Here is a 110,626-nt window from a genome sequence, read left to right as displayed (position 1 = left end):
CTATTTCTCATCTTCTCTGTCTGCCCAAGTCCAGGACTTTCACATGCCATTGATTATCAAAATCTATCGTCTGTAACTTCCTTTCCCATGCGCTTTAGATCTTTCTGAAGAATGCAAACGCTCACCATTTGAGTAACCTGCCACTGGAAAACATGCATAATCATAGCTAACTACAAAGGACTTACAATCTAATAAGTTTATCCCTCAGGTTTCCATATTTAAAATTAAAAAAAGTGCGAGGCAGAGAATGATAAATGGAAGACTAGATTCCTGAATCACTCCAGCCAGAGCTACCAATGAGAAAATAAAGAGCCTACCAGAATTCCTTACGGCCCCATCAGCTAAATTTCTTTGAAAATCAAATTCCAAATGTCCCACGATATCCTTCAAAAGTTTTTTTTCACAAATTAGAGTCAACATTTCCTTAGAAGAGTACACAGGCAGCTTATGCCTCTGAATGAGGAATTTTTAAAACTTTAGAACCAGCAAAACCAAGAACTTCTTTAGAATAGTCTTTGAGCTGAGAGAATGGATGGTTGTAATGTCCTCTCCTAGTTCACTTGTATTTATGTCGCTGTTTCTTTAATAAGAAACTTTCTTTTTAGAATTTTAGGTTTATAGAGACACTGCTCAGAAAGTATAGCGTTCTCGTATTACCCCCTCCCTCAGTTTCCCCTATTATCAACATCTTGGATTAGTGTGGTATACTTGTTACAAATGAACGAATTAAATTAGGGAATCTTTAACCCCCAAGCGAGGCATCTCTATTTGCATGGGAGGAACCTGACGCTGTCACATCAGGGGTGACTTGTCCAAGGCACACCTTTAAATGACGGGGACCGAGTGGGAGCCTGGGTCTTTCGACTTTCATTATGTTGACTGCCCTAGCATATCCGCTTTCAATTTTTGGCTTCCCGTTTCGGATTATGACGCTTTTCTTAACTCTTTTTTTTAGCGTGAAAGTTTTCAAGACGCCTACCGGTGGAAAATGCCCTTCCCCCCTCCCCCTCCCCTCCCCTCCCCCACCGCCAGCCTAACCAAACTCTTCCCCAGACGCCAGACTCCTTTCAGCTGCGCCCGTTGAAATGACTAATGAAAGAGCTCTCTGCAGCCGGTCGAACTTGAACTTTCACACGGAGCACTGTTGCTGCGGCTCGCTCGGATCTGACCTCGCCTATTTACATACTGGCTGTCACTCCAAAAGCCCCCGACCGGGGGATTTCCCCGGTGTACTGCGAATGCCTCTCTGAGTCTCGGACCGCGCGACCTCTGCGCGGATCCAGCACGGCAGGGGTTGTAGCAATTCAGGCCTCCTCTCCTCCTGGCCAAGAGCTCTTTTCCTGGGAAGAAGCCCTGGTTCGTAGAGACCTGGGCGCCAGGGGGCAGCTCGACAACGATAGCTGTCCTGCGTGACAGTTACGGATCCAGGTGCTGGGAGTACCTGGAGAAGGAAATCAGGGCCCCCGTGCTCCTGGAGCTGGAAGCCTGGTTAAGGCAGTGGACGCCCGGGCTTGGATAATTTCAGGCCATCCCATAGCATAGGTATGAAGGGTGGGGGGGTGGGGGGGGGCGTATTCTGGGAGCTGAGCAGAAGGGCATCCAAGCTGGCGGTGTGAAGGAAGGCTTCCTGGAGGTGCCGATGATGAAACTGAGTCTTCAACACTAAAAAACACTTTCTAGAAGGACCTTTTTTTCCTAGTTGTAAAAATGATACATCTCATTGCAAATACTTTAAATTTTACAAAAATAGATGTTTCCTTAGAGAAAGCTGGGAGTGAGAGGGAGAAAGAAAACTTTGTCAGTAGGATTTCGGATCAGTTGGCGTTTGTGGCCATTTTCCCCAAAAGGAAGTCCTGTATGTATAAGCACATGTATGTATGAGTGGGTGCATGTGAGTGCATGCGTGTACACGTGTGTGTGAGAGTGTGTGTGTATGTGAGGAGGTGAAGTAGAGCTGAAAAGAGGGTGATATAACTTCTGAGGGGAGACCATGTCCCTGTGGTCTGAACCTCTGTGATCACCCCACCCAGGGTAAGAGATCAGTCAGCCGCTTACTCTGGGACCCTGGTTTTTGCAACTTGGTTTTCCAGGTTTTGGTCTTGGTTAGTGATGTCCTGTGACTTTGAGGGTCTCATCTCTGCCTAAGCCTCTAGGTGGTAATTTCTCATTGTCAAGGTATTTTCCTAAACAAAATTGCTCTATCCCTAAAAAGAGCTGTAGGAGCAGCTTTAAGATGTTAACAGTATTTGACATGTTGCTTATTTGAATGTCAATAAGAGTTCACATTTATTGAAGATTTTCTTTGAGCCGGATGTATGCTACTATTTCTCCATTTATTACCTCATAGCATCGATCCTCATAACAACCTTATGAAGTAGATATTTTTATTATTCCCACTTTATGGATGAGGAAACTAAGATTATTACTTACTCAAGTCTCATAGCTAGTAGTTGAAAGAGCCTGTACTCAAATGGTGATCTCTTTGTCTCCTATTCTTGTGCTCATGAACATAATCCGGCACTGCATTATTTTTAAACATATCTAGCATATTTTCCAAGTATCGCTTTCCTTATCTGAAAAATAGAAATAACATTTCAGAGTTGTGATGATTGAGCATTCATCGAAAAAAATGGATGCCGAAGCTACTTATCATCCATCAGGAAAATGTGAGTGCGTGTGTGTGTTTATAAATAATGTTTGCAATGTTTAGGTACAAAACTCTTTCACATATCTCTTTGCACTTGTGAGGGAGCTCTTGCTACTCTCATTTCACCCATGGGGCGATGAGAACCGGAAATGTTAACTGATTTGCCCAATATCACACAATTAAGAGTAGCGAAACCAGGGCTGGAACCAGGATCCAGTGCTTGTCCGTCTGTCACACGCTGCCTCTTGGACCGGGGGCCCCCTGGGGCCATCAAGATGCAGGCCCTTTGCTCCTGCAGTGGTCCCAAATGACAGCATGTGGGTTATTCCAATTGACTCTGACTAGCATGTTAGGCTCCGCTTGTTTCCTTTCCTCTAGTCTCCATTTTTCTGTTCCCAAGGCTGATCTTTCTTGCCCCTCTTCACAGGTCTCAAGGTGATTTCTGGCTTTCCTCTGCCCTAGTCCTGGGGATTCTTTGCTATCACGCCCTTACCCACCCACACACTTGCCTTTTCACTAAATATCAGTTGAGCCCCATGCTAAGCGTTGTGGAGACATGTGAGATAAACGTGAGCTGAGGGTCTTACTCCTAATGTGTTCACGATGTTAGTGTGAGAGATGGGACCCGAACACAGGAACTGGAGCCATGGACACGGCGACCCGACCTCCTGAGATGCAGGCCAACCCCTGCTATGCTGGGCGCCAGCTCTAAGACCAACCTTTGGACAATCACGCTGGTTGCTTCTCACAGTTGTTCATTTCCTCCTACTCTTTGACTACCACAGACTTTTCTTCTGGAGTTTTGCAAACACGCATTTCTAGAATTCTGATGCCTTCTACCACAAGTGAGTCTGCAAAGTACAAAGGCTTTGTTTAGACCCGGGGCAAGGGTTTTAACTGCATGTTTCTCTTCTGCAATATTGGGACAACACCTATTTCACCGGTGTTTCGTGAGAATTAAACATGACACAAGTAGAGGACCTAACAGCAGTGCACACAGAGTGGACTTATTCCTCTTTCCCCCTGCAGTGTGATTTGTGGTGTGGCAAAGGGCCCGATCACCACCAGACAGCTGCCTGCCGTGAGGCCACGTGATGGGAAAGTCACACAGTAGAATCACTCCTTTGGATGCAGCCTTTGTTTCTTGACAATACAAGTAACAAAACCTTCACAACCTAGTACGAACTAAAAGGGGAATTTTCTGGAAGTATGCTATTATCAATTAGGATTCTTGGCTGCAAGCAGCAGCAACCAACTCTGGCTGACTTAGGCAGTAAGGGAACTATAGGGAGGATATTGGGTGAAGCAGAGGCTTATCAGCAAGGCTGGATGACCAGGTTTGGGCCACACAGTGTGGAAAGGGGCCAAATGACGCACTGTAGAATGGTCTGGGAGGCAGGGCCACATTGCCGGGCACCAGATGCTGCCGCTTGCTGCTCACACCCAGTGATCACTGACGACACCAGCACTTGCTGCCTTGCCTCTCTTTGGGCCTGATTCTCCTATAACTGATCCTATGGAATGCATGCGTGTGGTCCCTGTAGTTCCGGAGTGCTGCTATCTCCTTGGCACAGATCTGCGTTCTAGCTGTGAGGAAGGCTGGGAAAATGAGTATTTGGCATTATCAGGCTTGAGAATGGAAGGTGGGAGATACTAAGGGGATGAGTCTTCAAACAATTAAAAAGGAAGCTCCAAATACCAGATATCTGCAAAGGATTTTGAGTTTCCCCACAGATACAGGAGCATTTTACGGAGCCCCCAAATAGGAAGCTAATTTTACTCACAGGACCAGGAACTCGGAATTGGAAGATGTCTCTCTGTACCTCTCTCTCTGACACTGGGTTCCTCTGCCCCACCTGCTCAGGGTCCAGAGAGAGCCATCTCTTTCCTGACTGTTGTAGAAATTAATTGTTTGCCTCCTTTAGAACGTCTGTTTCCTTATCTTTCAGAAACAACTCCCAATTCCTCTGTGAGGGCTCTCTCTGCCCATTCTGGTCTGGATGGGTTCCATCTTCAACCCTAGGGTTTGGACCACATGATTCTGGTCCAAGCCACTCAACACAGTATAGCCAAAAGAGCCACGATGATGGGTTCAGGGGTGGGGATGTGGTATAAGATAGTCATAGGCTCTTTTCCTTTTAACTATAACTTACATGTTGTAAAGTGCACAATTCTTAAGTGTAGGGCCCAATACGTTTTTACATATGTATATACCTGTTATGGTCAGGTTCATGTGTCAACTTGGCCAAGTGGTGGTACCTGTCTGGTTGGGCAAGTGCTGACCTGTCTGTTGCTATGAGCACATTTCATAGAATTAAATCATGATTTCATCAGCTGCATCCACAGCTGATTCCATTTGAAATCAGCCAAGGGGAGTGTCTTCTGCAATGAGTGATGCTTAATCTAATCACTGGGAGCCTTTTAAGGAGGATTCAAAAAAGACAGGCTCTCTTCCAGCTTCGGCTGATGAGCCTCTTCTGTGGAGTCGTCCAGACCCTCCATCAGAATCATCGGCTTCACAGCCTGCCCTGTGGATTTTGGACTCTGAGTTCCCATGGTTACATGAGACACTTTTATAAATTTTATATTTGCAAGTGTTTCCTGTTGATTCTGATTCTCTAGAGAACCCTAACTAATACAATGCCCATGGAATCACCATTGAGATCAAGATACAGAATATTTCTAGCAGCACAGTAGGCTCCCTTGCAACCCTCTCTTTTAATAATCCACCCAAAGATAACAAATATTCTGACTTCTATTATCTTAGATAGTTTTATCCCTTTTTGAACTCCATCATATAAATGGAATCATATAGTATATAATCTTTGTTTTCGTTTTTTTGTCACTCCACATTATGTCTGTGAGAGTCATCCGTGCTGTTTTATATAGCATTCATTCATTCTTTCTTCCACATGTATAGCATTTCATTATATGAATTATACCTCAATCTCGTTATCCATTCTACAGTTGATGGACGTTTGGATTGTTTCTGCTTTGGGGCTATTAAATAATACTGCTGTGTATATTCTTGTGTATGTCTTTTGGTGAATACAAACACCCATTTTTTTTTTCTATGTATATCATGAATGGAATTGCTGGGTTATAGAAATACATAGAAAAAATGTATAGCTTTAGAGGATATTGACAATTTTCCCAAGCGGTTGTACTAATTTACATATCTACTGGCAATATATGAGAATTACAGTTGTTCTACATCCTTGCTGATACTTTCTTTTGTCCACCTTTTTAATTTTAGCCACTTTGATGGAATCTCATAGTATCTCATATGGTTTTATTTCCCTAGTGGCTAATGGTGTTGAGAACCTTTTCAGATGTTTATTGGCCATTTGGATAACTTGATTGTTAAGTACCTGTTCAAATCTTTTGCCCATTTCTTAAAAAAAAAAAAAGGTTTGTTGGTCTTTATTCTTATTGATTTACAGCAGATTTTAATATATTCTAGATGTGAGTCCTTTGCTTGATACATATATTGCAAATATATTCTCCTAGTCTGTGGTTTGCATCTCACTCTCTTAATACTGTTTTTTATTTTTTTTAGGAGCATAAATTCAATAGTCTGTAATCATTTTATGCTTTTAACTCATCCTATTTAAGGAACTTTGCCCATGCTGAAATCATAAACCATTAGTGACTTTTGAGGGAAGTAGAAGTAAAGGGTTCCTTCTTTCTATTGGACTTGGGGTTGTGAGGAGGTGAGGCTAAGCCAGCAATGGAGGCAGAAAGCAGAAGGAATCAAAGGACTGCCGTTGAGGTGGGAGACGGTCACAGTAAAGTGAATCTGAGCTCCCTAGGACCTGCCCACGATAGCTGTGGCTAAAATCACAAGTGGCCATGGGGATATGACACAATGCAGTTGGGCTCTGAAAAGATTCATTTAACTATTCCTTGATCAAATATTTACTGAGTGCTTAATGTGTAATGTAGGGTCTTCTATTCTTAGAAGATTTTATAAATTATCTAAAAAGAATTTCTTATATTCCAGATTTGGAAACCAAGGTGTGGGCATGATCAAGATTTGCATGCCATCACATAGTGAGGACAGAACCACAGCTAAACCAGAGCCACATCTAAAACCCAGGTCTACTGAATTGAAGTCCCCCTCCCCACTACTCTACCCCCAGTCTGGGCAGGAAAGGCCTGAGGGATGTTGAGGAGATTGACTGTCCCCTGGCCTCCAGCTTAAAGTTCTAGACTAAAGCTTTCTCACACACTTGGAGGTTTTTCTCTGTGACTTTGACCCTGGGCAAATAGAAAGTGAGATCCTGATCTGTTCTGCAGTGGCAGAGACTTCAGGAAATCCACAAGGGTGATAGAGCCAAAGTGGACCAGTGTCAACGGGGGGAAATCAGAGGGACTTCCCCCAAGTCCTTTCTGTCAAAGAAAGAAATGCTAGAGACCTATCTGAAGGGGAAAAAATCCCAAGGACTATTCTAGACTGGGTAAATGTCTCCTGGTGGGGCTGTTACCTCTTGGGTTTTACCGAAGATGCTAGGTTCCATCTGCTGTGGTCACTTACGGGAAGCTGGAATTTAAAGTTGGTTATATACAGCTTCATGAAAGCCCTAAGCCTGGGCTTAGTTCCAAGGCATAACGGGCTTCTCATTGATCGTAGGTGGGAAGTGATGGACATTTGGGTACCTTGGCATTTGCTGATAAACCAGAGGTCCAGTGAAATGTTAGATTTGGACTCTTTGAGGCTCTTCTGACTCCCTCTCCCTTTTCCTCTAACTTCTGCCACACTGACTGAAAGAACCAGCACCACATGGGTCATTTAGACATGTTTATAACTGTTAAAGCATCATTAGTTTTCATACTGAGCAAGTTCCTTTACAATAAACATCTTTTGAGTGTCCTTTCACTTTATTAGAGGAAGGCAACACATTTTGGCAATGGCTCCTGAATTCAGATGGGTGAACCGGAGTCATAGTGTGTAAGAATCACTCTTATAAGTCATGGCTTGGGTCTGGGAATCTGAATTTAACAAGCCCTTCAGGTAATTTTGATAAACAGATGATTCTGAAACTCATATTGCCATTTCAGGCTTGGGCTCTGACATACCTGGGTTTCAGTTCTGGCTTTGCTTCACCACTTACCAATTGTATTTTCTGCACATAAATAGCCCTCAGTTTTCTTGTCTGTAAAATGGGGCATACTAATAATACTTACCTCATAGTGTTGTTATGCAGAGAGAGTGAGATAATGCATCTAAAGTTGAAGTACAGTGCTTGTCACTCAGTAAGTCATAGTAAGTTTTAGTTGCTACAACTATTATTATTACACCTGTATATCTCTTTAACTGTCTTTCTTCACTGTTCTGTTTTTTTTTTCCTTGTGTGAATATATGTATTTTTCTTTTTTGGCATGGGCAGGCTCTGGGAATCGAACCTGAGTCTTCATCATGACAGGCAAGAATTCAGCCACTGAGCCATCTTTGCCCAACCCTTTATTTTTTTATTTTTAAAAATATTTTTATTGAGAAATATCCATACATATATAGTCCAGCTATATTATACAGTCAATGGCTTACAATATCATCACATAGTTGTGTATTCTTCACCATGATCACTTTTAGAACATTTACATCACTCCAGAAAAAGAAATAAAAAGAAAAAAAAAAAAGAACTCATACATCCCATACCTCTTACCCCTCCCTAACATTGACCCACATGTATTTCAATCTATCTGGTTTCTTTTTATGCCTTGCCTACAATTAACATTACTTGGTTATATAAAACTTCCCAGACCAAATTTTACTTAATCCAAACAGAACAAAGTAGATACTATCATTTCCATTTTTATAGGTGAGGTTAGAAGTACAGCAAAGCTAAGTAATTCGCCCCAAATCCCATACCTTGTAAGTTCCAGTACCAAAGCCTAAACATAGGAATGTAGGATTCTAAAGTCAAGGAAGGCAAAGGTGAGAGAAATATTAGTGCTTAGCAGTGGAAGGAAACACTATTTATTCATATTTATTTTATGATCTGAGTGTTTGCATACTTGTTTGGAAGCTTAGTAAATTCATCGGCTCACTTACAATTTTGGCAGCTCACCCATTCCCCACAAAGCAAATGAATAAAGTGAGGTCTGTTCTTTCATGCCTGGCTCTGTCATCAGACCCATATGTCAGCAGTACTTGCACCTCCACATTCTGAATGTTGGAAATGCAGAATCTCCCACCCACTTCCAATCTGAACTGGGTCACCAAATGATTGATAAGCACATTAGAGCTTGAGAGGCACTGAAAGGAGGCCGAACCATAGCAGACAATGGAAGAGCCTGGACTTAGGGAGCAGGGATCCATGTGCTTGCAGCTGTGGCATTTGCCTTAATGATGGGGGAGTTGGAATTTCTAGGTGAAAATCACCCACCCTTGATGACGGGGAAAATGACTGGCTGTAGCCATGCTAGTGTTTGCATAGATGGTGCATCCTTGCTACATCCAACATGCCAGAACAGATGTTCTCCTTCTATTTCATCGGAGCACTGGCAACTAGCATTGTTTAGGCACCAGCCCAATGTGGATTTGTTTAGACATGTTCATAATTGTTAAGCATCAGTGTGCCCTTTACACTGACCAAGTGCCTGCACCATAAACATCTTTTGGATTTTCCCTCATTTTATTAGAGGAAGGAGGTAATGGGTCATTAAAATCTGATCTCGATATCCACCTACCACTTTTTCATGAGAAGATGACATAGCACTGTTCAGCAAAATAAAATCACTGCGTACATTAGGTGTTGCTTGGCAAAGACCTCTTTCTGAGACGGACTTTTCCAGAAGACAAAAATAATCAGCTTCAGGGGTTTTCTGAGAAAATGGAACACACCCTGCAGGGTCCTGATAAAGCAACATCTGGTGATGAAACTAGTTTCAGTCCGATCGAGAGAGCTTATTAGAATGGATGAGTTTACCATACTAATTAATACATATCTGCTTGCTACATTGAAAGACTCCCTTGCCTCCCATGCAGAATGGAAACTTAATGTTAATTAATCAGAACATTTCCTCACTTGCTTTCCACCCCCTCGGTGGGTCTCCTTTCTATTTTCTGAATGATATATTGCCCAGTTCACAAATTGCTCAGTAAAGCTCTGAGATTCTAAATTGCACAAAAGTTTTTTTTTCTATCAGCTCACTGGTGAGTGTGTGTATTTTGGACTATTCTTGTCCACAGTGACTTTTTTCCCTTGAGTTCCTATTAGATCAAATATACAGAGTTCAAAGAAGGTCAGCCCAATAGTTCACTTGTGGTTGATTTGTCAGTATTAGATATGCAGCTATGGACAATATTGTTATCATGTGTTTTGGGTGGATTGCAGACGTTTAAGCACAGAAGTGTGTCTTTTTCATTTAAAATTATCCAAGTAGTACATACATACAGAAAAGGGAGCACATCCTAAGTGTATAGCTTGACGGAATATACAGAGGAAATGCATGCATATAACCAGCACCTAGATCAGGAAATATATTACTAGAACTGCAGAAGCTCATATACCCTCTTCTAGTCATTACCACTTACTCTCCTTCACCACCAGTGCAGCCAATGTTCTCACTTTTCATAGAATAGATTGGTTTTGCATGTGGTAGTCCATATTTTTATGTTAGAAAGAAATACTTGATTTAAAAAATATTGTGAATCACTAGAACCAAATTTCTTTCAGTTCACAATAATTCAGTTCAGTTCCTTGGCTTTCACTTTATAAATCTGAAAATTCTCAATTCAATTTTTTCTTTTTATTCTGAAATAATTTCAAATTTACAGAAAACTTGCAAAAATAGTATAATAACTCTTTTTCTGGATGATTTGAGAGGAAGTTGCTGACAACATCACACTTATTACTCCCCGACTGTTTTAGTGTATAATTCCTGCAAACAAAGAATTATTGTACACAGTAATAATAACAATATAACTATTAAATCAGGAAATTATCACTGATACATAATTACTATCTAATCTTTAGACACCATTCAAATTTCACCAATGTCCCAAATAACATCCTACATTACAGAATTCAGCCCAGGATCACATATTGCATTCATTTGCCATGTCTCTTTAGTATTCTTCAAACTGAAAGAGTTCCTCTGTCTTTAGGAAATCACAGGTCAGTTATTGAGTAGCATGTTCCTCAGTTTGAGCTTGTCTGATGCCAGTGTGGGAACTAAACGGACCGTGCCCTTGTTAGTAGAGTACTCTAAACCATGGGACCCTCAGGTCAGGAATGTGCTGAGATAATCCTCAAGATCCAATAACACACACCTGTTCTTTGTGTAGTCTCTTCTAGACTGTTGAGATGACTTAGATTCATCTTTTCACAGTATGAGTTATCATCAAAAATGCCCACATCATCATAACCAGTTTAGTTCCTAATTCTGTCAGTTGCTTTTTAAACGGTAATGAAATCAAAACCTAAGGCTCATGCTGAGAACTTGGTTTTATTGATGAGGTACAGTGTGAAATGGCTGTTGACTCTCTACTCTTTATACATAATCATCAAAGCACAATAACTTCCTTATTCCAGTCTCACTAGTTTAAATGAGTCATAATTCAGACAGTGGATAAAGTTAAATTTACTCCTGCACTGACTATAAAAAGGCAGACATTAATATTATAAATATGATTGCATAAGGAATGTGTTGTATAACTAAAGTAACATAACACTTTCAAGCATCCTCAGGTACTTTGGCATAATAGCTTCCATTAAAATCTTACTGTGTTCCTGGTGGCTGCTGCCTGCTTTTGTAAAGCCTGTGAGCCAAAAATGGGTTTTACATTTTTTAATGGTTAAAAAAATAAAAAAGATGAATATTTTTTGATGTCATAAAGTTTTTTTGGAAGACAGCCACACCCATTCATTTATGTCTTATCTGGGCGTGCATTGGTGCTATAACTACGGAGTTGGGTAGTTGCAACAGACCACGTAGCTCACAAAGCAGAAAATATTTACTACTTGACTCTTTACAGAAAAAGTTTGCCTTCCCATCATCGAGGTACTTGGCGCACATCTATGAACATAATAAACAAAGATCTTTGCCCTCAGGGAACTTATATATATATATATATACTTTTTTTACTGTGAAGAATAACATATATTCAAGAAAGCAATACATTTCAAAGCACACTGCAACAATTAGTTGCAGAACAGATTTCGGAGTTTGGTATGCGTTATAATTCCACAATTATAGGTTTTTACTACCAGCTGCTTCAAGATACTGGAGACTAGAAGAAATATCAATATAATGATTCAGCAGTCATGCTCATTTGTTAAATCCTATCTTCTCTGTTATAATTCCACATTCTCCTCTGGTCTTCCTCCCAATCTTTAGTGCTATTAGGGCTATGCCCATTCTAACTTTGTCATGTTGGAAGGGGCTGTCGATTATATGGGTAGGGGGATGGAACTAGTTGATGTTCCAGAGAGGCTGGCCCCTCTGGGTTTCAGGACTTATCTGGCCTAGGAACCCATCTGGAGGTTGTAGGTTTCTGGAAAGTAATCATAGTGCATGGAACCTTTGTAGAAGCACAGATAGAGCCCAAGGTGTTCTTTAGGGATGACAGGAATGGTTTTGGTTGGGGGTTGGCAAAACATGGTTTTCTAGTTTGCTGCCTGCCAGAATACAACACACCAGCAATGGACTGGCTTTTAATAAAGGGGGATTTATTTTGTTCTTCAGAGGAAAGGCAGCTAACTTTCAACTGAGGTTCTTTCTTACATGGGAAGGCAGAGGATGGTCTCTGCTGGCCTTCTCTCCAGGTCTCTGGGTTCCAATAACTTTCCCTGGGGTGATTTCTTTCTGCATCTCCAAAGGCCTGGGCTGAGCTGCAAGTGCCGAGATGAGGTATGCCAAGCTGCTTGGGCTGTGTTACCTTGTGCTCTCTCATTTAAGCACCAGCCAATTAAGTCAAACATCATTCATTACAGCAGGCATGCCTCCTAGCCCACTGCAGATGTAATGAGCATCAGATGAGGTTCACGTACCATTGGCTCATGTCTGCAGCAACAAAACTACTAGGTACCTTCACCTGGCCCAGTTGACAACTGAATCTAACCGTATCTAGCTGAAGCTTGTTTAAGAGTGGCCTCCAGTGCAGCCTCTTGACTCTATTTGAACTCTCTCAGCCTTATTTGATACAATTCTTTCCCTGCTTTTGGTCAGAAAGGCGTTGTCAATCCCACAGTGGCAGGGTCAGGCTCATCCCTGAGGGAAATATTTAATAGGAGAAGATAGTAAACAATAAACGAAGCAAGTTACATAGTGTGGCTTGACAGAGAAGTGGTTGTCATACATGTGTTGGGAAAAAGAAAAAAGTAGGGCAGAGTACAGTGGATGGGGATTTGGGGAGCAGGGTGGATGCTACAATTTAAAAGAGGTGGTCAGGGTTGGCCTCATTGACATTTGAACAAAAACTTGGTAGAGGGAGTGAGTGAGCCATGTGGGTACCTGGGGGGAAAGGATTCCAGGTAAAGGGATAATAGCAGCTCTTCATAGGGTTGCTGTGTGGATTAAACGAGTTAATACATTTAAAATATTAAGAATAGTGCCTAGCACATGATAGTTTCTGAAAAAATAGCGTGTTCTTTTTGGTATCACCTGGCTGTAGGTGCTACTTCCCTCTCTGCAGCTCTGATTTACTACCTCTGGGCGATGGTTATAGTATGGAGAGGCTCTCCTGGGTACACAGGGTCTTGATATTTTAGCTTTATCTGTCTAAAAAATATCACTCATCTGTAGGGTTTGTCTCTCAGAGACAGAGTTGTTCCCAGGGAACCACTGCCCTGGTAGTATCATATCCATGGTCTGCATAGTTAGGAAATTTAGATCCAAGAGTAAGTCACCATGCACAAGGCAAAAGCACTTGCCTGACCATCACTTAAGTCAGCAGTAGAGTTTCCATAGATATGGATCTCTTGTTTCCAAGTCTAGTGCTCCATATTCCTGGACTGCATACCACCTCCTGCAATAAACCTATCCTTCTGCATCTTGTTTCTCCCAGTAGATTTTCAGCTCTCTTTATGCAGAGACTGTGTTGTAATCATTTCGATGTCCCCCTTCAGAATTAGGCACCCAACCAAACCAAACCAAACTCAAAACTGTTGAATACTCATTACTATAACTTGTTTGGTGATAACATTTCATATCTCAATTGCTTTGTGTATGTAAGTCTGTCAGAAAATGTCAATGTGGAACTGACTGCCCATATGGGTTGTCCTACAAACTAGGGAGTACCTGGAAAAGGACCCATATACTTACATTTTCAAACTTCCTTCTGTTGCAAAGATCCAGAAGCATAAAATGCATAGAAATGCATTCACTAGCTTTGGCTTTGATGATGTCTATAAGACTAACAGTATCTTAGGCTGCTAGATAAGAGGCAGCATTTCCAGGGCAAAAAATTGGGGAAATTCTATAGGGCAAATACTCAGTTATTTTTTGGCCTAGTCTGAGGTGGTTTGCAAAGTGTGATCCATGGACCAGCATCATTGGCATCACCAGAAAACTTGTTAGAAAAGCCAATTCTCAGGCCTCACCTTAAACCCCTTTGGGGTTGGGGTCCAGCAGTCTTATGTTTTTGTAAGTTTTCTAGATGACTTTGAGGCATGGTAAAGTTTGAGAACCACTGGCCACTGGTCTGTCTTCATGGATTTCTGACCATAATTCATCCCGTTCTGCTAAGTCCCTAAGCTATGTGTTGGGTGAATAAGAGCTTCTTTTACATTATTTGGTAGTGAACTTGAGGCAGGATTGATGAACAAAACTCTCCAGGGAAATCTGAGATTTTGCCATTTGTTCGGCCTGCTTAATATATTCCTTCAGAATGATGAAGTTGGGAAACACGACTGCATGAAACAGTCTGGGGCATTACAAAGTTAAGTCAGGTATTGAAATTAAGGGAGTTTTTAAAATGGAAAATATTGCTTATGACTGGGCTTTGGTCATGACTGGTTGTGTACATCTGGTTGGGGCTGGAACTGTGGAATTCCTAAAGCTCTGCTGTGGTTTGGGCAGACTGACATTTGAAAAATCTCTTACAAAGTGCAGAAGGCCAAATAATAGTAGGTAAAGTGGTTTCTCCAGGGTCCTATGGCAAATCAGCTTGTAGGAAGTATAGCTGCTAATTATTATAACTTTGCAGGATTGAAGACGTAACATATCTTTGGCCAAGGTGTAGGAAGAGTAATCTGGGAATGCATCTTTGACGTAGGGTAGGAGAGATTGGCCAACTCCTTCCCTTACCCCATATAAAATTTCCGAGCCCAGGAAATGAAGTATAGAATTTTAATGGCTTAAAATATCCTTGTAAAGAAGTCATGGGTTTTGTGGACAAAACTAATGATACAAATGCAAGTTAACAAGAAAAGGACAGAGCTCTAGTTAGCACAAGCTTTATTTGACCATGTTCTATGATCAAAATAAGGATGATCTAATCAGGTCAGACAAGCAGTTGGCCACAAAATATGACATACTCAACATTTTTCAAAATATGGATTTATTATTAATGATGAGTCTTGCCCAAGTATAATGTATGCCTTGATATCTAAACTAATAACAGCATGAAGCCAGCTTGATTAGCATGACCTTTGAAACAAGATAAGCCTTTAGAACTATTTCAGTGATATTTAAAGTCAAACAATTGATCCTCAAGTCAGTATTTTACATTTCACCAAACCCATAAATATGTTGTTCGAAGTGATTTTGAATTTTCTTACTTGTATAGTAAAAGACAAAAAGCCACATACATAGGGAAAAAGCTGAAATAATATTCTTCTCCCTGAAATAATGCAAACATAAAGTGCTGAAACAGTTCAAGAGAAAAAAAAAATTGCACGAAATTAAATTTCCTTCTTTGTCAGGAAATACTGTTGGAAAACATGTAGAATATATTGCTAAATGCCACGTGAAGAAACAAGTGTTATGACAGATGACATGGTGTGGGGTGTTTGTGGTACAAGTTGGAGGAAAGTACTGATGCCTTTCATGTCTTGGCAAACGGTAAGTGCTAGATTGTCTTTCAATAGTGGAATGCAGGAAGAACTACATTTTTAAATGAATTAGTAAAGAAAAGATATATAGATATTATCAATGTGGATGATTTATTTAATAAAAACATTGCTCTACAGGAAAACTGTATAATACCTCATTTCCCCTACTTTTTGACCATCTTCTCGGGACAAATTCTCAGAAATGCTTTAGTCTTCATCTTGTCTATTCCGCTATGGAGTTTACTTTCACCACAGAGCAGGAGAATCTCAGGGTGCTAGCTGTGGGCAATCGGAGCTGGAGAGTCGATTCCTGTTCCCTGCTAAGGAGTTGGTACTTTATCATGGATCAGATTTGCATTGATTATTATCGTTTTCTATTTGAATGAAGGAATCCAGCAGATATTTATTAAGCAAGATGAAAATGAAATCACAAACACAAGTCACCTTTTCACCTCTTCCCACGTTGAGTTGGCTGGGAAGGGGCAAGGTCAGACGTCGGCAGCCTTGGAGTCAGCGCAGGTGGACGGGAGGACAGGTGGGAGCGCCCTGAACTAGGGAAGCGGCCAGGAATCCTGGCTATTGAATGAGGGTGAGAGGCCTGTCACGGAGTGACTCTCAGATCTCTGGCAGCGAATTCGGGTGGGGGTGAGTGGGTGGAGAAAAATTGGAACAGAGTTTTGGGAACAGACGCAAGGGGCAGGGTGAAGACTCTCAGATCTCTGGCAGCGAATTCGGGTGGGGGGTGGGTGAGTGGGTGGAGAAAAATTGGAACAGAGTTTTGGGAAAAGACGCAAGGGCCAGGGTGAGCTTTCTGCGTAAGTTTAGGCGCGGTGCTCCCTTCCTCTATTTCACTCCAGCCTCCCGCCCCCAGGCAGGCCCTCCCTCGGCTCCCCGCTGCTCTGTCCTCCCACAGCAGCTGGGGAGATCCGCAGACTCTAATTCCCTGGTGATTAATAATACACATAATAGTTACCAGCTGTAAAATACCAGGCATCTTACTATACTTTGTACTTATTATTCCTAATCCTAAAAATAATGCTGTAACGTAGAATTGCTTGGGGTTGGGGTGGTGTTACCGGAAAAGAGGCCATGGATTCTTTGGCTCCATAAGCTCAATTTCCGATTCCTGAAACATGGGGGTTTCAGAGAGAGAAAAGAGTTCATTACTAGCACGTAGTAGGAAAGCATATGATGCTCAGCAGCCCAAAATTTGTCTCCCTGGACTGCAATAATGCAGATAGTTTTTTTTTTTTCTCCATGGGCAGGCACCCATAAATGAATCAGGGTCTCCCATATGGCAGGCAAGAATTCTGCCACTGAGCCACTGTCCACTGCCCTTGGATGATTTTATTAGAGAAACAATGGCCAGCGTTTAGGATAATGAGCACAGTGGCCCCAGATGATGTAATCAGAGGTGATCTAATTAATGAGCATACACAGGTTGATTTCATGAGTAGTCATAGGGAAGAAAATGGAGCAGTATTATAATGAGGTATAGACGACTTGCAGTTAAAGTGCAAGCCACCGCGCATGTCAGGTAGGCTCACCCTGGCTAGCTCCGGTCTCAGTCATCAAGACAACCCCATTCATTAGTGAACATTAGGGGCTGTCTTTAGTGATTATAAGACTCTGAAGTTGAAAAATAGGGTAACTGGGTACAAATGAAGGTTAGTCACTGGGTTTTACAATCACAGGGATAGACAATAAGGGTTATACAATCATTATCAGAGATCAAGGCAGTTGAATTACAATTTAGAGTTCAGGAATTTCCCTCTGTCTTCTCCAATATACCAGAAAGCGAAAAGCAACAGCTATATATGTGCTTCAGTAATTAAACATTTGTTCCTGCCCTTTTTTTGTTTCTCATTCCATACTGACCATAGTAAAACTTGGAGTACTGTGGTTTTTTAACATTGTAAAAATGTGGAAATAAATGCTTTCATGTAAAATAATACTTAGACTAATCCTATGAGATGGATATTAATGACCATTGGATAGAGGAGAAAATTGAGGCTCCGAAGGGTTAAAAAGTTAGCCTGGGAGCTGCTACTTAGCCTGGCCTTCAGACTCCTAGAAGGCTTTGTTCCACTGCCCTAGTTTACATATGCACTAGATTAATTTTTCTTTCAATACTAAGCAGTGCTAAGGCATGCTTAGTTGATCAGGATATTTTACCCATTCCTTCCAATATGACATACATCTTTTTTTTTTTTTTTAACTTTTTTTATTAATTAAAAAAATTAACAAAACATTAAGATATCATTCCATTCTACATATACAATCAGTGATTCTTAATATCATCACATAGTTGCATATTCATCATTTCTTAGAACATTTGCATCGATTTAGAAAAAGAAATGAAAAGACAACAGAAAAAGAAATAAAACGATAACAGAGAAAAAAAAAGATTATACATACCATACCCCTTACCCCTCCCTTTCATTTACCACTAGCATTTCAAACTAAATTTATTTTAACATTTGTTCCCCCTATTATTTATTTTTATTCCATATGTTCTACTCTTCTGTTGATATAGTAGCTAAATGGAGCATCAGACACAAGGTTTTCACATTCACAGAGTCTCATTGTGAAAGCTATATCATTGTTCAATCATCATCAAGAAACATGGTTACTGGAACACAGCTTTACATTTTCAGGCAGTTCCCTCCAGTCTCTCCGCTACATCTTGAACAACAAGGTGATATCTACTTAATGCATAAGAATAACCTCCAGGATAACCTCTCCACTCTGTTTGGAATCTCTCAGCCATTGACACTTAGTCTCATTTCACTCTTCCCCCTTTGGTCGAGAAGGTTCTCTCAATCCCTTGATGTTAATTCTCAGCTCATTCTAGGGTTTTTCTCAGTCCCTTGATGCTGAGTCTCAGCTCCTTCCAGGATCTCTGTCCCACGTTGCCAGGAAGGTCCACACCCCTGGGAGTCATGTCCCACGCAGAGAGGGGGAGGGTGGTGAGACTGCTCGACATGTTGGCTGGAGAGAGAGGCCACATCTGAGCAACAAAGGAGGCTCTCTTGGGGGTGACACTTAGGCCTAAATTTTAAGTAGACTTGACCTATCCTTTGTGGGGTTAAGTTTCATATGAACAAACCCCAAGACTGGGGGCTCAGCCTATAGCTTTGGTTGTCCACACTGCTTGTGAGAATATCAAGAATTCAACTTGGGGAAGTTGAATTTCTCCCTGCTCTCACCATTCCCCGAAGGGGGCTTGCAAATACTTTTCCAGTCACTGATCAAATCACTCTGGGATTCATCGGGGCATCACTCTGGACAAACCAACAAAATCTCATGTCCTACCTGAGATTCCAAGTACTTATGACATTCAGTCAAACTATCTACATGAGTTATATTAGGAAATGCTCTAGTCAAAATATAAATTTTGTAACAAATAAACATTTTTTGCTTTAGTCTCACATATAAAGTGACATTTTAAAGTATTAATTATCATCTATTTTCAGCACCCTGCAATAATGACATTCCTTTGTTCTTCCTCATGCAAAAACATTTTTAAAATGTGTACATTGTACATTTCACTATTATTATACACTCTAGGCATTCCTAGATTATACCATCTCGATCTTTACCACCTATCTTTCTTTCTGATTTCATTTATGTCCCCAGCCCTCCTCCGTCTATCATTCTCCCATGCAGCTTCATTCAGTGTTTTAACATAATTATATTACAGTTAGGTAGTATTGTGCTGTTCATTTCTGAGTTTTTGTATCCAGTCCTGCTGCACAGTCTGTATCCCTTCAGATCCAATTACCCAATATCTTACCCTATTTCTATCTCCTGATGGTCTCTGTTACCAAGGAAATATTCCAAGTTTATTCACTAATGTCAGTTCATATCAGTGAGGCCATACAGTATTTGTCCTTTTGTTTCTGGCTAATCACACTCAGCATAATGTCCTTAAGGTCCATTCATGTTGTTATATACTTCATAACTTTATTCTGTCTTACAGCTGCATAATATTCCATTTTATGTAAATGTCACAGTTTGTTTAGTCAACTCTCTGTGTATGTATGTATATATATATATATATATATATATATATATATTTTTTTTTTTTACATGGGCAGGCACCAGGAATCAAACCCGGGTCCTCTGGCATGGCAGGCAAGCATTCTTGCCTGCTGAGCTACCATGGTCCGCCCTAGTCAACTGTCTTTTGATGGACATTTTGACTGTTTCCATCTCTTGGTAATATTTAATAATGCTGCTATAAACATTGGTGTGTAAATGTCCATTTGTGTCCTTGGCCTCGTGTCCTTTGAGTAGAGACAGCATATAGATGGGTCCTGTTTTTCAATCCATTCTGCCAGATTAGGTCTTTTGATTGGAGACTTTAACCATTAACATTCAGTATTATTACTGCATGGGTAGTACTTTCTTCTACTATTTTGCCTTCTGGATTTTATATGTCATATCTAATTTTCCTTCGTTTTTACCTTTACTCATAGTCTTCCTTTCTACACTCTTCTCCACACCTCTCTCTTCTGTCTTCACATTTGTCTCTAGTGTTCCCTTTAGAATTTCTTGCAGAGCTGGTCTCTTGGTCACAAATTCTCTCAGTGATTTTTTGTCTGAAAATGTTTTAATTTCTCCCTCATTTTTGAAGGATGATTTTGCTGGATATAGAATTCTTGGTTGGCAGTTTTTCTCTTTTAATAATTTAAATATATTATCCCACTGTCTTCTTGCCTCCATCGTTTCTGCTGAGAGATATGTGCATAGTCTTATTGGGCTTCCCTTGTATGTGATGGATTGCTTTTCTCTTGTTGCTTTCAAGATCCTCTCTTTTTCTTTGACCTCTGACATTCTGATTAGTAAATGTCTTGAAGTATGTCTATTTGGATCTATTCTCTTTGGGGTACGCTGCACTTCTTGGATCTGTAATTTTAAGTCTTTCATAAGAGTTGGGAAATTTTCAGTGATAATTTCCTCCATTAGTTTTTCTCCTCCTTTTCCCTTCTCTTCTCCTTCTGGGACACCCACAACACATATATTCATGTGCTTCATATTGTCTTTCAATTCCCTGAGTCCCTGCTCACATTTTTCCATTTTTTTCCCTATAGTTTCCGTTTCTCGTCAGATTTCAGATGCTCCATCCTCCAGTTTTGAAATCCTATGTTCTGTCTCTCGAAATCTACCATTGTAGGTTTCCATTGTTTTTTTCATCTCTTCTACTGTGTCTTTCATTCCCATAAGTTCTGTGATTTGTTTTTTCAGACTTTCAGTTTCTTCTTTTTGTTCTTTCCTTGCCTTCTTTATATCCTCCCTCAATTCATTGATTTGGTTTTTGATGAGGGTTTCCATGTCTGTTCGTACATTCTGAATTAATTGTTTCAGCTCCTGTATGTCATTTGAATTGTTGGTTTGTTCCTTTGACTGGGCCATATCTTCTATTTTCCTAGTGTGATTTGTTATTTTTTGCTGGTGTCTAGGCATTTAATTACCTTAATTAGTTTATTCTGGAGATTGTTTTCACTTCTTTTATCTAGGGTTTTCTTGCTGGGTGAATTTGTTGTCTATCTGTTCTTTGACATTCCGTTCAGCTTTATCTGGACCTTTAGCTTAAGTTTTGTTTAACAGAGGAGAATTTTTCAGTTCTTGTTTTCTTGTTTCTTGCCCTGCTTGTGTGGTGCCTTCCCCATCCCCACACTTAGGAGGGTCTACTTAGATATTATAGACCCCAGCCAGATTTTCCCAGACCAAACTGGCCTCTTATCAGGAGGAAAGAGTCACCTGTGTCGGTTTTCCCTGAGGGAGAGACCCAGCAGGTTGAAAGACTTTCCTGTGAAGTCTCTGGACTCTGTTTTTCTTATCCTGCCCTGTGTGTGGTGCTTGTCTGACTGCAGGTCCCACCAGCATAAGATGATGTGGTGCCTTTAACTTTGGCAGACTCTCCCTGCTGGGGGCATGGTGGAGACAGAGGAGAGGTTGTAGGCTGGTTTTATTGGCTTCAAATTACCAAGCCCTGGGGTCTGAATTCCTTGATGGAGGGATTCCACCTGAGTTGGGCTTCCCCCCTCTCCTGGGGAAGGCACAGGCTCCAGACAAGCCCCCCAAAAGTGCTCAGTTCTGCCTATGCCTGGGGCAGTTGCAGCCTGAAAAGTCCTGCTGCTGTATCCAGAAGCAGTCAAGCCTTTGTAGATACACAGCCACAAAAACCTCTGTTTCCTTCTTTTTTTTTTTCCCTCTTTTTTTGTCAGTCCTGCCCCCTTGGCGCCCGGGCAAAAATGAGCAACCTCCTCTTTGATCAGGTTCACCTAAGCTGGGGGCCTATTTTTAGTAGTCAGAATTTGTTAATTAGTTCCACAATTGGCGTTTGATTGTACCCAGTCTCTGCTGCTGGTAAAGTCCTTTCCTTTCCCCTCTGTGAGGCAGCCTGTTGGGGAGGGTCACTGGCCGCCGCAGCTTTGGGAACTCATGGTTCTGAAGGGTGCTCGCAGCCGGTCCAGCTGGTCCAGACTGGGGTACGCTGTGTGTCTGGTCATTGACGTGGCCCCAGGAGCTGTTCTGTACTGTTTCTGGTTATTTAGTAGTTGTTCTGGAGAACAAACTAAAACGCGCACGTTATTAAGCCGCCATCTTGCCCCGGAAGTCTATGACATACATCTTAATTAAAAATACAGGGTATTCACTCCATCCTATTCTCCAGGGTCTGACTGCATAGACAGAAATAAAGAAATACTACTCTCTAAATCAACATGGCTAAACAGAATAAGAGGGCTTTATGAATTTGCTCCATTAAGGAGGAAGTGGCTGCAATAGCACTTATAATAGGTTGTACTTATGGAACTCCGCTGTCATTCTTCAGATCCTATTGGTCTCTGGCTAAACTGGTGGATTAAATGGAGACACAAAAGGCATGATTTTTCATAGGGACCACTGGCATCTCTTAAATCTTTGATATTTTCCGAAAACTCTACTATCATTTTGTGATTTAATGTTTCCTGAGATGCTCCCCTTGTTCTACTGTTTGGTTGGGAGGAAGAGTTGTCCCAGAGTCTTCTGATTTCCAACCATGATAGCCCTTATTTCATAGATCAGCGTTAGTGAGGGCATCTGCCTATTGTTGAGGATATCTATTTTAATTCTCTGATATTGGAGAAATAATTATAAGATGAGTGAACTTCTTGGGGCTTATTTTGTCATGACATCAGTTAGAACTTCATTTATCATCTCATATAAGCCCTTCTCAGACTGGTATGTTTCATGGGGGTATTATGGGTTCTACGAGTTAGTATTAATTAATATTCCCACAAAATTTGGGGGCACATTCAGATAAATGGCTGCAGGTTCATTTGGGCAAAGGTATGAAATTTAAAGGTCTTGATGCTTGAGCATTCTGGTTTACATCAAATATCTTTCTGCAAGGTCCTGCTATTCATTTTTATTTTTATTTTTGTGGTAAAAGGTCACTCAAAACCTCTTGATCTTGTCCCTGGAAGTTTCATTGGTCTATAAGCCATAATTACAGATCTCTGAGGGTCAGACCACTGATTACTACACATACTTAATTGTAGTTGCCAGTTATCTTCAGCTCCAATTAGGGGTTGGTTTAAGCTGTCCAAGTAGGTCACCAAGGTGACATGAGTCAGACTGGGATAGACTGAGGAGGAGAAACTATCAGAAATGTAAGGACAGGAAGACAAATTGTGGCTTTCTGGGGTGTTTGGAGTGAGGGAGAGAAAATCTTACAAAAGGGTCTTGGAAACCCTAAGAGGTCCCTGGACAACACTTTCAGAATTGCTGCTGTTTAAAATCTGCTTGAATTCTATAGCATGTGAATGTATTGCCAAGTCAACATATATGCAAACTTATATACATAGAAACATACATATATACCTATGTAAACTGACACATTTAAAGGTGCTGTCTTCTGATTTTTATAAAAGGCCAAAAAAAAAAAAAAAAGAGGTAGCGGAGTAATTGCACTTCTGTTTTTGCTAAAATTGTAGTATCTAATATTAATTGGGTGCTTCTATAAGTTAGGCAGTATGTCAAGTTTTTAACATACTTTACTGCTTTTAATCCTTTCCTGATTGAAAATTAATTTAAAAATTAATTAAATTTTAAAAATTTAGAAAGTTTTTTATATCCTTTCTCAATTCTAAAAACCATGATATTTTGGACTGAGGGAAAGTTCAAACTACTTAAGATTCTGAACATAAAGGTGACCAAGGCACTTGAAACACCAAAATGGTCTCTACTGATACTGAATTATTACTGTCTGAAAGGAATCTTTTTATTTTTTTAATTTCTTTAAAATTTTGATTGTGCCAACATTTACACAACACTAAATTTCCCATTTTGCAACTTTCATGATAAGTAAAATGAAGTAATATTAATGACATTCATAATATTGTACTATCGTCACTACCATCCATTACCCAAATTTTCCAGTAGAAACTTTGTATCCATTAAACAATAATCTCCCACCCCCTACCCTGCCCTCCTCCTGCCTTGGCTCCTGGCAACCTGTACTCTACTTTCTGTTGCTAGGAATTTGCTTATTCTCCATATTTCATATAAGTGAAATCATCCAATATTTGTCTTTTTTGTATGGCTTATTTCACTCAACATGATGTCTTCAAAGTTCATCCATGTTGTAGCGCTTATTAGAACGTCATTGCTTTTTTTTGCTGAGTAATATTCAATTGTATGTATATACATTTTGTTTATCCATTCATCAGTTGATAGACATGTGGGTTGCTTCCACTGTTTGGCTATGTGAACAAAGCTGCTATGAACACTGGAGTAAAAATATCTATTCAAGTCTCTGTCGGTATAAACCTAGTAGTGGAATAGCTGGGTCAGGTGATAATTCTATGGTGGACTTTCCAAGGAACCACCGAACTGTTTTCCACAAAGCCTGCACCATTTTACATATCCCCAACAATGTATGGAGTTTCCTGTTTCTCATTACCAAAACTTGTCATTTTCTATTTTCTTAATAACACCCATTGCAGTGGGTATGAAGTGACATCTCATTGTGGTTTTGAGCTGACTTTCCCTAATGGCTAAGGATGTGGAGATTCTTTTGATGTGCTTATTGGCCCTTTGTATATATTCTCTGTAGAAATGTCAGTTAAAGTCAGTTTTTAAATTGGGTTGTTTGTCTTTTTGTTGTTGGGTTGTAGCAGTTCTTCATATATTCTGGATATTAAACCCTTATCAGATGTATGTTTTCCAAATGTTTTCTCCCATTCTATAGGTTGTCTCTTCATCTTCTTGGTAATGTTCTTGGATGTGTGAAAGTTTTGATTTTTGATCAAATTCAATTTATCTATGTTTTTGCTTTTTTGCTTGTGTTTTTGGTGTCATACCTAAGAACTTGTTGCATAATGTAGGGTCCTGAAGATTTTCCCCTAACTTTTATTCTAAGAGTTTTATGTCTTTAGCCCTTATATTTAGGTCATTGATATATTTTGAATTAATTTTTGTATATGGCATGAGGTAGGGGTCCAATTTAATTATTTCCCAGCACAAATTGTTGAAGAGATTATTCTTTCCCCATTGAGTGGACTTGGCATCCTTTCGGAAAACTACTTGGGCCATAGATTGGGTGTGGGTTTATTTTTGAACTCTCAATTCTATTTGAGAATTTGGTTGTTTGTTTGTCTGTTTGGTTATTTGTTTGTCCTTATGTCAACTGCTTTTTTCTGTGTCTCCCTATATATATGTATTCCTATATCTATACATGTACATACACAGGCAGATATGTGATATGTGATATGTATATCATAGGTAATTTTGTTCACAGTTTTTGTGGGGGGTGCTGGTGCATGGGCTGGAAATCAAACCTGGGTCTCCTGCATGGCAGGCAAGAATTCTATCACTGAACTACTCATGCATCCCCACCACACTGTTTTGATTACTGTAGTTTTGTTGTAAGTTTGAAATCAGAAAGTGTGAATTTTCCAGATGTTTTTGCCTATTTGGGGCTCTTTGCTATTCCATATTAATTTGATTATAGGTTTTTCTATTTCTTCCAAAAAAGACTGCTGAAATTTTGATTGGAATAGCATTGGATTGCTTTGGGTAATATTGGCATCTTAACACTATTAAGTCTTCCTATCCATGAATGTGGGATGTCTTTCTATTTTTTTTGGGTTTTTAATTTCTTTCAGTAATATTTTGAAGATTTTCTTTTACATGCTAGATCAAATTTACTCCTAGATATTTTGTTCTTTTAGACACTATTGTAGATAGACTTGTCTTTTTGACTTCCTTTTCAGGTTGTTCACTGCTGGTGCACAGAAACACGATAGATTTTTTCACATTGCTTTGTACCCAGCTACTTTGTTGAATTTGTTAACTCTAGTAGCTTTCTTTAGACTTCCTAGACATTCTATATATAGGAGGATTATGTCATTTATAAATAGAAGTAGCTTTACATCTTCCTTTACAATATAGATGTCTTTTATTTCTTTTACTTGGCTAATTTCTCTGGCTAGAACTTCCAGTGCAATATTGAATAGCAGAGGTTAAGTGGACATACTTGTCTTGTTCTTGATCTTATAGAGAAAGCTTTCTGTCTCACCATTGCGTGTGATTTTTGTTGTGGGTTTTTTACAAATACTCTTCATCATATTTAGGCAATTCCTTTTTATTGCAATTTTACTGATTTTTTTTTTTTTTTTGGTCAAGAAAGGATGTGGATATTGTCAAATACCTATCCTATGTTGATTGAAATAGCCATGTGTTTTTTCTCCTGCATTCTTGCAATGTGATGTAGTATATTGATTGTTTTTTTTGATGTTGAATCATCTTTGCATTATGGGATAAATCCCACTTTTTCATAGTATGCAATCTTTTCATATGCTGTTGGATTTGGTTTGCTAATATTTTGTTGAGGAGTTTTACATCCATATTCATAAGGGATTCATAAGGGATACTGTAATTTTTTTTCTTATGATGTCTTTATCTGGCTTTGATATTAGGTTAATGCTGGCCTCATAGAATATGTTTGGAAGTGTCCCTTCCTTTTCAATTTTTTTGAAAGTAATTGGTGTTAATTCTTCCTTGAATGTTTGGTAAAATTCACCAGTGAAACATATGGTCTTGGACTTTTCTTTGTTGGGAATTTTTGATTACTGATTCAATCTTTTTACTTGTTATTGTTCTGTTAGGATTTTCTGTTCTTCTTGAGTCATCTTATTTAAGACTACTTCTTAAATAATCTGCATGTTTCTAGGAATTTGTCCATTTTGTCTAGGTTATCTAATTTGGTGATGTGCAATTGCTCATAGTACTCTCTTTTAATCCTTTTAATTTCTGTAAGCTCAGTTGTAGTAATTTCCCCTCCTTTCATTTCTGATTTTAGTTGTTTGCATGCTCTCTCTTATTTCTTTATCAGCCTAGCTAAAGACTTGTCATTCTTATTGATCTTTTCAAAGAATTAACTTTTGGTTCCATTGATTTTCTCTATTGCTTTTTTTTTTCTTTTTGCATGGGCAGGCTCCAGGAATCGAACCTGGGTCTCTGGCATAGCAGGCAAGTATTCTACCACTAGGCCACCATTACACCAACCTCTCTCACTGCTTTTTTCCCCCCCTCTATTGCTTTTTTTTAGTCTCACTTTCTAATCTTTGCTATTTCCTCCTTCTGATCACTTCAGGTTTAGTTTTCTCTTCTATTTCTATTTCCTTTGGGTGTGAAATTAGGTTACTGATTTAAGATCTTTTTTTTTTTAAACATAAGCATTTACAATGATAAATTTCCCTCTGAGCACTGTCTTTTTTGCATCACCTACAGTTAGTATGTCATGTTTTCATCTTAATTTGTCTTGAGGTATTTTCTAATTTCCTTTGTGATTTCTTCTTTAATCCAGTCTTTTTTGATAGTATATTGTTTAATTTCCACATATTTTAAAATTTTCCAGTTTTCTTCCTATTATCAATTTCAAGTTTCTTTCCATTTTGGTTAAAGAATATAATATGTATGATTTCAATGCTTTTGAAGTTATTGAAGCTTGTTTTGTGACCTAACATAAGGTCTATATTAGAGAATGATCCATTTGCACTTGAGAAGGATTCATAGTGACCTCTTCTTGGGTGAAATATTCTATATAATTCTGTTAAGTCTAGTTGGTATGATATTGTTCAATTTCCCTATTTCCTTATTTATATTGTTTTACATGTTCAATTCATTTATTAAAGTTGTATATTGCAGTCTCATACTATTAATGTAGAGCCATCTATTCTTCCTTCAGTTTTGTAAATGTTTGCTTTATATATTGTGGCCCCTTTTTTTAGGTTCAGAGATGTTTATAATAGTTATAACTTCTTGTTGAAATGACCCTTTTATCAATGTATAGTGTCATTCTTTGTCTCTTGCAAAAATTTTTGACTTGAAGCCTATAGTATCTGATCAAATAACTACCTCAATTCTCTTTTCGTTACTGTTTGCGTGGAATATGTTTTTCATTCTTTCACTTGGAAACTACTTTTGTCTTTGAATTTAAAGTGAGTCTCTTGTAAACAGTGTATAGTTGGGCCATGCTTTTTAATCCATTCTGCCCAATTGTGCCTTTCTATTTGTTTATTCCATTTACATTTAAAGTAATTACTGATAAAGCAGAACTTATTTCTGCCATACTTTTATTTAGTGTTTATAAGTCATATTTTCCCCCCTTTTTTCACTGCTGTCTACTTCTGTGTGCAGTTGACTTTTTGTAGTAAATCATTTTGAGTCCCTTCTCATTTCCTTCTGTATATATATTTCAGATTTTTTTTGTGCATAACATGGGGATGAAATTTATCATCCTAAATCTATAAAAATCTCATTTTGTTTGATACCAATTTAACTTCAAAAGCACATACAAGCTATGCTCCTATACTCTCTATTTTCACCTGCTTTAGGTTGTTCTTGTTACAAATTACATCTTTACACATTGTGTACCCAACATCATGGATTTATAATTAGTTTTTATATATTTGTATTTTAGATCAGGTAGTAAATAAAGAGTGGAGTTACAATCCAAAATACAATACCACATATTTTTATTTATCCATCTAGTTACCTTTATTAGACATCTTTTTTTGCTTCTTATGGCTTCAGACTCCCGTGTAGCACCCTTTCCTTTCAACCTGAAACTAACGTTAGCATTTCTTGTAGGGTGGGAATAGTGATGATGAACCCTTTTTCTGTTTACCTGGGGATGTCTTACTGAGGTAAGGTCATTTTTTGAAGGACAGTTTTGCCAGATGTAGAATACTTGCTTGGCAATTTTTCTTTCATCACTATAAATATGTCATCCTATTACCTTCTCATCGCCATGGTTTCTGATGAGAAATCCTCATTTAAACTTATTGAGGCTCCTTTGTTTATGACAAGTTACTTCTGTCTTGCTGCTTTCAGAATTCTCTTTGTCTTTGGCACTCAACAGTTTGACTATAATGTGTCTTAGCAGGAATCTCTTTGGGTTTATTCTATTTGGAGGTTGTTGAGCTTCTTGGATCCATGTCCTGTGTTAAATTTGGAAGGTTTTCATTATTTAAATATCCTTTCTGCCTCTTTCTTGCTCTCTTTTCCTCCTGGGACTGCCATAATGCATCTATTGGTAGGCCTGATGGTGTTCCATAGGTCTCTTAGGCTCTGTTCACTTCATTCTTTTTTTCTTTCTGTTCCTCACACTGGATAATTTCAAATGTCCTATCAAGTTGCTGATTCTTTCTTTTTCCAGCTCCAAGCTGCTGTTGAAACTCTCTGGTATATTTTGTACAGCATTTCAGTTACTGTACTTTTTGCTCCAGTATATCTGTTTGGTGCCTTTTTATAATTTCTATTTTTTATTTTGAAACTCTCATTTTGTTCATATAATGTTTTCCTGGTTTCCTTTAGTTCTTTGTCTGTATTTTCATTGAGCTCTTGGAGCATGTTTAAAACAGTTTTTCAATTGTTTATTTTTATTGTGAAAAATAACATATATACAAAAGAGCAATACATTTCAAAGCACACTGCAACAATTAGTTGTAGAACAAATTTCAGAGTTTGGTATGGGTTGCAGTTTCACATTTTAGGTTTTTCTTTCAAGCTGTTCTAAGACCCTAGAGAATAAAATAAATATCAGTATAATGATTCAGCAGTCATACTCATTTGTTAAATCCTATCTTCTCTGTTAACTCTATCTTCTCCTTTGACCTTTCTCCCAATCTTTAGGGGTATTTGGGCTATGCTTATTCTAACTTTTTCATGTTGGAAGGGGCTATCAATAATATGGGATGGGGTATGGAACTAGCTGATGTTCTACAGAGGATGGCGCCTCTGCATTTCAGGGTTTATCTGGCCTAGGAAGCTATCTGGAGTTTGTAAGTTTCTGGAAATTAATCATAGTGCATGAAATCTTTGTAGAATCTCAGATAAAGCCCTAGATGTTCTTTAGGGTTGGCAAGAATGGTTTTGGTTGGGGTTTGGCAAACCATGATAAGTAGAAATGAATAGGTAAAGCTTGCCTAGGAGTAGAAAAGTAGCCTCTCAACTCTATTTGAACTTTCTCAGCTACTGATACCTTATTTGTTACAATTATTTTCCCCCTTTTGGTCAGGATGGCATTGTTGATTCCCTGGAAGTCATAACCCACATCGCCAGAGAGACTTTCACTCCTGGGTGTCATGTCCCACATAAGGGGGAGGATAATGATTATCCTTGGAGAATTGAGCTTAGAGATGGGAGAGGCCAAATCTGAGCAACCAAAGAGGTCCCCTGGAAGTAACTCTTAGGCATAACTATAGATAGGCTAAGCTTCTCTGATACATAAATAAACTTCATAAAAGCAAACCTCAAGATCAAGAGCTTGGCCTATTGACTTGGGAGTCCTTAATGTTTCAGATGGTATCAGGGGCATGCCAAACAGAATATAAGAAGATTGTCTTCAAAGTTTAAGATATTTCAGTTTTTATGGGAGAATGGTAGAAACCCCTGGTCACTTAAGATCCTGAGACTTTGGTAGCAATTCAGAAAATGCAAAAGGATTAGCTAGAATATCAGGAGACAGGATTTGGGTGAAACAAACAAACAAAAATTCTTATTGGTAACCATATAAATCACTTGATTCACCTTACCTATGACTTTAATATAGATATATAGGTTTACCTGCTATTGAAATTTAGAAGAATTTAACAAAGTCAATAAACATGTTGAAGGTTTTCCACCAAAGCCACTAGTTCTGTTGGCTTCAGCTTCATTATTTAAAGTACAGGATGATGTCACAAAATTGGAGTGGAGGTTGAAGATTTCAAAAGAAGAGAAAAATCTTGGTTTATATATAGTTAAAAATAAGAAGGATTTAATTTTAGCAACAGATAGTTCAGAACCATTAAAATCATACCAGAACTTCATTATAGATTCTAGGGAACTTGAAGTGACTACTCATGCATGTGAGCTACTGAAGTATCAAGGAGAGCATTGTCCACCAAAAGAACTGCAGCACTGTCTATTCTTCCATTTCCTGTAGGTGACCATGACATCAGAAAACTGGGCATTTCTTTGGGAAAAGAAATTGGGACTCTCTTGTAACTGTTGTGGGAACAGTGGAAAAAAAGTGATTACCAAATGGAAAAGATGAACTTTTGAGTTACATAAAGAAGAACTAAAACTGAAGAGAGCTAGCCACTAAAAAAGTGGAAATTTTTGGTAAGACTACCTTTTTCTATCTCCCCTTTAATGAGATCTAAGAGACTTGAATAAATAGCAGAATAAAAGCCAGCTTAGGAGGACTGCTTTAGAAGAATACAGTGTTATTTTGTGAGATATAAACAATTTTAGGCATTAGACTGAAGTCTGCCTCTTAATCTGATTTATACCACCAGTTGATGTCCCCTCTCTTTATCTAGGTCTTTTTTGTTTGTTTGTTTTTTTGCATAGGACAGTACTAAGGTTGACCCTAAAGAGTGATCAACAAATTCCGGTGTTCAGATAGAGTTTTCATTGTCATACCGCTTGTTTCCATTTTCTGGTTTAGCTGCCTGGGAAAATTCATGATACTTCCAGAGCCACTTGTCTTGGCATATGTAGATTTTTTTTCTTTAAATTAGTGTTATTTGTTATTATTGTTTGTTATTTATGTTTACAGTTATGCTGATTTATATTATTTATGATGCTAGTTTCATTACTATAATTATACTGAAACCAGATTTGAGCTATTTATCCATTTTTGCGAGTTTGTATATAAGGCAGGATAACATAAGCAATATAAATTCACGTTTAACATAGGTGAATAATAGCACATAAATACATCATGAGAATATATTCATGAGAACACTTAAGTGATTGTTCGCAGTTGTGGGGAACATAATGTATATTTTTTTCTGGGGGGAGCATAATATTTTAAGAACAAGGTAACATTTCTGTGAGATTAAAGTTGTTTAATCCCTTTTTCTGTGAAATTGCCAAATCAATTGCAGATCCATTAATAGATTGCTAGGGACCACCACTGGTTTGAAACCCATCGAGGAAAGATCACTACCTATGCTTTATTGCTGGAAGAGGGGGTCAGGAGTCCCTTTTTCTGATGGTAGCAGAGGTTGGTTCATGAGCTTTAAGGAAAGAAGTCATTTGCATAACATAAAAGTGCAAGGTGAAGCAGCAAGTGCTGAGGTAGAAGCTTCAGTAAATTATTCAGAAGATCTGGCTAAGATAATTGATGATAGTGGCTATACTAAACAACAGATTTTCAGTGTAGACAAAACAGCCTTCTAATTGGAGAAAGATGCCATCTATGAATGTTTTAGTTTGTAAAGCTGTTGGTATGCAATAGACCAGAAATGGAATGGCTTTTTAAAAAGCAAATTTACAATTCTAAGGGCATAAAAACATCCAAGTCACCAATAAGAGGTTACCTTCACTCAGACAAAGCTGTAGCTGTCCGGAACCCCTCTGTCAGCTGGGAAGGCACTTGCCTGGCATCTGCTGGAGTCTTTGGCTTCTGGACACCGCTGTCTGCTGGGAGGGCACATGGTGATGTCTGATAGCTTTCTCTCCCAGCTTCTTCAGCAGCTTTTCCCCAAAGGTCTCTGGCTGTGTGGGCTCTGTTGGTTCTTAGCTTTTTCCAAAATGGTTCCCTCTTAAAGGACTCCTGTAAGCAACTTCACCTTGAATGGGTGGAGACACAGATCCATGAAAACTATAATCAATAGTTACCACCCACAATTGGGTGGGTCATATCTCTATGGAAACAATAAAAAAGATCCCACCCAGTCATATTGAATGAGGATTAAAGGACATGGCTTTTCTGGGGTACATAATAGCATCAAACTGGCACAATGACTTTCATAGTTAGAGAGGAGTTTCAAAGGACAGGCTCATGCTCTTGTCAGGGGCTAATGCAGCTGGTGACTTTAAGTTGAAGTAATGCTCATTTACTATTCCAAAAATCCTGGGGTCCTTAAGAATTATGCTAAATGAATTCTGCCTGTGCTCTATAAATGGAGCAACAAACTTCATTTTGCATTGTCTTATTTTGAGAAATTGCCTCAGTACCCCAAACTTCAGCAACCACCACTCTGGTCAGTCAGCAGCCATCAACATCAAGGCAAGACCTTCTACCAGCAAAAAGATTATGAGTCAGTGAAGGCTCAGGTGATGGTTAGCATTTTTTAACAATAAAGTATTTTTAAATTAAGGTATGCACCTTGTTTTTGCACATAGTAGACTACAGTATAGTGTAAACATAACTTTTATAGGCACTGGGAAACCAAAAAATTCATTAGACTCGCTTTATTTGTCTTTTTTTTTGCTGTTGGTCTGGAACTGAACGAGCAATATCTTTGAGGTATGCCTGTATGTCTCTGTACTGAGTAGCTACATTTTTATCTTTAAGATAATGTGGTTTCACAACCTCAGTACTATTGGCATTTTGGGTGGATTTGTTGTTTTGGGGGCTATCTTGTGTATAGTAAGATGCTCCTGGCCTGTACCCACTAAGTGTTAGTAGCACCTCCACCTCCGTTTCACAAGTTGTGACACTCAGAAGGTCTCCAGACATGGCCAAATATTCCGCTGAGGGCAAAAATCTCCCCCATCCTTACTGACCCTGTCGAGAACCACTGATGTAGATTTGCTAGTGTGTTGGTGTAAACATGACCTATGGAACTCTTTTTTTAAAATTTATTTTTTATTAGAGAAGTTGTAGGTTTGTGGAAAATATAAGTTCCCATATACTCCTCCTCAAATGCAGAGTTTTCCTTATCAGTAATACTTTGCGTTAGTGTGGTGCCTTCATTATAACTGATGAGACAATATTATTGTATTATTAACAATAATCCATAGTTTACATTAAGTTTCACAGTTTGTGCTGTATGGTCCTATTTGTTTTTTTAAAAAATTTTTTCCAGTCTCACATATGCAACCTAAAATCTCTCCTTTTAACCACATTAAAATATATAGTTCAGTAGTTTTAATTACATTCAAATATTCTGCTACCATCACCACCATCCATTACCAAAGCTTTTTCATCATCCTGAACAAAAATTGTACTAATTAAGCATTAACTTCTCATTCCCTACTGCCATCCTGATCCCAGTAAGCTGTGTCTAGTTTCTCACTCCATGAATTTGCTTTTCTATTTATTTCATATCAGTGAGCTCATATCATGGCCTGAGGAATTCTTTCATAATCATCTAGAAGAAATATCTATTTAGTTTGCTAGGGATGTTATGACAGATACCATAAACTGGGATCTTCAAAAATCCCATTTACAAGTGAGTTCATACCCACCAGACTAGACCTTAAGACTTGAACATGTCTTTGTGGTAGACATGATTTGATATACCATAGGGTCCCTTCTGAATTGTCCTTGGCCTCTCCTTTTTTCCAGTGAATGAATCATAGCTTTCCTTCTACTTCTTCTACATGCTGAGTAGCTATCACTTCATATGTTTCATTTTATTATGATTATTTGTTCACATATACATCTCCTTCACTAGCTTGTGAACAGTAACTGTTTTACGCATTTATGTATGCTCTCTAGAGTCTAGTGGAGTGATTGGCATGCAGTAAGCCCTCTAAAAATGTATGTTCAATTGAACTGAAGCATGGAGTAGTGGTTTGTTCAATTGTTTGATGTTTGTGGCACACATTTTAATGCTAGAATTTTGAGTGGCACACTTAAAGGAATTACATATCTTGAAGTAGCTTGAAACAAGTCAGTAGTGATTAAACTCGATCATTACAGCACGTGACAGTGTCTACTAAATTATTCAGAGTTAAGGATGGATTCACATGGTTATCCTTTTGTTTTCTTTACTGTCCCAACCAGGCTGGCTAATATATATAAGAACAAGATTCTTACATTGCCCAATGTACATGCCCAGCACTTAGTCCTTACATGGCCCAATATACATGCCAGGTGCTTAGTCCTTGGCCTTCTTTTCTTTGACCTCATATTTTACTACTTTCTCCCCATTACCTATCCATCATGCACAGACACACTGGTCTCATGTTCTTCGACATACCAGGCCCTTTACTGCCTCAAGGCCTTTGCATTTGACTTTCTTTTTCCCAGGGATGCTCTTACAGCAAATAGCTATGCAACTTGCTTCGTCCCCCTTTCAAGCCATTACTCAACTGTCACCTTTTCAGTGAGATCCATTCCTGAGTACTCCACTTAAAATTGCATTCTCTCAACACTTCATCAGTGTACCTGCCTTAGTTTTCACTATCACACATATTCTCAAATAAAATGCATCTTACTTAATTTTGTTTATTGTCTGACTCATTACACTAGTATGTAAGTTTTATGATGGAGGAGTTTAAAAATTTTTAGTAAGAAAAATTTCAAATGTACATAATAGTGAAATGAAGCTCCTTATAACTTTTACCCAGGTTCTCTAATTATTAAGATGGTGCTTTATTGCTTCATCTATCTTCATTCCCCCCTCATTATTTTTTTTCCTTTCCTCTTTTCTTTTCGCAGATGAAATATTGAAAAGAAAATCCAAACCTCATACGCTTTCAACCTCTACATCCACTACACACTGCAAATTACATCTTTAAAAATTATGAATATTTTCTTATATAGCCATAATGCTATTATTAAACAAAATGCAGTTAACAATAATAGGAAAAATACTTTTTCTTTTTTTGTACACTACTGTATTCCCAATGCCAGGAACATACAAGCTCACAATAAATATTTGTTTCATGATAAATCTTTCTTTAGCTACAGATTAACATCATACCAAACTTCTTACCTCTGATTTTGATTAAGTTGTATCTCAAGTTATCATACCTGCTCAGGAAAACTTTCTGAATGTAAAATAATATTTCCTTATTTGTGAAAAATATTTATTGTCATATTTGGCAGCTCACCCCTGTGAGAGGTTTGATAACCACTCTTATAGAGTATTGCAAAGCAACTTCCATGTTAGAAGCGGTTTTAACCACCATAATTTTTTTCTCTCTGCATTCTACTCTGTTCTGTTATCATGAAGAGCAAAACTCTCAAAGTTCTCTGCTCAAAGTAGGGTTTAACGATTGCTTGTTGAATGGAAATGGCCTTGGGAAATTCTAACTGGCATTCACTCTAGAGCCTGCTAATTGCTAGTGAAGAATCTTTCTGTAATTGCCACTGAAGATTCAGCTTGAGCATAGGTAGACTCAAAAGACTCAGACTAGTCAGGAAGGGAGGTGCATAGACATGGCTCCCTCTGTTCCAAGAGAAAGAGCTCATCCTACATTTTTTTATGTGGGAAACTTTTCCTGCAGATGGTTATTTGACTCCTGCCAGGCCAGGTCCTTGATAAACTATTGCCAGAGGGGAAAGTGAATTTTTAAGAGGACTTTATGAGTCTCAGGAGAATCTACTCTCTGAAGATACCAAGTTTTGCTCTAGCCTTACCACCCAAGTGTGGTCTCTACACCTGCTGTATCAGCTCTATCTTGGTTTTCTGGCTGCTATGACAAATACCACATACTGGGTTGTTGTAACTACAGGACTTTGTTGGCTCCTGGTTTCAGAGGCTAGAAGGTTTGCTTCCTCCATGTGTTTGTAGCATTCTGGATGCCCAGCAATCTTTGGATTCCTTGGTTCTCCTATCATGCAGCAATATCCTCACCTTTCTCTTCTGGGTTCCATTGACCTTAGGCTTTCACTCCCATAGCTTTTTCTCTATGGACTCCTCTATAAAGCCTCTCATAGTAGGATAAAGACCCATCCTGATTTAACTGGCCACATTTAAACTAAAAATAATATTTTCAAAAGGTGTAGATTAAGGTTAAAATGATGGTTTATTGTTCTGGGGTACATAACTCCATCTGCCACAACATCACTTAGGAGTTTGTTAGAAATGCAGAATCTCAGCCCTCACTCCAGATCCATTGAATTAGAACCTTCATTTCTACTTTTGGCTAAACCATGTTAAGAACTGTGCTAAAAGCTGGGTATTCAACAGTGAACAAAAAGGATATGCTCTCTGCTCTCGTCCTCATGAAATTTACAATGTTTGGTGTGTGTGTATATATGTGTCTGGAGATTATATGTGTGTGTGTTTAGGTATGTGGGGAGAGAAGATATTGATTAAAGAATTAGACAGGAAAGGTAAAGGGACATTACTAGTTGAAATGGGAATAAAAATAATACCTACTTCAGTATCAAGACCTGTAAATTGCTCTCTCTGTACAGTGGCTACTGGCACCAGTCCCCACTCTTGCTGCAGTCTGCCACAGGGTCCAGTCCCTGGCTAGCTGCTGGTGACAGAAAGGAATCTAAGAATCTTTTCCAAGAACAATCACTGATCACAGCATTTGAATAGTGAATTCAGATCACTGGTTCCTGGCTCTGAGGGAAGCTGTTTCAACCTGCCTCTGACAAATGTGGCAGCAGCCATTGCTTCAACCCCACCCCAGCCAAGGTGCAGCTTCTGTAGTTTCAGTCCTTTCTGCATAGGGGCAGAGGTGGTGGAGATTTAAAGGTGCAGTGCTTCCTCAAGGCTGTAGGGGACAATTGGCTGAAGAGCTGTATTTTCTGGGTAGGCCACAAAAGCTAAGCTCTGGGAAACCACTGGAGAAGCTTTTGGAGCCCTTCTTGATGTCCTCCTCAGGGCACTTTGGAGCCAATCAGTGCCCCTTCAAGGGTCCCTGGTCCTGTTTTGGTTTGGAAAGTCCTCTTTGGGGTGACAGTCCTATCTGGGATGACCTTCCTTTCAGAATTTTCCTTGCAGGCAAAAGCAGCATGAGACAATGAAAGGAGCTTGCAAAAGTATAGACGTAGACAGTCTGGGACAAAGGCCTGTTGGTATCAAATACCTAGAGAGGGAGGTCTGTCTCCTGGGAAACAAAGGGGATGACCAAAGTCCTTTAAAATTCTTTAAACTAACTCTAAAACAACAAGCAAAAGTCCAGGACATGAAAGAGGCCCAGAGAGACTAGGGAAGCCCTGCACACTGCATTTGCCTTGGGAAGACCTTCCTGATAGGAGGACTTAAGCTCAAGAAAATCTGGTCTTATTCCCAACTGGTTACAAAACTAAGGAATAGACATCCTAGGGCATAAATCCCAGAGATAACATTTTAAAATATCAAAATGTTCAGTGTACAGCAAAAGAGACAAGACGAGCAAACATGAAATGATTGCCCATCCAAAGGACAAGAATGAAAATACACAAAACACTGAGGAAGATAGATATGTGAACATAAACAAAGTCTTTTATAAAAAATTACCTTAAAATGCTCAAGGAGATGAAGGAAAGTATAGAGAAAGAACTAAAAGATATCAGGAAAACAATGAATGAAGAATATGAAATTCTGAGTAAAGAGAAAGAAATTTTACAAAGAAATTAAAGAGAACTATTGGAGTTGAAGACCACAGTAAATGAAATGAAAAAATGCTCAGGAGGGTTTCAAGAGGAGATTGGAGCTGGAAGAAGAAAGAATTAGTGAACTTGAAGACAAGGCTCTTGAAATAAGTGAGGCTAAGAAGCAGAAAGAAAAAAAAGAATCATTAAAAGTGAAAACAGGCCAGGGCAGGAAGGGAAGTAGCCTCTGTGCTATTCTTAAAGGGACCCAAGGAAAGGTGAGAAGGAAAATGAGTGAGTCTTTGGTGCTTTGTGATATTGCTGAAGATTTAGTGGAAAAACTGAAAAAGTTTCATTTTCACAAAGAAATGTACACCACTGCCATTATAATGAAGATTGACAAGGATAAACTCCTGGTGGTACTGGATGAAGACCTTGAGGGCATTTCATTAGATGAACTAAATGACGAACTACCTGAATGACAATCTTGCCTTCATTATCTATAGTGATAAATATCCACATGATGTTGGAAAAGTTTCATATCCTTCCTACTTTATTTTCCCCAGTCTGTTGGATGTAAGCCTGAACAACATATGATGTATGATGGGTGTAAGAATAAGCCAGTTCAAACAGCTGAATTAACCAAGGTATTTGATATAAGAAATACTGATGACCTGCCTGAAGAATGGATATGTAAGAAACTTGGATTTTTCCACTAATTTGAACTTCTGTGTTTCTCAGGTATTTATGTATTAACCTGACCATACAGGAACCAGGTATAAATACTTACTTATGCCTGAAAATGCACTGATTTTTATTTTATAGTTTTGTTTCCTTTTCCAGTAAAGAAAAATTCTTCATTTGTGTAAAGTTTGAACAAAGAGGAAATTATCTTCTTAGTAACAAAACTTTGCAAAGTGCTTCCTTATATTTGTAATTTTTAGATGGACTATTTCTCTCCAGGAATTTTTGCACTCTTGTGACTAATTTCTATAATATATGGTTCAGAATTTGTTACTATTTACAGTTACCCTTGGAAAGTGGATATTAAATTGTGATAGACAACAGTTATTTCCTTTGGGCAAGTACTGGATATTAACAGTTTATATGTGAAAATAGAGTATTGTCACTTGTCAAATCTTTGAAGTTAATTTCTGGTTAAAGGTGAGTAATTTTTAGCTATGAATAATAATTTACTGTTGTGTAATTTGCATTACAAGTACATTTTTCATCAATTCATACCTTCTTTGGTTCCCTATATCTTTTTAAAATGCATTTTTATTGATAAATCTTCACACACATACATTTTATACATGTTATAGAATCAGTGGTTCACAATATCATCACATAGTTGTGTATTCATCACATGGTTATTTTTTAGAATATTTGCATCACTCCAGAAAAATCAATAAAAAGGAAAAAAAAAACCTCATACATACCATACCCCTTATCCTTCCCTCTCATTGACCACTAGTATTTCCATCTACCCAATTTATTTTACCGTTTGTCCCCCCTACTATTTATTTATCTTTATCCATATATTTTTACTCATCTGTCCATACCCTGGATAAAAAGAGCTTCATATTCAAGGTTTTCACAATCACAAAGTCACATTGTATTAGTTATATTTTCATGCAATCATCTTCAAGAATCAAGGCTACTGGAGCACAGCTCAACAGTTTCATGTATTTCCCTCCCACCACTCCAATATACTATAAAGTAAAAATGGATATCTATATAATGCAAAAGAATAACCTCCAGGATAACCTCTTGACTGTTTGAAATTCCTCAACCACTGAAACTTTGTCTCATTTCACTCTTCTCTCTTTCAGTTCCTTGATGCTAGGACTTGGCTCATCCTGGGATTTCTGTCCCACATTGCCAGGGAGATTTACACTCCTGGGAGTCACGTCTCATATAAGGGTGGGCAGTGAGTTCACCTGCTGAGTTGGCTTAGAGAGAGAGGCCACATCTGAACAACAAAAGAGGTTCTCTGGGGGTGACTCTTTGGCATAATTTTAAGTATGCTCAGCCTATCCTTTTCAGGAATAAGTTTCATAGAGGTGAACCCCAAGATTGAGAGTTCAACCTATTGATTTTGTTGTCCCCAATTCTTGGAAGAATATCATAAGTTCTCCAAATGGGGAAGTTGAATAGTTCCTCCTTTCTCCCTATTCCCCCAAGGGGACCTTGCAAATACTTCTTTATTCACTGCCCAAATTACTCTGGGATATATTGGGGCATCACACAAACCTGGACAAACCAACAGGATTTCACACTCTCTTCAAGATTCCATGTACTTAAGGTGTTCAACTAGACTGACCATACAAGTTAAATTAGGAAGTGCACTGACCAAAATAGAAATTTTGCCCAAATAAACATCTCTCCCTTTGGACTCACACAGAAGTTGAAATTTTACCATATGGACCATATCATCCTTTACCCTATGTGGGACCCAAGAAATTGTTTATTATGAACAGCCTGCTTAGATGGCTGCCTTAAGTGTTTCCAGGTCTGACGTTCCAGGGAAGCATGATACAGCATAGCTTATGTAGCCATAACATAGTACCTGTTATGTAAATCAATGATGTGACAAGTATCCAATCATGTACCCCATGAATGATATCACCTATTGGTAAAGTACCACTTTTGTGTAATTTAGTATATAAGGGACTATTGCTCTGTAAGCCTCATGAGAGGGGAGAAAGAGATGAGAGAGAGAGCAAAGCAAAGCAGAGGGATGATTAAAGATGAACACTCTACCAGAGGCTCCTTGTGCTTTTTTCAATTTACTACCAGACCAGAGTGACTAAGCCTTAAGATATGAACTTGACACCTGTGTTTTTAGTCCTATTCAGATCAGCTTCATTCATATGTCTAGTCAAAGTTTGATCCCTTTTTCAACTTTTTAAACAGTTCCTGTATGGGGTACTTCTGACTTTCATAAACTTCAGAGCTCTAACTTTGAGTCTCAGGTGTCAAATAAAAATCTGAAGTTTCTGCAATTGACAGAAACAGCTCAATATCTCAGAATTTAGAAATATCAGTTACGACTTCTGGATACATGTGACTGCTGCAAGAGTTTACAATCTAGGACTCTTTACAACAGGCCCCAACCTGATAACCCATGCTCTTGAATTCAGTTCACCAAGTTTTTATAGTATATTTAGTCCATATGATTGAGGCATGATAATATTTGTCTTTTTGTTCCTGACATTTCATTCAACATACACCTTAAGGTGTATACACCTAGTTGCATGCCTCACAACTTCATTCATTCTTGTGGCCACTAAGTACTCCATGTATAATTACGTATACACCATAGTTCCCCTCCCGTTCCTCAGTCTTTGTACCCTTAGGCCACTTCCATCCATTGTGGATTGCGAGCTCTGCCACCATAAACACCCATGTGCAAATGTCCATTTGAGTTCCTCCAGGTATATACTGAGCAACAAGTTTTAAGATTATATGGCATCCTCACCCCAAGCCTACTGTGGAACCACTATACTGCCCACCAAGGGGCTGTATCTCTCAATTTCTCTACTTACAATGAATAGGTACACGTCTTTTTCCACATTATCTCTAGCACTTGTTTCTCTCTGTTCCTTTTTAAACAGTTTTATTCACACATCATACAATCCAATTTAACGGTATAGACATGCCTTCACTACCATAATCTATATGAAGACACTTCCTTTTCTTCCACAAAGAATACATACTCTCCCCCATGTCCCTGCCTGGTGACATTTAATTTTGGCATAATGCCTTTGTTACATTCAGTAGAAGCATATTAAAACGTTCCTGTTGACTACTGACCCTGGTTTGCATTGACTGTGGTTCCTTAATATTTTTGTCTTACATAAGAGATGGGAAATTTTCAGTGATAATTTTTTATCACTTTCTCCTCTTTTTCCCTTCTCTTCTCCTTCTGGGACATCCACAACATGTATATTCATGTGCTTCATATTGTCGTTCAATTCCCCGAGACTCTGCTCATACTTTTCCATTCTTTGCCCTATATTTTATTTTGCATGCTGGATTTCAGATGTTCAGTCTTCCAGTTTACTAATCCTTTCTATTACCTCTTCAAATGTATCATTATAGGTTTCCATTGTTTTTTTTCATCTCTTCTACTTTGCCTTTCATTCCCATAAGTTCTGTGATTTGTGTTTTCAGACTTTCAATTTCTTCTTTTAGCTTGCCCATTGTCTTTATATCCTACCTCAGCTCGTTGATTTGATTTTTGATGAGATATTCCATGTTTGTTTGAACATTCTGAATTAGTTGTTTCAACTCCTGTATCTCATTTGAATTGTTGGTTTGTTCCTTTGATTGGGCCATATCTTCAATTTTCCTAGTATGACTCATTACTTTTTGCTGGCATCTAGGCATTTGATTTCCTTAATTACTTTATTCTGGAGATTATTTTCACTCTTTTACTTGGTTTTTCTTGCTGGATAGCTTTGTTCTCTATCTATTCTTCGGCATTCAGTTGAGCTGATTCTAGACCTCTAGCATAGGTTTTGTTTAATGGATCAGAATTTTTCCGTTCTTATTTTTCTGTTTTTCTTGTTTTCTGTCTTGTTTTTCCCTGAGGGTGAGACCCAGCAGGTTGACAGACTTTTCTATGAAGCCTCTAGACTGTGTTTTTCCTATCCTGCCCGGTATATGGCACTTGTCTGCCTGTGGGTCCCACCAGCATAAAGTGATGCTGTACCTTTAACTTCAGCAGACTCTATCTGCTGGGGGCAGGGGTGAGACAGAGGAGAGGTTATAGGCTAGCTCTAGTTGCTTCAGTTTTCCCCAACCCTGGGGTCTGAATTCCTTAAGGGAGGGATTCCACCTAAGTTGGGTCCAACTGCTCTCCGGAAAGGCACAGCCTCCAGGGAATTAAGTCCTTTTACCTGACCAGCACTTTGTCTCTCAGACAAGCTTAATTTTGCCCTTGCTTGGGGCAGTTGGAGCTTGAGAAGCCTTGCAGTTGTATCTAATGAGCTGTTAAATTGTAGAAACAAAGCAAGAAAAAAAATCATTTTCAGAGCAGGACCTTGTTCCTCAGGTTTGTTAATGAAGAGTTTAAGTTGATACATTGCTCTATGTATCTCCAGGCTCTATGTGCCCCACTCCCTTTTCTAGGGTCCAGCCCTTTTTAAGTATTTTGTGCTGTCTGATCCAAAAAACCTCTTTTTTTTTTTTTTCCAGTCAGCCCTGCCCCGTCTCTGCTGGGGCAAAAGCTCCTAGTAACTTTAGCTCTCATCCGAGGTTTTTCTGAGCTGGGGGCCTATTTTCAGTAGTCAGAATTTGTTAATTAATTCCACAATTGGAGCGTGGTTGAGCTAAGCCCCTGCTACTAGTCAAGTCTCTTTCCTTTCCCCTTGGGGAACCAGGCTGCTATGCCTGTCAGCGAGGGGTGCTGGCCTCCATGGCTTGGGGGAGTTACAGCTTGTCCAGACTCGTGTATGCTGTGTGTTGGGTCACTGATGTGGCTCCAACAGTTGTTCTGTACTGTTCCTGGCTATTTACTAGCTGATCTGGAGGACGAACTAAATTCCACACCTCACTAAGCCACCATCTTGGAACCTTTCCCCTATATCTTTTTAATTAAATTCAGAAACTATGTTTATCACTCACTCATTCTTCAGATCTCAGAGTTAGATTTCATAATAAAGTTATAACTATTGGGTTTTCTTCTTATGGAAATAGTATCTTAGTCTTAGAAACTGGTGACTTGTAATTAATCTAGCACTTCATTCCTGGTAATGTCATTTCTAGATAGTTTTGAACCTAGGTTAATAACACTTTATTCATAAAGTACCTCCTATTGTCTTATGAACAATAGTTATCTTAAATGTGTTAATACTGTGCCTTTGATCTGTAAACTTTAAAGTTAGTTTAAAATTTACACTGCAGATATTCCAGATTTGATTAAATTAATACTTCTCTAAAGGGCCTGAATAAAATAGTTTTCTAGTGTGTGTATCTGAAATTTGTAATATAATCAGTTTCATATTAAAAAAAAAAGGGAAACTAGCCTAAGGCAGCTATGGGACACCATCAAATTGCATCATGTATGATTATGGGAGTCCCAAAAGGAGAAGAGAGAAAGGGACAGAAGGAATAATCAAAGAAATAATGACAGAGAACCTTCCAAACTTATCAAAAGATGTGAATATTCACACCCAAGAAGCTCAGAGAATGCCAAACAACATAAACATGAAGAAAAACATACCCTGTCATATGTTGATTACGTTAACAAATCAAAGGACAAAGACAGAGTTCTGAAAGCTGCAAGTGAAAGCAGAGTGTGTATCATTGCCTGACCTGCCCTGCAAGCAATGCTAAAGGAGTTCTTCAGACTGAAAGGAAAGGACACTAAACAGTGGTTCAAAGCAGCATAAAAAAAATAAAAACCTGCAGTAAATGTAACCATGTGGGTAATTATAAACACCAGTATTATTGTATTCTACCAGCCAACAATGTTACCTGTTGGTCATGACTAGTATTAACTCAAGTTGTGAGTGTTGAGGAGGCTGAAGTAGGACACTGTTTGGAGATCCAGATAGTAATTTCTAAACTCCAAGACTTCATCATAAAATAGGTTTCCAAATGGCTGACTGCAGAATATCAATGCGGGATTTTGGATTAATGTGGGGAAAAAAAATCTTAGCTAGCAAAGAAAATGTCTAATATCAAAAAGTTAGTCCCATTATTGCTTTCCTAGACCAAACATTTTCGGTAGCTCCTAAAGTGCCTGTGTCTTAACATTACAACTGGGAAGTGTAATGTCCTTGACTGATGTGGTTATTTGAAGGGATTGTAGGCAGTATATCTACATCTTTAGCTCTGGATCTCCAGTCTCTTCATGCTCTCTCCAAAAGAGAACACTTAATATTCACTTTGCTTTATTTTATGTTTTACATACATCACATGCTGTAAGCCTCAAAACAAACCTATAATGAATATGATGATTATCCCTATTTATACAGATGAAGATACTGATGTTTAGAAATTTTCAGTAACTTGTCCAGAGTTAATAAGACGTAGAGCTGGAATTAAAGCCAGATCTAACACCAAAGTCTGTGCAATCACTAAACTACCTGAAGTCTGATGTTCAAAATGTAAATTCATGACTTCTCTCTCAAATAAATAAGTACCTAACTGTGATCCCACTGCCCCCACATTCTCAATTTATCAACCTTGGACTAATTTTTTTTTTATACCTGGTATATTTTAATAAGTTTTGAGTTAGATCTTAAAGAAATGTGAAAGTAAACAAAACAATATGGGTAACAGTACTCAATGACTACACATAGTGGCTGACGCCAGAATATAAATGTCAATACAATGCAGGATTTTCTTTGGGGCACTCATTCAATCTTTTTTGATTCACAGGCATATGAATTAGCATTTAGCAGACAGCACAGATTACTAGCAGAACATCACATAAGTTTATTTCAGATGTAACAGCAATGTTAAAATTGACTAGTTTAATTCTTAACTGCACCAAGTAAACTTAGACATTTAAGTATTTTTAAAGCTTTTTCCTCCAAAAAACTGAGGGAGCATTTCTTTTACACCACCACACACAATGATTTCCCAATAGTTCTATTTTTGGAGGACTTTCAATTGGTGAGTAAACTACTTTGGGGGATATTTCAGAATTTCCTTACCCAAATAAAAACAAATCTGGGCAAATTATATATTGCATAGATTTATCTGCAGATTCTATTCTTTAGAACCTAAATCAATGATCATACAATATAATTTTTATTTATTCACCCCAAAGTAAAAGCTGTATTGAATTATGGCCACATTCTGTGATCTTCAGTTGATAGAAAGATTACTGTATTACCTCCAAGAAGGTAATTTTTATTATGTATCAAAATTACCAACTCAAAAATGGGGCACTCATTCAGTCTTTACTGGTTCACAGGCATATGAATTAGTGCCCAGCTTCTACCTTAAGTGGATGGAATTATTTAATACAAGTTTGATGCAGGACAACGAACCCTTTACACATATTTACGATTTAGATTAAGTTTCTGTGGAAAAAAGAAACTATAATAACAGAGAGCCTACACACTTAATTCAACATTTAATTTTTTCCCTTCCTTAAATAACACGCATTTAATTAGTCATGAGGCAGCTATTCTGTGTTCAATAACCACATTTAGGGATACATTTGTAGGACTGATTAGATAGTCCAGGCAAAATGGTTATAGAAATAGAGGCAGTGTCATCTCAGAAAACTCATTTACATATCAAAATTTATTTTGATATCTGAAGTTTACAAAAAGTGAATTCTTCAAATTAATGCCTTCTGTCACTCAAGCACTCTTCTCTTGGCAAGTGGAAGCTGAAGCTTAACCATGAAGGTTAAAGGTGCTTAGTATGAAACCTTTCTTCTAAGCTGATTTGGACTGCTTAAGAAACTGATGCTCAAGAAACAGCATAATCTTTGTAGATTTTTACTATCTTAAAATTAGAACTTTATGTATTCACTCATCAACTATCTTCCTTTTTCTGTATTATTCTTTGGTACTCAATAAGACTGTTTAAGCCTATTATACTTTCACAATCTCAAGTAAGAATTTACAATTATAAAATGCGCACTAATCTTGTAAATAGTATATTTGGAGAGATGAGACTTTCATACTAGAATTTTACAAAAGAGGATAAATGTTATGACTCAACCTTCCTTTTAAAGTAAAGTGAGAGAAAACTCAAGTCCTGTGCACTGTTATAAAATCTAATGGGACATTATAATGGGCCATCGGTATTGACAATTTAAAAAATTTTAAATATTGGAGATGGGACTATGGGAAGAAAAGATTAAAAAATTTCAGATGTTTCCCATCTTACAAAACTTTATCAGCCCATCAAAGCCACTTGTCTACATGCCAGAAAATACTCTGGTATAAGTTAGTTCTTTCAGTTGAGGAGGTCATAGTGACATGTGCATTATTAACACTTCTAGATTTCTACTTTTCCAAGGAAGGAAGCAATACATTTAACAATTCCACTCTTCCCCAAATCCTTAAACTCAACATTGTAGGCATAGAGTATAATCAAATCTGGGATGTTCTCCAATGGATAAGTAATAGCTTAGCTATATTCTCAAAAAGACCGCCTTGATATTCTTTCCTATATAATCAAATACTCAGTAGCCACAGGGTTAGCAGCCTGCATTAGCCTGCTGACAGTCAATGAAATTTTTGTGCCACAAGTCCATCTAAACTTCAAGTCCTTTTTAATAAAGTCCAAGAGAAAACATCTGCTTCCGATTTAATTAGAGGGCATTAATCTCCAAGGACATAAACTCCATTTTTAACAATGCTGACTGAAACTACTGTTGGGATTGACTGAAGAAAAAGGACAGGAGGAAAAAAAGTAAATCACAATAAACCACTTTCGGCCAGTTAAAGACCATATCTCTAGGTGGGATATTAAAATAAATGAATTTCACCAGCCCACATTCTAAAAGTTAATACCACTAGGAAAAATAAACCTGTTAACAACCAGCCCACTCATTTGCAAAAAGCAGTTTAACTCAAATAACTGAGACCGAAGTATAAACACTACCTAACCAAACTGCCCCATATACCTCAACCACCAGCAAGGAAGAGAGGAAAAACTGCTTAAAGAAACAACAAAACTTAAGTATTTTCTACAAGGATAATAATAATGGTCCAGCCCTGAGAAAGTGCTCAGAAGGACTAAAGGTGGAGTGAAGGCAATGTTTAGGGATTAGGATCCCACAAATAGTATTAAAAACCCAAAGAACCACAAACACACTAACTTGTCTACGAATTAGAGAAGATATTGCTGCTGCTGCTTTTTGTCTTCTGAATACACAATATTTTGTAGGCTCTGCCCTTCAGTGTGACAGCAGGGTATTTTAAAAAATTAGCTAAAAAATCTGAAATTATTGGACACCCCAATCTTTGGGACCATATATCTTATCTATGAAACTAAATATATCTATATATCTTCCTTCTTCTTCCTTCAATGAAACCACCTCACAAAAGTCAGAAAGCGAAAACAATCCAAATATGATTAATGTTTAATTAATTAATAATCGAAAGTACTAAAATTTTAAGAGAAAAAGGAAGGAAAGATAGAAGAGAGAGAGCCAAGATAAGGAGAAAGGAAGCTTTAAAAGAAATAAGGGGAAAAAAATCAATGGGCCTCTCTTTTATTTGGTGACAAGCAAGTGCAAGAAAGTTCGTTTGTTAATTTGCTCAGTTATCTATTCTTTGCACATCTGCATTCTGGCCAGAAGGCACGTTGAGATTTTTCTGCAGCACATAAGCATCTGCAGGTTCTATCCTCTTGTAATAGTTCTTTGTCTCACTCATCTCAAAGCCAAGCTTCCTGTAGAAGTCAGTTGCCAACTCACTGCTGATCTGGACATGTAGATAGTTGTTGTCAAAAGTGCCATCTTTGTCACAGATGTTTAAGACATGATTTAACATTTTAGTTCCTATTCCTAGCCTTTAGTAGAGTCATGACGTAAAGTCTCTTCTGATTCTGTGAATGAGCCACCCTACAGCCTACCTGCTGCAACATCACTGAAATGGGCAAGTTTTGCTAGCTCTCCAACCTCCAGCACATCCTTGTAGAACTTGTCGTTGTAGCCGACTGGAGAGATGACTTGATTTAATCTCTTCAACTGTTTAATATCGTGTGGTGTCACATCTCCGAGCTCGATCCGGCTACCTTTCATCTTCTCCGCCTTCTGAGGCCGTCGTGACCACGGATATCCACGCGGTCGCTGCCGCCGCCCTGAGCTCTTTGCACCCTCGGCTCGGGCCACTCAACCCCACCAGCCAGTCTCCATTCCCGGGGCAGGGATCTGAGCCGGTGACGGTCGCTTCCGTAACCCCGGCTGGGGCGGAGAGGTCTCCTGCTGCCGCGTTGATGACGCCCAACCTTGGACTAATTTTTATTCTGTCCTACATCATTCAAGTGGCATCTGTTATATGACTTTCTTTGATGTCCCCTACTGAATTTAATTTTCCTTCCTCTATACACTTTGTTTATATCTTTATTGTGAAACTTATATTTGGCATGTATCCAGCCCACTACTTGTTTTCGTGAATAAAGTTATATTGGAATACAGCAGAGTTGAATAATTGCAAAATATTGTATGAATTGCAAAGTTTAACAAGCAACTCCTGTACTAGCTCATGAAGCCTCAAAGATAGGCACAGTGCATCCCCTAAACTTAGCACAGTGCCTGATTCATAGTGAGTGTGCAAACAAATGTTGCCTGAACTTCTGCTTTCTTTCCGCAATAATTACAAAATGACTTGCATTCGGGGGACAGACAACACAAATTTGTTAAAGAAATACTTTAATTCTTAGATTTGTGCCTACAACCATACATCCATAGTTAACTGCTCTGATTCAAATCTTCACAATCATTTGCACAGATTATTTTAATAACCTATATCCCCTTTCTAATGTATAGTATTCATGAAAATGAATAATCTAATTTCCAGCATTTTTACCCTGTCAGTTTCAGCAGCCCTCAATTTTCCACCTAATAGTAATTACTCAATTTAGTATTCTTATTCCTGCAGCAAACTCTCCAGTAATTCCACATTCTCTCCCTTCTAGCCAACAAAAACATCTCGCTACACAGGATTGCTGATAGCACAAAAGATGCCTTTGTGAAAATTTGATAAAAGGACCTCTAGGGTCAGGCGAATTACAAAATAAAAAAAAAAAGCCCCTTCTTTGGAGCTACAACCTGCAACTTCATGCCAGAGTTTAGGGCTTATGAGAAGGGAGAGCGGTTTGTAGAGGCACACGTTGGATTTCATCCTCCAATTACTCCCTAAACCTGGCACTCTTGGTGTAGAATAGAATATGTTCTACCACCCCAGCAGCCCTGTTGCTTTATCCATGTTGAACTAGATAGCTTCCTTCATCATCAAATACCTTACCTTTTTGCTCATGTTAACTAGTGGTATTTCTAACCTCCTCAGAACCTGATTCTTTCACTCGTTTCTTTGCTCTGCATTCCCCTAGTAACTAAATATCCCATCTGTACTGTCATATATAACATTTACTAATATGTTGCTATTAATTACTTTTGGTTGTTTCAAGCAATTTGACTTCTTATCTTAACCAAGTTCCTCGAGAAGTTTATGGATATAGTGATTTCTTTATATGCCTCATAAACTGTATTGTCATGGCCTAACTATTTTTATTTCACATGTCTACCGATTATATATATATAATTGGTATTTTATATATATATATATATATATATACATATATATGTATATCTGAGATATACACACACAATTTTGACTGATTTGAAAGGGAATAAATTAAATTTCAAAACACATTAGCCCTTATTCTCACAACCAGACAATACTATATTGTACACAGAAATCTCCTATGCTGGGGAAACAAATTTGGGTAATCATAAATTATTGTATTGTTTGGTATGAACTTCACTTCTTACATCCTAGAGGTGCTAAAATGCAAATGCATAAAAAGTAGTGATAAATCTAGTTTTTTTTGGGAATACAATGCACAAAGATGTAAGTGGTAACAGGTACAAAAATAAGGTAGGAGGCAGAGGAATATAGGAAAAGTAGATGTGCATGCTATTGAATTTAATTGGTATCAAAGCAAATATGATTATTATATATTAGGACACTAAATTTAACCCCATGGGGACTACAAGGAAAACAGATGAAAAATATATCCTGTTAGAAGTGAGGGGGCCCTCAATAAGCTATGACACAAAACAGCAAATAAATATAAAACTAGGCTTTAATGGAAGTGAAGGAAAAAAGTTATAAGACTTACAAGGCCTAAGTAGCAAAATGGCAGAAGAAAGCCCAGTATTATCAGTAGTGATTTTAAATATAAATGGATTAAACTCTCCAATCAAAAGGCAGAGATTAGCAGAATGGATAAAAAGCATAGACAACTATATGCTATCTAGAAGAGACTCACTTAAAGTCAAAGAACAAGTAGATTGAGGGTGAAAGGATATAAAAAATACACCATGCAAGATGCAAGTAGTAACCAATGGAGAGCTGGAGTGGCTATACCAATATTGGTTAAAATATACTTCAAGTAAAACACATTTGCAAGGGACAAAATGGTCATTATCTACTGACGAAGGGGACAGTTCAACAGAAAGATGTAATAATTAGATAAGCCCCCAAATATATGAAGCAAATATTGATGGATTTGAAGGGAGAAATTGAATATTCTATACTAACAGTAGGAGATTTTATACACCCTCTTTAATAATGATAGAATATCTAGTCAGAGGATTAATAAGGAAGTACGTAGTCTGAATGATACACCGAACCAATAAGACCTAATAAACATATGTAGAATACTGCACCCAATAAAAGCAGAATACACAATCTTTTTTTTTTTCACATGGAGAAGAGAAAATTTTATTTAAGGTTTCCTACAGCCAATGTTATTTATTATTTCTGTTCCTACAAGACACTTAATGCTCTACATTTGTGTTTCAGCAGCGTCAGCAACTTTCCAAACAGGAACACGTGGTTTTCACTTCACTGTTGGTGGAAATAAAAGGTCATTTGCTAAAATTTCAGATCCAGTGAGTTCATAGCTTTTGTTTCATTATGAACTGTTTTCTTGGGCTTAGAGGAGTAATGACCTACACCAACTGCTAATTTATTTGAATAACATACGTGTCTCCTTAAATTCTCTTGGACATCCTGTGTATGCACAAATTATTTTAAAGATAATTTTAAGATAAGTGTGATAGAAATATAAAAGTGTGGTTCAAATATAAAAATAGACAAACATTTTTTGATTATAGCTCTTAGGAATCTATGAACCAGATTTAAATACAAATCAAGTAAAGTAACAATAACAAAATGCCAGTGAAGAGTATTTATTGTGATGCTGACAAAATCTCTACCTAGAAGAGGGGCTGTGCAGCCTTTCAAGCAGCTCCTCATGTCACGTGGGCTTCATGTGGGATTACTCTACCACTTACATGTTCTCTTCTCCTAAATGCACAACAGTGACTGTGAGTGCTGCTCGATACCTTCTCCCTTGTAAGCACAAGCATGGGCCTGAAATTGAGTTGTAATCCTCAGTTTTAAGGTGACCACCAGACAAACTGGAATATGCTTATTTAAATGAAAAAACATGTTCACACTTTCATGGAAAGTTGCAGATCACAGTAGAGAAACATGGTCTATACTGCATTATAAGCAGCTTCTATAAGCACATGTACATGGGTACAAGCACAAAGAGAAGATAAAAAATGATCATTGAAAAGACAAGCTGTATTTAGACCTAATGTTTTGATTTGGGTTATTGTTTTCCTTCCCCTGCCTTGGTAAACAGAATTGACAGATTGGGGTCTTAATGGTTTAGCCTTTTCAAACATAGATTTTTTTTTTTGATGGTGTACCTTTAAGTTTTCAGCATTTCAGCTGATGGAGAGTAGCTTTCTTGGTTCCACAGGATAGACTTTCATGGTCAGATCTGCATGTTGGTTCCTCTTCAATAGAAGGATGTACCTACCACATCTCAAAACCCTTTTGTGCTGTGAGTCTTGGTCCCAGCAGGATGTCAGGTCCTTGGTGCATGACAGTTGGTCTTTTCTTTTGTGTTACTTCATGACTTTCATTTTCTTCAAGCTAACCACAGTTTAATGTTGAATATGTGGATGCTTCTTTTCCAGATTTCTACCAGTATCCAGTAGCGGACCATGAATTTGATGCAATGGTGGTCGGTGCTCGAGTTACAGGTCTGTGTGCTGCATTTGGCCTTTCTGAGGTAGAATTTAGCACAGCATGCACAACCAAGCTCTTTCCTACCGGGTCACATGTTATTGTAGCACAGGTAAGAGACAAGAACTACAGTGAGCCTTCCAAAGCCTGCAGGCCCCACCTGAGGTAATGCCGGCCTCCCTGCCACCACTCTGCCTGCTCACCTTGGGGCTTGTGTATGCTTTTCTCTGGGTTCCTCGCCTGACTGATGACTCCCAGTCATTCATGTTTTGGTTCCAGTCAAATCTCAGGTTTTCTCTGGTCCCCTTATCTGTATCCCCTACTCCTCCCCACTCCTTGTTGTGGTATCATTTTCTTTGCAACACTTATACAGTTTGAAGTGAAATAAGCCTGTCCATGTGCTTTTCTGCTGAACAGGATGTGAGTGAACTGCCTGATGTGCTCACTGATCAGTCCTGGGCCACCAGGATTTCAAAGACAGAAAGAGCCTTTATTGTGGTCGTACAGGGCAGGGAGACCAGGAGGTGAATTCCTTAGGTCTGTTCCCCCTGAATTGGAAACGCTTTGGGTTTTTATGAAATTCAAAGGGAGGTGGAGATGGTGACATTCGGATGTTGGGTGATAATGATTGATTTGATAAATTGGAAGTGTGTAAACATGGGCCTTAGAGGCTGTCCTCGGGGGTTGACAAAAACCTGCTGATGTTTAAGCCTCAGGTTACAGATTACAGTAGAGCTGTAGAGAATAAGTAAGGAGGCTGTGCTAGTTTGAAAGGATGTATGTCCCCTAGAAAGGCCATGTTTTAATCTAAATCCCATTTCATAAAGGCAGGATAATCCCTATTCAGTACTGTATGTTTGAAACTGCAATTAGATCATCTCCCTGGAGATGTGACTCAATCAAGAGTGGTTGTTAAACTGGATTAGGTGACATGTGTTCACCCATTTGGGTGGGTCTTGACTGGGTTACTGGAGTCCTATAAAAGAGGAAACATTTTGGAGAATGGGAGATTCAAAGAGAGCAGAGCAGAAAGACACAGCCACAAGAAGCAGAGTCCACCAGCCAGTGACCGTTGGAGATGAAGAAGGAAAACGCCTCCCAGGGAGCTTCATGAAACCAGAAGCCAGGCGAGAAAGCTAGTAGATGACCCATGTTCACCATGTGCCCTTCCAGCTGAGAGAGAAGCCTTGACTGTGTTCACCATGTGTCTTCTCACTTGAGAGAGAAACCCTGAACTTCATTGGCCTTCTTGAACCAAGGTATCTTTCCCTGGATGCCTTCGATTGGACATTTCTATAGATTTGTTTTAATTGGGACATTTTCTCGGCTTTAGAACTGTAAACTAGCAATTTATTAAATTCCCCTTTTAAAAAGCCATTCTGTTTCTGGTATATTGCATTCCAGCAGCTAGCAAACTAGAACAGAGGCTAAGTGAAATGGTTGAAATTGCTTAATTAACATGTGATAACAATAAAGAGACTAAGCTAAACAAAACAGGCCCTTAATGGATATTAAGAGCTGACAAAAGTCCAGCTGGGGCATGTATGATAAAATAAGTGAATATAAGTGGTGCCAGCCATGAGTTAATTCCTGATTGTCCAATTACAAGGTACAGATTATGCAGTTGCAGAACATAGCATTAGCATCAAAGAAACAGGTGAGTTATAATGGCTATAGATATTTGCCTTTTGCTACTTCAAAAGGCTAACATACATCAAGGCTGTCAGTTCTCTGTTAATTCTCAATACTGGGTTCACTTGTCTGTCTCCCTGAATGCCCTTGTCACCTGTTTACTGTCATAACCCCTAAGTTATGGGTCCTAAGTGGGGATAGTGCCTTGCACAGAGCTGTCCCTCACTGTGAATGGCCACATGTTTTGATGATGTGATGAAGGTTCAGACATATGAACCATGGGCTTTGAGTCCTCCAAACTTAGGGAAAATAAAAAATATACAATGATTTTATAATTTTGTTCTTTCTTTCTAGGCACAGTGTAGATTGTACCCAGTTTATGTGCAGGTAGTATTCCAAAATTTTATTGGATTGTCTTTTCTTTAGTATTTGGAATATATTTCCTCACAGAGGACAGGGAGTGTGGTGCCTAACATTCCAGGAACCAACCTTAGGTGAGCTCATTGCTGCTGGAGGTTGAATAACATGTAGAGTGCTAACAAGGTTCTTTAGGCACTCGTTTCACGCTGCAGATATTCTCTGAGTGCCTCCTTTTTTTAAAACTCTTGAATGCTGATTATTTTTTTTTGCATATTCATCATGATCATTTCTTAGAACATTTGCATCAATTCAGAAAAAGAAATTAAAAGACAACAGAAAAATAAAACAAAAACAGAAAAAGAAAAAAATTTACATACCATACCCCTTACCCCTCCCTTTCATTAATCACTAGCATTTCAAACTGAATTTATTTTAACATTTGTTCCCCCTATTATTTATTTTTATTCCATATGTTCTACTTGTCTGTTGAGAAGGTAGATAGAAGGAGCATCAGACACAAGGTTTTCACAATCACACAGTCACACTGTGAAAGCTAAATCATTATACAATCATCATCAAGAAACATGGCTACTGGAACACAGTTCTACATTTTCAGGGAGTTCCCTCCAGCCTCTCCATTACATCTTGACTAACAAGGTGATATCTATTTAATGTGTAAGAATAACCTCCAGGATAACTTCTCGACTCTGTTTGGAATCTCTCAGCCATTGACACTTAGTCTCATTTCACTCTTCCCCCTTTGGTCGAGAAGGTTTTCTCAATCCCTTGATGCTGGGTCTCAGCTCATTGTAGGATATCTGTCCCACGTTGCCAGGAAGGTCCACACCCCTGGGAGCCATGTCCCATGTAGACAGGGGGAGAGTGGTGAGTTTGCTTGTTGTAATGGCTGGAGACAGAGGCCACATCTGAGCAACAAAAGAGGTTCTCTTGGGGGTGACTCTTAGGCCTAATTTTAAGTAGGCTTGACCTATCCTTTGTGGGGTTAAATTTCATATGAACAAACCCCAAAACTGGGGGCTCAGCCTATAGCTTTAGTTGTCCACACTGCTTGTGAGAATATCAAGAATTCAACTTGGGGAGGTTGAATTTTCCCCCATTCTCACCATTCCCTGAAGGGGACTTTGCAAATACATTTCCACTCACTGATCAAATCACTCTGGGATTCATCAGGGCATCACTCTGGACAAACCAACAAAATCTAGTGCCCTACCCAAGGTTCCATGTACTTATGTTGTTCAACCAACTATCTACATAAGTTATATTAGGAGATGCACTAGTCAAAATATAAATTTTGCTTTAGTCTCACACATAAGTTGAAATTTTAAAACATTAATTACCATCTATTTTCGGCACCCTGCAGTAATGACATTCCTTTGTTCTTCCTCATGCAAAAACATTTTTAAATTTGTACATTTAGTCATTATCATTATATACTCTAGGCATTCCCAGATTATACCACCTCGATCTTTATTGTCTATCTTTCTTTCTGATTTCATTTGTGCCCCCAGCCCTCCTCCCTCTATCATTCTCACATTCAGCTTCATTCAGTGTTTTAACATAATTGTATTACAGTTAAGTAGTGTTGTGCTGTCCATTTCTGAGTTTTTATATTCAGTCCTGTTGCACAATCTGTATCCCCTCGGCTCCAGTTACCCAATATCTTACCCTATTTCTATGTCCTGATGGTCTCTGTTACCAACGAAATATTCCAAGTTTATTCACTAATGTCAGTTCATATCAGTGAGCCCATACAGTATTTGTCCTTTTGATTTTAGCTAATCACACTCAGCATAATGTTCTTAAGGTCCATCCATGTTGTTACATACTTCATAACTTTATTCTGTCTTACAGCTGCATTATATTCCACCGTATGTATATTCCTCAGTTTGTTTAGCCACCCGTCCATTGATGGACATTTTGGCTGTTTCCATCTCTTGGTAATTGTAAATAATGCTGCTATAAACATTGGTGTGCAAATGACCGTTTGTGTCCTTGCTCTCATGTCCTTTGAGTAGAGAGAGCATATAGATGGGTCTTGTTTTATAATCCATTCTGCCAGTCTATGTCTTTTGATTGGGAAGTTTAATCCATTAACATTTACTGTTATTACTGCATGGGTAGTACTTTCTTCTACTATTTTGCCTTCTGGATTTTATATGTCATATCTAATTTTCCTTCTTTTTACCTTTACTCATAGTCTTCCTTTCTACACTCTTCTCCACACCTCTCTCTTCTGTCTTTTTATCTGTCTCTAGTGCTCCCTTTAGTATTTCTTGCAGAGCTGGTCTCTTGGTCACAAGTTCTCTCAGTGATTTTTTGTCTGAAAATGTTTTAATTTCTCCCTCATTTTTGAAGGACAATTTTGCTGGATATAGAATTCTTGGTTGGCAGTTTTTCTCTTTTAATAATTTAAATATATCATCCCACTGTCTTCTTGCCTCCATGGTTTCTGCTGACAGATCTACACATAGTCTTATTGGGATTCCCTTGTACATGATAGTTTGCTTTTCTCTTGCTGCTTTCAAGATTCTCTTTTTCTCTTTAACCTCTGACATTCTGATTAGTAAATGTCTTGGAGTACATCTGTATGGATCTATTCTCTTTGGGGTATGCTGCACTTCTTGGATCTGCAATTTTAAGTCTTTCATAAGAGTTGGGAAATTTTCAGTGATAATTTCCTCCATTAGTTTTTCTCCTCCTTTTCCCTTTTCTTCTCCTTCTGGGACACCCACAATATGTATATTCATGTGCTTCATTTGTCTTTCAGTTTCCTAAGTCCCTGCTCATATTTTTCCATTTTTTTCCCTATATTTTCTTTTTCTTGCCAGATATCAGATCTTCCATCCTCCAGTTCAGAAATCCTATGTTCTGTCTCTCGAAATCTATCATTGTAGGTTTCCAATGTTTTTTTTATCTCTTCTACCATGCCTTTCATTCCCATAAGTTCTGTGATTTGTTTTTTCAGACTTTCAATTTCTTCTTTTTGTTCATTCCTTGCCTTCTTTATATCCTCCCTCAATTCATTGATTTGGGTTTTGATGAGGTTTTCAACGTCTGTTCGTATATTCTGAATTAAATGTTTCAGCTCCTGTATGTCATTTGAATTGTTGGTTTGTTCCTTTGACTGGGCCATATCTTCAATTTTCCTTGTGTGATTTGTTATTTTTTGCTGGTGTCTAGGCATTTAATTACCTTAATCAGTTTATTCTGGAGATTGCTTGCACTTCTTTCTCCTAGGGTTTTCTTGCTGGATGACTTTTTTGTCTATATGTTCTTTGACATTCAATTCAGCTTTATCTGGACCTCTAGTTTAGGTTTTGTTTAACAGATGAGAATTTTTCAGTTCTTGTTTTCTTGTTTCTTGCCCTGCTTATATGGTGCCTTCCACCCCCAACACACACTTAGGAGGGTCTACTTAGGTATTATAGACTGCAGCCAGATTTTTCCAGACCAAACTGGCCTACTATCAGGAGGAAAGAGTCACCTGTGTTGGTTTTTCCTGAGGATGAGACCCAGCAGGTTGAAAGACTTTCCTGTGAAGTTTCTGGACTCTGTTTTTCTTATCCTGCCCAGTATGTGGTGCTTGTCTGCCTGCAGGTCCCACCAGCATAAGATGATGCGGTACCTTTTCTTTGGCTGGGGGCATGGTGGAGACAGAGGAGAGTTTGTAGGCTGGTTTTAATGGCTTCAAATTACAAAGCCCTGGTGTCTGAATTCCTTGAGAGAGGGATTCCACCTGAGTTGGGCTTCACCCCTCCTCTGGGGAAGGCACAGGCTCCAGACAAGCCCTCAAACGAGTTTGTTTCTGCCTATGCCTGGAGCAGTTGCAGCCTGAGGAGCCCTGCCACTGTATCCAAAGACATTCAAGACTTTGTAGAAACACAGCTACACAAAACCTCTGTTTCCTTTTTTTTTTTTTTCCTCTTTTCTGTCAGCCCTGCCCCCTTGTTGCCAGGGCAAAAATGAGTGACCTCTGCTTTGACCAGGTTCACCTGAGCTGGGGGCCTATTTTTAGTAGTCAGAATTTGTTAATTAATTCCACAATTGGCGTTTGGTTGGGCTTAGCCCCTGCTGCTGGTAAAGTCCCTTTCCTTTCCCCTCTGGGGAGCAGCCTGTGGGGGAGGGGTGGCCACCGCAGCTCAGGGAACTCATGGTTCTGGGGGGGCTCGCAGTGGTCCAGCTGGTCCAGACTGGGGTACACTGTGTGTCCAGTCACTGATGTGGCCCCAGGAGCTGTTCTGTACTGTTTCTGGTTATTTAGTAGTTGTTCTGGAGGATGAACTAAAATGTGCACATTGTTAAGCTGCCATCTTGGCCCAGAAGTCCTGAATGCTGATTCTTAAGAAAAGATTGATAGGGGATGGCTGAGATAGTAAATGGGTCTTGGAGAGATTCTGGGACTCACTTCTGGGGACTTGATGACCCATCTGCAGCAGGATGCTCACTGACACTTGCAGTGATTAAGAGTAGCCCTAGTTATGCACATGGTGAGGAGTGTTTTTGTTTAATTTTAAATCAGCTTTCTATATTTTGCTACCTTACTGATACTTATCAGGATTGTGTTTGAACTTGTAATTGGAGGGGGATGGCGGAAGGACAGGGAAAGAAAGTAACTTTTGTCATTTCTGTTGAGTGTCTGCTCCAGCATTCCTAGCTCTCTCCATATTCATTAAAACGTATCATTAATGAGGAAACTGAGGCACAGCCTCAATAAGTGGTGAAGGGTTCTAACTTTTTTTCTGACTACTGAAAAGCTATAATTGAATAATATTTGGAAAAAAGAGACGCTAAGAAAAATGTGCCTTTATTATGAAAAAGGGATTATCTGTAGGAGAACAATCCAAACTTAGGTTGAGGATGAAAAGGGTGAGTGGTACATTTGTCCCTACACTATGGTGTTCTGTGACAGAAAGAAGGTGGTGGGGATAAGAGGGTGGTGGGGAAATGGGGTGGCAGAGATATCTGGGAGCATAGCCTTCTGAATTTGGAGTTTGTAACTTGGCACTAGGCACTTCTTGTTTTTAATACATGCCTAGACACCATGAGTAATGTTTTGGCATAAAATTATTAAGATTATTGTGTTCCTTTCTAATACCAGGTATTTTAGGTGTTAGTCATTTTCACACACTCTCTCACTTAATCCCCCAAACCACTCTTCAAGGAATTTGGCTTCATCTCCATTTTATAGACGAGGAGACTGAGGCCAGGAGATTCAATAACTTGGCCTATAACACGCACCTTGTAAGTGGAAGAGCTGTGATTTGGAATCTACCTCACTCTACCAAGAGAGATCCTGTTGCAAAGTTCAAGTCAGACTATCTCACAAATAGTTACCTCATAGGCAGCTTGCTTTGCTTGGTGGTGTGTGTTTATGGGGTTGTGGACATTGGTGGGAGAATGGCATGGAAAACCAAGAGCAGCCTATGGTGTGATCTCATTATAAGTAGGACCTTTTGATGAGGTCACTTTCAGCTAAGGTATGTGTGGCCCAGCCCAATAAGGATAGATCTTAATCCTATAACTGGAATCCTTTATAAGCAGAATGAATTCAAACACGAGAAAGAGAAAGTCACAGTAAGCAAAAAGCTGAAGAGTAATGAAAAGCAGTCAATCTCACAATTGGCACCAACAGGGCACAATTCCATCGCTCCCATCACTCCCCATCAGCCCAGGAATTAGGCTGGTTATTCCAATTTGGGGGATCATTTAAGCTATTCATGGAGATACACACCTCTAGGCTGGGAGCACCGCAGTCTCTGCCCACCACTTCTCCTCAGCATAGGAGACCTTCCCAGATTCTTCTTGAGTGCATTCTTCTTATGCACTCTATCAACATAAGATAGAACATATGTTGAGTCACAAAACTAATATCAGTAAATTAAAAATTATTGAATCATTCAATGTATATTCTCTAAACATAATGGAATGAAGCCAGAAATCAATAATAGAGGGAGAAAGGGAAAATTCACAAGTATATAGAAATTAAACAACATACTCTTAAACAGTCAATCAAGTAAAGAGGAAATCAGAAGCAAAATATATATTGAGGTGAATGAAAATGAAAATACAACATATCAAAACTGATGATTACAGCACAAGCAGTGCTGAGAGGGAAATTTGTAGCTCTAAATGCTAAAATACAAAAGACTAAAGACTTCAAATCAGAGAACCAACCTCAAAACTAGAAGAACTAGAAAATTAAGGGCAAACTAAACCCAAAGTGAGCAAAAGGAATGAAATAACGAATATTAGAGTAGAGATAAATGAAATAGAAAAACAACGGAGAGAATCAACAAAACCAAAATTGGTTCTTTGAAAAGATCAATAAAATTAACAAACCTTCAGCTAGACTGACAAAGTAAAACAGAGAGAGGATAAAAATAGCAAAAATTAGAAATGAAAAGCAGCCATGTTGCATGTAGTAAAAGGATTATATGAGGATACTATGAATAACTGTATGCAAATAAATCAAACTCAACCAAATGGACAGATTCTTAAAAAGACACAATCTACCTGCATTGACTCAAGAAGGAATAGAAAACCTCAATAAATCAATTTACCAGTGAAGAAATTGAATCAGTAATCAAAAACCTCCCAACAAAGAAAAGCCCAGATGAGATGGCTTCATAGGGAATGTTATAGTTTGCTATCTGCTGGAATGCAACACACCAGAGATGGATTGGCTTTTAATAAAAGGGGATTTATTTTGTTAGTTCTTCAGAGGAAAGGCAGCTAACTTTTAACTGAGATTCTTTCTTACATGGGAAGGCACAGGGTGATATCTGCTGGCCTTCTCTCCAGGCCTCTGGTTTCCAATAATTTTCCCCAGGGTGATTTCTTTCAGCATCTCCAAAGGCCTGGGCTGAGCTGCGAGTGCTGAGATGAGGTATGCTGAGCTGCTTGGGCTGTGCTATGTTGAGCTCTCTCATTTAAGCACCATCCAATTAAATCAAACATCATTCATTAAAGCAGGCATGCCTCTTAGCTGAATGCATATGTAATGAGTAACAGAAGAGGTTCACGTACCATTGGCTCATGTCCACAGCAACAGAACTAGGTACCTTTACCTGGCCAAGTTGCCAAATGAATCTAACTACCAGGGGAATTCTACCAAACATTCCAAGAAGACTTCATTCTAATTCTGCTCAAACTCTTCCAAAAAGTTGAAAAGGAAGGAACACTCCAAAACTTATTCTATGAGGCCAACATCACCCTCATACCAAGCCAGATGAAGATATCAAGAGAAAAGAAAACTACAGACCAACAACTCTTACTTATATAGATGCAAAATACCTTAACAAAATACTAGCAAACCAAAGCCAACAGCATATTAAAAGAATTATACATCATGACCAAACGCGATTTATCCCTGCTATGGAAGGTTGGCTTCAACATAAGAAAATCAATTGATGTAATACACCACATTAACAGAATGAAGGAACAAAAACCACATAGTCATCTCAAGTGATGCATGAAAGGCATTTAACAAAATACAGCAGGCTTTCTTGATAAAAACACTTAGAACATTAGGAATAGAACAGAACTTCCTCAACATGATAATAAAATGCATATATGAAAATCCCTCAGCTAACTTCATATCAGATGGTGAAAGACTGAAAGCTTTCCCTCTGAAATCAAGAACAAGACAAAGATACCCAATGTTATCACTCTTATTCAGCATTTTACTGGGATTTCTACCAGAGTAATTGGACAAGAAAAATAAATAAAATGCATACAAATTGGAAAGGAAGAAGTAAAACTTCTTCCTTATTTGTGGATGATATGAACCTATATATAAACAACACTGAAAAATCCCCAATAAAGCTTCCAGAGTGAATAAATAATTCAGCAAAGTGGCAGGATACAAGGTCAATACCCCCAAATCAGTAATATTTCTATACACAAGTAATGAGCACTCTGAAGAAGAACTCAAGAAAAAATTCCATTCACAGTAACAATGGAAAGAATCTAATATCTAAGAACAAATCTAACTAAGAATGTAAAAGACTGTGCACAGAAAACTACAAAACATTGCTAAAGGAAATTTAAAAAGACCTAAATAGATGGAAGGATATTCCATGGATTGGAAGACTAAATATTGTTAACATGACAATCCTACCCAGAGCTTTATAGATTCAATGCAAACTCCATCCAAATTCCAATAATCTTCTTTCAGAAGTGGAAAAGCCAATCATCAAATTTATATGGAAGGGTAGGGGGCCTGGAAAAGCTAAAGCCATCTTGAAAAAGAAGAATGAAGTTGGAGGATTCCATACTTCTCAATCTTAAAACTTATTACAAATCCACAGTAATCAAAATAGCATGGGGCAGTGCAACAGTGGCTCAGTGGCAAGAATTCTCACCTGCCGAGATGGAGACTCGGCTTTGACTCCTGGGGCCCCCCCTCAAAAAGAAAAAAGCAAACAGCATGGTATTGGCACAAGGACAGACATCAGATCAATAGAATAGAATTGAGAGCTCAAAATAAAACTTCCTTTGTGGCCAACTGGTTTTTGACAAGGGGGCAAAGACCATGCAATTGGGAAAGTATAGTCTCTTCCACAAATGGTGTTGGGAAAACTGAGCTTCCATTTACATAAAAAAGTAGGACTCCTACCTCACACCATATATAAAACTGAACTCAACTTGGATCAAACACCTTAATATAAGAGCTACCTATCAACCTTCTGGAAGAAAATGTAGGGAAGCATCTTCAGAACCTTGTGTTAGGCACTGGTTTCTTAGACTTTACACCCAAAAGCACAAGCAACAAATGAAAAAATAGATAAATGGGACCTCATAAAAATTAAAAACCTTTGTGCCTCAAAGGATTTAGCATGAAAGTAAAATGTCAACCTACTCAATTGGAGAAAATATTTAGAAACTACATATCTGGTAAAGAATTAATATTGGAATATATAAAGAAAACCCTCAATTTAACATAAAAAGACAAACAACCAAATAAAAAAATTGGCAAAATACTTGAACAGAGATCTCTCCTTAGAAGATATGCAAATGGACAAAACACACATAAATATGCTCAACACCATTAACCATCAGGGAAATGCAAATCAAAACCACAATGAGATATCATTCCATACCCATTATAATGGCTGCTATTTAAGGAATGGAAAATAACAAGTGATGGATAGGATGTGGATAATAGGAACACTCATTCACTGTTGGTGGCAGTGTAAAATAGTGCAGCCACTGTGAAGACAGTTTGGCCCATCCTTAGAAAGCTGAATTAGAGCTACCATGATCCAGCAATCCTACTACTAGTTATATTCCCCCCCAGAATTGAAAGCAGGGACTCAAACAAATATTTGCACACAGGTGTTGAAGCAGCATTATTCACAATTTTCAAAAGATGGCAGCAACCTAAGTATTCATCAACCAATGGATAAACAAAATATGGTTCATACATACAATGGAATATTACTCAGCTGTTAAAAAGAATGAAGTCCTGATGCATGTGACAATAGGGATAAACCTTATAGATATAATGGTGTGTGAAATAAGCTAGACACAAAAGGACAAATATTGTATAATATCACTCTTTTGAAACAATTAGAATAAGGAAACTCAGAGCATCAGAATCTATAAGATAGTTTACAAGAGGATGGGTGGGAATAGGGAGTGGGAAGTTAAGACTTAAAATGTATAGGGTTCCTATTTGGAATAATGGAAATGTTTTGATAATGGATGGTAATAATGGTAATACAGCATTCTGAACGCAATTAACCATACTGAAATATATATTTAAACATGAGTAAAAAGGGAAATGTTAGATTGTATATGTGATTACAGAACAAAAATTTTAAAAATCCGTGGAACTACATTACAAAAACTTGAACCCTAAGTTAAACTATAGACTTTAAATTCACAGTACAATTCTTAAAATGTGCTATCATAACCTGTAACAATGTTCCACGCCAACATAAGGCTTTGGTGGTATGGTGGTATATAGGTATCCTGTATTTTATTCATGATTATTCTATAAACCCACAACTTCACTGATGAAAAGTTAAGAAGAGTGCAATTTCACAAGATCATGCCCATGACACTTGTCAGACAAGACATTTGTGGCATCAGAAAGTCATGTGTGCTGATTGTGGTTCACAAGAAAAACAATACAGCTTGGAAGCAAATGAAATGGTTACATCTGGGGCTGACTATTGGAACAACATGATTTCATCACCAAACCTATGTTGGGGACAACTAAAGTGAAAGCATAAAACAGTGTCAAACAGAGATTCAAAACAGAGTCCCAGAAGTTGTCTGTATTTTATAGAAGTAATTGCTAGTGACACTGTTCTGCAAGCAAAGATATAGAATCCACAACTGCTTACTCCTTAGTTCTAAGACATGCTTTTCCTTTACACAATAACCTAGGAAGGACCTTGATAAATGTTAGCTATTATCATTGTCAGGAAAGAGAGGTACACAGTGGCTGTAGGATAGATAATATGGAAGACTGTGACTTAGTCTAGGCAGGCCAGGAATGTGCTTTCTCAGGAAATGTGGATCACTCTAAGATGGGAAGAAAGAATAGATGTTAATTAGGTGATTGAAGGAAGCAGTCCAGGCCACAGGTTCTTAGTCCTAGTTGCACACTAAGATCATTTGAGGAAACTTTCAAATACCTATGACTGGAATCTACCTCTAGAGAGAGATTCTAATTTAATTGACCTGGGGTGAGTCTTTGGTATTTATAAAGGCTCCTCAAATAGTTCCATTATACAGCTAGAGTTGAGAACCGTGATTCGAAGCAAAGGATTCCTTATGGGAGAGTAACACGTGTGAGGACTTGAAGGAAGGCCAGAGTGGCTGAGGGCAGAGAAGGCTGGATTCTGTAGTCTGAGATGATGCTGAAGAGACATATGGGCAGAGGTCAACCAGACAGCAGCATGGAGGTTATGTTACAGGTTTTGGTCTGTCCCTTTTGAAGACAGACTGCCGTGGGAGTTCTCATAGGAATCGAGACCTCAACCAAGGGTTGGCACTGTTAGGATTATTGACTTAGTATGAGGAAAGAATTCAAGGACTAGTCAGTATCTACAGCCAAAAGTATTTTAATAAGTTCTATGCCAGAGAATTCTCAGCTGGAAGCTGGAGAGCTCTAGGAGTTCTAGGCTGGATGTTGTAGAGCCCCAGAAATTTTTTGCTGGATGCCTGAGGGCTACGGGAATTCTCAGAGAAGTCTAGACCCTGGCCAGGTTCTTGACTCAGCTGCAGGAAAGAACTCAAGGACTAGTCAGTGTGTACAGTCAAAGAATCTAAAGACTAGCCAGTGTGTACAGTTCAAAACTTTAATGTGTAGTGAAGGTACATGCTCAAAGATGAGTGTGGACATTCTCCAAAGGAGGAGAAGCAGTCTGAGGTCAGCATCCTTGCATTATAAGGACTTAGAGCTGCCCTTCCCCCTTTGGCTATCCTGATAAGGGATTAATAAGCTGCACTTTTCATTGGTTCTTTTTAGACACTGACCTGAGTGAGGACTAGGTGTGTGCATGCCAAAAGAAACTTTGTGTTATGGGGTTTAGGGTTACTTCCCCTCCCTCTTTCCCTATGTAACCGGCCTCACTTTGGTGAATTATTGGACCATTCTGATGATCATTTGCCTTTGGAGTTTCATCTTAAAACACTATCTTCTGCCTGCAGAGGCAGATTTTCCAGGTAGTTAAAGAAGTTTAAGCTTCAGTGTCCCTCTTGATATACCAGCAATGGGTTCATTTGATCCTACATTTTTGTGAAATTTGCAAAAGTAAGGTAGTTTTGTTGCTATATGATAAGATCCCTGTCTCCTACCCTTGCAGCTTCCTTACTTTAAACTTCCTTTGTGTTGGTGGCATTGAAGTGGGCATTTTTGAGAAATTGAATTGAGGATTCATTTAATTTAGACTTAGTGGGATGTATTTAATTGTTTTGCAGTCATTTCAGTGTGTAGTAAATTACTGCTCGACATCCCTGTGTCGGAATGGCTGCCAAAAGTACTGAATCCTCTTACAGTGCTGACTTAGGTAACACACATTGTTGCAAGCCCCAATTGACTCCCCCCCTTTTTTTTTTTTCCAATGTGTTTTCTTCTCAAAGTTTTCTCCATGCCTATTAACTTGGCTAACGAGTATCTCACATCTCCCTGCTTTTCCTCTGAAGGGACAAACTAGGAGAAAAAAAGAGAAATGAAAGGCCTGAAAAGGCTTCTGCCTTGTCTTATCAATCAGGTGTAACTGAGAGTTACCCACACAGAAGCTCTGCCCTGCTGCCACATCCAAGACCCTATGCAGTGCTTGCTCTTATACTTGGACTTATTCTTATATTTTTGTGTTTATACTTAAACATAATGGCTTGTGTTCTTTTTATTTCTTCACACACTGATTTCCAGACAGAGCTTGACTCCTGTGAATATACTGAGAACAAAGCAACAAACTATATGGCTTATTTATAGACCCATAAGGTAAAAAGAACTCTCCAAAGCAACTGACAATCAGACACGATCAGATGTGTAAAACTGTAGCCAACATCTCACTGAGGGAAGGGGCAGAGCATTAAATATAATAGAGTTAGGATCGTGGAAAAAGCTGCGAGATAGGATGTGAACTCACTTCTAAAGGAATGTAAGCTAGCAAATACGTAGCTGACTTAAATTACTCATGAGAAGCAAAATCAGGTATGAGACAAATCTCAGAATAGTCAGTGGTTTATGAGATGTAGTTTCTGGAATGCATTGTGAAGTAGGAGAGAGTTATTTTCTATTCAGAAAATTGTCCCTTATCAGTGTCTGCACAGACTTTCTGAAATCTGACTCACTTTGTAAGATTTTCCAATGCGGAGACAATCTTTCTTCTTCTTCTAACACCCCTTCTTATCAAAGTGGAATTTTGGGTTGCTTCTTTTCATGACCACAGGCCAGAGAACAGCTGCATTCAGGGATCTGAGTTCCTTACTGGAAATTCTTGGTAGAGACACAGAGGTGTGATGCCCAACAAGGGGCTGCCTTCCCTGTAAAGCCTGTCTAAAGCATTCCTCCCTGTACATTAGGTATTTGTCATCATGCTCACATGTTTTATTTTCCTCATGAAACTTAATATCTGAAATTATTTTGTTTATTTGTTTACTTTGGGAGTAGCAAACTGATAGTGAGGAGGGGAAGGTGCTGATCTAAGCTGCAGGCTGATTGTCTTTGGCCAGAGAGGAGATATAAATTTTGAATCTGAATGTCTTTAGGCAAGTAAGAATTCCAGGTTCAACATGATAATCCCCATTTCCTATAGTCTCACAGTTGGCGTCTTCACACATCTGAATTCTCTGCCTAGCCCATGAAGGCATTTGCATATGGGAACTGAGGTTAGCTGAAAACAGGTTTCCTGTACCAGAATGTTAACTCCATAGGAGCAGGGGCCACATCTGTACCCTGGCACCTAGGCCTTCGAAAGTATGTGTTCCCAGGATAGAGTGAGGAGCTTTTCCTCCTGATGTCTTTTAACATGTTATACCTATAAGAGGAGTATGGCCTCTCCATACTTTCATTTTCACCTATAGAAGGACTGAGTGATGCAGTGTAAATGGAATTGAGGGAGCAATGAGAGAGGCCCTGTTAAGATTCTTTTGGAGAACCCAATCAACACTCTCCAGACAGTGAGGAATTTGCATCTAGCCAGATTTTTGTAAAGGACGGAGCTGCCATCTTAAATGAGAAATAAGTCTTGTTGTTGTAAGGCTCTGCTCTGTGGGAGTTATGTAACCAGGCATCATTGGCAGAATGATGACCTTCCTTCCTCAAGATGTCCACACATACATGTCCTAATCCCCAGAATTTATGAATGTTTCACCTTAAATGGCAATAGGGACTTTACAGATGTGATTAAATTAAGGACCTTGAGTTAGGAAGATTATTCTCACTTCTCTGGATGGGGCCAAAGTGTTCACCAGTTTCTTCATGAGATAAAGAAGGAGGCAGAAGGTGACACATCAAAGCAGAGGTCTGAGGGATGATAATGCTGGTAAAGAACCATGGACCAAGCAAGCTGGACAACCTCTAGATGCTGGGAAAGTCAATGAGAGCCTCTGAGAGCCTCCAGAAAGGAATACAGCCATGCCAATACCTTGGTTTCAGTCCAGTAAGAACTGTTAGACTTCTACCCTTCTGAACTATATGTTCTTAAAACCACTGTTTGTGGTCTTTTGCTACATCAGCAATAGGAAGTATACAGTTAGTCAATATTTACTGAACATCTACTATATGCCAGGAACTGTGCTATGTTCTCATAATAAAATATAGATATTTCTTTAAACACAGTTTAGTAGGGAAGGCAAACACTAAACAAATGTTAAAAGCAAAAATTAAGTAATCATAGGTGTGCAGAATGCTGCAATAGAGAAATACAGGGGACCATAAAATGAGGAAAGATAAAGTCTAGTGTGACAGGAAAGAGATCTTTCTAGCATAATTTTGAATAGTAGTGTTGACAGTGAGCATCCTTGTCTTGTTCCAGATCTTAAGGGGAAAACTTTCTACCTTTCACCATTAAGTCCGATATTAGCTGTGGGTTTTTCATATTTGTTCTTTATCATGTTGAGGAAATTTCCTTCAATTCCTATCTTTAAAAGTGTTTTTTATCAAGAAAGGATGTTGGAGTTCATCAAATACCTTTTCTGTGTCAATAGATATGATTATGTGGAATTTTCATTTAATCGTGTTAAGCAGTGGTGCATTACATGACACATAAAAAATTAATTTATTTTTATGTTTTATGTGTTGAGCCACACTTGAATATCTGGGATAAAACCTATCTGATAATGCTGTGTAATTCATTTATTGTGATGTTGGATTTGATTTGCAGGTATTTTGTTGAAGGTTTTTGCACCTATTTTCCTAAGAGAAATTGGTCCACATTTTTCTTCTATAGTATTTTTATCTGGCTTTGTTATGAGGGTGATGGCCTCGTAAAAGGACTTAGTAGTATCTCCTCCTGTTTAATTTTTTGGAAGCATTTGAGCAGTATTGGTATTGATTCCTCTTGGAATGATTGTTAGAATTCACCTGTAAGCTATTTGATCCTCGGCTTCTATTTCTTGGGAGGTTTGTGACAACTGGTTCAATCTCTTTACTTGTAAAATATGTCTTTTGATATCTATTATTTCTTCTAGAATCAATGTACACAGCCTATGTGTTTATAGGAATTTGTCCATTTCATCTAGGTTGTCTGATTTGTGGGCACAGAGATGGTCATGATATCCTCTTAAAGTCTTTTTTATTTCTGTGGAGTTATTAGTATTGTTCTCCCTCATTTCTGATTTTATTTATTTGCATTTTCTAATTTTCTTTGTCAGTCTAGCTAATGGTTTGTCAATTTTATTGATATTTTTAAAGAACCAGCTTTTGGTTTTGTTAATACTTTCTATTATTTTTTTCTATTTTATTGATTTCTGCTCTAATCTTTGCTATTTCTTTCTGTTTACTTTTTCTTTTCTAGTTATTGCAGGCATGCAGTTAGTCTTTGATTTTAGCTCTTTTTTCTTTTTCAATGTAAACATTTAGGAATATAAATTTCCTTCTCAGCACAGTCTTTGCTGCATGCCATATGCTTTGATACGTTGTGCTTTTGTTTTCATTCACTCAAGATAGTTACTGATTTCCTTTGCAATTTCTTCTTTGACCCATTGATTGTTTAAGAGTGTGTTATTTAACTTTCATACATTTATGGATTTTCCCATTTTCTGCCTGTCATTCCATTAAGTTCAGAGAAGATGCTTTGTATAATTTCAGTCTTTAAATTTATTAAGACTTGTTTTGTGACCCAACTTGTGGTTATCCTGGAAAATGATCCATGAGTACATGAGAAGAATGTATACGCTCTTGTGTTAGGGGGCAGTGTTCTGTATTTATCTGTATGTCCAGTTTATTTATCATATTATTCAAATTCTGTGTTTCCTTATTGATCTTCTGTCTAGATGTTTTATCTGTTGATGAGAGTGGTGTGATGAAGTGTCCAGCTATTATTGTAGATGTGTCTTTATCTCTTTCCAGTTTTGCCAGTTTTTCTCATGTATTTTGGGGTGTATAAATATTAAGATTGCTTTTTTCTTCTTGGTGGATTGCCCCTTTTATTAATACACAGTGTCCTTCTTCATCTCTCATGATAGCTTTTGACTTAAAGTCCATTTTTTCTGACATTAGTATAGTTACCCTAGCTCTTTTTTTGGCTTCTATTTTCATGGATTATTTTTTTCCATCCTTTCACTTTAAACCTATTTATGTATTTGGATTGAAGCCGAGTCTCTTGTAAACAACATATAGTTGGATTGTACTTTCTTATCCATTCTGCTGACCTGTGTCTTTTGAGCTTAACTCATTAACATTCAGTGTTATTACTGTAATAGCAGTAATTACTTCAACCATTTTGCCTTAGGTTTTTATATGTTTTATATACTTTTTTCCCTCTTTTCTTTTATTGCAAACTCTTTTTCTGTATAGTTGATTTTTTTTGTGATATATCTAACAGATCCTTTTCTCATTTATATTTCTGTATCTTTTAAAAATATTTTGTGGTTACCCTATAGTTTGTATTATGCAACCTACATCTATAACCTACTAATTTGAAAAGATACCAACTTAGCTACAATAGCATACACATTCTCTTTTCCCATATCCCTTATCTCCCCGCTTTATGTTGTTTTTGTCCCACATTATCTCTTTATGTTTTGTATGTCTGTTATCAGGAAATATGTCTTTTTATTGTTCAATTATATTGTAACTCTTGTAGGAATCAAAGAGTTGAGTTGTATATTGAGGATACAGTACTAATATTTATGATGGCCATTTCTTCTTGGTGGATTGCCCTTTTTAAAATATATAATGTCTTTCTTTGTCTCTTTTAACAGTTTTGCATTTAAAGTCTACTTTGTCTGATATTAGTATAGCTATGCCTGCTCTTTTCTAGTTGCTGTTTGCATGGAACATCCTTTTCCAATCCTTCACTGTCAACCTATTTGTGTCTCTGAGTCTAAAGTGAGCCTCCTGTAGAAAGCATATAGATAGATCACATTTTAAAAATATTATTATTATTAGCCATTGTGCCAATCTCTGTCTTTTGATTGGGGAGTTTAATCCATTAACATTCAGTGTTATTAATGTAAAAGCAGTACTTACTTCATTTTATCCTTTGGCTTTCATATGTCATATCTTACTTTTTTCTCTCTGTTTTTTTTTTTTTTTTTTTTACCCTTTTTGTTAACCTTACTGAAGATCTTAATTTCTTCACTGTACTCCAAGCCACCTTGTCTTGTCTTTCAATCTTCAGAACTCCCTTTAGTAATGCTTTTAAGCAGGTCTTTCGTAGATGAACTTTCTCAGTTTCTGTTTAACTGGACTTATTTTAAACTCCCTAATTTTTCATGACAGTTTTGTTAAATAAAGAACTTCTGGCTGGTAGTTTTTCTCTTGCAGTACCTTAAATATATCATATCATTGCTTTCTTGTTTCCATGGTTTCTGATGTGATATCAGAACAGCTTTATTGAGGATCCCTTGTTGAGGATCTCTTGTTGCTTTCAGAATTCTCTATTTTTGACATTTGAAATTCTGATTAGTATGTGTCTCAGAGCAGGTCTATTAGGATTTATTCTGCTTGGAATATGCGCTTCTTGGACATGTATATTTCATATATATCATAAGAGTTGGGATGTTATCAGCCATTATTTTTCTCAAAAAATTTTTTTTGCCTCAATTTCCTTCTCTTTTCCTTCTGAGACACTGATAGTGCACGTGTTTGAACACTTCATGCTGTCACTCAAATCCCTGAGTTACTGTTCATTTTTTTGTTCTTTTACCTGTTTTTCTGTCTATATGATTTTGATTGTCTTGTTTGCAGATTCTTTCTTACATATGTTCAAATTTGCTGTTGTATGCCTCTCATTTTTTTTTTTTTTTCTCATGGGCAGGCACTGACAGTCAAACCTCGGTCTCCAGCATAGCAGGTGAGAATTCTGCCATTGAGCCACCATCACACCACTGCTCTCATGCATTCTTTTTTTTAATTAAAAAAAATTTTTTTAAACATAACAACATGCAAACACGAACATTCTTACCATATGATCATTCCATTCTTGGTATATAATTGGTAACTCACAATATCATCACATACTTGGATATTCATCACCATGATAACCTCTCAGAACATTTGCATCAATCCAGAAAAAGAAATAAAAAAAAGAAAAGAAAAAAATTTGTACATACCATACCTCCTCCCCCTCCCCTTCATCAATCACCAGCATTTCAATCTACTAAATTTATTTTAACATTTGTTTCCCCCTATTATTTATTTATTTTTAAACTTTTTATTAATAAAACCAATCAACATACAATATGAACATTCTTTTTTTTTCATCACATAGTTGTATATTCGTCATCATGGTCTCATGTATTTTTAATCTCTATTATTATGCCTTTCATGCCCATAATTTCTGTTATGTTTCTTTTTATACTTTCAAACTCTTCTTTATGCTCACATATTGTCTTCTTAATATCCTTCATCTCCTTAAATTGATTTAGGAGATTTTTTTGAACATCTTTGATTAGTTGTTCCAAATTCTGTTTCACTTCTGAAGTTTTAATTTGTTCATTTGACTGAGTCATAGCTTCCTGTTTCTTAGTATGGCTTATAATTATTTTTTTGCTGATGTCTGGGCCTTTGATTATCTTGATAATCAAATCTTGATGATTTGATTATTTTGATAACTCTGAAGGTCAGTTTCTCCCTCTTTTCTAGGGTTTTATTGTTGATTGGCTTTGTGTTAAGGCTCTTTTTTGATATTTACACCAAGTTATTCTGGACCTTTAGAGTAACCCATGTTTAGCTGTTAAGATTTTCTCAACTCTTTTCCATCCGATTCTTGCCCTGGATATGAAGTACAATTTTTAAGATTGTTCTTTTTGTGCAATTGTTTCACCCCTAGGCAAAAGCTTCCTTTACTGTTTCTTTGGGAATCTTAATCTGTCCTGTTTGTTGTTGTGCAGGATTATCTTCCCAGATTCTATGATTTGTTTAAATTCTCTCCCTCATTCAATGTCCCCTATTTCTTAAAATTTTCAATTCTAGGACCCATCCTGTTTTACAGCAGTTCATTCCTCCCCACCCCCTTTTCTTTAGTATTTTCTGCCTCTGGTTTCTTCCCTGATAGAATGGGGGACCAGAGAGGCTCAATCCAGAAAGGTGGGTCAATCCAGAAAAGTCCGTGTTTAGTTGATCCAACTGATAGTAGATTGAGTACATATATCTCTCCTGAACAGTTCTGCTGTGGTCTCCATCCCACTCTCTGCCCAAGCCCTTTTTTATGACTCAGTGGCTTATGTTCTGCCATGTGGCAGCATTTAATTGCCAAAGACAAGGGGGTGTGGCTACCATAATAGCAGACTGTAAGCAGCAGTCAAAATTCTCTATGGAATTGGGTCTCTGTGCCTGGATATGTGTGGGATTCTAACATAATGCTCTGAGTGGTTCTATAGTCTGCATATGTGGCTGGAAGGACCAAGGCCATGACTCCCAAGCGGTGCAGGACTGAGTGAGGGAGAGCGGTAAGGACTGGGAGGCTCAGAACACTATATTCCTACCTGTTCTTGGAGATTATTTTTCTTTGATTCAGCACTTATGGGGTCATTTTCCAGTCTCTAACATTTTCCAGAGATCTAAGAAAGTGATTTGCCCTTTTTTCAGCTGATTCTGAAGGATATTTTTTCCAGGGGCTGTCTTATGTCACCATGTTGACGACCATACTATATATTTTATTTATTTCATTTAAGCCCCTGAAGAATGTAAGTTCAATGAGCACAGAAATTTTGATGATTTTGTTCCCTACTGTTTCATCACTGTCTAGAATAGTGCTGGCACATAGAAAACCTCAGTAAACACAGATCAAATGAATGAATGGGAAATAGAAAATTCAAAACCAAGGATGTGAGAAATTTTATGGACATGTTAAAGCTTCAGTGTGACTTGAATCTCTGAGAGATTCCTTATTGCATGTCATGGTTACGTTCTTGTGTCACCTTGGCCAGGTAATGGTTCCCAGTTGTCTGACTGCTCTCCCTCACTAAGTAAACACTGGCCTGTCTGTTACTGCAAGGACATTTTGTGGATTAAATCTTCAGTCAGTTGATAACATCTATGGCTGATTACACCTACGACCAACTAAGGGGAATGTCTTCCACAATGAGAGATGTTTAATACAATTAGTTGAAGGCAATTAAGGGAGAGGTGATGACTAAGGGAGAGGTGATGACTTCAGCAGTCAGAAGAGAGAACTTTCATTTCTACTTCAGCCAGCCAGCCTTTCCTGGGGAAAGTGTGACCCATGAGGAAGTACACTATTCTCCAAAAGAATTGTGTGAGTTTTCCAATCTGTATAGACAGAAATCAGGAGAGTATGTGTGGGAATGGATATTAAGGGTATAGGATAATAATATAAGGAATGTAAAGCTGGATAGGGTGAATTTATTGATATGGGCCCACTAAGCAGAGATTATTAGTTCAAGGCATTAGAAAAGCATTAGTAATTTGTTTGGGTGATTGGCTGAAACATGGATCAAAAAGTGGCCGACATAACCTGAGACTGAAATGCTACATCTGTCCTGATATAATGTAGATGAGGGGATTCAAAGGCTTAGAGAAATTGGAATGTTAGAAGGGTGGGTTTATCATGGAAGACCTGTTCACACACCCCAGGAATGACCAGAGAACACACCTTTTACCAGACTGTGAGGAATAAACATGTGAGACTAGCTCCATCATCCCTGAAGAGTTCTGTATTTGCCCTTCTTTGTAGGTCAGATATTACTGTGGGTACTGCTGTCACTGAGCTGGAATCCTTAAACACAATGGGGATGGGGGATGATCAGTTCTCTAGTTGGCAGAAGCCATGTGGCAGCATTTAATTGCCAAAGACAAGGGGGTGTGGCTACTGTAAAATCAGACTGTTAGCATCAGTCAAAATATTGACTCTCAGAGACTCATGGTGTTGACTAAGTAGATCAGGAGGTACTGTGTTAGTTTGCAAGTTGCTGGAATGTGTATACCAGAGCTGAAATGATTTTTACAAAGGGGAATTCAATAAGTTACAAGTTTACAATTCTAAACCTATGGAAATGTCAAATTAAGGCACCAACAAGAGGTTACCTTAATTCAAGGATTGCTGATTGCTCAGGAACACCTCTGTCAGCCGGGAAGTCAAGCTGGTCCCTTGCTCCTGGGCTCTGATGCCTTCAGCCTTTGTTCCTGTTGCAGTTTCTCACTTTGCTTCTCCAGGGCTGGCTTTCATTTCTTGGATACCCTTCGTTCTCACCAGGTTATGGCTTGCATAGGATCCCATGGCAACATTTGCTGTGCTCCAAACATATCCAAACTTCAGTGTCTGTTCTTCACATGTCAGCTCTGGTCTGAAGTTTCTGTCAGCTCTGAGGCTTCTGATGCTCCTCTCTCCAAAATATTTCCTCTTTTAAAAGATTCCAGTGAGCTAATCAAGACCCACCTGGAATGGGTGGAGTCATATCTCCTAGTAATCAAAGGTCACACCACACCCACAGCTGGGTGTGTCATATCTCTGTGGAGATAACTTAATCAGAAGTTTCTACATACAATCCTGAATCAGGGTTAAAAGCAATGGCTGCTCCCACAAGATTGGATCAGGATTAAAACAGGGCTTTTCTGGGGTACATAATATTTTCAAACCAGCACAGGTACCTAGAATTACAATAGATGGGCAGTCTACTAAATTCTTGTTTGAGCTATTAGCAGAAGAGTTCTAAGTCAAGTGAGCACAAGTCTAACTTGAATTACAAAAACAGAGTCATGAACCCTTAATCAATTCCCAGACTTGAGACAATTTACAGACTTAGAGCCCCTTCAATGAGGGGAAGGCCAGGTACCCTTGGGGAAGGACCCTGTTACACTGCCAAAATTTATAGTGTTAATCTTCATCCCAGCCTTCTCCTAGGAGACCTTGGACTTTTACTGGACCAACTGTGGATTGGGGAAAAGAAAATGATCAGCTACTTCAGGGATTATTAGATACTAGCTCAGAAGTGACATTAATTCTAGGAGACCCACAACATCACTCTGGTTCACCAATCTGAGTAGGTGCTTATGGAGGTCAAGTGATTGATGGAGTTTTAGTTCAGATGTATCTCACAGTGGGTCCAGTGTGTCCCCAGAACCATTCTGTGGTTATTTTCTCAGCTCTGGAATGCATAATTGGAATAGACATACTCAAAATTAAAAACTGGCAGAAGCTCCACATTGGTTTCCTGATTCATGGAATGAGGGCTGTTATGGTAAGAAAGACCAAGTGGAAGCCACTAGAACTGCTCCTACCTAGCAAAATAATAAATCAGAAGCAATAATGGATTCCTAGAGGGATGGCAGAGATAAGCGCCACTCTTAAAGACTTGAAATATGCAGGGGTGGTGATTCCCACCATATCCCCATTGAACTCTCCTATTTGGCCTGTGCATAAAACAGACGGTGTTGGATGATGACAGTAGATTAGTATAAACTTAATCAGGTAGAGACTCTAGTTTCAGCTGCTGTTACAGCTGTTTTATCATTGCTTGAGCAAATCAACACATCTCCTGGTACCTGGTATGCAGCTACTGATCTGTCAAATGCATTTTTTTTTTTATCAATAGCTGTTAGTGAGGACCACCAGAACAGTTTGCTTTCAACTGGCAAGGTCAGCAGTATACCTTCACTATCCTACCTCAGGGATATATCAACTCTCCAGCCCTATGTCATGATCTAGTATGCAGGGAAGTTGATCATTTTACCTTCCCACGAGATATCACCCTGGTCCATTATATTAATGATATCATGTTGATTGGCTCTAGAGAGCAAGAAGTAGCAAATACTCTAGCTTTATTGGTAAGGCATTTGTGTGTCAGAGGATGGGAGATAAATCCAACAAAAATATGGAGGACTTCCACCTCAGTGAAATTTCTACATGTCCAGTGGTGTAGGGCATGTCAAAATACCCCTTCTAAGGTGAAGAATAAGCTGTTGCATCTCACCCGTCCTATGACCAAAAAAGAGATACAACACCTAATTGGCCTGTTTAGGTTTTAGAGGCAACATATTCCTCATTTGGGTGTGCTACTACAGCTCATTTACCAAGTGACCAGAAATGCTGCTAGCTTTGAGTGGGGACCAGAACAAGAGGAGGCTCTGTGATGGGTCAAGGCTGCTGTGCAAGCTACTCTGCCACTTGAGCCGTATGATCCAACAAATCCAGTGGTGCTGGAAGTGTCAGTGGCAAATATACATGCTGTCTGGAGCCTTTGGCAGGTCCCTATAGGAGAATCACAACACAGGTCCTTAGGATTTTGGAGTAAAGCATTGTAATCCTTTTCAGATAGCTACTCTTCTTTTGAAAAACAGTTTTTGGCCTACTACTGGGCCTTAGTAGAGACTGAATGCTTGACCATGGGCCACCAAGTTACCATGAGACCTGAGTTGCTTATCATGAGTTGGGTATTGTCTGACCCACAAAGCCATAAAGTTTGGTATGCACAGCAACACTTCATCATAAAATGGGAATAGTATATATGAGATAGGGCTTGAGCTGTTCCTGAAAGCATAAGTTAATTACTTGAGGAAGTGGCCCAAATGCTTATGTCCTCCACTCCTTCCATACTACCTTCTTTTTCCTAGTTCATGGCAATGGCCTCATAGAGAGCTCCTCGTAATCGGTTGACTGAGGAAGAGAACATTCTGGCCTGGTTTACAGAAGGTTCTGCACAATATGCCTGTACCACACAAAGTGGACAGCTGTAGCACTGCAGCCCCTTTCTGAAGGACAGTGGTGAGAGGAAATCCTCCCAGTGGGAAGGACTTCAAGCATTTCACTTGGTTGTTTATTTTGCATGGAATGAGAACTGTCTAGAGGTGAATTTGTACACTGACTCATGGGCTGTTTCTAATGGTTTGACTGGAATTTCAGGGACTTGGAAGGAGCATGATTGGAAGATTGGCAACAAAGAGGTCTGGGAAAGATGTATGTAGATAGACATTTCTGAGTGGGCAAAAAACATGAAGATATTTGTGTCCCATGTGAATGCTCACCAGAGGGTGGCTTAGCAGAAGAAAGTTTTAATTATCAAGTGGATAAGATGACTTGTTCTGGGGATACTAGTCAATCTTATTCTCCAGCCACTCCTGTGCCACTGCTGAGTGCCCAGTCTGCCAGCAGCAGAGACCCACACTCAGTCCCTGTTATGGGTACCCTTCCATGAGGTGATCAGCCTGCTACCAGGTGACAGGTTGATTATACCGGGCCACTTCCATCATGGAAGGGGCAGTGATTTTTTTTTCTAACTGGAATAGATGCATACTCCAGATATGGGTTTCGTTTCCTTGCACACAATGCTTCTGCAAAAACTACCATTCATGGACTTAATGGAATGCCTTTATTCACTATCATGGTATTCCATACAGCATTGCTTCTGATCAAGGAATCTACTTCACAGAAAATGAAGAGTGAGAATGAGCACATGTTCATGGCATTCTCTGGTCTCACCATGTTCCCTATCATCCAGAGGCAGGTGAGTTAATATAATGCTGGATGGTCTTGGAAGACTCAATTGTGGTGCAAAGTAGGTGGCAATACCTTGCAGGGCTGGGACAGTGTTCTCCAGGAACTGCCTCCAGGAGGCTGCATATGCTCTGAATCAACATCCACTCTATGTTGCTGTTTCTCACATAGTCAAGATTTCTGGGTCCAGGAATTAAGGGGTGGAAATGGGACTTGAACCACTCCCTATCATTACTTGTGATCCTCCAGAAAAAGTTTTGCTTCCAGTCTCTGCAACCTTAAGCTCTGTTGGTTTACAGTTCTTAGTTTCAAAAGGAGGAGAGCTCCCCCCAACCCCAGTAGATACAACAATGTTTCCATTGTCCTTGAAGTTAAACTGCCCTAGCCACTTTGGATTCCTCATGCTTTTGAATCAGCAGGCAGAGAAGGGAATTATTGTACTGGCGGCAGTGATAGATCCTGAGTATCAAGGAGAAATAGGACTGCAACTATACAATGGAGGTAAAGAAGAATTTTTCTGGAATATAGGAGATCCCCTAGAGTGTCTCTTAGTAATACCATGCCCTGTGATTAAAGATTACTAAAAACTGCAACAACCCAATCCAAGCAGGACTCTCAATGGCCCAGAAACTTCAGGAATGAAGGTTTGGGTCACCTCACTAGGCAAAGAAGCAGGGCAGCTTAGGTGCTTGCGGAGCATAAAGTGAACCTGGAATGGGTAGTGGAAGAAGGTAGTGATAGATATGAACTATGACCAGGCAACCTGTTACAGAAATGAGGATTGTAATCATATGAATTTTTCTTCATTGTTTAGTTATATTATGTTTTTATTTGTACATAAAGCAAATATTTCTGTTTTCTTCTCTGTTCTATCCCTTTATCATATGACATAAGTTGCATTGTTCATGTCATAGTATTTAAGTTATAAGATATCAAGTTTAAGAGTGAATATTACCCAAAGACTTGCACACTATTCTGGAGAGATTTAGTGCATTTCTGATTGTATGCAGGACAGTTGAGTATTGTTAGGCAAAAATATGTCTGAAATGTTTTTTATCTAGAGATTAAGCATGGTTTAAGGTGATGTGCATGGCTGCCAAGTTGACAATGGTTGGATGATGATGGTTAAGTTCATGTATCAGCTTGTCCCAGTGATGGTGCCTGATTGTCTGGTCAAGCATGCACCAGTCTATCTGTTACTGTGAGGACATTTCACGGACTTAGATCATCAGTCAGTGGATTGCATCTATGGTTGATTATATCTACGATCAACTAAGGAAGTGTCTTCTTCAAAGAGAGATGTCTAATCCAATCAACTGAATTTAAGAGAGAGGTGACAACTTCAGTAATCAGAAGAGAGAACTTTTGTCTCTACTTCAGTCAGCCAGCCTCTCCTCAGGAATTCATCAAAGACCTTCATTGGAGTGCCAGCTTGCTGCCTGTCCTCAGAACTTGGACTCATGCATCTATACAGTTGCATGAGACACTTTTATACAATTTCATACTATTTACTGATATTTCCTGTTGCTTCTATTTCACTAGAGAACCCTGAATAATACACTGCACAACTACAGGATTACAGACACAGCTGTGTGGCACCTCCTCCTTAGAATCTCGCTGACTTTGCCAAGGGGAAGAAAGAAAATGTCTTATTTTGGTCAATGGTGATGATTAACTTTCCCACTGCTTCCCAGATAATGTTGTTCTGAGCTTTCACCACACTAAAGAATCACTTCCACATTGCTCAGAAGGGTTTTCCCCTTTGACCAACATATAGGATTCTTTTATGACTTTCCTGATTATTGTCTTTGTCATGTTATAGACATTAGGAGCTGTACAAGAGGGAAATTGAAGTTTTTGGTTAATGGCTTCTGCTTTCTTCATGTGGCAGGAGGCTATATGTTGAGTGGGAGAAGGTAGGGTAGATATGATGAAATTTGCAACAAACATTTATGGGATTGGGACAAGTGACCAATGAAGAGAAAAATCAGAAAATTGTTGGGCAGAATGAAGGGTTTAGGAAATATGAAATATGTTTGTTACATGCTTGATGTGGGTTTTTTGCATGTTGCATTTTGCATCCTTATTGGAATTTGCTTATGGGGATCCTTGTTGTCTCAAATAGCAGTAGCTGTTTAAGGTGAGAAAACCCCACAAAAACAGGCAATCATCAGCACTTTTCAAATCTCCACTTGTGAAACAATCACTTCCTCCTAGAGAAACATCCACTCTCATCAGATCACATGAGTCTCCTCCCTCTGGCATTAAGAAGACTGAATGGGGACCAAATGCCCTGCTTATCACCTTCATCAGATTGTTTTTTTGATGCATGGTCCAGGAATTGAACCCAGGTCTCCCCCATGAAAGGTGAGCATTCTACTGCTGAACCACCCATGCACCCCTTCATCAGACCATTTTAAAATTCAACACTGAGATTTATTTTTCAGTCTAGACATAGCAGACAGTCCAATAGTTTTCTATGATCATACTTTAGACAAACAGAATAGGAGAAGAAGAAATCCACCCAGGGGGAAATAGGACTTCTAGAGATGGGCCAGGAGCCATTGACACCTCCGGGAGATGTGAGGAGACATTGGCAGAATTTGGAGCTTGGGGTCTGGGAGAGGAATTTGGGGTCAGGGAATGGTTAAGGAACTTCTACAATGGGAGGCAAGAGCAATCTTATGTTGGAAGGGACAAATCTTCATGCCAACAGGGAGGAGAGAAAATAATTCTCATAAGGGCACTTACTATTTATCTGGAATTTGTCTAACACTTTCACAATCATATGTATCTTCTAACAGTTCTGTGAAAGTATTGTACTGCTTCCATTTTGCAAATCACAAAACTGAGGCATAGAAAAGCTAAGTAGCTTGCTTACCTGTATACAACTACTATAGGGCCAAGCAGAGATTTAACTATGGGTTTACTGACTCCACATCCAGAGCTCTTATTAGCTCATCCCTCTTGGACAGGAAATAGTGGCAGCAAAGCCACTGGGTGACTATACTTGAGTCATATTCTGACAAGTGCATTGCTCTATACTTGCTAAATATCTGCTGGTGAATAACAAAAAACTCTGTCTGTTTTTAAGTATCTGGATTCCACTTATTGTGCCAGGAGCCTCCTGTCTTCTTTTATAGCATGTTGCCCCATGGTTGGTCTCGCTCTGTTGGAAGTGTCTTTTCCCAGTTTACTGTGCTGCGTAGCACTAACACACATGGGATCCCACTGCTAGCAAACCTGGGGAAAGGAGAAAAAAGGAGAGGGAAGAGAAGGAAAGTCTACTCATTTATGTTATCTCTTCCTCCCTCTCTCTACTCAGAAACCTTCTTTGCACTCTTAGGTCATGGCTGGTAAGGGAGACCTCTAGAGAAAGCAAAGATTTCCCTTGTGTTTGCTTCCTCATTGTCCTGAAGGATACATATTGCTTGAGGTCTGACCCCATCTTTCCTTATTTTCCCCTTACCAACTTACCTTCTCTTTGCTCTGGAGATCTGGTGAAGGCTACATTCTTCTAAAACCAATCTCCTCTCCCCACTTAATTGTTGAAACTTTTTTGAGAAGGTCAAGTTCAACATGTCAAATGAACCATCTTTAGTGCTGCTTCCGAGGCTTTGTTTATGCTATTCCCTTTCTCCTTCTTTACCTTGCTATCTTTCTTTTTGTCCCTTGGGCTCCATTCCTCCTGATCCATATCCATATCCTATTACTTCATGATGCCACATAGAAAAATAAAAAAACCAAAATTGTCTAGTATTCTTCACTGATTGTGTGGTTTCATCCAGTAGATTCTAAACTTCTAGATGGTGATGGCAGGGATTGTTTTTATTAAACAACAGATACATAAGTATATTGTATTTTTTGTAGTTTCCTCTATGGCCAGCAGATGAGGGTACTCAATAAGTACTTATTGTTTAGTGTGGAGTATTCAGTCCAGTCAGAGAGCATGTTTTCTTATTGCTTGGTTTCTCAATAATAGAGAAACCTACAGCTGTTAGGAGAAGTGAGTGTTAGTAAGCTTTAGCCTGACTAGTGGTTTCTTAGCCCTTCCCTCAGCCCTGTGTAGGTCCTCACTCTTGAGTCACTAGGGCTTGGGTGGAAAAGGAAGAATTGTTTTTCATCTTCACTAGGTGAGAAGAGCTGGATCCAAGAACGGCACTGAAGCAATGAAGTTTCAATTCAGGAACAAATTCATTCTGGCACACCCAGGAGATTTCCTTGGGCCCTGGGTATTGGTTGGGGAAGCTGAAAGTGATTGGAAACCTAATATCTTGCATTTGTTTAGGGCAGGGTTTCTCAATGTCAGCAGTATAGGTGTTTGGGGCTGAATAATTCTTTATTGTAAAAGGCTGTCCTGTACATTGTAGGACATTTAACAACATTCCTGGCCTTAACCTGCTGGGTGCCAGTAGCACCCTTGTCCCCACCATCACCAGTTGTGACAACCAAAAATTTGGCCAGACCTTGTGAAATGTTCCCTAGGAAGCAAAATCTTCAAGAATCACTAATATTGAACTTTGTTCTTTACAGAGCAATTTCAACTATGTTGTCACCTCTGAAAGTCATTTTATCTCTGTGACTCAGGAAGGAACCTGTTCTTTTCTCTGTTTTACACAGCTGGTCAAGTGGCAGGAAAAGAAACAGAATTTGTATCTTCTGACTCCAAGTCTACTTTTCTTTCTCTTATATCTTCAAGGCATGGTAAGAAAGACTCTCAAGGAGGAGTGATTAAAACCGCTAGTAACCTGATCCTATGCTGAAGGAGCTAAATTGAAGAATGAAAATTCATGTTAAATTAAAAGTTTTGACAAAGAGATAACAATGACTGCTTTGCTATTTTCAGACTTTGGTTCTTAATTTTATTTTGATGAACTTTCATTTTGCCCTTTTGTAAGGGAAGAATTTGGATTTCCTTTCTGAAGTGGCTAGTTTCATTTTTGACTGCTCAAAGGGTTTCTAAACCTTCCCAACCTTTGAGAGAGAAGGACCTAATAAAACCGTGCACTTCCTCTTGAAGATGCGTCATTGTGATAACGGTGTCTCTTCAACCTCACCAGAGGTATTTTCCAAGAGAATCAAAAAACAATGCTGACCTTAAAAACAGAAGTTAAAAAACAGCCATAATTGTTCTTGAGACTAGATCAGAAAACTGGAAGTAATGAAATAAGAGTCTGAAAGGCAAACAGATTTCTGAGGCTAAAAATTATTTTGCTTCCTTTATTTTGTAAAGAGGAAAGGCAGTGTAGTATTAATTTAAATTGGTGTCTGAAGGTAAAAAGTCAAAATTCTGCTAAGTAGCAGTAACAGTACACTTAGACTTGGGATTTAAGTTAAGTTAAAACAGATTTATTCCTACCAAGATTTCTTTTCCTTTGAAATACAATTCATCCATGTTTACATATCAGGCTTTAATCACTCTAGAAGCACATTGTTAATTATAAAATAATTATTAATCATCTTTAATATTAAATCAGAGCCTACTTTGTGCTGCCACTGTTCAGGAGCCTAACTGCAGGGACCCTTCAGTGTTTAATGGGAGGTAGTGTGCTGAAGCAGAGAGCATAAATTACAGGGTCAGCAAGATCAGCCTTTTCTATATGTCTGAAAATGTCCTGGTGTTTTAATTCGCTAAGCAACGAATGAAATGCGTTGGCTTTAACTGTTGGAATTTATTAGCTTACAAGCTTACAGTTTTGAAGCCATAAAAATGTGCAAATCATGGCATCATCAAGGCAATGGTTTCTTCCCAAAGACTGGCTGCCAGTGATCCTTGGCTCCTCTGCTCCATGGCAAGGTACATGGAGGCAACTTGCTGGGCTCTCTCTTCTTTTCTGGGTTTCATTGCTTTTATCTTCTTGCTTTCATGGCTTTCTTGCTGTTTCTGTAGTCACCCCGTTTATAAAGGACTCCAGTAAGATAATTAAGAAACACCCTGGACCTCATTTTAACTGAAGTAGTCTCATCAAAAGGTCCTATTTACAATGAGTTTACCCTCACAGGAATATATTAGCTTTAAGGACGTGCTTTCCTGGGGTACATACAGTTCCAGACCACTACACCTGGCCTTTGTAGATATTTGACCTTATAAAAGTTACATAACTTATTTGAACTTTAGCTTCCTTATTATAAAATTGGGTAGTAATATCAGCTATATGTTGTGAAGACTAAATGAAAAAAAGCAACAGCATGACTGATATTAATATTAATTTGTAGTTACTACTGATTTAATATTTGAAACAAATAATTTAAAAGACTCACATGCAGTTATAGATTATATAAGGCATCATTATTCTTATTCATTATTAGTATTTAATATTTACAATTAATATAAAGTGATAAAGAAAAAATCATGTGAAAGCATAACTAATAACAATTACTTATTAATTAATAACAAATCATTACTAACTTATTATTTCTGAATATCTAGAACTGTTTTTGAATAGTTTTGAAGACTTCTGATTAGCAAGGTAGGTCAGTATTTGAGGGTTTATTTTTGAATTTTTAATTTTTTGGGATTTACTTTTCAAAGTGCTGTATACTCTCCTGTGGCCTAAACAAATCCCATGGGCAGCAACTGATCTGTAAATATGAAACAAATGTCCCTGGAAAATAGTGAATAGAGTTTGTGCATTGCTGATTGCACTTATTTTGAGAAAGATTTTTGGACTTTAGATGACGATATTTTTGGTGAACTAAATTATAATCCTGGGATGACTTAATAAAATGTCCCTCTTTATTTTTTTGAGGCCAAGACTCAAATTTCTTATGGCCAAAGTACTCATATTTACATCTTGAAATTTCTTAGTAGTAATACAGAATGCTGCGTAATGATGAGAGAACTTACTCTATTGCTGGTGTTTAGTAGGACTCAGTAAATGATTATAGAATTGCCCAAATTACAACCTTGTTACAATTGTTAAGTTTGTTTTCGACTTGTCATAGGAAGAGAGAAAAATCACCCATAGTCCTGCTATAATGGACAAATATATCTAGTTTGGTACAGTTTTTCTATTTCTTTTTGCACTTTATTCTTTGTTATGATTATAATATATTCTCCACTTTCATTCTGCTTTTATACATTAGCATTATAACATAAGCATTTTTATTGTTCTTTTAAACATAATTTTCAAAGGATACAAAATAGTTCTTTAATATATGGTCTATAGTTTATATAATTGTTTACTTGTTATTGGGCACTTATGTTGTTTTCCAGTATTTTAATGTTGTTAGTGTAATGATAGTTAATCTTACAATGAACATCTTTTCATATTAGGCAATTTTCTTTGGGTATTTCATAATCTTTCCTCAAAATGCCTTACCATACATGGAATATCTGGGTTAAGGGACACAAAACATTTTAAAGCTTTTTGATACATATAGTCAAATAATTTTTTGAAAGGTTTTAACAGCTGTTTATAAAAATTCTTGCTTCCTCATCCCAGTCAGAATTGGGTATTCCCATTAAAGGTTTTTTATGATGCATAACAACATAATATCTCAATATACTAATATGCATATTATAAGATATTGATGAGGTTGAACTTAAAAATTATATATTTTGTTAATAATTTGTATTTTTTCCTTGGTGAAGTTTCCCTCCTCTTTTCCCTCTGCCCTGACCTTGAGACTGCCTAACGTGCTCTGCCCCACAGTGACCAAAGGCCTTAGGACTGACTTGTTCAGGGAAGGAAAGAAGTGGAGGAAGAAGAGGAAGAGCTTTCCATTGTTTTTAAAATATGCCAGTTCCTTCTAGAGAGTTCTATTTGCTTCTCCAATATTAATGGTTAATGCTTTTGACAATGATTCTTTAAACTACTGGTAATATTTTTTACTTGTGTGATATGAAGACAAGAAATTTATTACCAAATAACCAAGCAATTGCTCAACTACCATTTAGTTTCCCAAGTTTGTGTGGACATGGGTTTCTGAGCAATTTATTTGGTTTCAGTGATGTATATCACTATTTTTAATTATTTTAATATTATAATTTGTACTAATGGTAAAATTTATTTCCTTTTCCTCTTTTTTCAAAGAGTATTCCCTCCAAATATTATGTTTGCCTATTCATTCTTTTTTTTTAAATATTGTTTTTAAAATTAGGGATATTGTAGGTTTACTGAAATGCCGTGTAAAAAATATGGTGTTTCCATATATCCCCCTATCGTTGGCACTTTGCAGTAGTGTGGTGCCTCTATTATAATGGATAAAAGAATATTAAAATATAACTGTTAACTATAGTCCATAGTTTATATTAGGTGTATTTTTTTCTATACACCATCCTATTATTAATACCTTGTAATAGTGTCATATATTTGTTGTAATTCATGAAAGTACATTTTTGTACTATTGAACTAAACAGTTTAAAATAAGCAGATGAGTTTGACTTCTCTAAAAAGTGTGCGTAGCATATAACAAGGGAAGTAATGTTTTACACAATTAATAAAATTGGCAACTCTTTAAGAGCAGTATCAGGAGCCTATGAAAACATGCTGGATCTTAGGAAAACTGACTCTAAAAAGAAGTAGGCAGAGATCAAAGCATTTGATGAATTTCTTGTAAACACAGCCAGAGTATTATACTTGCTCAGAAAACAGAGTGTAGTAAAGCAGTACTAATATATGAGCAATGATACAATGTACTGTTATAATTAAACATGTTATTGTTTAGAATGTGGCAGAGTAAATCTGACATTCCAAAAATAATTCTGAAGCAAAATGGGCACAGTTTACATATAGTTTAAAACAAAAGTGAGTTGCTTGATTAAACTGAAAATGTTAATAGGTTTTATTTTGTGTTCCTAATGAATTCTTCATTATTGTTGAATTTTCTATTAAAATCCTAATTTAGTATCATGTATCAGGTTTTTTGGTACAAAAATTTGAATATTTAGCAAGTTCTAAATATCAAAATTTCAATTGAAAATGTGGTTCAATAAGCCTAAAATAAATGCCTCTTAAAAGATTTAATTTATTGTAATTATTTTTGTCTATTTTCCTTTTACTCTATGTGACAAGTAACATGCTTTTTATGCTATGTTATTTGGGCATTCTGCTTAAGATCTCTTTAATCCAACTACTCAGAAATTTTCACGTCTGTTTAATGCCATAAGTTTTAATGGAGTAGCTTATTTTGAACAAATTGGATAATCTAACACAACGTATATTAAATTTTACCTTACAATAACATCTACTGACACTGTCCTCTTTGATTTCACCTATTAGATCCATAGTTCTTTAGGTCAAAGAACCATTCAATGGGAACACTAATTATAATAACATTTGCTTTTGGACTGAAAAATTGTGTCAAAAACTAGAGCTTGTGAGCACCTATTAAATGATCAGACTGAGGATTCTATTATTACTTTTACTGCTGGCTTCCCTTGGGCTGAGAAATATTCATCTATTATGGTTCGAGTAACCTTTTACTTAAGAGTAATAACATTATTTTATTGTTGTGTCTTCATTTAAAAAATGATATACCAAGTAAAGACAAATATAAAGAAGGCAGACAATATCAGACAATATAGTTAAAAGCTAAAATGATTAAACAAGACAAATCATGTTGACAAAAAGGAAAGTCTACAATGAAGATAGTCATGCCATTTATGTACTGAATACCATAGTGTCAAAAATGAGGCAAAAACTGTTAAATGTACAAGTGCAAATGAACAAACTGCAATAATCAACACTCCAAATAGACCAGGAACAGAATAATATAGTTCGTCAATGGGACAAATGAGATATTGCAAGGAATGAACCCACTGCAAACCAAAAGCCAAGATCATAGTTATTAGTAAACCACTAAGAAACATTTCCTTTAAAATTAGGAGCAATAATTTTATGATTGTTTATTATACCTTTCAGTCTGTGTAAAGAGACTATGAGAAAAGGTATAAACATTCAAAAGTAGGAATCAAAATTATTGTATTCAGATAAATGATTTTTAATATTAAATACCCCCAAGAAAATCAATGGACAAACTATTAGAAATAATAATTCAATCAGAAAGATGTTTTAAAATAACATATAAATACAATTTTTTCCTAAAATGATTAAAGATACATTAGAAAAAAGTTTACATGGACAATATGTATTAGTTAGGGTTCTCTAGAGAAACAGAATCAACAGGGAACACTCGCAAATACAAAACTTATGAGTGTCTCACGTGACCGTAGGAACGCAGAGTCCAAAATCCACAGGGCAGGCTGCGAAGCCGACGACTCCGATGGATGGCCTGGGAACTCCACAGGAGAGGCTCACCAGCCAAAGCAGGAATGGAACCTGTCTCCTCTGAGTCCTCCTTAAAAGGCTTCCCATGATTGCATTTAGCATCACTAATTGCAGAAGACACTCCCCTTTGGCTGATTACAAATGGAATCAGCTGTGGATGTAGCTGAGGTGATCATGACCTAATCCTATGAAATGTCCTCATTGCAAAAGACAGGCCAACGCTTGCCCAATCAGATAAACAGGTACCACAACTTGGCCAAGTTGACACCTGTCCCTAACCATGACACAATAAGAGCCAAAACATAAAATATTTAGGGATAAGCTTACTGAGTAGTATGTGGAAGGTCAATGAAGAACACTACAAAACTTTACTTAAGATTTTGGTCATTCAATAAATATTTATCAAGGGCCTGCTATGTGCTAGTCACTGTGCCAGCTTGTAAAGGGATTTAAAAGAATACTAGAAAAACAACAGCAACAACAAAAAAGAATACTAGAGGGGGTGCAAGGGTAGTTCAGTGGTAGAATTCTTGCCTGCTGTGCAGGAGACCTGGATTCGATTCCTGGCCCATGCACTTCCCAAACAAACCAACAAATAAGCAAACAACCAACCGACCCTCCCCCCCAAAAACAAACAAAAATTCAACAAATGGTGCTGTAATAAGGGGATAGTCACATGAAAAAAGAATGAAATGTGATCCCCGCCATATAGCATACAAAAACAAAAACAAAAACAAAACAGAAACAAAAGAATATGTGAAAAAATGGAGGGGCTTACTATTTAGGGAATGGAAAGAAGTAACATTATAAAAATGTCAATTATCCTGAAAACAATCTAAAAATGCCATACCCCTTTAAAAATTCTAGTGGGATTTTTTTCAGAAGTGGGCAGAGACTTTGCAAAATAATTAAAAAAATATATATGGAAGAATTAATATAGGAAAATTGTTGAAAAAAATTTTAAAAAGAACAATATGAGGAAGGACTTGCCTTACTAGGTAAAACAAGGTATTATAAAGCTAGAATAATTAAAGCAAGGTGCTTGGTGTGTGGATAGAGCAATAGATCTGATTAGGAAGTCAGGTCAAAGCATGTATAAAAATTTATTCTTTCATAAAGAATGTATGCCATATCAGTGGAGGAATAAATGGTGTTTGGACAAATTACTAAACATTTGGTGATAAATAATGCTAATCCTTAATTTATATCTTACATCAAAATAAATTCCATGTTAATTAAAGATTTAAATATGTTGAATAAAACCAGTAGAATGTCAAAAAGAAAAAATATCAGGTGAATATTTACCTGATCTTAGACTGGGAGAAACCCTTGCAGGCAAAAATCATATAAGATTAATAGATCTGAAGACACAAAATTTAAAAAGTGGGGTTAGGATGGGAAAGGAGTGGGATAGGAGAGATGTTTATTAAAAGATTTAGCAAAATGGAAAAATATACTTGCATAAGGTTGAATAAAAATCTAGATTACAATATTTCATATAAAAATAGAGTAAAATTTTATGTATATATGGTATGTAATAAATAAATATGTATATACAAGATCTGAAAACAAAATAGAAAAAATTTTTAAATGATGATTAGATTAGATTGTGGGGTTGTGGGAAATATTTGTCTTGGATATACGCTTTTGTTTTTATATGGCAATAGAATAATTATTTAAAAATAAGTATTTGAAATATATGTACTAAAAAATTGATATAAAAATTGAAAGGCAAATGATAAACCCAAGTGAAGAAATAGAAACTGTACAATGGGCAATGAATAGATATCTTTAATGTAGCAAGATCTATTATATGAGGGGACTGTTTTAGTTTGCTAAGACTGCTGGAATGCAATATATCAGAAATGGATATTGTGATTTATTGTTACAAGTTTACAGTTCTAAGGCCATAAAAATGTCCAAACTAAGGCATAAAGAGAAAGATACCTTGAAACCAAAGGAAGGTCAGTGTCTGTCACATGGGAAGGTATGTGGCCAGTATCTGCTAGTCATCGTTCCTGGTTCCATTGTTTCTAGCTTCTGATTCCAGTAGCTTCCTCTCTAAGCATCTGTGAGCCTTCACTTAGCTTCTCTGGAGCAACACTTTGGTTTTCATCTTTTAGTTTAGCATGTCCCAGGGCCAGAAATTTCTTCTCCCAGCTTCTGGGTTCAAATGGCTCTCTCAGATCTTTTTGCATTTCCAGACGTCTGTTTCTATATTGGCTCTACAACAACTGTGCTTTTCCAAAATGTCACCCTTTTAAAGGACTCCAGTAGATGAATCAAGACCCTGCTTAAATGAGCAGAGTCACATGTCCATCTAATTAAAGGGTCACACCCACAACTGGGTGTGCCACGTCTCCATGGAAACAATCTAATCAAAGGTTTGGCACTAAGCAATAGCCTTCCCCCTACAAGATTGGATTAGGAAAAGAACATGGTGGTAAGTCTGATTAATTCAAGAATGAAATATTAGGAAATCCATTGGGCCTCTTGTCAAAGCTGCATTCCACAACTTATCTTTATCAGTAAGAAATCAGATAATTTGGTTTCTATATTCTAAGGTTTTGTCCATTTTATCTCTTGGTTTAGGATTCCAGAGGAAAAGAGGAGGATGCTATTTATCCTTGAACTGATGCCCAACATTAATCCATAAATAACAGAGACAATGAATTTTAAAATAGGCAGAGGACAGAAAAACTACATTCATGCACAAATACACTGACGGGGAGATATAGGAAAGAAAGATGTGTGGTCAGTTTGTATGAAATTAAAATTCAAAATGCCTCAAACAAGCTGTAGAATAAAAATTAAAATACTTAGATATCATTCTCATCAATCCAATGGGCAAATATTTAAAAAAAGTGAAATTAACCAATAAGTGACAGTTTGGCAGTCCCTGTGCCATGCAGCAATTCCTCATGGGCACGTTCAGCTCCCTTCCAGAGGGTGGTTTTCCATTGCACTACTCCCACTAATGGCTTCCCAGGGTGTTCTATCATTGGTGAACTTCTCTTTGGACAGTTTAATATGCACCCCAGAGGGTGGTGAGTTCTGCCAGGAAAGACCTCAGTGAAGTCTCTGTTATCCAGTGGACTAAGACCATGTCTTCTACAGTCAGCCCAGTGTGCGTGCATGTGTGTGTATCAGCAGTGGGGAAGGGAGATCCTCATTAATTTACTGGGTTCTGACTCAGTCCTAGGGGTAAGGGTGGGCTCTATATCTGTTATTTCTCTGTTCTTTAGAGTTCTCTTCATTCCTTATTAGTTGTTATTGTTACTCCAATCTTCCCTTATAGTTAATATTAAACTTCACCTGCTCACAGTCCTGATTGGACTGTGGTAGCTACAGGGGGGGAAAATAAATAATGAAAAATAATCAATCCAAAGGATGGTTAAAAGAAGACATAAAAGAACATAGAAGAGACGTGACAATTGACAACAAATAGTAAAAGAATAGATTTAAAACCCAAATATTCAGCAAGTACATTCAACTTAAAGGAATTAAATGCTTCAATAAAGATATAAATTTCTAGAGTGGATTAAAAAAGCTAAATATGTAATGTTTACATGAGATTATATAAAATATGAGGATACAGAGAGATTAAAGGTAAAGGAATTGAAAAAGATCTATTAGGTAAATAAAAAATAAATGTGCTGTGGCTTTATTAATATTAGAAAAAGTAAATGTCAATTTTACTAATGATAAAAGGGAACATGTACAGTGATAAAAGTTTCAATTAACTATTAAGAAATAATAATTTTAAATTTGTATGTACCTAATAACATAAGTATTAAAATATAAAGCAAAACCAAACAAAATGGCAAGGAGAAGTAGACAAAGCCACAGTATTCATTGAAGATTTTTTTTTGGTGTTATAATTTTAATCTCATTTTTTTGTTAATTTTTAATTAAAAAATATAACAACAAACAAATGCAAACATTCTTAACTTATGATCATTCCATTCTACATGTATAATCAGTAATTCACAATGTCATTACATAGTTGCATATTCATCATCATGATAATTTCTCAGAACTTTTGCATCAATTCAGAAAAAGAAATAAAAAGACAACAGAAAAAAATTCATACATGCCATACCCCTTACCCCTCCCTTTCATTGATCACTAGCATTTCAATCTAAATTTATTTTAATATTTGTTCCCCCTATTATTTATTTTTATTCCACATGTTTTACTCGTCTGTTGATAAGGAGCATCAGACACAAGGTTTTCACAATCACACAGTCACGCTGTGAAAGCTGTATCATTATACAATCATCTTCAAGAAACATGGCTACTGGAACACAGCTCTACATTTTCAGGCAATTCCTTCCAGTGTCTCCATTACATCTTGACTAACAAGGTGATATCTATTTAATGTGTAAGAATAACCTCCAGGATAACCTCTCGACTCTGTTTGGAATCTCTCAGCCATTGACATTTTATTTTGTCTCATTTCACTCTTCCCCCTTTTGGTTGAGAAGGTTTTCTCAATTCCTTGATGCTGAGCTCAGCTCATTCTAGGATTTCTGTCCCACATTGCCAGGAAGGTCCACACCCCTGGGAGTCATGTCCCGTGTAGACAAGGGAGGGTGGTGAGTTTGTGTTGGCTGGAGAGAGAGGCCACATCTGAGCAACAAAAGAGGTTCTCTTAGGGGTGACTCTTAGGCCTAATTTTAAATAGGCTTGACCTATCCTTTGTGGGGTTAAGTTTCATATGAGCAAACCCCAAGATTTGGGGCTCAGCCTATTGCTTTGGTTGCTGCACTCTTGTGATAATATCAAGAATTCAACTTGGGGAAGTTGAATTTTCCCCCTTTCTTACCATTTCCCAAAGGGGACTTTGAAAATACTTTTTTATTCACTGTTCAAATCACTCTGGGATTTATTGGGGCATCACTCTGGACAAATCAACAAAATCTCATGCCCTACTCAAGGTTCCATGTACTTACGGTGTTTAATTAAGCTGTCTACATAAGTTATGTTAGGAAATGCACTAGTCAAAATATAAATTTTGTACCAAATAAACATTTTTTGCTCCATCTCACACATAAGTTAAAATTTAAATATATTAATTACTATTAATTTTCAACACACTGTAGTAATGACATTCTATGTTCTTCCTCATGCAAAAACATTTTTTAATTTGTACCTTTAGTCACTATCATTATACACTCTAGGCATTCCTAGATTATACCATCTTAGTCTTTACTGTCTATCTTTCTTTCTGATTTCATTTGTACCCCCAGCCCTCCTCCCTCTATCATTCTCACATTCAGCTTCATTCAGTGTTTTAACATAACTGAATTACAGTTAAGTAGTATAATGTTGTTCATTTCTGAGTTTTTACAATCAGTCCTGTTGCACAATCTGTATCCCTTCAGCTCCAATTACCCAATATCTTATCCTATTTCTATCTCCTGATGGTCTCTGTTACCAATGAAATTCTCCAGGTTTATTCACTAATGTCAGTTCATGTCAGTGAGACCATACAGTATTTGTCCTTTTGTTTCTGGATAATCTCACTCAGCATAATGTCCTTAAGGTACATCCATGTTGTTATATACTTCATAACTTTATTCTGTCTTATGGCTGCATAATATTCCATCATATGTATATACTATAGTTTGTTTAGCCACTCCTCTGTTGATGGATATTTTGGCTGTTTCCATTTCCTTGCAATTGTAAATAATGCTGCTATAAACACTGGTGTGCAAATGTCCGCCTGTGTCCTTGCCCTCATGTACTCTGAGTAGATATGTAGCAATGGTATTGCTGGGTCATATGGCAATTCTATATTTAGCTTCCTGAGGAACCGCCAAACTGCCTTCCACAGTGGTTTGTACCATTTGACATTCTCACCAACAATGGATAAGTGTGCCTCTTTCCCCACATCCTCTCTGGCACTTTTTGTTTTCTGTTTTATCGATAATGGCCATTCTGGTGGGTGTGAGATGATATCTCATTGTGGTTTTGATTTGCATTTCCCTAATACCCAGGGAAGTTAAGCATCTTTTCATGTCCCTTTTGGCCATTTGTATTTCTTCTTCTGAGAAGTGTCTGTTCAAGTCTTTTGCCCATTTTGTAATTGGGTTGTCTGTCTTTTTGTTGTTGAGATGAACAATCTCTTTATATATTCTGGATAATAGACCTTTATCTGATATATCATTTCCAAATATTGTCTCCCATTGTGTAGGCTGTCTCTTTACTTTCTTGTCAAAGTTCTTTGATGCATGGAAGTGTTTAATTTTGAGGAGTTCCCATTTCTTTCTTTCTTTCTTCAGTGCTCATGCTTTGGGTGTGGTCTAGGAAACCGCCTCCTATTATAAGATTTATACGTTATCTCCCTACATTTTCTTCTAACAGTTTTAAGGTCTTAGATCTAATGTTTAGGTCTTTGATCCATTTTGAGTTAATTTTTGTATAGGCTGTGAGATATGGATCCTCTTTCATTCTTTTGCATATGGATATCCAGTTCTCTAGGCACCATTTATTGAAGAGACTGTTCTGTCCCAGGTGAGTTGGCTTGACTGCCTTATCAAAGATCAATTATCCATAGATGAGAGGGTCTCTATCTGAACACTCTATTCCATTGATCAATATATCTATCTTTATGTCAGTACCATGCTGTTTTGACCACTGTAGCTTCATAATACTGCTTAAAGTCAGATAGCATGAGACTTCTGACTTCATTTTTTTTTCTCAGGGTACATTTAGCTATTCAGGGCACCCTACCCTTCCAGATAAATTTGGTTATTGGTTTTTCTATTTCTGAAAAGTAAGTTTTGGGATTTTAATTGGCATTGCATTGAATCTGTAAATCAATTTAGGTAGAATTGACATCTTAAATATATTTAGTCTTTCAATCCATGAACACGGTATACCCTTCCATTTATTTAGGTCTTCTGCGATTTCTTTAAACAATTTCTTGTAGTTTTCTTTGTATAGGTCTTTTGTCTCTTTAGTTAAATTTATTGCTAAATATTTTATTCTTTTGGTTGCATTGTAAATGGAATTTTTTTCTTGATTTCTCCCTCATGTTGTTCATTACTATTGTATAGAAACACTACGGATATTTGAGTGTTGATCTTGTAACCTGCCACTTTTCTGTACTCATTTATTAGCTCTAGTAGTTTTGCTGTAGATTTTTTGGGATTTTTGACATATAGAATCATATCATCTGCAAACAGGAGAGTTTTATTTCTTCCTTTCCAATTTTGATGCCTTGTATTTCTTTTTCTTGTCTAATTGCTCTGGCCAGAACTTCCAACACAACGTTGAATAAAAGTGGTGATAGTGGACATACTTGTCTTGTTCCTGATCTTAGGGGGAAAGTTTTCAGTTTTTCCCCATTGAGGATGATGCTAGCTGTGGGTTTCTCATATATTCCCTTTATCATTTTGAGGAAGTTCCCTTCTATTCCTGTTCTTTGAAGTGTTTTCAACAGGAAAGGATGTTGAATTTTGTCAGATGCCTTTTCTGCATCAATCGGGATGATCATGTGGTTTTTCTGCTTTGATTTGTTGATATGGTCTATTACATTAATCAATTTTCTTATGTTGAACCATTCTTGCATACCTGGGATGAATCCTACTTGGTCATGGTGTATAATTCTTTTAATGCGCTGATGGATTTGCTAGAATTTTTCTAGAAGTTTGCTAGAATTTTGTTGAGGATTTTTGCATCTATATTCATTAGAGAGATTGATCTATAGTTTTCTTGTCTTGTAATAGCTTTGTCTGGCTTTGGTATGAGGGTGATGCTGGCTTCATAGAATGAGTTAGGTTGCTTTCCCTCCTCTTCAATTTTTTTGAAGAGTTTGAGCAGGATTGGTACTAATTCTTTCTTGAATATTTCATAGAATTCACAAGTGAAGCCATCTGGTCCTGGACTTTTCTTTTTGGGGAACTTCTTAATGACTGATTCAATTTCTTTACTTGTGATTGGTTTGTTGAGGTCATCTATTTCTTCTTGAGTCAAAGTTGGTTGTTTATGCCTTTCTAGAAAGTTGTCCATTCATCTACATTGTCGAATTTATTAGCATAAAAGTTGTTCATAGTATCCTCTCATTACTTCCTTTATTTCTGTGGGGTCAAAGGTTATGTCACCGGGAATCGAACCCGGGTTCTTGGGCATGGGAGGCAAGCATTCTTGCCTGCTGAGCCACCGTGGCCTGCCCATCCTCTTCTATTTCTGATTTTATTTATTTACATCCTTTCTCTTCTTCTTTTTGTCAACCTCACTAAGAGTTCATCAATCTTATTGCTTTTCTAACAGAATCAACTTCTGGTTTTGTTGATTTTCTCAATATTTTCATGTTCTTAATTTCATTTATTTCTGCTCTAATCTCATTATTTCTTTCCTTTTGCTTGCTTTGGGGCTAGTTTGCTGTTTTTTCTGTAGTTCTTCCAAGTGGATGGTTAATTCCTTGATTTTTGCCCTTTCTTCTTTTCTGATAGAGGCATTTAGGGCAATGAATTTCCATTAGTTTTTCTCTTCCTTTCCCTTCTCCTCTCTTCTGGGACACCCACAACACATGTATTTGTGCACTTCATGTTGTCATTCAATTCCCTGAGTCCCTGCTCATATTTTTCCCTTGATTTTATTTTGCTCGTTGGATTTCAGATGTTCTTTCCTCCAGTTCACCAATCCTATCTTCTGCCTCTTGAAATCTGACATTGTAGGTTTCCATGTTTTTTTTCATTTCTTCTACTGTGCCTTTCATTCCCATAAATTCTGTGATTTGTTTTTTCAGACTTTCAATTTCTTCTTTTAGTTCATTTCTAGCCTTCTTTATATCCTCCCTCAATTCATTGATTTGATTTTTGATGAGGTTTTCCATGTCTGTTCAAACATTCTGAGTTAATTGTTTCAACTCCTGTATCTCATTTGAATTGTTGGTTCCTTTGACTGGGCCATATCTTCAATTTTCCTAGTGTGATTCGTTATTTTTTGCTGGTTTCTAGGCATTTAATTACCATAATTAGTTTATTCTGGAGATTGTTTTCACTTCTTTTACCTAGAATTTTCTTGCTGAATGACTTTGTTGTCTATCTGTTCTTTGAAATTCAGTTCAGCTTATTCTGGATGACTAGCTTAGTTTTGTTTAACAGAGCAGAATTTTTCAGTTCTTGTTTCTTGCCCTGCCTGTAGTGCCTTCCCCACCCCACCCTTAGGAGGGTCTCCTTAGGTATTATAGACTCCAGTCAGATTTTCCCAGACCAAACTGGCCTCCTGTCAGGAGGAATGAGTCACCTGCATCAGTTTTCCCTGAGGGTGAGACCCAGCAGGTTGAAAGACTTTCCTGTGAAGTCTCTGAACTCGATGTTTTTCCTATCCTGCCCAGCATGTGGTGCTTGTCTGCCTGCGGGTCCCACCAGCATAAGGTGATGTGGTACCTTTAACTTCAGCAGACTCTCCCTGCTGGGGGTGTGGTGGAGACAGAGAAGAGGTTGTAGGCTGACTTTAATTGCTTTAAATTTCCAAACCCTGGGGTCTGAATTCCTTGAGGGAGGGAATCCACCTGAGCTGGGCCCCACCCCACTCCTGGGAAAGGCACAGATTCCAGACAAGCTCTCCAACAAGCTTGTTTCTGCCTATGCCTGAGCCAGTTGCAGCCTGAGAAGCCTTGCAGCTGTATCCAAAGACAGTCCAGCCTTTGTAGAAACACAACCACAAAGAGAAAAGTCCTTCTCAGAGCAGGATCCCCATTCCTCAGGTTTGCCAATGAAGAGCATAAGTTGGTATGTTGCTTTGTGTACCTTCAGATCCTATGTGCCTCCTCCTTTCCTTCAGAGCCCAGACCCTTTCAAGTATTATGTGCTACCTGATACAAAAAACCTCTGTTTTTTTCCCTTTTTTCTTTTTCTATCAGCCCTGCCCCCTCAGCACTGGGGCAAAAATCAGAAACCTCGGCTTTGATCAGGTTCAGCAGAGCTGGGGGCTATTTTTAGTAGTAAGAATTTGTGAATTAGTTCCACAATTGGTGTTGGGTTGGGCTCAGGCCCTGCTGCTGGTAAAGTCCCTTTCCTTTCCTCTCTGTGAAGCAGCCTGTGGGGGAGGGGCACTGGCTGCAATGGCTTGGGGAACTCATGGTTCTAGGGGGGCTCGCAGCTAGTCCAGTTGGTCCAGACTGGGGTACTCTGTGTGTTCGGTCACTGACGTGGCCCCAGAAGTTGTTGTGTACTTTTCCTCACTATTTAGTAGCTGTTCTGGAGGATGAACTAAATTCCACTCCTCGCTAAGCTGCCATCTTGGCACTCTCCCTCCTCATTGAAGATTTTAACATAGCTCTCTCAATAATTGATACAATAAGCAGGTAAAAAATAAAAAATAAAAAACAACAAAAAACCCACAGTAAAATTACAGAAAGTTTGAAAAATGCAATTAATGAAATTGACCTAAGGATAGATATAGAACACTATACATTCTTTTCAAGTATGCATTAAACACCTTTTTCTTAAAAATATTTTTATTAACAAATGTTTACACACATTAAGTCCATACATACTGTGCAATCAATGGCTCACATATCATCACATAGTTGTGTATTCATCACCATGATAATTTTTTAGGACATTTGCATCACTCCAGAAAATGAATAAAAAGAACTTGGAAAAACTTGTACATCCCATGCCCCTTACCCCACCCTCTCATTGACCACTAGTATTTCCATCTACCCACTTTATTTTACATCTTATCTCCCCTATTACTTACTTATTTTTTATCCATATTTTTAAACTCATTTGTTCTTACCCTGGATAAAAGGAGCATCAGACACAAGGTTTTCACAATCACACGAAACATTGTAAAAGTTATATCTTTATACAATCATCTTCAAGAATTAAGGCTACTAGAACACAGCTCAACAGTTTCAGGTAATTCCCTCCAGCCACTCAAATACACCACACACTAAAATGGGAGATCTATATAATGCGTAAGAATAACCTCCAGGATAACCTCTTGACTGAAATCTCTCAGCCACTGAGACTTTGTATTGTCCTATTTCTTCCACCTTTTGGTCAAGAAGGCTTTTTCAACCCCTTGATGCCTGGTTCTGACTCATATTGGGAGTTCTGTTCCACACTGCCTAGGAGATTTACACCCTTGGGAGTCATGTGCCATGTAGGGGTGAGGGCAGTGAGTTCACCTGCTGAGTTGGCTTAGAGAGGCCACATCTGAGCAAAAAAAGAGATGTGACTCTTTTTTGGGGGGTGATGGCATAATTTTAAGTAGTCTTAGATTATCCTATGTAAGATTAAGTTTCATAGGGGTGAACTCCAAAGTCATGGGCTTGGCCTATTGATTTGGTTGTCCCCATTGCTTGTGAGAATATCAGAAATTCTCCAAATGGGAAAGATGAATATTTCCTTCTTTCTCTCCAGTCCCCCAGGGGATTTTGCAAATACTTCTTTATTCACTGTCCAAATTACTCTGGGATTTAACGGGGCATCACATTAACCTGTACAAACCAAAAAGATCTCACACCCTATTCGAGATTCCATGTACTTATAGTATTCAACTAAACTGACCATACAAGTTAAATTTTGCATCAAATGAATATCTCTCTCTTTGGTCTCTCACAGAAGTTGAAGTTTTAAAGTATAAGCCATATCATCCTTTATTCTGTATTCTGATTTACCTTAGTCCTATCCAGATCAGCTTCATTCATATCTCTAGTTGAAGTCTGATCCATTTTTCAGCTTTTTAAACAGTTCTTGTATGGGGTACTGCTGACTTTCATAGCTGCAGAGCTCTAACTCTGAATCTCAGGTGTCACAGAAATACCTTAAGTTTCTGGGAATGACCAGGTTATATAAAAATAACTCAGTATCTCAGAATTTAGAAATAACAGTTACAACTTCTGTATACATGTGACTGCTGCAAGAGCTTACAACCTAGGACCCTTTGCAATAGGCCCCAACCTGATAACCCATGGTTTCTACTTCAGTTCACTGAATTTTTGTATTATAGTTAGTCATATGAGTGAGGCATGATAATGTTTATCTTTTTTTCTGACATGTCATTCAACATACAGCCTTTAAGTTTCATTCACCTAGTTGCATGCCTCACAACTTCATTCCTTCTTGTGCTGCTCAGTAGTCCAGTGTATATATATACCATAGTTCCCCTTTTCATTCCTCAGTTGTTGTATCCTTAAGCCACTTCTATCCTTTGCAAATCCCAAACACTGCCACTATAAATGGCAGTTTGCAAATGTCCATTCCTATCCCCACACTCAGTTCCTCCAGGTATATGCTGAGCAATGGAGTTTCAGGATCATATTGCAACCTCACCCCTAGCCTCCTGTTGAACCACCACACTGCCCTCCAAGGGGCTGCACCTCTCAGTTTTCCTACCCTTAGTAAATAGGTGCATCTCTTTCTCCATGTTTTCTCTAGCACTTCTTTCTCTCTTCATTTTTAAGCAGTTTTATCTGTACATCATGCAATCCAACCTAAGTATATAGACATGCATTTGCCACCATAATCTATATGAAGATATTTCCTTTTCTTCCACAAAGAATCCATACCCCTCCCTCATGCCTCTGTCTATTGACATTTAGTTTTTTTTCTTTGTATGCTGTATGGCAGGGGTCACTTATCTTTTTTTTCCATGTAAGTATCCCCTTATTGTAGCACCATTTGTTGAATTTCTGATTTGTTTGTTTGCTTATTTGCTTTTTTTTGGGGGGGGGGGGAGTACGTGGGCTGGGAATTGAAGTGGGTCTCCCACATGGCAGGTGGGAATTCTACCAGTAAACTACCCTCGAACCCCCTTACATTTAGTTTTGGCATAATGTCTTTGTTACTATCAGTGGAGGCATATTCCAATGTTACTGTTGATTATAGACTAGCTTGCATTGATTGTAATTTTTCCTGTGTACCATCCATTTTCAACACCTTGCAAGGTTGACATGTTTGTTCTCCCTTATGCAAAACATTTTTTACTTGTACATTTATTTAATTACCATCATTTTCCACTCTAGGCATTCCTAAGTCATACCCCCTCAGTCATTATCCTCTGTCTTTCCTTCTGGTTTCATACATGCCTCCAACTCTTCTCCATCAATTCTATCACATTCAGCTTCATTCAGTGTACTTACATTATTGTGCTACAATCAGGTAGTTTTGTGCTATCCATTTCTGAATGTTTACAATCAGTCCTGTTACACAATTTGTATTCCTTCGGCACCAAATGTTCAATCTTTACTATATTTATATCTCCTGATAACCTATGTTCAATTTCAACTCTCAAAGTTCATTCATTAGTGTTAGTTCATGTTAGTCCTTTTGTGTCTGGCTAATATCACTCAGGATAATGTCCTCAAAGTTCATCCATGCTGTCACATGCTTTATGACTTTATTCTGTCTTACAGCTCCATAATATTCCATCATATTGTATATGCCACAGATAGTTTAGCCACTCATCCATTGATAGATGTTTGGGCTGTTTCCATTTCTTGGCAATTGTTAATAATGCTGCTATAAACACAGATGTGCAAATGTCCATTTGTGTCTTTGTCTCATGTTCTCTGGATATATACCTAGTAATGGGATTGCTGGATCATATGGTAATTCTATATTTGGTTTCCTGGGGAATCACCAAACTGTCTTCCAGAGTGGTTGTACCATTTTACATTACCACCAACAGTGGATAACTGTGCCTCTTTCCCCACATTCTCTCCAGTACTTGTCATTTTCTGTTTTTTTGCTAATGACCATTCTAGTGGGTGCCAGATGATATCTCATTGTGGTTTTGATTTCCATTTCCCTTCCCTAATAGCCAATGAAGTTGAGCATCTTTTCATGTACTTTTTAGCCACTTTATTTCCTCTTCTGAGAAGTGTCTCTTCATTCTTTTGCCCATTTTTAAAATTGGGTTGTTTGTCTTTTTTGTTGTTGAGTTGAAGAATCTCTTTATATATTCTGGATACTAAGCCCTTATCTGATGTGTGATTTCCAAATATTATCTGCTATTGTGTAGGCTGCCTTTTTACTTTCTTGACAAAGTTCTTTGATGCACAAATGTGTTTAATTTTGAGGAGTTCCCATTTATTTACTTCTTTTTTCAATGCTCATGCTTTGAGTATAAGGTCTAGGAAACTGCCTCCCAACACTAGATTAATAAGATATTTTCCTACATTTTCTTCTAAAAGTTTTATGGTCTTAGCTCTAATGTTTAGGTCTTTGATCCATTTTGTGTTAATTTTTGTATAGGGTGTAAGATATGAATCCTCTTTCATTCTTTTGCATATGGATATATCCAGTTATCCAAGCACCATTTATTGAACTGGCTGCTCTGTCTCAGGTGGATTTGTATGGCTGCTTATCAAAGATCAATTGTCCATAGATGGAGGAGTCTGTTTCTGAACACTCTCTTCAATTCCATTAGTCAGTGTATTTATCTTTAAGCCAGCACCATGCTGTTTTCACCACTGTAGCTTTGTAATATGTAGTCAGGTAGTGTGAGACCTCCTCCTTCGTTGTTCTTTTTCAAGATAATTTTAGGTATTTGGGGCACCCTGCCCTTCCAAATAAATTTGGTTATTGACTTTTCAATTTCTGCAAAGTAAGTTTTTGGGATTTTAATTGGTATTGCATTGAATCCATAAATCAATTCAGATAGAATTGCCATTTTAACTATATTTAGTCTCCCAATCCATGAACACAGTATGCCCTTCCATTTATTTAGATCTTCCATGATTTCTTTCAGCAATTTCTTGTCATTTTCTGTGTATAGGTCTTTTGTATCCTTTGTTGAATTTATTCGTAAGTATTTAATTCTCTTAGTTGCTATTGTAAATCAATTTTTTTTCTTGATTTCCTCCTCAGATTGGCAGCAGTAGTGTATGGAAGCACAACTAATATTTGGGTGTCGATCTTGTACCCTGTCACTTTGCTGTACTCACTTATTAGCTCTAGTAGCTTTGCTATAGATTTTTCAGGATTTTTAAGATATAGCATTGTAACATCTGTAAACATGAGAATTTTACTTCTTCCTTTCCAGTTTGGATGCCTTTTATTTCTTTTTCTTGTCTAATTGCTCTGGCTAGAACTTACAGCACAATGTTAAATAATAATGGTGACACTGGGTATCCTTGTCTTGTTCCTGATCTTAGGGGGAAAGCTTTGATTCTTTCCCCATTGAGGATGATGTTAGCTGTGGGTTTTCCACATATTCCCTTTATCATGCTGAGGAAGTTCCCTTCTATCCCTGTCCTTTGAAGTGTTTTCATCAAAAAAATGTTGAATTTTGTGAAATGCCTTTTCTGCATCAATCAAGATGATCATGTGGTTTTTCTGCTTTGATTTGTTGATATTGTATTACATTAATTGATTTTCCTATGTTGAATCAGCCTTGTATACCTGGAATAAACCCACTTGGTCATGGTGTATAATTCTTTTAATGTGCTGCTGGATTCAATTTGCAAGTATTTTGTTGAGGGTTTTTGCATCTATATTCACTAGAAGGATTGGTCTGAAATTTTCTTTTCTTTTAAATTCTTTGTTTGGCTTTGGTATTAGGGTGATGTTGGCTTCATAGAATTAGTTAGTTACATTTCCTTCCTCTTCAATTTTTTTGAAGAATTTGAGTAGGATTGATACTAATTCTTTCTTGAATGCTTGTTAGAATTCAAATGTGAAGCCATCTGGTTGTAGACTTTTCTTTTTTGGGGGAGCTTCTTGATGACTGGTTCAATCACTACTTGTGATTGGTTTGTTGAGGTCATCTATTTGTTCTCAAGTCAATGTTGGATATTCATGCGTTTCTAGGAAGCTGTTCATTTTATCTACGTTGTCTAGTGTATTAGCATGTAGTTGCTCATTGTATCCTCTCATTACCTTCTTTATTTCTGCAGGGTCACTGGTTATGTCTCCTCTTCCATTTTTAAATTTTATTTATTTGCATCCACTCTCTTTCATTGTCAACCTTGCTAAGGGTCTATCGATTTTATTGATTCTTCCCAAAGAACCAAATTCTGATTTTGTTGATTTTCTCAATTGTTTTCATGGGCTCAATTTCATTTTTTTCTGCTTTAATCTCTCCTTTGCGTTACTTTGCTATTCTTTGTCTAGTTCTTCTAAGTGAACACTTAATTCCTCAATTTTTGTTCTCTCTCTCTGTTTTTTAAATATAGGCATTTAAGCAATAAATTTCCATCTTAGCAATGCTTTTGCTGCATCCCATAAATTTTTATATGTTGAGTTTTCATTTTCATTCCCTGAGATATTTATTGATTTCTCTTCTCATTTCTTCCTTGACTCCCTGGTTGTTTAAGAGTGTGTTGTTGGTGATGCAAGAGTGGTAGAATTCTTGCCTGCCATGAGGGAGAGCCGGGTTTAATTGCTAGCCCATATACTCTCAAACAAACAGACAAAAGGAACCAACAGTAGCAAACAAAACAAAACAAAAATTCAAGAAATGGTGCTGCAATAATGGGATATTCACATGGAAAAAGAATGAAATGTGACCCTGCCATACAGCATACAAAAAAGAAAAAAAAATAGAATGTGTTGCTTAGCCTCGCCACATTTGTGGCTTTTCTGGCCCTCTGCCTCTCATTGATTTCCAATTTCACTCCACTATGATCTGAGAAAGCATTTTGTATTATGGTTTCCATCTTTTTAAATTTATTGAGACTTGCTTTGTGACCCAGCATATGGTTTATCTTTGAGAATGATCAATGAGCACTTGAGAAAAATGTGTATCCTGCTATTGTGGGTGTAATGGTCTGTAAATACCTGTTAAGCCCAGGCTATTATGGTATTATTCAAATTACCTGTTTCTTTATTGCGCATCTGTATAGATGTTCTATCCATTGATGAGAGCAGGGAATTGAAGTCTCCAACTATTATGGTAGGAGTGTCTATTTCTCCTTTCAGTGTTGTCAGTGTTTGCCTCATGAATTTTGGACCACTCTGGATTGGTGCAGAAGTATTTATGATGGTTATGTCTTCTTGTTGAATTGTTCCTTTTATTAATGCATAGAGTCCTTTCTTGTCTCTTTTAATTGTTTTAAACTTGAAGTCAAGTTTGTCAGATATTGGTATAGCTGCTCCTACTCTTTTCTGATTATTGATTGCATGAAACATCTATTCCTAACCTTTCACTTTCAACCTATTTCTAGTCCTGGGGTCAAAAATGAGTCTCCTATAGGCAGCATATAGATGGGTCCTGTTGTTTAATCCATTCTACCAGTCTGTCTTTTGACTGTGGAGTTTAATCCATTGACATCAATGTTTTTACTGTAAAGGCGGTACTTTCTTCTACCATTTTTTTTTTGCTTTGGATTTCATATGTCATATCTAATTTTTTCCCTCATTTTACCTTTACTTATAGTCTCCATTTCTAAACTCTTCTTCAGACTCTCTCTCCTGCCTTTTCCTATAGGTAGTGCTCCCTTTAGTATTTCTTGCAGAGCCAAGAAATTCTCTCACTGTTTGTTTGTCTGAAAATATTTTAATCTCTCCCTCATTTTTGAAGGGCAATTTTACTGGGTATAGAACTCTTGGCTGGCAATTTTTCTCTTTTAGAATCTTAAATATACCATTATTTTCTCACCTCCATGATTTCTGCTGAGAAATCCACTCATAGTCTTATTTGGCTTCCCTTGTATTTGATGGATTGCTTTTCTCTTGCTGCTTTCAAAATTCTCTCTTTCTCTTTGACATTTGACAATATGATTAGCAAGTGTCTTGGGTTTCTATTTGATCTATTCCATTTGGGGTATGCTGCATTTCTTGGATCTATAATTTTATGCCTTTCATAAGACATAAAAATCTTCATAATAAGAGATTATGAAAGAGATTGGTCTTTCTTCTTTTCCCTTCTCTTCTCATTCTGAGACACCCACAACATGTATATTTGTGTCCTTCATGTAGTAATTCAATTCCATGTGTCAGATTTCAGATGTCCAGTCCTTTAGTTCAATAATCATTTCTTCTGCCTCTTCAAATCCATTGTTGTAGTTTTCCATTTTTTTATCTCTTCTATTGTGCCTTTCATTTCCATAAGTTCTGTGATTTGTTTTTTTCAAACTTCCTAGTTCTTCTTTTTGTTCACCTTCTTTATATCCTCCCTCAACTCATCGATTTGATTTTTGATGAGATTTTCCATGTCTGTTTTAACATCCTGAATTACTTGTTTCAACTCTTGCATCTCATCTGAAGTGCTGGTTTGTTCCTTTGACCAGGCCATATCTTTGCTTTTCCTAGTATGACTCATTATTTTTTGCTGATGCCTGGGCATTTTATTTCCTTGATTAGTTTATTCTGTAGGTCATTTTCACTCTCTTAGCTCATATTTTCTTGCTGATCTTTCTGGATGGCTTTGTTCTCTATTTTTTGACATTTAGTCCAACTTATTGTAGACCTCTGACATAGGTTCTGTCTGATCAGAATTTTCCAGTTCTTGTTTTTCTGTTTCTTGCTCTGCCTATATGGAGCCCTTTTTTTTTGAGGAGGGTTTCCTCAGGTATTATAGACCCCAATTAGATTTTCCTAGACCAGACAGGCCCATATTTTAGGAGGAAAGAGTAGCCAGTATCAGTTTTCCCTGAAGGTGAGACCCAGCAGGTTGTCAGGCTGTCCTATGAAGCCTCTAGACCCTGATTTTCCTTTCTGAAAAGACTATTATAATTAATAAATTTTGGTGAGACTGATACAGGAAAAAGAGAGAGAATACAAATGATCAATATCAGAAAGTAAAAGGTGACATTGATACAGAATCTACAGGCATTAAAAGCTCATAAAAGGATATTTTGAACACCTTTTTACTAATAAATTAAAAAATATATGGAAAAGTTAAATTATTTTCAAAGTACAAGTATAAAACTTTATGCTAAAAGAAATGGAAAATCTGAATAATTCTGTAACCACTTAGAAATTGATTTCATCATTAAAATTTTTCCCATGAAGAAAATTTCAGGCCAAAATTACTTCAGTGGAAAATCATACTAAATGTTTAAAGAAGAAATAATGCCACTTTTACACAAACTATTTGAGAGAATAGGAAGAGGGATAAAGTCCCAACTCATTTGATAAGGCCAACAACCTTGTTGGCACAATCTATTTAGGACAAGAAAGGAAAAATTAGAGACTGGTCTCCTAGGTTATAAAAGTAATAAATAAGAAACATTAGCAAATAAAATCCAAGAATATAAAGAGGATAATGCGTGACCACTGTATTGAGCAGGGTTCTCAAGGAAACAGAACCAAAAGGAAATATCTGTGAATATGAGATTTATAAAAGTGCCTTACACAACTGTGGGGATGTCTGTAAGATGGGCTGACATCTCTGATGAAGGCCCTCAATGAACTCCCCAGGACAGACTGGTTGGCTGACGTGGAGAGGGATTTTCTCTTCTGAATTCTTCTTAAAAGCCTTCAGGTGATTAGATTAAGTGTCACTCATTGCAGAAGACATTCCCCTTACCTGATTGCAGATGTAATCAGCCATAGATGCTGTCAATGTGCTGATGATTTAAGTCCATAAGATGTCCTCATAGCAACAGATAGTCCAATGCTTGCTTGGCCAGACAACCAGGTATCATCACCTGGTCAAGTTGACGCATGAACCTAACCATCACAACCACCAAGTTGCATTTATTTTAGAAATGCAGGATGATTGATGTGAAAACCAATCAAATGAACTTCAGATTAAAGAATAATGATATGAGTATTTCAATAGATCCAGAAAAAATACTTGACAAAATTCAACATCCATTCATACTTAAAAAAAAAAAAAAGCCTCTTCTGTGACTAGAAAAGGATCTTCTCTCTTCTGATGAAGGGTGCATATTAAAAAAAAAAAAAACTATGGCAAGGATAATCCTTAATAGTGAAATGTTGCATGATTTCCCACTGACCGCAAGAATAAATAAGGGTACCCATTATCATTTCTATTTGATATTTTATAGGAGGCCCTAGCCAGTTGTTTTGGTTTGCTAAGGTTGCTGGAATGTAATATACCAGAAATGGAATGGTTTTTAAAAAGGGAATTTATTAAGTTACAAGTTAACAGTTCTAAGGTCCTAAAAATGTCCAAACTAAGGCATCCATGGAAAGATACCTTGACTTAAGAAAGGCTGATGGATCTGGAACACCTCTGTTAGTTGGAAGGCATATGGCTGACATCTGTTGACCCCTTGATTTCTGGTTTCATGCAGCACCCACAAGGGCATCTCCAAATGTCTGGGTCTTGTGTTGGCTCTGTCACTTTTAAGGTTTCTCCAAAATGTTTCCTCTTTTAAAGGACTCCAAATCTGCCCTCAGTGTGTCCTGTCTGAATTTGTAGCCACAGAAACTCTGAGAGAAAATAGTGACTATTGTTTTAAGCCACTCCATTTTAGGGTAACTTGTTATGCAGGATCAGATAACTAACATGGGTAAATATTAAAAACCAGTTCTATTTCAGAAACAAAAAATGAACTTATGAAAAACAAGGAGAGTGGATTTGATCTATGGGATACCATGGCATTTTAAAGTGGAAATAATTAAGAATGTGTAGTGTTTGGGTAAGAATATACAGAACAAAATAGAGAGACCCAAAACAGGTCCATACTTATACATCCACTTAATTTACACAAGTTGGCAGTGCAGAACAATGGGGCAAGGGGTTATCTTTTAAATAATT

The 110,626-nt window shown here is 37.8% G+C and overlaps 3 pseudogenes; 2 read left to right on the top strand and 1 right to left on the bottom strand.

Annotated features, from left to right (window-relative positions):
• Window positions 1-926: 926 nt before the first annotated feature.
• Window positions 927-31,271, top strand: LOC143680187 (CCA tRNA nucleotidyltransferase 1, mitochondrial pseudogene; annotated as a pseudogene).
• A 7,426-nt stretch (window positions 31,272-38,697) lies between these two features.
• On the top strand, window positions 38,698-39,126 carry LOC143678854 (glia maturation factor beta pseudogene; annotated as a pseudogene).
• Window positions 39,127-48,648: 9,522 nt separating this feature from the next.
• LOC143678853 (N-alpha-acetyltransferase 50 pseudogene) lies at window positions 48,649-49,133 on the bottom strand (annotated as a pseudogene).
• Window positions 49,134-110,626: the final 61,493 nt, after the last annotated feature.

This window comes from Tamandua tetradactyla, chromosome 4 (genome assembly GCF_023851605.1).
Source record: "Tamandua tetradactyla isolate mTamTet1 chromosome 4, mTamTet1.pri, whole genome shotgun sequence".
Lineage (NCBI taxonomy): Eukaryota > Metazoa > Chordata > Mammalia > Pilosa > Myrmecophagidae > Tamandua > Tamandua tetradactyla.
This window is presented reverse-complemented; position numbering and strand designations above follow the sequence as displayed.